Source organism: Anolis carolinensis, chromosome 1, assembly GCF_035594765.1.
Source record: "Anolis carolinensis isolate JA03-04 chromosome 1, rAnoCar3.1.pri, whole genome shotgun sequence".
Lineage (NCBI taxonomy): Eukaryota > Metazoa > Chordata > Lepidosauria > Squamata > Dactyloidae > Anolis > Anolis carolinensis.
Genome location: NC_085841.1, coordinates 107904638 through 108048816, shown reverse-complemented (window position 1 = coordinate 108048816; position 144179 = coordinate 107904638). Strand labels below are relative to the sequence as shown.

Here is a 144179-nt window from a genome sequence, read left to right as displayed (position 1 = left end):
GCTTTGTTTTTGATGTGAGTTCTGGCAAGGGAAGAGCACAAGACCAGGAGTGAAACCAAGGCATTCTTTTGAACCCAGCTGTTATTCTCTTGTACTCAACTTTCTTTGTTTAAAAATGCCTTTAAGCAATATACCAATCTTTTGTGTGGCTGTTTATTACACTCTTTCAACACTCCAGATGTCAAGAGGGACCAATCCTGTAAAGCATTGTTTATCTGAGTACTCTCCCAAGAGCAGTTTCTATTGCAAAGACATGCATCCATCAGACCTGAATAAACCAAAAATGGGAAGTTATCCATGCCCTTCAAATGAATGACAGCAATATGCCATTGCTGTATTATGGAAAGGGGTAGCAAAGTAAATCCTTTCCTCCAGGTAAATAATGGACCAGAAATCATGGATTTTCTTGAGGGTGGGATATGGTTATATGCGAGATTCATAATTTTAAAAGAGTCAAGACCCCAGAGGAAGAGATTGTTTCTTGCACTTGAAACTTCCAGAAAAGTTTGAATGTAACAGCTGTTTTTTCTGGTAAGTGTCTTTTCTAAACTGCATTCAATCATCTGTACTATTGGTTACTCTTGGTGCAGCAAGATGTGTAAAATCAAGATCAGGAAGCCTTGGAAAATATCCATAATTCAGTTAAGTTAGTGAGGGAACCAAAAAATGAGTAAGTGGGTAAGTAGTTGGGTGCAAGTGTGTGGAGAGAGAGAAAAAGAGAGAGAAATAAACAGTGACTAGAACATGAATCAGTGAACCCAAATTTCAGGAAAATATTCCGCCTAAATAATAGAGAGAATTTCTTGACAAAGAAGAACTGTTCAACAATTGAATGAATTGTTTTAGAGTGTGGTGGACCCTCCACCTTTAAACAAAGGTTGGGTGGACATCTTTCAGGAATGCTTTAGTCATGCATTCATGCATTGTCAGAGATCCAGAATAAAAAGAAGTGTTGTTTGCTTTTAAATCACACAAATGCATGCATAGGTTGAGGAAGAGGGTGAGTTTTGGGTTTGAGATTCCCCACTGCCTTTTGGTGTTTCCTTTGTCGAAAGTTCCAGGTCCTTTTCAGCTTCCCAGCCCGCAAAGGTTAACAAAGCAATAAACAAATTAAAACAGAGATATAAAAATACTCTTTATAAACTTCAAGAAGTTGTTTAAAAACAACCCTATAATCCTGTTTTAAAAAATTACAATAGCAATTTCAAACACTGAATGCTATGTGGAACAGCACTAATGTCCTTGGGTAAGGGATTCCACTGTCAAGATGCAGCTATAGAAAAACTCCTGTTATGTATACTTTCCAACCTAATTTCACAATTGTTGGGACATGGAATAGGACATTCTCTGAAAATCTTAAATATCTGGGAAGCTCATATAGGAGAAGGTGGTTTTTCAGATATTCTGGTCCCAAACCAGAATATCTTTCCCAGCGGCTTCAGATAGATATTAAAAAGCATAGGGATGATATTGACCCTTTGTAACCCGCCCTCCCAGGTTAATGGTCAAAAGATCAAACAACAATCCTCCAGCACTATCCCACAGGAACATTCAGCCAAGGAAGACTGGACGCACTGCAAAAATATACCACCAACTCTCATATCAGCTAACTACATTGGATTTTAATATAACAGAATACAATAAACTTAAGGAAACCCTGTGTGAGATCTCATGCTCATAAATGATCAGAAGGAAGGGGGACAGTGTAAAAATAGGAATTTCTTAAAGGTGAAATCTTGAAAGCATAATTACAAAAAATGCCAATGAAAAGGAAAACTGGGAGATGTCTAAAGAACCAGGATGCATGTGTAAAGAACTTTCAACTGAGATGAGGTTTAAAAGGAACATGTACAAGAAATGGAAAAAGGGGGAAGTCACAAAAGAGGAATGCTAGCAAGCAGTCCATACTGGTACGGAGAAAAACAACCAGGATTTTTGACAATTGTTAATGTCTTTGAAGACAAGCTGGTAAAATGTGGACCACACAATGAGTTGATTTTTAACTGGTTGGCAGTCTAAACCCCCAAAATGCTCACCAATTTTTTTTTCTTTTCATTCTGGACAGAGGTGACCAGTGAAGTGCCTCATAGTTCTTTCCTGGGATTAACTTTTTTCTAAACATTTACATGATAGAATAGAGAGTATGCTTATCAAATCTGCAGATGACACCCACTTAAAAAGGTTAGGTAATATCTCAGAAGACAGAAGCAGGATTCAGATGACTGTAGCAAGCTGAAGAGCTCAGTCAAGACTAACGAAATGAAATTCAGCAATGATAAACTTGAGGTACTAGAAACCTTAGTTTCTATAGGGATATCAGGCCCTATGAGAAATCATTTAAGGAAATATGTTTAGCTTGAAGAGAAGAATACATGACAGCTGTCTTTAAAATATCTGAAGGGTTATCATGTAGGAAAGAGTCAAGCTTGTTCTCTGCTGCTCCAGAGAGTAGGATACAAACAAATTGATTAAAATTTCAAGAAAATAAACTTCATCTAAACATCAGGAAGTTCAAAGTTGTTTGACAGTGGAATAGACCCCGTGGAGGATAATAGAAGCTCCTTTCTTTGACGTCTTAAAACAGAGGTTGGATAACCATTTCTCAAGAGTGTTTTGGCTACATATGTCCACATAGCAGAAGGCTAAATTTAGAAGGCCATTGGCATATCTTCTAACTCTATGATTCTCTAATGCATATTCAAGTGTATACTTGAACTCTTCGTTGTGAGGGTCTTGGGTTTAACATTCATGGTTGGTTATGGTAAGTTCTTTTGGAGAATAAACCATAAATGAAAGGGCAAAGTTTAGATAAAAGATTAATGAATGGACCAAGCTGGTACAAATAGATATGATAAATTACACAGAGCATATATATATGGCAGACCAGCATCTTATATAATTTGATCTACAAAATGAGTAGAAAGAGAGAAAATAATAAGCAGAGGAAATAAAAAATTAAAACAAAAATAGTCATGTTGATTTTAAAAGGGAAAAAACTAACTCCATGTTTTGGCAGCCCTTTTATGTATGCATTCAATACATGTATAATCTTCCGTTCACTGAGCATATGCATGGCCCATTTTCTTCCCACTGTGGTTTCACAACAATGCTGTAAAGTCATCCAAGTAGAGACTGATTTGTCCTGGATCATTCCGTGAGGCCCCTTCTACACTGCCATATTAAATCCAGATTATCTGCTTTGAACTGGATTATATGGCAGTATAGACTCATATAATCCATTTCAAAGCAGATAATGTGGATTATCGACTTTGATGATAATCTGGGTTATAAGAGTGTAGAAGGGGCCTGAGTTTCACAGCTCAGTGGTGACTTCAATTTGGGTCTCTCTAACCTCTAAGTTTAAAAAGTAACTGCAACTCAGGTCCCTTCTACACTGCCATATAAAATCCAGGTTATCTACTTTGAACTGGATTATATGGTAGTGTAGATTTAGGCTCCTTCTACACTTCCAAGTAATCGAGATTATCAAAGCAGATAATCCACATTTGAATTGGATTATCTGAGTTTACACTGCCATATAAACCAGTTCAAATCAGATATTCTGGATTTTATATGGCAGTGTAGATGGGGCCTCATATAATCCAATTCAAAGCAGATAATGTGGATTATCTACTATGATAATATGGATTATATAGCAGTGTAGAAGAGGCCTCAGCCTGAATCTATACTGCCCTATATCCCAATATCTGATCCCAGATTATCTGATTTGAATTGGATTATATGAGCGCCCTTCCACGCTTGACTAAATCCTGGGAGGAACTGGGATATTAAATCCCAGTTGCTCCCGGGATTTAGTCCCCACCCCAACCCAAACCTTGGGCTTTCCCTGGGGGGTTGGCTAGATGCCCCCCCCCCCGGCCCCCTCATTCCCACCTCCCAAAAAAACCTTACATGGGCCCTGCAGGCAGCACAGGCCTCTCCAGAGAGTTTTCCTGACAAGTGAAAATGACTTGCCAGCAGGCCCCTCAGGTACATTGGTGGGGGATTGGGAGGCTGGCAGGGGAGGGGTGGGTACCATCCTGCTCCTTCGGTCTTTCTGGGCACTATGCAATCCTTGGGTTGACCTATCCAACTGATAATATATGAATGCCTTTGTTTATGTGAAAAGTGTTTTTCCTTCAACTAATGACATATGTTCAGGAAAAGGGACAGAGGCAGGATGTGTGTGGGGTCAGCTCCTTTTTTGTTTGGTTTGCTCTCTAAGGCCACCATCACTCCAAAAGTGTGCAAATATCACCGATAAACCTAATTTGTAGTTATCCTGTAACTCTGAGTCTAAATTATTGCATTGAGAGGCTGTTGTGAAAATCAATGAAATAAATAGAAACACTGTGTATGTTGCCCAGACCTTTCCACGATTGCATGATGTCGATCCAACCAAAGACAGATGTCTACGATCCACCCTAATGTTGGACCCAAAGCCCAAGCTGCTGCTGCTGCTGTTATTTATATGTTGTTGTTATTTATATTTCTCTTTTAAAAGAGAGTCAGGACTTCATCGTATTAAGGCAATTAAATGGATGAAAACATTTGGCTGAGTAGAGCTCCATTTTCCTATGAAACGGAAGAATTGCTTACTCTCATCACACTTCCATGCAACTCAGTATTCCTTGAATTGATTTCTCATCACATTACAGTTCTGAGGCCCCGCCCACCATCCCTCCCCCCCCCCCACATTATTTGTTGAAAGAAATCCTCCTCTCTTTGAAATCTCAGCCTCCCTCCATACAGATGCGAGTTCTGAGAAGTTTCTGAGCATGCTCAGTTTGTCCCGCGTTATTGCAAAGCTGAAACTCAGCCAGGCTGAATAATGAATGCAAAGGGAAGCAAGCAAGCTCCGGAAAGCGGCCTGGAGGAGAGCAGCTCCCGAGGAGAAGCAGGCAGGATCAGCCAGGTTTTGCAAGCAACCAGGATCGGCTGGCAGGAAGGGAAAGGAAGCCTCAATGCTGTCTGTCTTCAGATCCCTTTGCTATAGAAGCGAGAGCTGAGTTTTTCCTTGCTTCCCTTTGCATTCATTGCTCAGCCTGGCTGAGTTTCAGCTTTGCAATAACGCGGGTCGCAGCGGGAAAGTGTTGAGGGTATGAACTTTCCAAAGTCATTCCTCACTCTGATAAGTGCCTAAATCTGAATGAGGACTATGTTGAATTGTACTATTTCAGTGTGGCTTTCAACTGCATATCGTAAGTGGTTTATCCTATACTTTGTTCTTTTTTAATTCCAAAACGTCATGTACTTTCTGGATATCCCTCGTATTTGGCTTAGTGTAATTTTCAGGTGACACGTCATAAGTGTGGTAGGATCTAGGTGAGAGTGGTATCGCAGCTAAAAATTCAAAATGCCTCCCTGTACACGGCAAATCCCAGGATAGCAACCGAAATGGAATCAGGGTGCTATAATGGTATAGTGTGATTTTTTTAAAAAAAAATGCTGGATATAGCTACAGGACAAAAAAAAACTAGAACACCTGCAGTTATTCAGTCAGAATACGCAACATTTGGCACCATTTTGAAACCCTGAGGTGGGAAACTTTGTGTGAAGAGAATTGGGGGCATTTGGCACCATTTGAAATCCTTGAAGTGGAAAGCTTCATGTGATGATAACTGAAGGTGTTTGGAACCATTTTAAAACCCTGAAGTGGGAAATTTTGTGTGAGGAAAATTGGAGGCCTCTGGGAACATATTGTGAAACCCTGGGGTGGGATGATTTGTGTGAAAAGAATGTGAAGGTTCTGTGAGCCATTTTGGAAGCCTGGGGCAGGAAACTTTGTGTGAGAAGAATTGGAGATGTCTGATGCCATTTTGAAATCCTGCGGAGGGAAGCTTCATGTGAGGAAAATGAGTGACATCTGGGTGCCATTTTGAAACCCTGAGATGGTAACACTCATGTGAGGAGAACTGGAGGTGCCTGGAGGTGCCATTTTGATTCCCTGAGACAAGAAGCTTCCTGTGAGGAGAATTGCAGGCAACTTGGCGCCATTTTGAAACCCTCCGGGACCTTCATGGGAAACCATGATGTGAACTGAATGAAGTCATCCTCCTGCCTCGTTCTTTGAAGTATCCTCAGATAAAATATTGAGGGACGCTCTCATTTTCATGCTGCCTGCTTTACATTCTGGAGAGAAAAATTGGAGGCAATGGGAAAGGTAAGGAGCCAAAAAGACCAAGACATACATTGGCCTGCAAGTTAAGCAGCTCATTCAGAAAACAAATAAGTCTACTGTGCTAATTTTGAAACCTTTTGGATGTGTTGTGGGAAAATTAATACAGGGAACTTTCATATTATAAAATAAATGCAGTTTGACACCACTTTAACTACCATGGTTGGATTTTGAGCCTTCTCTACCAAAGAGAGTACCAGCACCTCACCAAACTGCAACTCCCAGGATTCCATAACATTGACCCATGATAAAGTGGTGCCAAACTGCATTAATCCTACAGTTGAGCAATGCACCCACACAGAGACTCTCCCCAATTTCTATTCGAAACAGAGGAACCAAGACATTCATGTTTGCCCCACTTGATCACTCCATAAAACAAAAAGGGAAAACACTAATGTTTTTTATCTTTTTTAAAATAAGGTCAAATGGATACAGAGAGATGTATTGTTGAAGGCTTTCATGGCCAGAATTACTGGGTTGCTGTGAGTTTTCCAGGCTGTATGGCCATGTTCCAGAAGCATTCTTTCCTGGCGTTTCACCCACATCTATGGCAGGCATCCTCAGAGGTTGTGAGGTATGCTGGAAACTAGGCAAGGGAGGTTAGTATATCTGTAGAAGGTCCAGGGTGGGAGAAAGAACTCTTGTCTGTTGGAGGATTCCACCAGGCAGAAACCAGCCAGGCCTTGAAACTGCAAGGCTTTTCAATGCTAATCAAGGTGATTAATTGCAACATTCACACTTGCCTCCAACAGACAGGAGTTCTTTCTCCCATCATGGACCTTCCACAGATATACAAACCTCACTTGTCTAGTTTCTAATATACCTCACAACCTCTGAAGATGCCTGCCATAGATGTGGGCGAAACGTCAGGAGAGAGTTCTTCTGGAAAATGGCCATACAGCCTGGAAAACACACAGCAACCCACGGATACAGACAGACCCTTTCTCAGCATGTAGGGGTGCCTTTGCACTGTAGAATTAATGTAGTTTGACACTACTTTAAGGGACATAGCTCAGTGCTCTGGAATCCTGAGTGTTTTAGTTTGTTCTTTGGCAGAGACAGATCTTGTAAAACTACCAACAGCCGTGATTCCATAAGATTGAGCCAGGTGTCAAATTTCATAAATTTGACAGAGTAGATGCACCCAGAGAGAACTAAAGACCTTGTGAAACTACAAATCCTAGGATTCCAAAGCACCCAACCATGAGAGTGAAATTGGTGTCATACTGCCTTAATTCGTCAGAGTAAGATGCACCCAAAGAGGACCAAAGCCCTTGAAAAACTACACGTTTCAGCACTAAACCATGAGAGTGAAATTGGTGTCAAAGTGTGTTGATTCCTCAGATTAGAATGCACCCAAAGACCTGGTAAAACTACAAGCTCCAGCACTGAGCCATGAGAGTGAAATTGGTGTCAAACTGGGTTATTTCCACAGTGTAGATGCACCCCTAGTGGAGTGATTGGGTACTAGAGGAGGCTGCTTACTCCGAGTGCTGCGCGTGGTGTGAGTGCTGATTTACTTGCAGTGAAATTGCTTGAAAAAGTCCCACGGGAAGATGGGTGGGGGGTCTGCTGCGTGGACCCGAGCCTCTTCCCGGGACTCCTCTTTTTCGCCTTCCTTGCAAACTCCGGAGGAAGCCAACGAGGATTTGGGATGGATGTTGTTTACATCTTGCCAAGCCTGAAAGCAAAACAACATTCTCTCACAGAGACAGAGACATACACACATTTCTCTTCTTTATTCATTCGGGGCGGGGGGGGGAGGCATATTTAATGCCAAAATCTAGGAAAAGAAATTGTTTGATGTACTAGGGGATGTTATCTAATTAGGGCGTAAGAAATTTAATCTTTCCAGCGAGCAGGTCATATAATTGATGTTAATTTAACGCTCAGATTCTCCGTCATTAATTTTTATTCTCTTAAATGTAGTTTGGCAGGGCCCTCTGATCCATAGCAATGGATTTGACTGAATGTAAGAGCACAACTTGGGTCTTGGGAGCGAATTACTCCAGACCTCCCTGTCCCAGTAACAAGATCACATCATGTATGCGTTATTAAGCCATGTAATTGAATGGTCCATAGTTTGCATATCAGACTATTAAAATAATGTGCTTTGCTTTCCTTCCAACACGTAATGATACTGCCTCTGCGAATGCCGGGTGATTCTGATAATTATCACCAAATTACTACAAATGTTCTCTTCATTAGGATGATTTCTTTCAAGCATTTTTATTAAAATGTGAATAATACATTCAGCGGTGGCTTATACAGCCCCCGAACACAAATAACCTCGTGTTGTTGAAGGCTTTCGTGCTCGGAATCACTGGGTTGCTATGAGTTTTCCGGGCGGTGTGGCCATGTTCCAGAAGCATTGTCTCCTGACGTTTCGCCCACATCTATGGCAGGCATCCTCAGAGGTTGTTGGAGATTAGGCAACTGAGGTTTATATATCTGTGGAAGGTCCAGGGTGGGAGAAAGAACTCTTGTTTGTTGGAGGCAAGTGTGAATGTTTCAATTCCCACCTTGTACCTTCCACAGATACATAAACCTCACTTGCCTAGTTTCCAACAGACCTCAACAACCTCTGAGGATGCCTGCCATAGATGTGGGCGAAACGTCAGGATAGAATGCTTCTGGAACATGGCCATACAGCCCGCAAAGCTCACAGCAACCTACAAATAACCTCCCTCAGCTGCCTAGACGAAAAAGGAGACAAAATGCACGATCTCTCTCACACACTTTCATCTCTCATAAATTCAGGAAGACGTTATGACTGTCCGGTGTAAGTCATTAGTACTTTTCAAACTTCTCATTTATTTCCCATCGCTTTCGAAACAATGCAGAGAGTGGATGGAGGGCATCCAGGCCCGCATCTTTTGACTAGGAAAGATGGAAACAGGCGGAAGCAGACCTAGAGACAGGTTCATTTGAAAACATACTGACTGTGAGTTATTCGGGCTGTATGGCCATGTTCCAGAAGCATTCTTTCCTGACATTTCGCCTGCATCTATGGCAGGCATCTTCAGATGTTGTGGGGTCTGTTGGAAACTAGGCAATTGGGTTCCCCCAGGCAGGAAGCAGCCAGACCTTGAAGCTGAAAGGCTATTCAGTGCTAATCAAGGTGACCACTTGCAACATTCACATGTGCCTCTTTCTCCCACCCCACTTGCCTATTTTCCAACAGACCACACAACCTCTGAGGATGCCTGCCACAGATGCAGGCGAAACGTCAGGAAAGAAGGCTTCTGGAACATGGCCATATAGCCCTGAAAACTCACAGCAGCTCAGTGATTCCGGCCATGAAAGCCTTCGACACTACATACTGACTTCTTTTCTTCAACTGCAGTATAAACTCTCCTGGGTGATTTGGGTGGGGTGGGGAGAGGAAAAACCCACGCCATTTAAACCAACCGCTGCAAGGTTCAGAGCTGCCTCTCAATGAACTAATTCCCAATTAACTAAGTAACTAACTTTCTTCTTGTCACTTCCAACCACGCGCATAACTAAAATCTTGAGCCAAGAACCTTCATTATATTGCCATGTCTCGCCTTGCTTTTTTCCCTGAGTTGAATGGGAAACCAAGAACTACGCGAGGAAAGAAAGAAAAGAACCTGCCGCTGCAAAATAAGAGTCTCTTTGGGGTATTTTTTTCCCCTAAGTAAAGAGCTCTGCTGCCCTCTCTTCTCCTTCCAAGAAGAAAGGGCTTGTTGGTTGTGTTATTGTCGTCTCCCTTAATGAGATAATAAAAAGACAAAAAGAGGCGTGCATACCTCTGGACCAAGTGACACTACAGATTCGGGACAATGAAGAGCAGAGCTCGCTCCAGTTTTCAACCCTAGTGTGTTTACAAAGAAGAAGTCCTGCTGAGTTCCCCTGAACTCGGTCAGGCTTTATACAGTAGCATCGCCTTCCAATAGACTGTAGCCAGTGAATCCTGAATGTGATCAGCTGGCTGGAGTACAAGTGACACTGGAAAGGGGGGGGATTTATAAGGGCCAAATCAATAGCCAGATATATGGTTGGCAGGGAACGCAGTCCAAGCATGAAGTCAGCTTCAAAACTGAGATGCTGGGCGGATAGCCTGAATCTCTAGGACCTAAATTTTTAGATGGTGGACCTGTTTCCGTCTGTTTTGATGGCAAGACAGCTGCCCTCCCCAACTCCTCTCCTCCTCATCCCACCCCGGTTCCTCCTTCTCCCTAATCCTGACCTGCGCCCTCACCTCCATCATTAGTTGGAGGCCAGACAGCTCCCTCGGGACAGTGGTGGCGCTTTTATTTTGGTTGGAACGAGGAGGGGGGCAGTTCCCCCTCAAAGGCTCTGGAGAGAGTTGAGAGAGGCGAGCTGTGTGTGCTCTTCTGTTTGGTTTTGCGTCCTCGCTATAGCAACCAACACTAGGCTGACAAAAATGCACCCTCTCTGGACAATGGGCCGGCCTCCTTGTTTGCCTCCGTTGACGCAGCCCTCCTCCTCCTCCTCCTCTTCCAAACCCAAGCAAAGAGAGAAGGAAACTCTTTCCCTTCCTCCCCTCACCCCCAAACTGCTATTGCAAAGGCAAAAAGGGAAAGTGGGCTGCTGTAAATTTTCTGGGCTGTATGGCCATGTTCCAGAAGCATTATTTCCTGAAGTTTTGCCTGCATCTATGGCAGGCATCCTCAGAGGTTGTGAGGTCTGTTGGAAACTAGTAAAGTGGGGTTTATATTTCTGTGGAAGATCCAGAATGGGAGAAAAAAAGTGGGGTTTATATTTCTGTGGAAGATCCAGAATGGGAGAAAAAAAAACTCTTGTCTGTTGGAGACAAGTGTGAATGTTGTAATTAATAATCTTCATTAGCATTGAAAAGCTAATTGCAGCCTCAAAGCCTGGCTGCTTTCTGCCTGGGAGAATCCTTTGTTGGGAGGTGTTAGCTGGCCCTGGTTGAATCCCCGGACACTAAGCAGCCAGACCTTGAAGCTGAAAGGCTATTCGATGCTAATCAAGGTTGCAACACTCAGATAAGAGTCATTTCTCCCACCCTGAACATTTCACAGATATATAAACCCCACTTGCTTAGTTTCCAACAGGCATCACAACCTTTGAGGATGCTTGTCATAGATGCAGGCTAAACGTCAGGAGAGAATGCTTCTGGAACATTGGCCATACACACCGGAAAACTCACAGCAACCCAGTGATTCCGGCCATGAAAGCCTTCGACAACACATAAAGGGAAAGCGGAAAGCGCTCCAAATCTCGCCATGAGTAGACCCAAGTAAGGGGACATCCGTCGTCACTTATGCTAACTGTTAGTATTTATTGTTTTTTTAATCCTATATACAGCTTCGTACTGTTGGCTTTCACAACCTTCAACTCACCCACTAAAATAACTTCGCCATGCGACCCAAGGTTTTAAAAAGCAGAGTTGGGTGATACTTTATCAAGCCAGTAAAGAGAGCTTGGAAAGCTTGCCTTTGTAGCGCAAGAGTGAACATCCTCAAGATTCCGCTGCTTGGATTGGAAGCCTGTTTCCTACCGCCGGCTGGAGGGGCTTGTGGAGTGAAAGCCGTTTTTAAGCGGCCCCAGCAGTAACTTTGTGTGACAGGCGTGCGCCCTTCTCCCTGGCGCTCAATGAGACTTCTCGCAGCCAGCTCAGCCGGCGGGAAGAACTCCTTATTTTCATTTCAAAACCGAGGAGGAGTGTGGGAAAGAATCGGGGCCTTCGCCTCCTTTTACACCACAACACGAAGCTTTCTTGGGCCCCTTGTCCTGTCTGGTCCACAAACGGGATGGGGGGAGGCGTTTGGTATACAAAGGAAGTGAAATAAATGACTCCCGCCATAGATTTTATGAGAACAGCATTGCCCAACAGGCGTACCCGGCGATGTTGTTCTGCACCAGAAACATCGTCTTCCTTCAACATTTCTTAAGAGCCGAGTTGTATCTCGCTGCTTATGGCCCTTTCCATCCGCTGCCGCCCCCGCCCCCCCCCCCTCAATAAAAGCGCAAAAACTGTAGAAACCGACTCCTAGTTCTCCTATGAGGAGGAGATGGGTAGCCATTGTCAATATGCCACTGCTGCCTGCTTTCCACTGGAGACACTAGTCCTTTGGTGGTTGTATTACTTTTCTTACTCTCCTCTTTTCACCATTGATGTACATGAAACCTGTTCAACCGAGAATAAATTCCCTGAGTCATGCTATATATGAATGAAATCCGTTCTGAGCTGCATGTATTCCCCCGCCACGTCCTCACCCTTAATCCTCTCTGATCCCAAGGAAAATAACTTATTTAGGTATGAGGAAAGGAACCTTATTCCTGGTGCTTCGCATCTCTCTCCTCCCCCCTTTTCACTCACACACAGGCAATTGATTTTGAAAGAAGGAAGTCCCATGTACCATAAATTGTAACTCCAATAACCTTTTAAAATATCCCTTCGTGTACAGAGGAGAAAGTTTTGCAGGTTGTTGAGTGATAGGAATTCTAGTGCAACCCATCTGGAGAGCAGATGACAAAACAATCCTGCTGACATCTGTTGTCAAAAGAATTTGGGAAGTGTCCAGTCAGATTTAAGGATAGAGGCTGCTCTGTGTTGTGGAAGGCTATCATTAGGTTGCTGTGAGTTTTCCGGGCTGTATGGCCATGTTCCAGAAACATTCTCTCCTGACGTTTCGCCCACATCTATGTCAGGCATCCTCAGAGGTTGTGAGGTATGCTGGAAACTAGACAAGTAGGGTATCTATCTGGTATATTCAGAGTGGGAGAATGAACTCTTGCCTGTTTGAGGCAGGTGTAAATGTGTCACTGGGTCACCTTGATTAGCATTGAATAGCTTTTCAGCTTCAAGGTCTGGTTGTTTACTGCCTGGGGGAATCCTTTGTTGGGAGGTGTTAGCTGACCCTGATTGATTCATGTCTGGAATTCCTCTTTTTTTTAAGAGAGGATTTTTTTAATACTGGTGTCCAGATTGTGTTCATTTTCATGGTTTCCTCCTTTCTGCTCTTTGAAACTTCAAATCATGGGGGAGATAAATCAGCCCACAGTTTAAGGGCTATAGTTCCTGTGAAAAGGGAATCCTGACAGCAATGGGGGGGGGGGGCTGCTCAGAATGTAGAATTACTGCAGCTTGACACCACTTTAACTGTCATCGCTCAATGCTATGGAATTCTTTCTGGGAGTTGTAGATTTTCAAAGTCCTCTGGCAAAGAGTGCTGGTGCCTCATCAAACTAAGAAACCCTGGATTTAAAGTGGTGTCAAACTATACCCTAGATGCACTCTCAAGTCATTTCACACAGTCACAAAAAGGCGGGAGGGAGTTAACACGTGGAAGGCCTTGTTAGGACCTTAAACTGGTCTAAGGGACCCTGCCATTTTACTATTGATGATTCTCACCTGCTTGACTCCCAAAAGAAATCTCTTTTTAGCCCCACTGTTTAATGAGATGGGGCGAGAGGAGACTTATAACAGCAAACCCTTTGAAAAACCACATGGCAGGCAGATAAACTCCTCTCCACCAATAAACTCCATAATGTCTAGGTCTGAAATTTCAGTATAAACGACAGCACAGAATTGTTTCCCAGCCTAGTGGAAATTGTCCCCTTCTCACACACACACACACACACCCATTTTCCCCCTCTAAGGCCTCATATTCGCCACTCCAAATTTAGCAGTGTTCCTTTGATAAATTACTCAAAGTAATCCCTGAAACAGCTAAAGTCTGACTGGTTTGACGTTCTGTTAGAAGTGTTCGTGGCGGTATCTGCCTATAAAATATTCACTGGCGGACTACAAAGGGTGGATCATTTTTAATGACAAGATTCAGAACCGGAGGATGAAGCCGGGGTGGGGGGCAGAGGAAAGAGATTAATATCCTAGAATTCAAATCACTTTAATTTCAAGTACTGAACTTGGAATATTCTATCTATCCTGCCTTGCTTGAGCAGCGAGGGGGATAAAATGTGGCAGTCGGCTTAGGGGTTGTCAGGGGAAGACTAGCTAAGGGGGAAATTAGAGGATTTCATTTCAAACTTTTTCAGGAACTGGGCCGGCGAGGGGAGGCGGGACCCCTTTTTTGTCTCCTAAGAATTCTCCAAGATACTATGGCTTGGAGGGCGGGGATGGGGGTGAAGAATTTACTTCAGCCTTTTGCCTGAAACAGAGAGAGAGGGAGAAAGAACTACACTGAAGTGCTAGGTTTTAATTTCTGAGGGCGGTACGCAATCCAAGTTATCAGTTTCTGTCCATTCTGTTCAAGCTTCTTGGTTGAACCATGTATTTGTTCGAGCCACCTGGAGGAGCCCCCGACTTGAAAGTGTAGCTTTTCAGTCATCTTATAAATGCATCCCCGAGGCTGCTGTACTTGCGGCTTGAAGGCAGATTTCATTAAAACAGTCCAGCTGCCTCTTTGTGCCAGATCGGATTCTTCAAGCGATCACTTGTGAAGCCCAGGCTTTGGAGGGGCTGCTTTCTTTTTCTCTCTTTCTCTCCCCCCCACTCCCCGTCCGCCCTTCGCTTTCTGTGCAGGCCCTTAAAAGTTGAAGTTTCATTCATGTGTAGTTGGGTTCTCCCTCTCCACTAAATCAGGCTCAGTGGAAAAAGCTCCGCCAAAGCTCAGACCTGAATAGGGCCTCCTTCGGAAAGGTTAAAAGGGAACAAGATCAAAACAGACCAGGCTCACAATAGTTACATTAAACGCGTCCCCAAGCGAACACATGTGCGCTCAGACATCCCCACGCTCGGCCTTTGAATGTGGGCATGGTTTTTTTGGCCGCGTAGGGGTGGGGGGAGAACAACAAAGTCGGTATGTGTCCGCTCCTTCACACCTTAAATCCTTTGTGTAGGCATACAGTATTGTCCCAAGTATTTAATGAAACTTTTAGGAATGAGGTGCAAAAGAGGAAGAGCTAAGCGAGGGACTGAACAGAGAGAGAAAATAGTAATCTTTTCTAGACTGAATGTAAGTCAATCTGTTGAGTTTGAGTGGGCCTTGGATCCTTACCACACTACATTATCAGAATGCTATTAATCCAATTTAATTGCTGGGGCATTCTAAACGTATCTGTTCAGAAGTAAGATACATTAAACCCAGCGGAACTTAATCCTAGGTTTGGTGTGTTGGGATTATAGATTTCCTCCCTACAAAAGTGTGAGCTGGACGGCAAAAACATGCATTGTCGAAGGCTTACATGGCCGGAATCACTAGGGTTGTGGCCATGTTCCAAAAGTATTCTCTCCTGACGTTTCGCCTGCATCTATGGCAGGCATCATGCAAGGTCATTAAATGCTAATCAAAGTGGCCAATTGCGCCATTCACACTTGCCTCAAACAGACAAAAGTTCTTTCTCCCACATTGGACTTTTCACAGACATATAAACCCCTCTTGCCTAGTTTTCAACAGACCTCACAACCTCTGAGGATGCCTGACATAGATGCAGGTGAAATGTCAGGAGATAGTGCTTCTGGAACATGGCCATACAGCCCGGAAAACTCACAGCAACCCAAAAACGTACTCTTTCATAAGTTATGTGTGTCAACTGCAAACTAAGTTTTTCTATCTATGCATTAATGATGCGTGTGTGCGAGACAGTGAGGAGCATCTCAACAGATAATATTATTTAAAGTATCAGTTTCTCCTTGAACTAAATGACTCATTTATCACTTGGGAAATAATACTGAAGGCACTAACTGAATTGGGAGGTGGGGATATACTTTTGAAACAGAAAGGTTTTATATAAACAAAATAATAGGACAGCTCACGAAACATAGTCGAGGTTTCAATGCTCCTATCTGCAAATGAATCTAGTTGCTATGCTTAATGATGTCAGATCATCGTTAAGCCAGAACATCCATGGGGAATGCCTGGCCTGTATGTTATGCGGCCCCCTCTGTGTGCAAAGAGAAGTCTTGGATTTTCTGGCAGTTGTGTCAGCCCATCCAAGCCTGTTGGGTTTCATCCCTGAACTGCACGTGTCTCTTGTGTCATCAAGTCTCCAGTCCTCAATGAGTAGCTAGGCTAGAGACAGGGCTAAGCCGAGGGATTCCTTCCCCCGGATTTCTATTCACGTTTTTTTCCAAAAAGGGGTTGATCGTTCGTCTTCCTGTTAGCCACTGTCTCCTTCCCCCTTTGATGATGTAGAAATGGAATTATGTGAGGGAACTTCATCTTTAAGTTTTATTGCTCTGGGATGGTCATGTGGCCATCTGCTATTCCCCCCCCCCCCCCATTCTTCTGCTTTTCTTTCTACCTATGAGGATGCACATTTTGCCTATCTCTGGATAAAATGTAGCTGCATGGACTTTTTACCCTTTAACCTCTTTAGAAGATGAGACTTAGTAAGCTAGTTAGCTCCACGACCTTTTCTATCAAGAATGTATTTCTTTGACTTCAATAAATATTTTTGAACCTAAAGTTCTGACTATGCAATCCTAGGATATCCTAAGGAATAGAAGCTCATCCCAGCTCACCACACCTAAGTTTCTGCTGGTTATGAAGTTCACTTCTGTTACTCTGCTATATTTATGGTGGAATCACGCCAACTGAGGGTTATTTTGAGCCTAACTCCTCAGATTCTCCCACCCAAGCCAAAAGAGTTTCCTCAGATGCCCACCTTTGGAACTGTTCTACCTTCCTGGCATAACCAGTCTCTTGACCAGCCCAGACACCTCCCATACAGTATCCAGGCACCCCACCCAATACACACACAGGCACCCACCCTCTCACCTTCCCGCCATCCATCCTCCCCACCCCTCTCTCCCTCGCCTTCTTTTCAATGGAGAATACGCTCGGGGAGCGATATAGGAAGGAAGGAGATATCAAGGAGGCCTGTCAGTTCAAAGCCTTTTAGGGGTTGTTTGAAAATCCTCTCTTCCCGTCAAAAGCAGGCAGCCCTTGTATTTGAACAGCTGCTTTGAACAGTGGGGGGGGGGGGGGGGGGGTAAGGAGGAGAAGGGCTGAGCTGAAAAAAGAAAAGAACAGAAACGCTTGGAGGGGGAGAGGGAGAGAGAGAAGAAAAGAAGGAGAGCGAGAAGGGAAACCTTTAGCGGTTTCTCTGCCCAAGACACCACCCCACCAAGCCGCTTCTCTGTGGGAAAGGAAAGCTCCGGGGACCTCGAATCCATCAGGGTGAGCCGGGCGGGAAGAGACACACGCAGGACTCACACACGCGGGGCTCGCCCACGCGGCGCCCTGGACCTGAAACCCTTCCAAGACCCTGTTGGAGCGGGGGACCGGCGCCGGTTCCTCAGACCGCCCTCGCCTCTCCCCTCCGCCGCCTCCTTCTCCTCTTCTTCCTGCGTGGCTCCCGAGTTTCCTCCACGGAGAACAAGCCAGCCAGACAAGGAGGCTTAGGAAATAGCCTTAAAAGACACGGCGAAGGCAGAAAAGATGGGGAAGCGGAGGCGGGACTTGAGCTTGCAGCCTCACCGGAATTCACCCACTTGCGCTCTGAGTGGTCCGTCCCGCTGGGGAAAGAAAGAAGCACACGGGAGATTTCAAGGCACGGACGGAAGGGGGAGGGGGAAGGAGGAATTGTGTGTCAAAAAAAACCGGCAGCGGGGAGAGGGCGGGTAAGGATCCGTGGGAAGGCAAAGGAAAGGGATTCACGGCTTTGGAAAGAGCCCGCGCTTTGTTGCGTGGGCGTGAGCGTGGGAGCGGGCGCGCGCCCGTCCGCAGCGCCGCGACCAAGTTTAGGCTTTGGATTGTTTCCCTTCCTGTTGGGTTTCGTCCCTGAATTGCACAAGCCCCTTGTGTCATCAAGACTCCAGTCCTCAATGAGCAGCCGGGCTAGAGACAGGACCAAGCTGAGGGATTCTTTCCCCCACATTCCTATGCATGTTTCTGTTGGGTTTCATCCCTGAACTACAGAAGCCTCTTGTGTCATCAAGTCTCCAGTCCTCAATGAGTAGCTAGGCTAGAGACAGGGCCAAATTGAGGGTTTCCTTTCCCCATTTTCCTATGCCTGTTTCCCAAAAGGGCTTTGTTTTTCCTCTTCCAGCTGGCCACTGTCTCCTCCTTTATAATGTAGCAATGGAATTCTGTGAAGGAACTTCCTTTTTAAATTTTATTGCCCTTAGTTAGCCAAGTGGCCATTCTTCTGCTTTTCTTTCTACCTATGAGGAGTAGTTGCATGAACTTTTTACCCTTTTACCTCCTTTAGAAGGTGAGCTTAGTAAGCTTGTTAGCTCCAAGACCTTTTCTATCAAGAATGTATTTCTTTTCATTTCAATAAATATTTTTGAACTTAAAGTTCAGACCTAAACCATTATAAGGAAGAGAAGCTTATCTCAGCAAATCACAAGTAAGTTTCTGGTGGTTATGAAGTTTACTTCTGATACTCTGCTATATTTATGGTGGAATCGCCCCAACTGAGGGTTATTTTTTAGCCTAACAACTCAAATTCCCCAACACCTTCCTCGCCCTCTTCCCCACCAAAAATATTTTTATAAATGTGCAATTTCGCCTACAATAAGCGCGAGAAACTTGTGCCATCCAGCCAGAGTTGTGCGAGGAGTGTGAGCTCTGGACTCAGACTCTGGGGAGCAGCGTTCGCGTCACGGAGACCCACTGAGTGCCCTTGGTCGAGCCACACACTCTCAGCTCCTGGCAACCCCTGATAAGGTCGCCATGAAGCGGAAACGACTTGACGGCGGACGACAGCAGTGGCGCTGCTGGTGACGGTACCTCCAGAAGAGAAGAGGGAAAGAAAAAAAAGTTAATCTGAAAGAGCGAGTTCTTATTTGGCCCCCATCGGCGCACCCTAACATCCCGGTTTGCCGGATTGGGAGCCTTGCTGCTCGGCTCTCCTCTCCCAAGGCCCGCCCGCTCAGCGTGAAAGGCGAGGGCTGATTTCATGAGGCTTGTTAAGATCTGACTGGGAATAGAAAAGAAAATTGCTGGCCGCTTTCCACTAGCTTTTCAACTCATGCCAGGAGTGGGTTGGCCTGTGGGGAGATCTCTCTATTCAAGTGGACTGCCTCAGTTGCGGGGGGAGGGAAGGGGAGGTGTCTACTGGGAAGCCACGGCGGGATAAACAGTCCACCCCCCCCCACTCCCTTCTCCCTCCCTCCCTCCCTCCCTCCCTCCATGTCAAGGCTTTCAATCCGCGGCCCAAAACCCAGCCAAACACCACCAGCCGAAAGTGGATCAAACAGAATGAATGGTAGCTCCTTCCACTTTCCTGGTATCTTCCATTCTTTACTTTCCAGAACGTGTGTGTACACAGAACACTGAAACACACACACGCCCTTGTTCTGTTTAAAGCATTCCCTTGAGACTTTCTGAAGAAACTAGGTTGTTGTGAGTTTTCCGGGCTGTATGGCCGTGTTCCAAAAGCATTCTCTCCTGACGTTTCTCCCACATCTATGGCAGGCATCCTCAGAGGTTGGGAGGTCTGTTGGAAACTAGGCAAGGGGGGTATATATTTGTGGGAGGCCCAGGGTGGGAGAAAGAACTCTTCTCTGACCGAGGCAAGTGTGAATGTTGGAATTGGCCACCTTGACTAGCATTGAATAGCCTTACAGTTGGCCATGTTTTTAGGACAGATGACACTATAGGTTATTGGGCGCTGTTCTGGGTTCAAATTGTTGTTTTATATACTAGTGGTTTTATTTTGTATTGTACTGTGTGTTTATTTTATGCCTTGTTTTAGGCACCTTGTGCCGTATGTAAGCCACCCGGAGTCCCTTGGAGGCAGGGTACAAAAATAAAGCGATTACTATTATTGCAGTGTCAAAGCCTGGTTGCTTCCTGCTACAGACTACACAAAGAAGCCACTGAAATCCACAAGCATGTGGACAATTTCAACAGAAAGGAGGAAACCATGAAAATGAACAAAATCTGGCTACCAGTATTTAAAAAACTCTAGAATCAGGACAGTAAATGGAGAACAACACTCATATGACAAGGAAATTCCAGACAAGAAACAATCAGGGCCAGCTAACACCTCCCAACAAAGAATGCCCCCAGGCTGGAAACAGCCAGGCTTTGAAGCTGCAAGGCTATTCAGTGCTAATCAAGATGGCCAGTTGCAACATTCACACTTCCCTCAGACAGACAAGAGTTCTTTCTTGCACCCTGGAGCTTACACAGATATCTAAACCCCAATTGCCTATTTACCATCAGCCCTCACAACCTCTGAGGATGCCTGCCATAGATGTGGGCGAAACCTCAGGAGGGAATGCTTCTGGAACATGGCCATACAGCCCGGAAAACTCGCAGCAATCCAGTGATTCCCGCCATGGAAGCCTTCGATAATACATTCCTGAACAAGTTTCAGACTTTCTTTGAGGCTTGTCAGCAGCATTTCTTCCACGTGTCCTGCTGAAGCGAGTTCCTCCAGCGATCTGAATCCGGCATGGGAGGCACAGGAGCTGGGGGACGATTGCTTCTGTATTTGAGCTCCTACTGGTCTCCTTCCGTCCTGTGCACATTGCATTGAATACTCCGTACGCCCACAGCGCGCCTCAATCCGAAATGATAGGACCAGACTGCCGGGGACCGAATAGGCTCCACTCATCACATCTGCTCGGACTTCACCCTCCCTCCCTCTCCGAAACAGTCCTATCGCCTTTGCTGGACCAAAACGTTACACTTCTCTTCCTTTCTGCGATGACTATCTTATTTAGGATGCACTCCTCTCATCCAGGGAGAATTTCCAGCCAAGCACTCTTCCCTAGCAGGATAATAAATTACGAACTTCTTTCGCAGGAAAGCTAGTATTTGCTGGTGAAGGTTGTAAATTCTCCCTCCCTGACCTGGGGGAAGGGTAACTTTTGGTGTTAGATTGTGGGTGCATCTACCCCATTGATCAGTGAAGATTGGCACCACTTTGACTGCCATGTCTCACTGCTCTGGACTTCTGGAAGTTGTCGTTTACAAAGTCTTACGCCTCTTTCAAAGAATTCTGATGTCTCAGTAAGCTACAGATCCCAGGAATCCATAGCATTGGGCCACAGCAGTTATAATAATGTCAGACCTTCCGAACATCTTGGACAGGAGGATCCATCAAGGACTAACTAGGCTGGTCTATTCATCCACAAGCTGCTTCGCTCCCGTTCCTACATTTGGAAATGTTGACCAGGACCTGGGTTGCTCTGAGTTTTCCGGGCTATATGGCCATGTTCCAGAAGCATTCTTTCCTGATGTTTCGCCTGCATCAATGGCAGGCATCCCCAGAGGTTGTGAAGTCTGTTGGAAACTAGGCAAATGAGGTTTAGATGTCTGTGGAATGTTTGAGGCAGGTGTGAATGTTGCAATTGGCCACCTTAATTAGCATTGAATAACCTTTCAGTTTCAAGGTCTGGCTGCATATTACTTGAGAACAAAGAAATGCTGGACCACGCTAACAACCATCATGTCAGACTACACAGAGAAGCCACTGAAATTCTCAAGCATGTGGACAATTTCAACAGAAAGGAGGAAATCATGAAAATGAACAAAATCTGGCTACCAGTATTTTTAAAAACTCTAAAATTAGGACAGTAAATAAAGAACAACACCCTGAAAACAGGGGAATTCCAGACATGAATCAACCAGGGCCAGCTAACACTTCCCAACAAAGGATTCCCCCAGAAAGGAAGCAGCCAGACCTTGAAGCTGAAAGGCTATTTAATGCTAATCAGGGTGATTAATGTCAACATTCATACTTGCCTCAAACAGACTAGAATTCTTTCTCCCAACCTGGACCTTCCACAGATATATAAACCCCAGTTGCCTAGTTTTCAACAGACCTCACAACTGCTAAAGATGCCTTCTGGAACATTGGCTATACAACTGGGAAAAACTCACAACAACTCAGTGATTCCGGACAGGAAAGCCTTCGACAACAGGTTGACCAGAAGGTTATCTCTCAAAGCTAGTGGTGCCCTATAATCCTTTTCACCTGGGAAGTTAAGCCTCCATTGACGACTGCATAGAAGCACATGCAATTATAGAATCATAGAATTGTAGTGCTGCCAACAATCTAGCTGAGTAGACCCCACCAAGATCCAGTTAAAGCTAGATAATAGGCAGCAACAGCAACAATACTTTGTATTATTATAAGGGCTTCTGCATTGGGAGTGAGGAGCGGAAGTGGAATTAGGCCGGGCTCCCTGTCTTGCCTGCTCTTCAGCTCCTGCCGGACCGACGCTGTCTGTTTGAGGAGGAGAGAAAGAGAAAGAAAAGAAAGTTGCTGGTCTGTAAACGCTGGTGGTCCCCGAGGGGAGAGGGAGGAAGGGATGCAAGAATGGCCGGGAAGAATGTGCGTGGCTTTGGCTCTGGGCTCGGCGAGAGGCTCTCTAAGCCCAATGAAATGGCGAAGGGACCCCCGTTTTGTTCTCAGAGGCAGCACCTGCTGCTCCCGGGACAGGTCGTGGGGCTGGCGGGAGAAAGACCCCATCCCCAGGGAGCACCCCCCCCTTCCCGACCCTTCTCGGGCTTATCCATTGTGGGCAAGGGAGCAGCAGCTTTCTGAACGCCAGACCCGAGACGGGGGAGGGAGAGGATCCGAGTGGGATGGAAGATGGGTTGGAAGTAAGGCGTCCTTACTTGGAAGAAGCGCAACAGGGTAAAGAAATACACAGAGACAGGGGACAGGTGTGACTCTCTTCTTCGGGTCCTCAATCAGGAAGCTTTCACTAAGAAGCGCCCAAGCTGCCCTTCCTTAAGGAAAAGGAGGCTTGAGCCCAACGCTGCCAAATCCGCCTGTTGGGAGTCGGGGCGCCACGGCAGAGAGGGAGAGGGTTTTAAACAACAACAACAATGGGTTTCTGTGAGTTTTCCGGGCGTTATGGCCACGTTCCAGAAGCATTCTTTCCTGACATCTGGCCTGCATCTATGGCAGGCATCCTCCGCGGTAATGAGGTCTGTTGGAAACTAGTCAAGTGGGGTTTGTATATCTGTGGAGTGCTCAGGGTGGGAGAAAGAACCCTTGTCTGTTTGAGGCAGGTGTCAATGTTGCAATTGGTCACCTTGATTAGCATTGAATAGCCTTTCAGCTTCAAGGTCTGGCTGCTTATTGCCTAGGGAATCCTTTTTTGGGAGGTGTTAGCTGGCTCTGATTGATTTATGCCTGGAATTCCTCTGTTTTTAGTGTTATTCTTTTTTTACTGTCCAGATTTTAGGGGTTTTTTTTAAATACTGGTAGCCAGATTTTGTTCATGTTAATGGTTTTCTCCTCTCTGTTGAAATTGTCCTCATGATTGTGGATTTCAATGGCTTCTCTGAGTAGTCTGACATGGTGGACCAACCTGGACACAACATATTATTTGAAATACATAGAAATGCTAGACCACTCTAACAACCACCATGTTAGACTACACAGAGAAGCCACTGAAATAAAGAAGTAAGCAGCCAGACCTTGAAGTTGAAAGGCTATTCAATGCTAATCAAGGTGACCAGTTGAAACATTCACACCTGCCTCAAACAGACAAGAGTTCTTTCTCCCACCCTGGACCTTCCATAGACACAGAAACCCACTTGACTAGTTTCCAACATATCTTATTACCTCTGAGGATGCCTGCCATAAATGCAGGCGAAAAGTCAGGAGAGAATGCTTCTGAAACATGGCCATAGAGCCCGGAAAACTCACAGCAACACAGTGATTCCGGCCATGAAAGCATACGACAACACGAACAACAATACCAACAACAATAACAGAACCCCAGCTATCTCGCCGCCCCGCAGTGGAAGGAGAAAAGTAAACGAAGGGCAATCTTCCAGGCCTGCTTCCAAGTCACCCGACCCAAGTGATTCTTCCATCCGCAGCACGGTTTTCTCAAAGCAGGGGAGAGGAAAGGGAGGAAAGAAGCGGGGAAGGAAGGATTCCGCGAGGGGAGCCCACGGGTCTTCCTTACGCCAGACGAGTTCCCGACCAGCCAAACTAAGGACAGCAGCAACAGGCGAGCGCTTGAACTCCCTGGCTTTCCCAAGGGGTATTTGCGTGTGATGTGTGTCGAGTTTGCTTATTTATTTGTTCGAAAGAGAGGCACGTCTGGCTTCTTCTCCCCCCCCCCCCTCCCCAGAACTCCTCAGAACTCATCCTTGAGCCCTCGGTAGTGCAATGGGTTAAACCCTTGTGCCGGTAGAACTGCTGGCCGAAAGGTCGGCGGATTAATCCGGCGAACGGGGTCTGTCAACTCTAGCTCCCCACGCGGGGATATGAGAGAAGCCTCCCACAAGATGGTAAAACATCAAACATCAGGACCTCCCCTGGGTAACGTCCTTGAGGCGGCCAATTCTCTCACAGCAGAAGCGACTTGCAGTTTCTCAAGTCGCCCTTGACACGGAAAGAGACAACAATGTTGTCGAAGGCTTTCATGGCCGGAATCACTGGGTTGCTGTGAGTTTCCCGGGCTCTATTGCTATGTTCCAGAAACATTCTCTCCTGACGTTTCACCCACATCATCAGAAGTGTGAGGTCTGTTGGAACTATACAAGGGAGGTTTGTATATCTGTGGAAGGTCCAGGGTGGGAGAAATTGTTGTAATTAATCACCTTGATTAGTACTGAATGGCTTTGAAACTTCAAGGCCTGGCTGATTCCTTTGTTGGGAGGTGTTGGATCCCACCCTGGACCTTCCACAAATATATAAACCTCCCTTGCTTACTTTCCAACAGACTTCACAATCAACAAAGGATTTCCCGAGACAGGAAGCAGCCAGACCTTGAAGCTGAAAGACTATTCAATGCTAATCAAGATTATTAATGACAACATTCACACCTGCCTCAAACAGACAACAGTTCGTTCTCCCACCCTGGAACATACAAACCTCTCTTGCTTAGTTTCCAATAATACCTCACAACCTGTCACAGATGTGGGCGAAACGCCAGGAGAGAATGCTTCTGGGACATGGCCATACAGCCCGGAAAACTCACAGCAACCCAGTGCTTCCGGCCATGAAAGCCTTCGATAAAGATCTCACAACCTCTGATGCCTTCGATAAAGATCTCACAGATGCCTGCCATACATGTGGGCGAAACATCAGGAAAGAATGCTTCTGGAACACGGCCATAGAGCCCGGAAAACTCACAGCAACCCAAAAACAACCAGCCGCGGAGTTGTGTCCTCTTCTTCCTCCTCCTCCCCCCTTTGCACGGCGTTTGCGCGCCCCCATCCACCCACCCACCCCTTTCCCCTTCCCCTTCCTCTTCCTTCCTCCTCAGAGTTTGATTACAAAGAGAGGGGTGGGCGGAGGGAGGCTGGGTGGCGAGGGAGGCGTGGTGTCAGCGCCAGGGCCGGGGCCAATGGGAGGCTCCCTCTGCGCCGGTTGCTAGAGGTCTCCACGTAAATCAAAGCGCGGGGAGCCAATGGGGGCCGGGGGGCGGGCTGGAGCCCGGGCGCGTGCCTTTCTTTGCAGCGGGCTCTGCCAAGCGGACTTGGCGGGGGACGCGAGCGAGGAGCGGAGGGAGCCCGAGGCGGGAAAAAGTCGCTGTCAAATGCGCGGCGCCTCGAAGCGGAGCCCTCAGTCCGGCTCGGAGAGCCATGGCGACGACAGCCTCTAACCACTACAGCCTGCTCGCCGCCAGCTCGCCTATGGTGCACGCCGAGCCGCCGGGGAGCATGCAGCCGGGCGCTGGCTACCGAGACGCTGTGCAGGCGGACTACGCGGCGCTGCAGAGCAACGGGCACCCGCTCAGCCACGCTCACCAGTGGATCGCGGCGCTGTCCCACGGCGGAGGCGGCGGCGGAGGAGGAGGAGGCGGAGGAGGCGGCGGCGGAGGAGGCGGCGGCGGCGGCGGAGGGAGCAGCGGCGGGGACTCGCCGTGGTCCACCAGCCCGGACATCAAGCCCTCGGTGGTGCAGGCCGGCGGGCGCGGGGACGACTTGCAGCAGCAGCAACATCACCAGCAGCAGCAGCAACAGCAGCAGCAGGGAAGACCGCCTCACCTGGTGCACCACGCAGGGAGCCACCATGCCGCCGTGGCCGCCGCCGTGGCGTGGCGGACCGGAGGCTCGGCGCACCTGCCTCCCGGGATGGCGGCGGCCAACGGCGGCGCCCAAGGCGGGCTCCTCTACTCGCAGCCCCCGCCGGGTTTCACGGTGAACGGGATGCTGGGCTCCGGGCAGCCGGGGATGCACCACCACGGCCTGCGGGAGGCGCACGAGGAGCCCCCTCCGCCGCCCCCGCCGCCCCCGCCGCCGCACCACCCGGACCACCTCTCCCAGCAGCAGCAGCAACAGCAGCAGCAGCACCACGCGCCCCCGCCTCCGCACCACCACCACCCCCATCACCCTGCCCACCACCCGCACCACCACGAGGCGCACTCCGACGAGGACACGCCGACCTCCGACGACCTGGAGCAGTTCGCCAAGCAGTTCAAGCAGCGCCGGATCAAACTGGGATTTACCCAAGCCGACGTGGGCCTGGCCCTGGGCACGCTCTACGGCAACGTCTTCTCGCAGACCACCATCTGCCGCTTCGAGGCCCTGCAGCTGAGCTTCAAGAACATGTGCAAGCTCAAGCCGCTGTTGAACAAGTGGCTGGAGGAGGCCGACTCGTCCTCGGGCAGCCCCACCAGCATAGACAAGATCGCGGCGCAGGGCCGCAAGCGGAAAAAGCGCACCTCCATCGAGGTGAGCGTCAAGGGCGCCCTCGAGAGCCATTTCCTCAAGTGCCCCAAGCCCTCCGCCCAGGAGATCACCTCGCTGGCGGACAGCCTCCAGCTGGAGAAGGAGGTGGTCCGCGTGTGGTTTTGTAACAGGAGGCAGAAAGAGAAACGCATGACCCCCCCGGGAGGGACTCTGCCCGGAGCCGAGGACGTGTATGGGGCCAGCAGGGACACGCCGCCGCCGCACCACGGGGTACAGACTCCTGTGCAGGGATGATGATCGAGCCGAGGAGGAGGAGGAGGAGGAGGAAGGAAGGAGGGCAGGAAGGAAGGAAGGAAGGGCGAGGGGAGGGGGGAAAGAAGGAAGGAAGGAAGGGCCCTCTCCCCCCCTCACCCCTCCACTCCTCCGGCCCCTGTGATTGTTTTCTTCCCCCTCTCCCCCTTTGAACTACTGTAGAAAGCAGGCAGAACAACAACAAAGAAAGACAGGCAAGGGCCGGGGAAGCGACTGCACCGAACTAACCTGGAAAGGGTAGCAAGGTGGGTCACGGATGGGATATTTTTGACCTTTAGGGGCGAGGAAGTGCAGTAAGTATATGGGAGCGAGTGCATGCCTGCCCCCCCCCCCCCCACACACACACACACGCACACACCTCTTCTCTTCTTCAAGGCACAGGCTAGAAAGATACCCACCCCTCCACTCGTGTCAGGGAGCCAAACAAACCCACTGAAGTCTGACCTGGGACTCCTAGAATAGGCAAGGGGAAAAGATACTTTCTTGTGCTGGGACACAGGCTGGAAAGATACCCCCTCCTCCACCCTCCACTCGTGTTAGGGAGCCAAACAAACCCACTCAAGCTGTCCTGGCTGCCCTTTGAGGGCTTGGCCAAAGGCACATAGAATAGGCAAGGGGGAAAATATGCTTTGTTGTGCTGGGATACACCTAACGCTTGGGGGAGTTTTTGTTTTGTTTTGTTTCGTTTGGTTTGGGTGAGTGGAAAAATAGGCGAGGGTTGTTAGATGAAACATGCTCATCTTACTCCATGAATTTGCACTGGAAGTAGAAGTTTACACATTTGCTTTCCTTTTCCCCATTTTTCTTTTTCATGCCTTGTTGGGAAGTGACTTGCATTTCCCACTTTGAATGTGTGTGTGTGTGTGTGTGTGCAACTCTTACTTTCCTCTTTGTGTGGGTGCGAAGTTTTGGAGTCGCCTGCCTTCCGTGGAGGTCGCGCCTCATTCATTCATTCTGCCACCATTAACCTCCAGAGTGGAGAAGCTGGGCTCTTTAGGCTTAAGTAGATCTTGAGGGGAAAGGCGAGGAAGATGACAAGAGAACAGAGAGGGAGAGAAGTTGGGGAATCGGAGCTGTTAAGTTCAAAAAATAACCCTCAGTTGGGGCGATTCCACCATACATATAGCAGAGTTCCAGAAGGTAACTTCATAACCAGCAGAAACTTACCTGTGATGAGTTGGGATAAGTTTCCATTCCTTAGGATAGCTTATGATTGCACGGCCCTTCCTGAAAATGTGTCTTTGAAAAATATTGAGTGACAAGGAAAAGTCTGAAGAAGAGAAAAGAAGAGAATCTAGCTGGGGACCTGTACAGGCTGAAAGAGTAATTTCTGAACTGGATTCATCCCTTTCGGATGAAAAGGTGGGAGCAGAACTGTGTGAGTGAGAGAGATGAAAGGTTGAGACCAGCCTAGCCTAGTGCTTTGAATGAAGCTCAAAGTGGAGTGAGGGATTCCAGGTAGGAAAAAGAGTGAAGTCCTGTACAGAAAGTTCCCTCTGCTTCTTGAGCATCCAAACAGAGACACTTATGCTGACATCTGTTTCTAAACTGGAACTAAGAGGGCTTTTGGGGGGAGGGGATTCAAGTCAATAACCTCCATTCTGATCTGTAGGGAGGGAGCCACCTGGAAGTGGGTTCCACCTCTCTAAACAGAAGTGCTCAGAGGGCAGCCTGGCACTGTGATCTTAGGATACTCCATTTCCCATTTTTTAAAACATCATGAAGAATATAAGACTCTCTAGAGTGACACTTTCACTTTAGGTGGGACTTATTTTCACACCATGTTCTGTTATGATGTAAGTGATCTAGGAACTGCATCCATTATATCTAAGCCTGGAAACATTCACCTCCATCAAAAGTTTCCTGTTGACTTCAGTGGAGGTGTGGATGGGACAACATACACACTCATTCAGAGGACGTGGTGATCCATCTTTATTAATCCTATTTACATCACAAAGATCTTATTTCCATTGAAATCCATGGGATTCACTTCTAAGTAAATGGGTCTCCCATTAAAATCTGCTATAGGTGGGCTAACTAGGGGAATCTCTTTTCTATTTCTTTTCACTCTCAAATTTTAAATGCAGCCTACATCCTTTATCCAGATCTCAGCATAATGTGTGGCATGAAAAAAGATCAGTTTGAACTTCCCTGGTGAGCGAGATGAAGGGAAAACAAAGCAACCAAAATGTCATTTCCCTCCAACCTTGTCTTTTTCCTCTCTCTTTTGTTAAGTCATTTTGATAGATGCATTTTCTTGGTAGAAAGCAGTAAAACTCCACTCACCCCAAAATGGGGAGAGAATGCTCTGGAGAGAGAAGAAGGGAGGAAGAACTTGAAAAATGTGTATGACATTTTACATTAGGATGATGGGACGGCTCTTGAAACCACAACAGTGACAGATTTACATTTTTGCAACATGTACTCAGCACAAAAAAGGGGGTGGGATGTCTCTGGATAAGTTTAAAAGAATCATCTGTACACAGTGTGCCTAGAGGAACATTTGTTTGGGACCTCTGAGGCGAATTAACTGTTTTGTCATAGAAACCTTCAGATAAACATGGTAGGTGGGGTTGAATAATATGATCTTGAATTGTTCTTCTAAGCATCAGATTTTCCTCTTCCCCTTCCTTCCCCTCTATCAAACAAATACAGATTTCTGGGAAGCTACTCCATTGATTGGCCTTTATTCTATCCTCCCCCCCTCCATATTGTGCTTTTCTTCCTCCTTCAAAATGGTATGAACCATGAATTCTTGTTAAGGGTATTATAGCTGCTGTTGCTTATGGTTTGGAAACAGAGTCCCCTTATAATCATGTTTAGGTCTGAGGGTAGAAGAGCTGGCAAAGTGGGGGGAGAGAAGGACAGGGAGACTTATTAATATCTGGGTAAGGTCAGAAGAGGGAGTTTGGTGGAGACAGATCCTCTTCTAAACCCTAAATAATAATTTAAAAAACCAAGCAAACCTTACCGCTCTGTATATATGTTTAATATTTGTCCTTTGAAATGCAGAAATAGTTTTAATGTTTTCTTTGTCTATTTCCCCCCTTTCCTTTCCTATTTTTCTTTTAAATATTCTACCCAGGGAAATATTTTCATATCATTTTTAAGTGGCCTGCCTCAATGTATATTTATTTCTCTTAAAGCGAACAGGTTCTGGAAACTGTTTTTTTCTGTAGCTTTAAATGAGTAGGTGAACAAAGAAAAACAAATCTATATGGGATGTAAACAAAATTTTGGTTCAGTCTCTTTCAAGAAAATTCTTTGTTTTTTGGTACATTTGGATGTGCTTGTGGGGAAAAAAATAAAAGCGCAGAGATCCTTATATATTTATGTTAAAGTAATATTTTATTATCTACATAAAACAGAAATACACAAGACTTTTATAGTTTGTTCGACTTATTGGCATATCTTTCATTTTCCTTTTGAGAGAGAGAGAAAAAAAAACAGAACTGAGTGGTTCCTTGAGAATAAATATCTATCTGTGTCCAAACCTAGATAGAGATACACACACTTCTGTGGCAAGGAACTGGCTCTAATCTTGCTATTAGATTGAATTCCCTGCACTCCTTTATATCCTGATCTTTCGGAAGCCAATATATTTCTGATCTTTCGATTGTTTTGGCTAGTGTAATTTAGGTAGCTGGTGCCCTGTGCCAAAAAGCACGCTTCTGGGCCTTTGGTATCTTTTGACTCTGGGAACAACCGGCTTCTCTTGCAAAGCAGATCTGGAGGCAGAGTGGGGACTCTCTTTTTCGGGGTGGCGTGGTTTGGCAATCTCGAAAGCTATTGAAATCTGAACTAGAAGGAATCATTGTTTGGATGGGGGGGAAATGTACGACCCTGGTTTTGGTTTTGAAAAGTTTGTGCCGAATTTTCCCGGTTAGATTAAAAGGGAAGTCATTATATTTTGAAAAAACTCAAGACAAGGGGCGGCTAGATATCCCAAGGCAGTCCCGAGACCTTAATTCCTTCCAAAGTTAGTGTCTTACAGAAAAACAGCAGTTGAGTGTTTTGTTTTTGGTGTTTTGTTTGTGTGTGTGTGTGTGTGTGTGTGTGAGAAGGGAACAGCGTGTTGGAGTATATCTCTGTGTAGACAGACACACAACCATCTCCCCGCCTCCGCATATCCATATTATTTATCATTAAACACTTCTGTTGACGTTATGAAATGCAGGCGTTTACCTGACAGCCTTTCTTCCCCAGGGAGAGGGAGCCATGTGTGTTTTCTCTCAGAGCAAAACAAAGTTGTGGCAGGTAGACTGCATTGTCGCTTTTGGAATTTTTTTCCTAGCCTCCTTTTCTTTCTCTCTCTCTGTCTGTCTTTCAAGAAATCTTCTTTCCCTAAGCCTTTTCCTCTCTTTTTGTGTGTGAGGGCAAATCAAAGCTCAGTCTGTAGCTGAGACAAAAACCACTGGCTATACCCAGGACTGCAGTGTTAGGGGCATTTTTCTCAGGATTGGTTTCTTTGAAATCTTTGGATGTTTACCCACGCGTGGGGTATTCCTGCAGATTTTTTTTTCTAGCATAGAATTGGGATCGGCTGGTTGCATTTAGTGGGTGAGTGGGTCTTAGACTTGTCCCGGTACTGAACTGCGTCTGAAGCGATCGTGGGGCGGGGAGGGATCCTATATACATTCTCATGGAACTTCAGTTCTGGTCCTACTATATGGAGAATCCAAGGGCGTCCCTTCTGTATCGGATCTCGTATAATGTGGGAATGATATCCTCGCGTGTTTTCAAGCGTTTGTAGGCTGCGTGGAATCTCCTCGCGCGCCATCCCAGTCTAAATTCTTTCCCACGCCGCTGCCTTCCCCGTTTCTTTCGACATACGTTTGCAGCTTTATTAGATTTCATCATCTTTTCTAACTCGGAGTCAATATTACACGCCTCCCAAACAGATTCAGCTAAATGATCTTATCAATAGCCAGGAAGCGAAGTGACAGAAAGAAGGAGGGTTCCGCGGCCGCAGAGATGCTGGGGGGGGGGGGGGGGGGTTCTGTTTAAACCGGCCTGGGATGGAATAATATCTCTTGGCCAATAGCTCTTGGAATGGTTTGTACTTTGGAAAGATATAGTAAGAGGAGCCGGGTGGGTGTTTGTGGAGTGGAAAACTGGGCAGCCTCTGCCCTCTGCAGGACGTTTCCAGTGGTCTGGGAGGGAATACTTGCCTTTCTCCCTCTGCCCGGAGAACACGTGCGTGGGACTTGGTGGGCCGCCTGGGCCCAGGCTTGTCTCTCTGCATCCCGCGTGGGGTTTGCTTCAGGGAAGCTTCCCTACCCCGTGTCTCACTAGAGAAGCTGGTTCTCTCATTTGTGTTGGTAGAAATCCAAGCAACCAAACTGGCTGAAGTCTGCAATCCCTTTATACATCTTGTTTGAAACTATGGGGCCTTGGTATCCCGTGGAGTTCGGTTCCAGGACTCCCGTGGATAGCAAAACCCCTGGTACTCAAATCGCATGATATGTCCCTTATACAGCGTGGCAAAATCAAGGTTGCCTTTGGGATTTTCAAAAATAATATTTTCTAGCCACGGGTAGTTAACTCCGCGGGTACAGAACAAGGGGCAAATATTCATAATTTTGGGAAAGGGAAGCTCGGGGAAGCCGACAAAATCTTCCCTTTCAAAGGAGCAGCACTTTCTTTTGAAAAGAGCCTCTTTCCCCCCAAAAGGCAGCCAATCGGAATGCGGCTGACTTCTGTGAAGGAGACCCAATTGCGTGTGTTGTTTACACTTCCGGACTCAAATTTTAAAAACCTAGAACCTCTATGCAAATTGGAGACTTTTTTTTTTTGAAATAATCTTTCATCCCTTTCGACAGGAGAGATCTAAAGCTAGTCCTAGAAGCGAATTGTGGATGAGAAAATCCCTCCAGTTTGGGAAAAACTTCATCAGACTTCCTCAGCTGAATAAAATCCCACTTTATTTTCTTTGAACTGGGAAATATGGCAGTGTAGACTCAGATATTCCAGTTCAAAGCAGGTATGGGTTATTCTGCCTTGATATTCCGGGTTATAGGGCAGCGTGGAAGGGCCCTCAATCAAAAGGTGGTGTGAGATTTTTATTTATTTTTTTAAAAGGAGGGGAGAAAGTTGCAAACACGAACATTGTTACCAAACGCTGAAACACACACACACACATACACACTTGAGATCAGCTCACAGGAAAGAGTTCGGTTTGGGTGTTTTTCTTAAGAGATATCGGGAATAAGAAGACCCTAGGAATATATGTGCATATGGAAACTGAAGCAAGAATTACTTCTACATGTCACAGAGAAAAAGGGAGATTGAGAGATAGAGATTGGGAGAGGTCACGTGTGAGAGAGAGAATGAAACAGGTTGCCTGTTTGTGTGTGTGTGAGAGAGGGCCCTTCCACACAGCCCTATATCCCAGAATATCAAAGCAGAAAATCCTACATTGTCTGAATGTAGACCCAGATAACCCAGTTCAAAGCAGATATTTTAGGAATTTCTGCCTTGATATTCTGGGATATAGGGCTGTGTGGAAGGGCCGAGAGAGAGAGAGAGAGAGAGAGAGAGAGAGAGAGAGAGAGAGAGAGAGAGAGAGAGAGAGAGTCTTTTTAGGTTGGGAGAAAGAGATTTGTGTGTGTAAGAGAAAAATTGAGAGCGAGCGAGAGAGAGATGGAGAGAGAATGAATTTTTGGGCTCTTCCACACAGACATATAACCCAGAATATCGAGGCAGAAAATCCCACAATATCTGCTTTGAACTAGGTTATCCGAGTTCTCATTGCCATATATTTCAGTTCAAAGCAGATAATGTGGGATTTTATTCGTCTGTGTGGAAGGGGCCCCAGAATATCAAGACAGAAAATCCCACAATATCTGCTTCGATCTGGGTTATCTGAGTCCACAGCTGTGTGGAAGGGGCCTTAGTTTTTTGGAAGCCTTTTGAGTTGCATAGCCGGCCAACTCTTCCACGTGTGGTTCTCCCTTCTTCTCCCTCTCTTCTTCTTCTTCCTCTTCTTCTTCTTCTTCTTCTTCTTCTTCTTCTTCTTCTTCTTCTTCTTCTTCTTCTTCTTCTTCTTCTTCTTCTTCTTCTTCTTCTTCTTCTTCTTCTTCTTCTTCTTCCCCTTCTCTTCAGCTGCGTGGTTTTGTTTTGTTTCCCTTCCCTGAGCCGTGCGAATTTGACGTTTCCATTTCCCGGCTTCTTCGCTGTGCTAAGCGCATATGTCAAAGGAGGGTGATGTTGTAAACACGGCGGCGGCGGCGGCGGCGGGGAAGGACAGCCGCCGTCTTGTCTTTCCAAGGCGGGCGGCTTCGTGGCGAAAGAGCGCCCCGTCCTCCCCTCGATCCTCAAGCCAATTAGGCCGATTTGTTGGCTTGTCATTCTGGGGAGGGCGCCGCTCCTTTCCCGCCGCCGCCGCCGCCAACCCTCCCGCTGAATTCGCGTGCGATCCTTGGTATATCCGCGCGGCGAGGAAATAAGTCTGGAACAAAGAAGGCCTCCTTGCTTCTCACCTTCGCACCCAGTTTGAGGGTGCCCCCCGCTCTCCATCCCCAGGGTTTGGTCTGAAGACTAGAGAGAAACAAAAGATCGAGTTAGAAATGATTCTCTTCCCTTTCTTTCAGGGCCAGCAGGGGTTTGTTTAGGAAGGCTGCAGTCCCCTTCTTATTTACCCGCGTGTAACTCTCATTGAGCTCAATTGGGTTTACTTCTGGGATGAATATACGGTATTTTCCTCGGATCTTAAAGGCTTTTTACTCTGAGGTAAAACCCACGCATCTAGGAGCTTCCTTCCTTAGTCTGTGTGGATGGCTGGGTTCGCAGACTTTCTTGTCTTTAAAAAATCCTTAGTGAAAAGGTTTGAGTACGCAGAGGTGTAAAATTTGAAAATGGAAAAAATTTTAGGAAAGTAATCATTTGTAGGCAACCCTGTGAAATGTGGGAGGAACCCAAAGCTTTAAGGAAGATTATTCTTGAGAGTTAGCTGTTATATAGATCACATTCAGATTAACTGTATATATTGTGTTGTGGGAGGCTTTCATAGGCGAAATCACTGGGTTGCTGAGAGTTTTCCCGGGCTGTATGGCCATTTTCCAGATTATGGCAGGTACCCTATGCTTCTGGAACGTGGCCATACAGCCCAGAAAACTCACAGCAACCCAACTGTATATATTGCTAGAGAAATCCGAACGTGAAGATAATGATGTCCTTACAAATGATTTATTTGCTTTAAACAAACCGGTTTGGAAAGGTGCGTCTTTTGTATCAGAAATCCAAAGCTTATGAAAGGAAAAGTAATGGGATTTCTGAATCTGGGGTACTAACATATATTTAAATAAGAAGGAAAGTTGTCTTTTTTATTCCTCAGGAGGAAACAAAACCTTTCTGTTTGTTCCCAATCCCTCAAACTGTATATAGTTGTCTACGACCTACGACCTCTCCTTTAGGATCAAGCGCGAGGGGGGAAAAACACTAGGGCTTCTGGGGAATGTGGATAGAGTCAGGTTGAAGGCTGCGATCCCATTAAAATCGAAACTGGGACCGCGAGCAGAACAATAAACAGGACTGTGTTGTCGAAGGCTTTCATGCCCGGAATCACTGGGTTGCTGTGAGTTTTCCGAGCTGTATCTCTCCTGACGTTTCGCCCACATCTATGGCAGGTTGTAAGGTATATTGGAAACTGAGCAAGAGAGGTTTATACATCTGTGGAAAGTCCAGGGTGGGAGAAAGGACTCTTGTCTATTGGAGGCAGGTGTGAGTGTTGCAATTAATCACCTTGATTAGCATTGAAAAGCCTTGCAGCTTCAAGGCCTGGCTGATTCCTGCCTGATTCCTGTGTGATTAATTGCCTCCAACAGACAAGAGTTCTTTCTCCCACCCCGGACCTTCCACAGATATATAAAACTCCCTTTGCTTAGTTTCCAATATACCTCACAACCTCTTAGGATGCCTGCCATAGATGTAGGTGAAACGTCAGAAGAGAATGCTTCTGGAACATGGCCATACAGCTCGGAGAATTCACAGCAACCCAATATAAAAGGACTGGGGTCCTGCTGCAAAAGCACATTTCCTTGGAAGTTAGGCTCCCATAAAATCAAAGGTTCTGCCGGTAACATGTGTTTGAATAAAAGTGATGGAAAGACCTATACGTTATAAGGATGCCTAAAAACCTTAAGGGTACTAGATTCACTCTGATCTTGGAGGTATAGCAGGGTCAGCCCTGGATAGCACTTGGAGACCGCCAACAGATACCAGGCGCTGTAAGTTACATTTCAGAGGAAGGAACTGGCAAAAACAATTGCTGAGTATTCCTTGCCTGAGAAAAGCCTATGAAATCCATAGGGAGACCGTGGGTCCATAGGCAAGGCACAAGGTAAAAGACTTAAAGGCCCTTTGCCTTCACAGCCGCACAGGTCAGTGTTAAAAACCAGCTCGTGAAAGGGCTGGTGGGACAACTTTCAACATTGTGCTAAACCACAAAAAAGTTGGGAGTTGTTAGTACCTATCCGGCAGGTAATCTTTAATGCACCAAACCCCACCTATTTTTTTGTATTGAGCAAGAATACTGCTAAACAGAGAGAGAGTGAGAGAAGCCACACGCACAAGTGAAAGGTATTGGCGATTCCAAACGAAATCCACTTGCTCAAGAGCAATCACATTCCTGTCAAGTCAATAGAGTTTGGACTGCAGCCACAGTTGGAAAGGAAAGGCATTTGGCACCTCTGTTTTCACCACGTTTGGCGCTCATAATGATGGACATTTGCGTCTAGTTTAAAAGAGGGATAGCAGGGTAAACATCCAAGTTTGCTGACCTTTCCATTTGTATCATTTTTGCGCCTGGGATGACTCGCAGATCCCTTAGGTTCTTCGGCTGTTGTTTCTCTCCTTGTATTTTACTCATCCGAGAAGCAGAGTGTCACAGTGGTTTGGGTTTAGGACTGGGTTATATGGATGTGTGGAAGGGCCCTAGGACTCTGGAAACAAGAGGCTGGATCCCAGCTTCCACTAGCTGACCTTGGCCAAGTTACACACTCTCAGCCTCAAAGGCAGAGCAAAGCTTGCCAAGAAAACCCCGCCACAGGGTCGCTAGAGATCGGGAAGGACTTGAAGGTACAAGGATCAGTAGCGAAGGGCCCTTTCCAGAGAGAGAAAGGATTTCTCGTCTAAAATGTGCAGAAAAATCAGACTTTTCTGAAATCTTTTGGTCAGAGAGAAAGGTTGGAGACGTTGTGGTTATTGTGTGTGTGTTTGGTGAGTGGAGGGGGTAGAAAGAAAACGTTATCTGCTCGCTGGTTTGATAGAGAGAGGAGAAGGGTGGAAGGCATCACAAGTGGGGCCCTCTCCCACTTTAGTTCCTCGATTTCTCACAGCCAGTAAACGGGAAACTCTGGAGGTTTCATCTTCTACAAGTTTCCCTGGTTTCAGTGGCATAGCTTGTCCCCACGCCATCACACACACACCTTTTAGTCCTTCTGTTGTCTTTTTTTGTGGGGTGATTGGTCCCTTCAGGCCCTTTCCATAGAGAGGAGAGGCAGATGTGGCATCCTCCATGGCACAAGGCCACCAGGAGCCCACTCGGAAAGCAACTAGGTCCCACCAGCTTGCTTTGTGAAAGCCCAGAATGAGGTTGTTCTTACGTGCCACTCCGCATTACCCAGGGACAAACCCTTGTCTCTAGTGTCGGGGTCCAAACCACTACTCTACCCGGGTTCCGAAGTGAGACGGACTCCCCGCAACTGGTGCTTTTTCTCAGATCTTTCTTGGGAACGCCGCTTCCCCAGAAACGTGGTTTGTGTGATTCCAATTCTCTTTACTTCCAGCCCAGTTTGGAGAAGGGCCGGGGGCAAAGGACTTGAGTTTCAGTGTTTTGTCGGAAAGGTGGCAATGCAGAAAGTAACCCGGGCGCCAGCAGAAAAGGCGAGAAAGGAGCAATGGGGTAGAAATTTCAGACCAAATACTTCCGGGGGATGAAAAAATACCCACTAGCATCTGAACGAGTACAAAGATCCCAACAGCTGCGGCGGGGAGAAAGAGAGGGAGAAAAAGACCCGGCCCTCCTTTTCAAAACGGAGACAGTGACTTAGTGCTGGGAAATCTGAGCTGTTAGACTCAAAATGACTCCATAAATATAGCAGAGTACCAGAAGTAAACTTCATAACCAGCAGAAACTTACCTGTGGGATAAGCTTTCATCCCTCAGGATGGTTTAGGATTGCATTCAAGACGTGGAAGCACCCCAACTGAGGGTTAGTTTGAGTCTAACAGCTCAGATTCCCCAACACCTAGGAAAGAGGTTGCCTAGCCTGGGCCATGATGGGACCCTGACCACATTCAGGCGTGCTTAGGATAGGAGCATCGCGCCAGCTTAGATGCCTACATATTGGTGTGCATATATATGTTTATATTCCCTCGCAATGGAGCAATACACCCGGCTAAATAGATTTGAACCCGACGGGAGAGAGGCGGTATTCCTTTACCGTTTTGCAAGGTTTAAAGAAGAGGAGAAGGTGCCTAGCTGCACTGCAACTTTGGGCCGCCTTCTTGCTTTTGTTGCTCGCTCTTTTTGCCTGCCTTGCTTTGGCTGGATCTACACTGCCAAATAATGCCGCGTTTCATAGCCAGTGTGGACACACATCATAAAGTTTGAACTGCAATATATTGGTCTACACTGACTCTGTAATGCAGAGTCAGTGTATGATTTGGCCCCGTAGATGCTGGCGTTCTTGATGAGAAACTGGCCTGCAATGTGTTGTCGAAGGCTTTCATTGGGTTGCTGTGAGTTTTCCGGGCTGTATGGCCATGTTCCAGAAACATTCGCTTAGTTCCAGAAACTAAGCAAGGGAAGTTTATTTATCTGTGGAAGGTCCAGGATGGGAGCTAACACCTCCCAACAAAGGATTCTCCAGGCATGAATCAGCCAGGCCTTGAAGTTGCAAGGCTTTTCAATGCTAATCAAGGTGCTTAAATGCAGCATTCACACTTGCCTCCAGCAGACAAGAGTTCTTTCTGTCACCCTGGACCTTCCACAGATATATAAACCTCCCTTGCTTAGTTGGGTTGTTGTGAGTTTTCCGGGATGTAGCCATGTTCCATAAGCATTTTCTCCTGACGTTTCGCCTGCATTTATGGCAGGCATCTTTAGAGATTGTGATATGCTTAGTTTCGAATATACCTCACAACCTCTAAGGATGCCTTCCATAGATATGGGCAGGATATAATGCTTCTGGAACGTGGCCATAGAGTCCGGAAAACCCACAGCAATCGAAGTGGCCTGCAGTTTCAAGTCCAATGCTTCCTCTTAGGAGACTTTATTCCGAAGTAACACTCACTGGCAACCAAGTCTTGGAGTTGAGCTGCACTGAACTGGATTATATGAGTCTACACTGCCATATAATGCAGTTGAACTGCATCCTGAAACTGCAGGAGGTGGCAGTGTAGGTGGGCGTGAGTCTCCAGAAAGGGCGCTTTGGCCAGAGTGCGTAGGCCTTTCTTTCCCCTGCGTTCCCCCAAAGAGATCCCTTCTGGCCTGGGCTCCCGATCCCCGGGTCCTTTCCAAAGCCTGGGCGCCCCAGGAAGGTTTTGTGCCCTGACTCGGTGGTCCACCCCTGGCTCTCCCTTAGGGCAGGGGGCCCCTTCCCTTTGCCAGGAGGGGAGACCCACGCAAACCCGCCCTTTCCCCGCCTGTGGATCCCGCAGACCTCGCCCAAGGAGGCGCAATCATTACCCTAATTTGCCTTTGATTGTTTGGGCGGACGAGGGGTGAGTTTTACGACACCAAAGCCTTCAAGGGCGCACGCACCGCTGATTAGCAGTATACATTAAATAAAGTTGTTTGTACACATTGTCTTACCACATATAGGCAGCCTTATTATTCTAATTACTCTAATTAGGGCCTTGCGACGGTTTCGATTTGATTTGAGCAGGCGTGAATTCGTGCCAGTCCTTCGGTGGGGAGTGGGGGGGGGGGGGGGGGAGAGAGAGAGAGAGAAAGGAGGCGCCTTCCCTCTCCCTCCAAGATCTTCCCCACTGCTGAACTTTCCCACTTTCGAAATCGGCGCGAATCCAACTGAAACATGTCTTTGCGCGTGAATCTAGCGTTTCAAGAAAGGAATATATGTGTTTGATGTGACTGCGACGGCGTAGGTTTTTAATCTTTAAGAATTATTATTCAAAGTAATATTTTTAATACTCCTTACCCTAGACAGGCTGCTTTCTTTCCCTAGACGTTGGTGGAGTTCAGAAAATAATGTTATGGTTGGGAGTCACCACAACATGAGGAACTGTGGTAGTATACTCCACCTCTACGATTTTGCAAGCGTAAATCTTGCAAGTGCTATTTCCATGGATGTTTACTTGGAAGTAATCCCTACTGTATTCTTGTTGAGAGGGCCTTCCTCCCAGGAAAAGGCGCAGAAAGACTGCTGGGCAGGCTGACTTTCTGGGTGTATCTTTCCTAAGGTTGAAAGGAAGCTGAGCACGCTCGGGTGCCATCGGTTATTTTGATAGGGTGTTCTAATTATATTCCTTAATCCTGTTCGAGACCGCCCTTCCACGGGAAAAAAGACAGCCAGGCTTTTTTTTTAAAATTTTCTCCCGCCTCTTAAAAAAATAATTCGGTAGCAATTGAGATATCTTCACAGGGAGAGAGATTAAATTGTTATATACTTTGAGAAAGAAGTTGAGGAAAACATGTCAAATCCCTCTTTCCTGCCTTTCTTCCTTCGTTCTTACCTTTTGCATGCGCTTTCACTTACTCCCAATAATTCTGAGAATAAATTCAGAAGATTGCAATGAGTTTTCAGGGCTCTATGGCCATGTTCCAGAAGCATTCCCTCCTGACATTTCGCCAACATCTATGGCAGGCATCCTCAGAGGTTGTGAAGTATATTGGAAACTAAGCATAGCTCTCAACCTCTGAGGATGCCTGCCATAGATGCAGGCGGAAGGTCAGGAGAAAATGCTTCTGGAACATGGCCGTACAGCCCGGAAAACTCACAGCAACCCACTGATTCCGGCCATGAAAACCTTCGACAACAAATGCAGCGAATACTTTGGACCCTCTCCAAGCCCTATGTACGTTTATAGATAGGAATTGGTGGAATTCATATGAGTTCATAGTCCCTGACTGTTGTGTGTATGTATGTATGTACACACACACAAATAACAGTGAAGGATGATAAACTCATATAAACTCCACTGAATCTTGCTTTGATACACACACATTTTAAAGCAAAGGTTAGGAGAATCTAAAGGTTTTTGGAGGACCACCGAGTCGCTAAGACAACCCTAAGCATCCCCACTCACCCCTAAGAAAACTAATTTTCTTAGACCGCAGGAGATGCTGTTTTCTAAGTTGTGTGCAGAAGAAGCCCCAAACTGCAATAGGGTTTGTGGTCTTCAAAGCAACACAAAACAATAGAAGATAACAAAGAATACTGTTGGCCCTTCACATTCACAGAACCCCTCTGAATCTCGGGGTTCTGTGAATGTGAAGGGCTGACCCTATTCTTTCTTATCTTTTATTGTTTGTGATGCTTTGAAAACCACAAACCCTATTTTTAAACCCTATTGCAGTTTGGGGCTTCTTCTGCGCACAACGTAGATGTGCTTCTTTTGAAAAGGATAAAACCGTCCCTATCTCTTTTAGCCCCAGAAGAAGGGCAGAAGTTTGAGGCCTGCTCCTTGGATGTATTCTCCAAAGATCTTGTGTTGGCGGGTGGGGGTGAAAACCACGATCTGACACGTTTGGCCAGAGCCAAGCTCCCCTTCCTCCTCCTCCTCCCCCTCCCCCCAGTCTCTCTTTTCTCCCTCTTTATCCCCCTGGACTCACAAAGAAAAGAGGGAACCGAGGCGGAGGGAGCTTTCTGGAGGTGGCTGGGGGGCCTCCCGGGAAGAAAAGGCAGGAGGGGAGAGAAGTCACCCTGGGACCCAAAGGGGAGGTGGTGGGGAGTGGGAGTGGGGGTGTGTGTGTATGAGAGAAGGGGCGGTGGAAAGGAAGGGAGGAAGGAAGGGAGGAAGGAAGGAGGAAAGAAAGGAATGAAAGAAAGGAAGGAAGGGAAGGGAAGGTAGGAAGGAAGGGTGGAAGGGAGGGAGGGAAAGGAAAGGAAAGGGGAGAGAGGATAATGGAAGGAGAAAGGAAAGAAGAAAGGAAGGAAGTAAGGAAAGGGAAAGGAAGAGAAGGGAAAGGGAAGGGAAAGGAAGGGAAGGGAAGGAAGGAAGGAGGGAAGGAAGGGAAAGAAAAGGAAGGAAAGGAAAGGAAGGAAGGAAAGAAGGAAGGAAGAATGAAAGGAAGAATGAAAGGAGGGAAGGAAAGAAAGGAAGGAAGGAAAGGAGGGAAGGAAAGAAGGAAAGAAAGAAAGAAAAGAAGGAAAAATGAAGGAAGAATGGAAGGAAGGAAGGAAGGAAAGAAAGAAAGAAAAAAGGAAAGAAAGAAAGGAAGGGAGGGAGGGAAAAAAAGAAAGGATGGAAGGGAAGGAAGGGAGGGAAGGAAGGAAAGAAAAGAGGAGATGAGAGGTGCTTGCCCAGGCAGCTTGGGAGAAGGCAGGAGGGCAGGGAGAGGTGGGGCAGCCGCTCGGGGTGGGTGGGAGGCGGCCCAGTGCCCTCCAGCGCGCCTCCCAGCGTGTCCGCCCGTCCCTGGGATTGATCCTCCCCTCGAGGGTTCATTGTCCCGCCGCCGCCCGCCTGCCCTCCTCGCATGAATCTGTTTTGTAACAAAGTCTCCCCAGCGAGGGCATTAGAGAAGAAAGCCTCGCTTCCCTCCTCCTCCTCCTCCCCCCCTCCCGGCCCCGCATTCCCTCCATCCTTCTTCTTCCCCCGGTGCGTTTGATCCCCTCCAACACCGCCTCTCTCTCTCTCGCCCCCCCCCCCCGCCCGCTTCCCAGCTCAGCATCTGTTCCGCGAGTCCCCCTTTTCGCTCTTGGCCAGAACAGAGTGGAACGCGGGCGCCCCGCAGCGGCCGCGAGAGGGAGCTTGGCTTGAACCGAGCGCGGAAGCCGCGTTGGTCTGGGGGAGAGAAAAAAAGAGAAAAATACAATAATATCAGGCTCCCCTCGTCGGGACTAGAGAAAGGGGCATGCCGGGATGGTTTGAAACCAGCCTGGTTGGGGGGCGGGCGGGGGGAAGGGTCACAAAGAGGGGCTGTGTGCTTGAACTGCTGGAGGAAAACTCTTCCTCCCTGCGCTTTATTTCTTCCTTCTCTAAGGCCCCTTTCACTCAGCAGAATAAAATCCCACACTATCTGCTTTGACCTGGAATCTATGGCAGTGTGGACTCAGATATCCCAGTTCAAAGCAGATATTGTGGGATTTTCTGCCTTGATGTTCTGGGTTATATGGCTGTGTGGAAGGGCCCTGCTGCAGGGTGGAAGAGGTCACGGTTCTCAGGAGAGAAAGAGAAAGAAACAAAATAAGGGGGAAAGAGAGAGGGAGAAAACCCCCCACCTCTGAGGGCTCTTCCACACAGCCCTATAACACAGAATATCAAGGCAGAAAATCCCACATTATGCTTTGAACTGGGTTATCTGAGTCCACACTGCTATATATCCCATTTCAAAACAGATAACGTGGGATTTTATTCAGCTGTGTGGAAGGGGCTTAAATGTAATTTGAAATAGAGCCAGCACGGCCAAAGAAGCTCCTGATAAAGCCCTGCACATTCAAAATGCCAAAGGGATACTTACATCAGAGCCCATTCTTTGGTAGGTTTTTTTTTTGGGAGGAGGGAGGCTATTCTACACTAGAATTTAAATAATCACATAGGCTAGGATGCATATTTGTCTTTAAAAATTATCTCTTCTGGATTTCTTCTATGCTACACACGTGTTTCTAAATAACAAGCAGCTCAAATGTTCTTGTAGTGGAGCTTTTCCAACCCGGCATAACCCAGATGTGTCAGACTATGACTCTCTTTGCACTGTGTGCGCTGCCTGAGGAAATGGAAATTGTAGCCTGGTACATCTGGAGGGAGCTGGATTGAGGAAAGATATTGTGGTCGCCCAAACGCCTTGTTGTTATAGTATTTGTCCTCAAAGCAGTGGACATGGGAAACTATTTCAGAGATAGCCTACAACTGTTTATTTATTTATCATGTCAGAAGCGAACCAAGGGTACAGTTATAATGTGTTCAAAAACACAAAGTTAAAAAATCTGGCATTATACTAAATGTCCTTCGACCAGAATCTGGCCACTTGGAGTGCCTCTGGTGTTGCTGCGAGAAGGTCCTCCATAGTGCACGTGGCAGGGCTCAGACTGCATTGTACAGTAGTAGGTGGTCTGTGGTTTGTTCTTCTCCACATTCACATGTTGTGGAGACTTTCAGCGACTTGCAGCCTATAACTGTGGCCCACCTGAAATTAAGCTTTGTGGTAAAAAAGAATGATAAAAGAGGATTTAATAACCTCTTTCTTTTTGTCATATTTTTATCTGGACAGTATAGCTTCCTTGCAAAAAATATACCAAACCTTGCCTTTTTTGGGCATCATTGCTTAACTATTATTCAATTATTTATTTGCTTTTTTAATTATAGGAAAGATTGAAACCTGGAAATTATTGAGACTGAAATATGTCTAGATATAACACTTTTTTATTTGAAAGCTTCCTACTCCACCCAAAAATCTAATAGTAGAAGACCATCCAGATGTTTTCAGAAAACCCATTAAAAGTTACAGTGTCTAGATGCTCACAAGTTCTTCCTATAGGTATGGTGCTTTTGAACATGAATGTTCAGTTCAGCTCTTATGGCTAAAAATGTTAATAGCTTCATTTTTATGGATACCAAATACCTTTTAAAGCTATTTCAGACAGTGCCCCTCATTGACGTGTTAACATATGTCGACACATGTCATGGCAATGAATTCATGTGTGTGTATTGATAGAACTGTTGCATAGGAACACTGTAGTTATTTAGTGATATGCAGAATGTACCTCAGCTCATATTCTGGAACAATTTTTTTTTGTAAATACTTAATCCAAAAGCTAAGTTCTAACACAAATTAAGCCTCTATAAGCAGCAGTTTATTTGTGCATGGAATAGCAAACAACCACTTTCTCCTAATAATCCAAAGGTAGAAATCTGATGGCAAAAGGCCCAATATACACAGCAGGATATACTTTGAAGTAAAAAAATTGTAAAATTGCTAAGCGAAACAGTCCTCCCTTGGATTGTGTTTGTCATAGTAAATAATAATAATAATAATAATAATAATAATAATAATAATAATAATAATAATAATAATAATTGTATCCTGCCACCATCTCCCTGAAGGGACTCAGGGCAGCTCACAAAAGCACTCAAGAGAGAACCTAGAAAAATACACACAAAGAACCTTTATTGCAATGCCTATTGTGGCATCATTTCATATATTACAAAATGTTCATAATGAAGTGTAAGCAGCAACCCCCCCCCCCCCCCCGCTATCTTGAAATCCAGTGCTTCTGATGAAGGAATTTATGAAAGTTTATGCCATATAAAACTATTACCATTTAAGGTGCCAAATAACTGTTGTTTTTGCTGAAACAAAGCAACATAGCTTTGAAGTACAGGAAACTGAAATTTGATTGCATTTTCCTCATTTACAATGATCCACCATATCCTAAGAAGTTATGACTGGTGGTTCTGCCCCTGCTTGCACACAAAATGTTCAAAGTTGTTTTATCATGTGAGGTTTGGCATATGTTACTGTCAGCAGGTTTGCACAATTTAGCATATGGAAGCCAGGTCCAAATGAAGAGTTTGTATTTTATTTATTTTTATAATATTTATCTAAATATTTTTCTGGCCCATTTTTATTTATACTTAAATTTACTCAGGATGCTGTGTGTGAAGCTTAGAGTAGATTTGACTGTTGCAAAATATCCATAACAGGTTGACATGTGAGAGCTTACTCACAGCTTAGGACAGCAAATAGACGCAACAGAAATAACACTGATACTTGATCCTGCCTCAAGTATCAGAGAGAGACACAAACCTTTGAAAGCATTACTTACTAAGGACAGAGCCTGTAAGTCGCTTGCCTAGGAACAAAAGCAATAGCAAAGGTGAAGGCAGATGTGAGGTTCTTTTGAGTCTAGATCAGGCAACTTGCCCTAACTTTAGAAACTAAAATTGCTATGCAGAGAGGGTATGTTCTACATGCTACATAGATCTCTGCAAAAAGATAGGTGAATTTGCTGTCCTCATGCCGGTGGTGGCCAGGAGCAGCACTGAAGACAGACCATTCCACACCATAGTGTTCCTAATGCAAAATGCATGTACTTGCACGTACTCTTGTTAAAATCCCCTTTACTTGTCCTGCCTTGATATTTAACCACAAAACAATGGCTAGGAGGAAAGTGGTACAATTTAAAATTCTGAAATAATTGATCCAATTCCCCAAATATGGGTATGCTTACAATTGTTGTTTCCCTCTTTTTGCGGCTTCCAATGGTATTAGTCCCAGATACTTATCTGTGAACGACTTACATAAACTTTCCAGTTAATACAACATAAATAGATATGGATCGATGATTGTTTGATACATGGGACTAATTTAATTCTTTAGGTCAGTTAAGATGCTATAAGAGCAGTGGCTCTTTCAAGCAGATTGGTGAAATATATGATCCGTGTCTGATGTGTATGAATAGTTTTCATATGCTGCGTTTTGATGTTGTTGAGATTTAGAGTTTGAAAAACAATCACATTTTGCTAGCATTTCTATGGTAAGGCAAAGCCAGTAATCACTTTTCTGGGACCATGCAGACTTTTTTCTACTCCTATTTTTTGTGGTGTGTCCTATTTTACCACTCTGAAAATTTGTTACATTTTTGCAAGTTTTAGTGCAGTTCAAAGAGGCTGAGAGTCCTCAGATCCTTACAATAAAAGGGACACACAAATCTTTGCACCTGAAAGATTTTCAAGTTTCAAAAAACAAATGTCACGAAAAATCTATTCTTTACCTGTTTCTTTGCTGCACATAATACGAATGTGGATCTCTCCCTGTTATTCTGTGCATAGAATAAGTGAAGAAGACTAAAGTCCATAGGTGGATGATGGGATCTGTGTTCAGGTAATTTGGATTCAGAACCAAAAAGCAGAAGATGTTCTGGGTGCAGAAGGATCCATTTATAAAAGTGACACTTGTCACTCTTGCTTGATAGTTGGAAATGTTCTTCACCATTCTGGCTTTTCATTCAGCCACAGTTTAGTTGTTTTCCCAAATACTCCACATGTTTGACAGATGAAGTTGATTTTTAAAATATTATATAGTCCTCCTTGTTGCAGCAAATCATCCTGAAAATATTTACTATTTCTGGGAATAATTCATTTGGACAGCAGTGGGTTGAGCCCTAGTCTATTTTGTAAACAGTATACATTATGTTTATCCCTGGATTCATCCTTGAAAATAACGAGGGTTTGCCATTGCTTCTGAGACAGGCCTGGCTGGACAGAATCTAAAGAGAAATAGCACTTTTCTGATTTCATTGAGTTCTTCTAGATAGTTCCAAATCATCCCCAAGATCTGCATATCACTTAGTCACTGGATGTTTCCTACATGTATCCTTTGTCCAGTTGATGTAACATCATGGATAAGACCATAACCTGTGAACAAGGACATTCTCTATTTGAGCCATAGTTTGATTAAATACTTTCAGGCTGGACTTTCTTCCTCCACTTCAGCTCACTATCAGAAATACAATTGAGGAACCTGAAAGTGAAAATGGTGGTGAGGATTATGGAAGTAAATCATTTCATTAATTTGTATTAATTAATAAATTGCCATGCTGCCTTTGGCTTAAACAACATAATTCATGCAAAGTGCTTTGAGCAGTTAATACATAAGCAGTATTAGGTTATTATTATGTATTGGTATGCTCACATATCATTTAAGGGCCACTCTCTTTCTCTCTCAACACACACAAACACCCATAGTTATACACAGACATAAAAACAAAACATACACTTAATTACAGAGGCTCTCATCCTATTTGTTCTAGAAATAAGACGACTTTGGGGAGCCACTTTGATGCAAGTGATTTGATGATTGTATACCTAGCCAGCCGGTGCATCTGTCTTTCTCTTATCGGGGAACACCTTATTTTAAAAAAAGACCCCCAGTTCTCTTGCAAATGTGCTCTTTGTTGGAAATCTTTTGGCAGCATATGAAGGTTCAGAGGCAGCATGTGTTTCTTCCTTCTTATTACAGGAACAAGACTGGGGAGATGCCCTTCCCCTCCCTTCAAACCACCCCCTGACAACGTTGCTTCAAAGCTGCCTTTAATTACGGAACAACTTGCTTGATAGTCGGATAGAAGAACGCGGCCTTCCCTTCACAAGGCATCTAAATTCCACATGCTCCCTATCTATTCAACTGGCCCTAATGGGCTTTAGCTTCTATTATTATTATTATTATTATTATTATTATTATTATTATTATTATTATTAATTATCTCTGGGGTGGTTCTGGATTATGTGATTTCTTTGCTCGCCACATAATGTTTTTTATCTCTCTCTTTCATTGTTGTTATTGCTGGTAGTGGTGGTGTACAGTTTTCTCCATGGAGTGGTTATTCCTGTTTTGAGACACAACAGGGGAAACGCTACACATTAACAGGATTGTCATCATTTCTTCCTTTTCTAAAGCTCATGAATGAGGATTTTGCATCACAGAACAATTAAGCTGTTAAATGTGCAAAACTAACACCTGGCATCGAAAGGTTTCGCAGAGAAAAAGGATGGTCTACCAGCACATATCTAAACAATTAATTATATTACATTGAGATACATTTTCTTGAACAATTTGATGGTACCCAGAAAATGAAACATTTACTTTTATCCTCAAGCCATTCCCCCATCCCAATAGTTGAACTATGTGGAGCCATTCCAGAGTAATAGCTCCAGAGGTTTTAGTCCATTTCATTCTTGGTCTCCTATGGCCAAGAGATATCTCGAAGCTTTTATGTACGCACTATAATTTACTGCCTCATTGCTGTGACAAGAGGCAAGTGCTTCTTTGACACCATGAACCTGTGTGAGCTTATTTTTAAGCAATGTCAGTAGACATTCACTAGAAGTGTGGTCTAAGATGGCAACTCCTTAGGGAATAAATTTCCATAGAAATGTATGGTGTGCTCTGAAACTGATTTGGATTAAGCAGTGTAAGGGTTCCAGACTATATCGTCTCTCCTGCAGGAGGTACCAGAAAATGTGAAATGTATAATGACAAAACAGGTGGAGATTTTTTTTAAAAAAAATGGGACCCTCTTTTGAACTTCAGAAATTGTCCAATAAAAAAGTGTCACCTTACCTTTTGGTTCCCTTATTTTCATACACAGCAAGGTTCCACCTTACACATGTGAAAGACATACTCTGAAGCCATCTAGATAGATCCAGGATCCATCACAATGAAATTTTCCCAAGTACTTTATCTTCAAGGAGGAGACACAGGTGGCACGATGACATTATCATAGTTCAGCTGGTTCATGTGGTCAGACAATGTCAGACTGTGTCACACATATATGAAATGCTGCTACGTAGAAGACTTATTTTTAGTGTATTGGCCTCAGTACAGGGTAAGTAAAATCTTTCCATTCTTACTATACACAGCAAGAGTGGGGAAGGTGCAGCTTACCAGATGCTGGACTACAGGTTCTGTTATTTCTTACCATTGGCATTGCAGCCTTGGCCTGATTAGAATTGTAGTCTAACAATAACTGGAGAACCACACATTTCCCATCTTTGCTCTACCTCCTTTTCTTTCCTTTCAGTTTGGTTATGAAAATTATCTCACACAATACAGTTGGGTCTTCCCACATATTCCAGTCAAAGCAATGTACAGAGGAGGGGTAAGAAATGGCTAGCTCTCCAAAACATCTTAGACAACTCCTTACTATTAGCCAGGCCAGCTGTAGACCTCATCTGGAATGCCAGAGGTTCTCAACTCCTGCTGTAATGAGGCACAACATGCAAACCAGGTAGCTAAAACCACAGTGTAAACTAGGAAACATGGTTACTCAACCTAGAATAAAGGTTGTTCTTTAAATGCTGTCATTCTGCTATATTTTCTCTAGCATCTGAGGATTCAGCAGGCTACCATTGCTTTACATTCACATTACCATTGTCTTGCAACTTGAGAAGTTGCCACCTGCATAAGCAACCACTTATTTCTTGATTATTTTATGTCACTCCAACAGAGAGCAGTAAATAACTTCTTTTCAAGTTCAATAGCATTGCAGCCAACTACGACTTCTTCCAACGGAGCAGCCTAGAAGGTGGAAATAGACTCATCTGAAATCCCTCACATGCTTATCTTATGCCATTCAGGATGTGGAGCGATATTTGAGAGTTTTACTTGTGTGCAAATCAATAAAAAGTTAAATGCCAAGCGTTGTGTACTTCATACTATGCATATGTGAGCAAACCCACACACACACACACACAAAAGTGGGAGGAGATATCAATTTCTGCATTAAACACAAATTCTGGAGTCATAATAACATATGACCGTCAGATAAAATGATAACAGGTTTTTATTTTTATTTAAAATCCAATATACACCTTTTTATGTCAAGAGCAACTTGAAAAACTGCAAGTTGCTTCTGGTGTGAGAAAATTGGCTGTCTGCAAGAACTTTGCCCAGGGGATGCCTGGATGTTTGATGTTTTACCATCCATGTGGGAGGTTTCTCTCGTGTCCACACATGTGGAGCTGGAGCTGACAGAGGGAGCTCACTCATTCTCCCTGGATTTGAACCGCTGACCTGTCTGTCAGCAGTCCTGTCAGCACAAGTGTTTAACTCATTGCACCACTGGGGGCAATAGTGCTATATAATGAATATTCTGCTTAAATCCCATCTCATCGTCCTACAACTGGAAAGTAAAATACTAGAACTACAATTAATGCTAATTAGAATACCTACATTGCTATTATAATAATAATAATTATATTTACTCTCAGTGATTGGTCTCAAATAATCCCAGGGTGGTGCTCTGAATAAAAAAGAATGCATTAAATAAAGTAGAACAATGCATATGGCAAAAAGGTCTAAACTTAGAAGTTAAGCATTGAAAAACAAATCCTGTGGTCACAGATTAACAAGAGTTGAAATGTGTGGAAAGAAGAGGACACATCAGGGCAGATTGAGGTGCATTTCGGATGGATTCCTGATATGCTTCTGACAAAGAAAGCAATAGATATCTGCCTGTAGGTGGTACACTTCATTCCTTCCAACCCCGCTCCCATGCTCTTACTCCTGGCCAGCATGAGCCCAGTAGGGTTTGGCTAGTGTTGGCTCCTTCTTGCACCCCCAAATGATTGGGTTGTCAATCCCCCAAAGAAAAAGCCAAGTGATCAGCATCCTTTCTATGGAAGTATTACACCGGCTGCCACAATACAGAAAGTCTCTTTACTCTTCACAACTGGAGAAGATGATAGTGAAGCTGGATTCTTCCAAGTAGTCAAGCCAGTAGATCCCAAGTTGCAGCTCTTTTTTTCTTTCTTTACCCCTGAAGAAAAGTCTTTTCTACAGTAGAAACTAGATTGAAGGAACTGGACTAGCAAGTAAAGGGTGTGGGAAATGGAGGTCAGTAGAAGTGGTAGCCTGAGAAAAGGGATGTGTATAGAACCAGATAAATATATGACCCATTCAATGAGAATCTTCTTCCACATCCCTCTTGTTCTGAGGCCAGGCATGTAGCGGAGGGGGGGGGGCTTGAGGGGCTTCAGCCCCCCCCCTGAAATTCTCAGGGTGGTCCATGAGAAGGCCTTACATTTATTATTTAAACTGTTATGTTTATTCATATCATGATCTGATCACCATGCTCAATATATCCCATATGCATGGGGGTATTGGGATAACGATACCAAAGGCTAGGGTAGATCCTCTCTCACCCAGACTCAGCCCCCCCCCCCGAACCAAAATCCCAGCCCCTCCCAAATCAAAATCCTGGCTACGGGCCTGTCTGAGGCTATAACAAAATGCTGGTCACCAACCTGAGCCCAGCTTAAACATGCTTCCCTAAAGGTAACCTATGGCAATTTGTTTGGATCTAAAACAAACATAAAGTAGAAATTTTCTAGGTTACATAACACATGGCATCATTTTCAAAATGTTTATGTCAGAAGACATGGGTATGATCATTCAGCTTCTATACTGTTATTTTACAAGCCATGACAAAGAAAACATTCAACACAAAGCAACACAAATACATAGTCTTCAGTACAGGTTGAGCATCTCTTATCTGGAATTCCAAAATCCAAAACACTTCAAAATCCAAAATTGATCACCTTTGATGGTTCAGCAAACACAAAATTTGTTTCATGGACAACATTTTTAGAAACATTATATCAAATTACTTTTAGGGTATGTGTGCAAGGTGTACATAAAACATAAATTAATTTAGTGTTTAGAGTCTCATCTCTAAGATCTATTAATAATCTGAAATCCAAAACACATATGATCCAAAGCATTTCAGATAAGTGATACCCAACCTGTACAGCTAAAGAAGCAATGATAACCCAGCAACAGAAACCGGATGCGGGTGTTGACTAGTGCCCTGAATAGCTATAGATGTGAAGATCTGCTCCATTCACATCGTCATCCAACCACACTCAGCATGTTCATCCTACTGTCTTGGTTTTTTTTACATCCAATCTTTTTAAATACAATTAATTCCTGGATTATATACACAAACACTTTACCCTTTTTATGGCATAGATGCAATTATCCTATACCTAGGATTCCCATTATAATCAATAGTTTATGTAACATGTTTTACACAGAACTTGAGTTGAATCCATTCAGTTTTAAACAACAGCTCAAAATGTTTCAGACTAGCCTGCAAAGTTTTGTTTGTAGCAAAACCCTTGGCAGCAACAATGACAAAACAAACTGACAATCAAACAAACAAACGGACAAGTTCACTTTTTCTCCAGAAGAAAGGGTATCATAATGTAAATATGCTTATCCAACCTTTGCTTATTCAACATTCTGTATTATCCAACGCAGTAGTCAATGTTTTTATAGTCAATGTTTTCAATACATTGCAATGTTTTGGTGCGAAATGTATAAATACAGTAATTACTAAATAACATTACCATGTATTGGCCTTTTCTGTCGATTTGTTGTAAAACATGATGTTTTGGTGCTTAATTTGTAAAAACATAACATAATTTGACATTAAATAGGCTTTTCAATAATCCCTCCTTATTATCCAGCATTTTCACTTATCCAACGTTCTACCGGCCCATTTATGTTGGATAAGCAAGACTCTACTGTATACATATTTTTTTGTAAAAACGGAAACCCAAACAAGTGTTAATAATCAAGACAATTTCTGAGACCATCCCATGGATTTCCCCCTCTCCTGCAAAGCAAAAGTAAAAACAGAAAACAAAAATCCAACAAATTATAATTATAGTTGATATCCACCCCCACCTGCACCCAACCCACTTGCTCCTGGAAACAGGATATCGGATCTTTGGAAAGATACTGGCTATTGGTGAAGTTGTAATAAAACACAGAGACACAAATCCAGGCTCATCACATTTACAGCAAAATAGGAATTAAAATATTGTTTAAAAATGTCTCCTTTGAGGAAAAGAGATATGTGTGGAGAATACTGATCTTATCTTTGAACTACTCTTGCAATTCTTTGGATAATACTATGTAACAAAAATTGAAAAAAAAATCTGTTCCTGCCTTGAAAGTGTTATTCCTGTTTAAGTGTGCAGTACTTACTTTGAAAGTAACTTCAAAGTAAGCTTCTTACTTAAGAAACTTCATTTTTGTGGCTGCCACAATCTATTGAATTGGTTGAGACTCAATAGATATTCACTGAAAAACCATAGCAAAATGTGCTGCTGGAAGTTCTGCAAAAACAAAGTTTTTGCAGTTCAATAAACCTTTTCCATGTTTTTTGTGATAGAATGAATTAGGAAATGGCATTTATAACCCGGGAACAAAAATCATATTACATAGCGTAATTGGTAGAAGAAGATGGGTTAAATTCTACTGTTAAATGGTTACAAATTATCCTGGGTTTCCAGTTAGTTTGATTTCCTGTCCTTTTTTGGCAGGGGGAATAGCGACCTTAGAAAAATGAACAGTCAACCACAGACTGAAGAGAAACGTAGCTGCTTAGTTTCCACACAAAAAATCAATTTATTTAAAGTTTAAAGAGTGTAACAGCCATCTGAACCAGTACAACCATCTGGTGTCTTTTGTAAATGACAGCATTTAAAACTTTTAATCACAATCATTACATTTCTGAATATGTCCAGAATTCCTTACCCTTCTGGGTAAACATGGCCAACTCCAAAATATATCTAAGATGCATTCTAAAACAGCTGCCTCAAAATAAAACCTCTCTCGATTATATAGAACATCCAAAATGCAGAAAAAATGACTTTTGGACTACCACTCCCAGAATCTCCCAGATAGCATTGCCATTCATTATGAGCACAAATTATGAAAGGTTAATTCGAAAAAGGCATTTATCCAAACCCAGAAATGAATAGAGGTAACCAACTCACTGAATAGGAAATCATAATATCAAAAGAAATTCTGGATGTATGGATAGAAAATACTGAAACATGGGCTTATCTACACTGACCACTTAGGTCAGTTCAGAACCAGTTTGGTAGAAACTGGTGTCTTGAGGATGATTAGATTGCCATTTCTGGAACAGGTTCAAGGCCAGGGTGCTTATTTATTTTCTCAATTCAGTTCTTTTCATAACTCCTTAAATAGTTCCATCTTAAATTTCACTGTGTTGCTGAGAGCAATGGTTTTAGCTTATCTTTTCCAAACTTGCACAATCTGCAAGTTTAATGAGTATGCCATCTCCTTCTTCATCCACTCATTAATGATGATGTTAAATGTTACAAGACCAAACTTGAATGTGCAAACACTGCTGGGTACTTATTTTGCATCTTATCTTCATCCAATTATTGACACACTTCAAGTGTTTAGTCATTCAACCAATTACATACCTTTCTTATCATGCCTATTTTTCTGAGCTCAGTTCAAGAACCATTTGGAAGACATATCAGCTGAGTTTCCTAATTAAGATAATTAGATTAGTTTGGTATGAACTATACTTAGTACTTACTACTATGTTCAGCTCATGGAGTTAGAATCATCGAATCATAGAGTTGGAAGGGGCTTTATGGGACATTGAGTCCAGTCTTTTGCTAGAGCAGGAGCTCTGGGTAAAGGATACTCAACAGGCAGCTGTCCAGCCTCTTTTTGAGAAAAAAAGAGGCTGGTCCAGAGAAGAAGACCCCCATCACTTCTCTAGGCAATATATTCTATTGACAAACTACTCTCCCTGTCAAGAAGCTCCTTCTAACCTGCAGTCAAGATCTACTCCTCCCTAACTTTGAACTATTAGATCTGTCCCTGGGTGCACTGGGGTAGTTGAGAACAGGAGTAGGCAATTACAATTATGTTTCTTCCTTCCTTAAATAATGTGAAAATAATATTGGGAAAAGTCATTTACAACTTTGACAAATGTGCTGGTACAATATTGCCATCCAGTTCTTCACTAAAGAAAGGCAAAATTTCTCATCTTCACTTTGAATAGTAAGGTATTTAAAGAATTTGAAGTGTATTTCTGCAAGTTTGAAGAAAAATGTCACAACATTTGATATTAATAGTTGAGATGATTTTCAAAATATGCATTTAATTCCAATTCATGTTATTTACCCAAGTATTTGAAATTGAATTGCCTGTTTGAAAGGTTTCCAATTTACCTTCCAATTAAAATGCACTATTAGGGGGAGATTTTTGTCATTGTTTTGTGCCTTCAAGACTTATGGCAACACTAAGGCGACTATATCACAGGATTTTGTTGGCAAGACAGAAGGAATTTGCCTTTGCCCTCCTCTGAGGTTGAGAGAATGTAACATATCCAAGGTCAACCAGTGGGTTTCCATATTTCAGCAAGGATTCAAACCTTTAAACCAATAATGTGCTGATACTTAAAGTACTATACCATGCTGGCTCTCACTTTTTTTCTTCACCTATGAACAAAACCTATGTAACATATACTCCAAACTTTCACCAATTTTTCCTCCTCTGCTCCCACAAAAATAGTCTACACTCCTGTTGAAGATTAGTGTTCAAACTAATCAATATTTTCTTTTCCAAAAATCAGGAAGCTGTACTTCACTTTGGAATATATTCTTTAGTTTGGTTTTCCTCACCTTGGTCTCCTTCAAATGGCTCACAGTCTCTACTAGATCCTCTTTACTAGACAGAAACAAACTGAAAATATTTGGCCCACCTGAAACTACCAATATTCTAGAGTAAATGCTATCCTTGATTGATGCCAATAATCTATTTTGAGACTATCCACTGAACAACGGAACAATACAAAGGACTACTATCTAAACAAAAGGTTTAATATTACTGCGCTCCCTTTAACATGTTCCTAGAAGTTATCTTGTTTAGCTTGTCCCATCTATCAAAGAGGTGGGAAAGAAGCTGGCTCAGGATTGAGTGATAGATGACAGAATAATCAAGATTTTTCATCTTCCATAATTGGTGGCACAGTTTGTTTACCTCAGCCATCTGTGCATGTTTAATAAATGTTAATCACTTTACATATCCACTTTGGAGAAATATACCTTCTAAAAGAAGGCAAAAACTCAGATGTTTCTCTAGAATCCATAGGCTTGTTGTTTATACATAACCATGTGCACACTGAAATCTTACTCTTCCCCCTCTAAAGATACTTAATAAAAAGTCAAACTACCATGAAGAAAATGAACTTAATAGAAAAAGTAAGTTGCTATCTTTTTAAGCAGAGAGAAAATGGAATTAGCCTTGCCTCCCATGTCGTATGTCAACAAAATCTCCATTTCCAAGTGCTTTCCTTACAGAGGTACTGTAATATGAGAAAACCGACCCATGTATTTTATATTCTGTTATATATTTGACTTACTTCAAGTAATCTTTATTCAATATTAAGAAATTGATCAAACCTCAAGTGCAATTAGGCAGTCTGTGTTTCTAATCTAAGAAACAACATTTTTGTGAACGTAGCCTATAAAAGCAGAAAATGCTGTTATGTATTTATTTGAAGACTCTTATCATTCACTTTTTTTTCCTGCTGAGACACAGGCTTTTTATAGAAAGGGAAAGGAAACTGGTTTTCTAAGTAATGCACCTTTTGGATAAAATAGGCTTTTTTGATTTTTTAAAAAGCAGGTTTTCTTCTTGAGAACAGAGTTCCGGATAATATAGATGCCCCATTAGCAGAAATGCAACAGAGTAACACACACGGATATGTTTAATTCTACTGCACTGTTAGGGTGCAACATGTTTTGTGAAGAAGTTGTGTATGTTCTTCCAAAGGTTCTGTGTGTGAACTTCACATTGCAAACCTTGCTTTTAAAAAAGGGGTAACCTTGGAAGCAGCCTCCCATGAGGCATTAGTTCGAAGCTGAAATTGGAAAAGTACCCAAACACTTCAATGTGCAATGGAGGTCTTTGGATCCCAGCCCAGACATAATGAACACTGTACTTGTAGGATATTTGATAGACTGATGCTTTCTTTGCTTCCAGTATTCAATACAATCTTTCTTCAAAGAGGAGCCCAACTTCCTACAAGATGCAGTTATATTTTCTTATTAGTCTTAAAAATAACCCCAGTACAGTAACAATTTGAGTGCCATGTTATTTGATAGTCCTCATGATAAAAAAACACTAGTCAGAATTTCTAAATAAATGTAATTCATTATTGGATAGGTTTTGCTTGCCTAATTTCTATGCAGAGGGTAATCTAGTTGATCTGGGATGTAAACAAAGACAGTTGCAACATAAGCCAAAACATGTTTTCTTTAGTGATATTTTAATACCCATATCTTCTTATATATAGATTTTCAAATTTGTAGGCACATGTTGTAATGTTATTTAAAGTTAGAGGTGTTCTTTGTACTTTTTTTAAAGGCAAACAATTTAATTCATTTATGAGCTACATAAACCAAGGGCTATTTTTAAAAATTAAAAAATTGAAAATATTAAACAGTACAAAAGAGCATTCTTCTGCTTTGGGTATGTAGAAATATAGTTCTTAATTACACTAAACATATCTTGTAAAAGGTAAAATAATTACTCTACTAGAAAGTTTATGGTAACTCTTTTGACAGCAAAGTACAATGATCATATGTAAATAATTTGGGGACTGGTTCATAAGGATACAATTTTATCCCTGCAGGCAAAATACCTGAAAAACCAGGTATGGAAAATAATTTGCATGAACTGCATGGTATATAAAACTGGTGGCCATTACCATGATTCTGCTACATTCAGCAACAATCATGATCACAAAATTACTGCAGGTGTTTCTATACACTTCCTTGATAACAGTTAACTATTCTGTAATTTAGCTACACATGATCACATATCCACAACTCTGATCTCACTGGGGAGGGGACAGACAGGGACATTTGACCTGCTAAATAGCACAGGGTGAGCTTGTGTGTCCTTCTAAGCATTCTCTGTGTGATCACATCACAATCTCTTTTTTAAAAGGTAACCTTGGAAGCAGCCTCACATCGCATGAATGAGAGTTTGAAGCAGAAATTGGAAACATCCCCAAACACTTGAATGCACAATGGAGGTCTTTGGATAACCCCTTTACCCAGAATTCCAAAATTCACAATAACTCAAAAGCTGAATTTGTCCCCATAGGTGACTGAGGCTGTGTCTACACTGGCCCAGTAAATCTAGGGCCATTCTGGAGAAAAAATGCTTTGGACTGGGAAGAAGTGGTAGTCACACACATTCTGCTGAGCCTGCTGCAGTGACAGGTTGGAGACTAAATGGTCCAGCCAGGTCAAGACTGCCTCCACTCCACTGGACTATTATCTCATCTTTCATGTTATCATTCTGGTGCCTTGTACCTGTGATGTCTCAGGCATCTTTGGCCCCTGATCCCGCAGCCATTGCTGATCAAACTGAAGAGGATTTGGGTTTTTTCCCACCTCAGCAAAATTCAATCCCTTTCCAGATGTCTCCTGTTGACATTGCCAAGCCAGAGCCAATTAGGAATGCCCTTGAGATGTTGCCGGCTCTTCCCGGATCTCCAGAGAGTTTAGAGTTTGATAGAAGGGCTACTTTCCAAACAGATCGCTCTCGAAGACAAAGTTTAAGGAGAAGTGTGAGATTAGCAGAGCGAGGCGATTGTGGCTAAGCCAGTTCTCTTGGGAAGAATTGGGGAGGCAGGCATCTGGCGCCTCGTTGTTAGCAGCTCGTTTCTCTTGGGAAGATTTGGGGAGTCACGCACCTGCTTTAGGGGAGCTCTTGGACTTCAATAAAAGTTCTGTGCAGAGAATCTCTGTCGCGGTGTCAGCTGAACTTCTGATTGAAGAATACATTGTCTCTTGATCCTGAACTTCCAACCGCCTGCTGGCGCGCTTACTCTCGAGTAGACCAGGCGTTGTGTCTTGTCCCTTGCCAAGTTTGGACTGCGTTTCAGATCCATCAGCCTTGAAACCTTGTTCTGGACTATTACTTCAAGTACTTTCCTGCGGAACTTTGCTCCTTTCCCAACTCAAACTTCCATCAAGTTTGAGTGTGTTTCGGTTATTGGATTTTGGACTTTGGACTCTAATATTGGGCATAAGACTTTCATTCTTTGGACTAATTTTGATCTTTTCTAAAAGGTCAACTGCTTGACTATCTATTCTGCTTATTTTTCTTTGAAACTTTTATTGCTTTAATAAAGATATTAGATTGTTTTTTGGCCTCCGTGTTGGTTCCCAGTGTTCGCGCTGCCTAAGAGTGTTACAGTACCGACATCAGCAGAGGTATCTGGTTTCACCACTTTCTGATTTCTTCACCTTCTTCCTGGGCACCCCATGCCTGCAATAGCCAAGAGCTTACATGAAACTCTGGGGTCAGCTCAGATCTGGGCACAATCCATCCCCTTTCCCCTGCAATGATGAACACAGGGAAAAGGTGATGGCAACAATTCCCAATGTAGACAAGGAACTGTTCAAAATCAACCCTCAACTAGCTGTCCACACTGCCATGAAGTTGTGAAATACACCACTTTCACACAAATTCTGGAACACACTCCATTTTTTATTAAAGTGGGGCAATGCTGGAATAATCCACCAGAAGTGGGGAAAAGTTGTGAAAACCATTTAAGATGAGTCTATGCTTAATACTCACACTGATGAATCTTGAGATAGTGACATCTTCTGATGGTTTGCTGTATACAAACTTTGTTTCATGCACAAAATTATTAAAACTATTGTATTTAAAATTACTTTCAGGCTACATATTTAAGAAATGCATTTCCTATTGACATTTCGATGCCCTTTCCAAGACAGCTTATTATGTACATATATAGCAAATATAGATATTCCAAAAAAAAAATTAAATCCAAAATCCAAAACACTTCTAGTCCAAACCATTTCAGATCAGGGATACTCAAACTGTACTATGTTATTTCCAAGTCCCCTGAAAGAAACGCAGAATGCAAGAACCACTGCATCTTATTCTGAATTCTTAACAGGCTTCAAGGCCCTTCAAAATAGAATGCTAACCATTCTGTTTTTGGAATGCTGTATTAACACAGACATTTTAGTGAGTGCTCAGTAACCTTGCAGGACTACAGTTACGTAAGAACACTTTTGAGAAGAGAGCTCTCTGAAAAGCAAAATGCCCAGCCAGGTTCCTACGAAAAACATGGAAGGAAAAGGGCAATCACTGTTCATCTTCTTGTTTTATTTTTTGTTAGAATTTTCCTCCCATGGTGAGCAATTGGAGATGAATAGTTTAGAACAGTTCCAGTATGGTCTGAAAGTTGTGCTTTTGGGGTGTAGCCAAGACGCTTTGGATCTAGAGCATCCTCCTTTGATATGAAAGTAGTTAGGGGCACAGATCTTTTTGTAGGGGATGTAAATAATCTATGTCGTCTTGGATAAGAGGAACCAACGTATTCTATGGTCTTGTCTTTTTTTTAAAAAAAATAACTTTATATAAAATGTTTTAAAAGTTACATTAAAAGTCAAAAAAGTAATCAAGAAAAGAAATTGAGAGTCTAAAAACAAGAAATGCCATGAAAGGAAATGTAGATGACCTCTGATCTATCCTGGCCAAAGAAAGCTTCATCTTCTAGGCCTTCCAATGTTTAAATTAATTTTTATTGAGAGATTTCCCAGCAACTCCATACATTTCTTATAACAACAAAGATTCTCATTTCTCAATACCATAAAACACATGTAAGACAACAAGGGTATCTGAGGGAAAGGGGTGAGGGGGAAAATGAAGTATCAATACACAAGTTAAAAAGAAAAAAAAAGAAAAAAAAGGGGGGATTGAAAAATAACAACAACAACAACAAAAGAAAAAAAACCAACAGCCACAACGCAAAAACAACCACCCAAAAAAAAAAGAATTCCAATGTTGACTCCTTTCTTGAACGCACCCCATTTCAAATTCTTCAAAAGTAAAAACTGGCAAGTTCCTCCCTTTCTCACACAAAAAGTGAACAAAAGGTTTCCAGTCTCTCTAAAAAAAACCCCTCCAATGTCCAATTTTTTTAAGTAAAAAGGTTAATAGGTCAGGTCCATCCTTTTTATAATCCAATCATATGTTGTTGGTGCTTCTGAATTCTTCCATTTCTGCAAGTAGAGCAATCTAGCTGCTGTGATCATATATTGCAACAGTCTATCATGGTCATATCAGGCCAAATAGAAAAGCCTTATATTTCCCAAAAAACTTTCTGGATCACCTTATGCATTTGAATCCAGTATTTCTTGGCATGTTTAAATGTCCACCACATTTGGTAGAAAGTCTATGGTCTTGTTCCCAAAGAACAGAGGACCGCATTATTAAGTTATAAACATGATGGCACCTTAGTTTTAAAAATATTTTGAAGCACTCCTTTGAGATGTGGAATTCTTTGTTCAGTGCTGTGTAAAACAAACATAACCAGTGACAGAAAGAAGTTATTGCCTGCTTTTCTACCAGATAAGAAGCAATGCCAATAAAATATCGGTCCAATAAAGAGAAGTTGCCCATGTTAAAGACTTATTGAAATCTAAGGGACACAACTACTTAGATATCCCAGGTAAATCTATACTCACCAATTCCAATATTTGGATTCCACAAAGATTTTTTCAGAAAGAGTAAAGCTTTGAATTCAACCCAAAGACTGAGAATTATTCCTCTAAAGTAATCAAAATATCAATTATGTGCTTGCTGGGTATGCCTACCATGTATGCAGAATCTAACAACATGATCACCAATAAAAGGTACTAGTTTAGAATAATAGAAAATTCAGTAAACAGTTACACCTTCTAAAGAAATGTAAGAAATAGCAATGTTGGAATTTATAAAAAAAATCATTAGCTTTCTCTTCCCAAGATTTAAAAAACAGATAATAAGAACATGAGTCTGGAGTTAGTTTTTTAATTTATTCTTGAAACAACATAAAAGAAAAAGCATTTGGTTCACAGATATTATCTTTAAGTTTTATCTTAGTAATATTTAGAATTGTAAATATGAAAATCCACAATCCAAAATATCTACAGAAATAACTTCATGGTGGTTCATCTGAAAAACAGATATGTATGAAGTAGCACTGAGAGTGATGGGTAATATTTTCAGTTTGCTTTGAGATCGGTGTGAACTTTCAAGATCTCACAATTTTTCCTACATCATCATTGGCTACTTACTATTCATTCTATGCTTAATTTGCCAGGAAGTAAGAGATGTGCAGAGAAAAGTACATTTGTCGGTTTGGCCTTCTGTTCGGTAGCAAATTACAGATCAAATTGTCATTGCTACTACCACCAAAATATGTGTTTTGGGTTTGGATTCCTTTGTACAATGTACCTTTAAGATGGCACACTTAACAACAATTAGTTTATCAGAAATAAATATTAAAAGGCAACCCCTTTTCAACAAATGGCAGTTTTTAACTATCAATCTACTGCTAGAATAAATGCATTTCATACTTAACTTGCTTTTCAGACATTTGAGGTCCACCTATGACCAAAACATGTTTGCCTCTTAAAGGGGAATATCTAAATTTTAAATTGAATTTTCTCTTCTATTTGTCAGTGTTACCAATTTATTTTAACTTTACTATCCTAGTACTCTTAAATGCTCATTAATGGGCATTTAAATATATGCCACTTTACATTAGCAGAATTCTTTCCATTTCAAACATAGAGGTCCATTTGCCATTACAGTAAGTAGAATAATGGTCCATCCAAATTTAAATCTTTCATTTCCCATTTAACCTTCACATTAAAAAGAGTTAACCTTTTCTCCATTATTCACAGGAAAAAAATCTTTGAAAAAAAGTCATCACACATTCACAGGAAAGAAGATTGTCAAATCAGTTCCATATAGCACCATATGAACTGAGTCATTGAGTGAAGCTCTTCTTGATGAGCACATTAGGAAAGTTGGCATTCAGTTCTAGGACAACTCTATTATCAATTTGTGAACAGAAGGACACGTCAAGTAAGGAAAGCTCTTTACAACTCTCCAGCAATTTTCTTAAAGAAGCAGGGCTCACCATTCTTGTGCCTAGAAAGGAAGAGAAGGAAAGAGCAATTCAAAAATTAAGCTTGGGAGGAAACTGAATACATGTAACTATGAGAGAAGAAGTGGCAGGAAAGGCTGCAATGTTAATATTCAGTAAGAAGATTTAATTCTAATTGAGCTTTCTATTTTTTTGTATTTCATTTTATTTATATCTGATCTTTCTTGCAATACTGGGACTGAAGATGGCCCACAACATGATTAGAAAAACAGGCAGAACTACATCCACAACAAGTCATTTTATTAAAATACAATTAAAGAGATTATCCTATTAGCACAACCAAATTAAAAGCAATTTTAAAATCTAATTGATCATAGAAATAAAACACCCCAATCTAACCAACAATATAAATTAAATTCTCTCCAACATCTAAAAGTAAACCCACAAGTCAGTGTAATATATGGAATTTGGAAGGCCAAGATTCAAATCTCTTTTCAATACTGATGTTCACTGTATTGCCTGGGGCAAGCCATGCTTTCACTCTACTTCATTGTTAACATGAAAAAGGGGTACTTTAATCTCTCAAAGAGAGAATTAAACTTGAGCTTTCACACTAAAATTAAACTTGAACAATCACATTATAATCATTATCTCTATACTAACTATCCTTCTCTTATTATCACCTCTTCTTTGTCAGCCTGGAAAACCAGCTCTATGGGCTCTTGAGTCCTATCAACAAAGTGAACCCGTCACAAATTATTTAAATACATGTGTATTTATCTTTCAAACATCAGACAAATCATTCGTAAACATCTATCTATATATGAAATATATTATTGTATAATAAAAAACCGCTATTTACTTAAAATTAGCCTGAATCCATTGTTGATTTTTCCTTCCTCTTTGCCCTCCATTCCTCAACTTGTAAGAAAGTTATTTATCCTCTTCCTCTAATTTAAGTGTTGTACAGGTTAAACCAGTGATGGCCAACCTATGACACGCGTGTCAGCACTGACACGCCTAGCCATTTTTGTTGACATGCTGCCGCATGCAGATTGATTGGATGACTAATGTCTTTTGTGGCCAAATTTGGTGTGATTTGGTCCAGTGGTTTTATAATAATAATAATAATAATAATAATAATAATAATAATAATAATAATAATAATAATAAACTTTATATACCGCCCTATCTCCCAGATGGGACTCAGGGTTTCCAATCATAAAAACAACACAAACATTACATAACAAACATAATAACACATTATTAAGCAAAGTAAAAATACAATTATAGAAATAAACTAGCTGTGCCCGGCCACGCGTTGCTGTGGCGAAGTCTGGTGGTATGGGAAATAAAGTATTGAGGAATAGGTGGTAGTTAAGGTAAAGGGTAAAGGTTTTCCCCTGATGTTAAGTCCAGTCATGTCTGACTCTGGGGGTTGGTGTTCATCTCCATTTCTAAGTCAAAGAGCCGGCGTTGTCTGTAGACATCTCCAAGGTATTGTGGAATGACTGCATGGAGCGGCAGCAATTGGATAAAAACAAATTAGATAATCTGTGGAAGAGGCCTAAGAGAGGCCTAAGTCTGCCTGTCCCTCGGCTGAGTTGGTTGCTAGGAGACCAAGTGGGCAGAGATTAGCCCTGTAACTGGCAGCAATTGGATAAAAACAATTATTCCTTTCCCTCTAATTAGGACTTTATTTTTCTTTTCTTTTTGTTGTATCAACCTAGAGGCGTAGATGATGGGTTGTGTTGTCAAATTTCGAGGTTGAGGGGCCTGTAGTTTTGTTGTTTTGTTGGTCGCCGTGATGCCATCACTCATTTATAAATATAGATAACACTTACATGACCTGATCAAGGGGACGGGAACCATAAACCCAATGTATTAAAATATATCATTTTAAGTTAGAGAAATCTTGTGCAATATATTCAGGCCCAGAAATCGGTGGTATTCCAATGTAATTACTGAAAAACCTACCGACACCACCAGGTCTTCAGTTCCTTATGGAAATTGGATAATGTAGGGGATTGCCTGATCTCTTTTGGCAATGCATTCCAGAGCCGGGGGGCCACTGCCGAGAAGGCTCATTCCCTCGTCCCCACCAGCCGCACTTGATACGGTGGTGGGAGCGTGAGAATTATGCACATTACATATATATATCACAGTATATATATTCATTCTATTATTATTCTATTATTATTGTAGTATATTAGTATATTATTAGTATTATATTATATTATTATTATTATTATTATTATTCATTATTCATGACTACATTGAAACTACAATAGAGAGAAATCAGCGTGGAAATTGCAAGAGGTACCATAGATTGTTGTACATGGAAATAATGGTAGTAAATAGTTTTTTTTATATTTTAAATACAGTTATATATTACAATTATATATTTTTGTTATTTAAATTATATATATTGTGAAACTATGGGTTTTTTCTCAAAGTGACACACCACCCAAGTCATGCTAGGTTTTTGGTGAATTTTGACACTCCAAGTGCAAAAGGTTGCCCATCATTGGGTTAAACCATTAAGTACCCATCTGACAGCCTTTTAAAACACGGAGACAATTAACTTTTGAAGACCTGAAAAATGTTCCTTTGGAGTCTGATGTCACAGGAGATATCTAACCATGATTATATGCCTCTAGCTCTAAATGAAAACTAGATCTCCTTATTCTGGAACTCAGTCCAGAAGGGGCCGGGCTGTGGCGCAGCTGTTGAGCAGCTGCCTTAAATCACTCTGACCATGAGGTCATGAGTTCGAGGCCAGCCCGTGGCGGGGTGAGCACCCGTCAATTAAAAATAAAAAATAGCCCCTGCTCGTTGCTGACCCAGCAACCCGAAAGATAGTTGCATCTATCAAGTAGGAGATAAGGTACCACTTATAAGTGGGGAGGCAAGATTAACTAATTTACGACCTGGAATGAGGAAGTGCCGTCAGTGTGGATGATGAAGCAGCTGCTCCCCCCTGTGGCTAGAATCGAACATCCCCTCAGAAGAAGGTTAACTTGCCTCTGCGTGTGTCTCTCAGTCTCTGTTTGATGTGTTTATGGGCATTGAATGTTTGCCCTATGTGTGTTATAATGTGATCCGCCCTGAGTCCCCTTCGGGGTGAGAAGGGCGGAATATAAATACTGTAAATAAATAAATAAGGGAAGGTATTTGGTCTGACCAAAACAGGATGAATGTGATTGTAATGGTTTCAACTCTCTTAACTATGCCTGTACATTGTTGTTGTTTATTCATTCAGTTGTTTCCGACTCTTCGTGACCTCATGGACCAGTCCACACCAGAGCTTCCTGTCGGCCATCGCCACCCCCAGTTCCTTCAAGGTCAAGCCATCTTGCCTTTGGTCGGCCTCTCTTCCTTTTTCCTTCAATTTTCCCCAGCATAATGATCTTTTCCAAGCTTTCCTGTCTTCTCATGATGTGGCCAAAATACTTCATCTTTGCCTCTAAAAACCCTCCCTCCACTGAGCAGCCGGGCATTATTTCCTGGAGTATGGACTGATTGGATCTTCTTGTGGTCCAAGGCACTCTCAGGATTTTCCTCCAGCTCCAAAGTTCAAAAGCATCTATCTTCGCTCAGCCTTCCTTATGGTCCAGCTCTCGCATCCATAGGTTACTATGGGGAATACAATTGCTTTAACTATGCAGACCTTGCAAAATCTAATTAATCTGCAGTTCTCCAAGCCAAGTCAAGTCAAATACATTAAGGGATGTCACTTCAAAAATAAGTGTAAAACATATATTAATCAGATGCTTTTTTATTTTATTTTGAGAAGGACCGTTAAAGGTAAATATATATATTTGATCTTTCTCTCTCCCGTTTGTTAGTCCCAACAAGAGTAGACCTGTTCAATTAAGTGTTAAATGACGAGTCACCATCAAATTGATTCAATTTCTCTGTTCTAGTTGGGACTAAGAATAGGATTTAGGCTATCCTCCCCCTTCCATTATATGAGATTTCAGTTCCAAACTACAGATATGTGCTCCTATTATGATACTTTGGCTAGCTATACATAGTTTTGTTCAATTTCATTATGTAGGAAAATCTGTCAGGATTTTACTGTTTAAATACTTTGATACAGCATCTTAAAGGAGTACTTATACACAACATTGCTAGTAATGGAGGTCTCTTTCAAAAGGGAAACTCTGAGGGAGTCAGGTATATAGATGCATTTCTGGAAGCAGGTACTATGTTAATCTGCTGCTTATTTCTGTGCAGAAATTGAGTAACTGCATTTTGAAACTGTCAAGGAAAGCTGATGGTTTTGACAGCCATGAAAGGGACAGTTGGAGTTTTTGGCATTCTGGGACGCTGTGGGAGGGTGTTTTTTTAAAAAAAACGTTATAACATCTAAACAGCTATATTGAACATTCTCATATCAGAAAAGAATGCATTGTTATTCTTTCCCCCCAAATCTGAATAGTTTTGCATATTTGAAAACAGAGCTTTGTATGAACTTACGACAGATTACTGGTTTTAATGCAGCAATTTGAGATAAGAACTGGTGTAGGGTGCATACAGATGGCTAAACCCACCACTTTTTCAAAGCTATACTTTATGCTGCCTGGTTGTAGTCAAAATATCAAATGGAAGTTTGTTTTTCTGAACATGTTTCATGCCCTTATTTACATATGCTGCCATTTATGTGCTCACATAATGACACTTCATACGGCACCCTACAGACAAGGCTCAAAACTATCCTCTTTTCATATTTATATGTCTGTAACCAAATTACAGGCATACATACAATTTTTCTATCCCTGCCTCTTAAATGTATGGAGTAACTAAACAGATTCTCAAATTTAATTTTTATCATAGTGAAATTTTGCTATGACAATTTCATCTGTTGTTAATTTTTCATTAGCTATGCCACTAATTGAAGATATTTTAATATGTGAAATCTCTATAAAAAATGTGTTTGTTTTGAAAGGCACAGATATAGTTCAAATCAAGTCTGGTTTGGGAAAATATGAGGCCTCTAGACTCAGGGAAGTTGCCCATTCCTGTATGAAAGCTCATATTCCATCGTCTTAGAACCACTGCAATAGTACGACACTCACTGGAAAAAAACCCGATGCTGGGGAAAATTGAAGAAAGTAGATGATGAAGACTCTACAGACAACTGTGCTGCTTAAAACTGAAGACAGAAGGAATGGAAGAGGGCAGCTTTGTTTGGGAATTAACTGAATCAAGGAAGTGACACTCCTGAATTTGCAGAAACTGTGAAGGACTGTTAATACAAGGGTCTTCCTGAAGTCTCCGATTCATAGATTACCATTAGATGACTTGATAGCACATAAAAACATAGAAGAAACAGAACAATGAAGAGCATTAAATCTACCATAGAACCAATAACACTATTTGTCCAACAAACTATAGTCCTTCTCACAAAGAAAGGTCTTGATTAGCATACAGAAACCTTAAGGGAGGTCAATCATAAGCAGTTTAAAAAAAATTGCAAAACAGTGTTCTTTTAGAATTCTAAAGATCAAAAGTAGAAAAATTCCTCAGGCTTCCGTTCTAAACACAGTAAACGTTACCATAGGGTAAACAAGAGCTCTGGGGAAAAGAACGTTAGCAAGAGAGCATATTCAAAACTTTCCATCCATAAATACAACGTTTCACAGGCAAGATTTGTTCAGAGGGAGTTTGCCTCTCTGGCTAGGTATTGAGTTGTCCAAGGTCAACTAATGGGTTTCCATGGCCAAGCAGGGATTCAAACCACCACACCACTCTGGCTCTCTTACTCACTTGTTCACTCTCCCTCCTATATATATGAAGCTAATCCTCTTTTGTGAGCTATTTGGGAGCTTTGCTATGAAAATGTCATAAAAGAACATTTATTTATTTAAAGGATGGTATTATTTAAAGAGCCCTATATTTTTAGTCTACACAAGGGTCTTTCACTTTCTGGTTTTTTTTTTCATTCAAGTGCTGTGAAATTTAAATTGTTAAAGGAAATAACTTGATAGGAACTACCATATGTTATTTTTTGAAAACTCGGTATTATGAAAATGTAAGTCAAGTATTAAAAATAGCACTAAAATTTTATTGTTGATATACAGGAGGGATAGTATGTGGAAATTATACTAAACCAGTGAAGTATGTTACTATTCAGGCACTCCATTTTAGTAGAAATTTAAGACTGCTTTATGAAGAGACAACAATGTTATGAGACATGTTTGAGAGTAAATAATCAATACCAAGGTTTAGGTCCTGAAACAAGTTAATGTAAGGAAGTTTATGGGATAAATTTGTCTCTTCCTTCAGTGATGTCAGGGGTAGCTATAGTGAGAGAATAATCACAACTGCACATGATACAGCCCACCTTCAACAGTCCAAACATTAACTAGGAGCACTCCCAAACAAAAGGAAAGGCTTTTCTATTTTAACTAATCTTGGAATATATCCCCCCCCTCTCTCTATACACACACACACACACACACACACACACACACACACACACACACACACTCATACAAGCTCTTTAAAAAAAAACAACTGAAAAAATCCTTCTAACACAGTGGTTCTCAGCCTGTGGGTCCCCAAGCGTTTTGGCCTACAACTCCCAGAAATCCCAGTCAGTTTACCAGCTGCTAGGACTTCTGGGAGTAGAAAGCTAAAACACAGGTTGAGAACCACTGTTCTAACATGACAATGATGTCTGCTTTAAATCCATATGTAAAACCGACAAGCTTATCTAATCATAGCTGGTAGAATAGACAGATACTTGTTTTATTATTTTTAAGAAGAACAGGAGTAGCAATCAGAATTCCTTCCAGATGTGATTAGGTTGCAGCTCCCAGTCTTCCTCACCTCTAGCTAATCTGACTAAGGCTCATGAGAGTTCACTGCAGACCTGGGTGGCTATGTGATACCCACAGCTAACAAAGAAATGCAATGAAAATGCCCCCCTAGTATCCACTAAGGATACTAAGTAACATGGCATTCCTTATATAAAATGACAAAACCAAAGTTTGCTTTTTGGATTTTTAAAAAGGTATGCTTGCATCTAAGGATACAAAAACCATGGAAAGAGAGAGCTGATTGTATTATCATAAGAAATCAGAGAAGTCAACAGCTAAAGAACGTCAAACCAATATATCAGATCAGAAAGAATCATTAGATCGTGTTCCAACAACTCTTCCCCTCCAAAAGGTACAAGATCTTTAAGGTGTCACTGTGCTTGGGGAGCGGGGCTAGATCCAACATACCATAAACTCTTATCACTTACAGCCCATACCAGTGAATGTTGTCTGGTATGTTGGGAATATCAATCTGAGTAGATAAGATTATGGAACATGAAGAAAGATGCAAGAACATTGATGTTCACATATCAAGATGCCCATGTGATGTGTAAAGTTGCACTGATATGTTGTGCCATCTTTTCTAGCACTGGACTATCCAGAAACAGCACCTGCATCCAGTCACATCCTTCAGCTTAAGTCAACTGAGTAGCTTTTTAAAAGGCCCTTGTGTTTCTCAATATACCATACATACCTTGTGTTTCTTCATATACAGTAATGCTTTTCATTATTACTGCTTCATTTTATTCTGAGTTAAAATGCAAAATACCATGTACCTTGATTAAAACATTCCCTTTTTAATTTCTGCAAAACAATTTTTTTCTGAGGAGCAGAATGCTTCCAATTTTGAGTAACATTGAGGATAACATTTTTTTGTTTTAGGGGAAAACAGTTTCTCATACTTACTGCAGTAAAATGGAAATGTAGGTTTATTATTTTTAATAGTGTATATATATGTGTGTATGTGTGTGAAAAAGCTTAGGTGAGATCTTTTATTATATACTAGCTGTGTCCGGCCATGCATTGCTGTGGCGAAGTATGGTGGTATGGGAAATAAAGTATTGAGGAATTGGTGGTAGTTAAGGTAAAGGGTAAACGTTTTCCCCTGACATTAAGTCCAGTCGTGTCTGACTCTGGGGGTTGGTGCTCATCTCCATTTCTAAGCCGAAGAGCCGGCGTTGTCCGTAGACTCCTCCAAGGTCATGTGGGATGACTGCATGGAGCGGCGTTACCTTCCCACCAGAGCAGTACCTATTGATGCACTCACATTTGCATGTTTTCGAACTTCTGGGTTGGCAGAAGCTGGGGCTAACAGTGAGGGCTCACTCTGGTCCCACAATTCAAACCTGCGGCCTTTCAGTCCAGAAGTTCAGCAGCTCAGCGCTTTAACACGCTGCGCCATCAGGAGATATTATTGCCTAAAGGTTGTGAATATACAATATTTCTGATTGTTGTTTTTTTTGTCTGTTGGAGGCAAGTATGAATGCTGCAATTAGGGAAAATGATTAGCATGTAATGGCCTTGCAGCTTTAAAGCCTGGCTGTTTCCTCCCTGAGTGAATTTTTTGTTGGGAGGTGTTAGCTGGCCCTGATTGTTTCCTGTCTGGAATTCCCTTGTTTTCAGAGTGGTGTTCTTTGCGATATTTTATGTGCTTCTACTGTCTGTGGCCCTGAGAAAACAGAGGATTTGCCAGACTTTGTTGATGGGAATACTTTGTTGGGAGGTGTTAGCTGGCCCTGATTGTTTCCTGTGTAGAATTCCCGTTTTCAGAGTGTTGTTTTTTATTTAGTGTTCTGATTTTAGAGATTGTATTGTTCTGTTTTATTATACCACATTAATTTTTATATATTCTGATTTTAGTGTTTTTGAATACTTGGGGCCAGATTGTATTCATTTTCACGGTTGACCACAACACAATAATAATAAATAATAATAATAATAATAATAATAATAATAGTAATGATAGTAATAATAATGACTTTGGTAATACACAGTGCTTCACTCCCTTCTCAGCTTCCTTTCTGGAAGAATCCTTTCTTGGGAGATGTTAGCTGACCCTGATTATTTCCTTTGTGGAATTTCCAATTTCCCTGCTTTCAGAGTGTTGCTCTTTATTTACTGTCCTGGTTTTAGAGATTATATTGTTCTGCATTATTCTATCCCAGTAATTATTTCATATTAAAGTAGAATCTCACTTATCCAACATTCACTTATACAATGTTCTGGATTATCCAACGCAGTATGCCTTTTCGTAATCAATGTTTTTGTAGTCAGTGTTTTAAATTCATTGTGATATTTTAGTGGTAAATTTGTAAATACAGTACAGTAGAGTCTCACTTATCCAACATAAACGGGCTGGCAGAATGTTGGATAAACGAATATGTTGGATAATAAGGAGGCATTAAGGAAAAGCCTATTAAACATCAAATTAGGTTATGATTTTACAAATGAAGCACCAAAACATCATGTTAGACAACAAATTTGGCAGAAAAAGTAGTTCAATATGCAGTAATGCTATGTAGTAATTACTATATTTATGAATTTAGCACCAAAATATCACAATATATTGAAAACATTGACTATAAAAATGCGTTGGATAATCCAGAACATTGGATAAGCGAGTGTTGGATAAGTGAGACTCTATTACTACATAGCATTACTGCGCATGGAACTACTTTTTCTGTCAAATTTGTTGTATAATATGATGTTTTGGTGCTTAATTTGTATAACGATTACCTAATTTGACGTTTAATTGGCTTTTCCTGAATCCCTTCTTATTATCCAACATATTCACTTATCCTGCCTGCCTGTTTATGTTGGATAAGTGAGACTCTACTGTATATTGATAATCTTATATTATCTGCTTAGAACTGGATTATATGAGGCCCCTTCTTCACAGCTGTATAAAATGCACACTGAAGTGGATTATATGGTAGTGTGGAGTCAAGATAATCCAGTGCAAAGCAGATAATATAAGATTATAAATGGGTTATATAGCTGTGTGGAAGGGCCTTGAGTCTACACTGCCATATAATCCAGTGCAATTTAAATAATCTGTGGAAGAGGTCTGAGGCCTAGGTCTGCCTGTCCCCTGGGCTGAGTTGGTTGCTAGGAGACCAAGTGGGCAGAGTTTAGCCTTGTAACTCGCAGCAATTGGATAAAAACAATTATTCCTTTCCCTCTAATTAGGACTTTATTTTTCTTTTCTTTTTGTTGTATCAACCTAGAGGCGTGGATGACGGGTTGTGTTGTCAAATTTCGAGGTTGTGGGGCCTGTAGTTTTGTTGTTTTGTTGGTCACCGTGATGCCATCACTCATTTATATATATAGAAGACTATGGAAAATATATCACAGCAGTCTCCCTTTAATATACTCTGTCATACACTATAAAATATCAAATAACATTTGGAAACTACCCTGTTTCACTGAAAATAAGACATCCCCAGAAAATAAGACCTAGTAGAGATTTTGCTGAATTGCTAAATATAAGGCCTCCCCTGAAAGTAAGACCTAGAAAAGTTTTTGTTTGGAAGCATGCAGGATCGGTAAATGTACATACCATAGATTGTTGTACATGGAAATAAAGGTAGTAACAAGAAATAATAATAATAATAACTTTATTCTTGTATCCCACCTCCATCTCCCAGAAGGGACTCAGGGCAGCTTACACAGGGACAAGCCCAACAACAACATAAATTTACACACGAACAGAAATTTAAAATAGTTATTAACATCTTGGGAAACCTTTACCTTTTAATTTAAAAACAGTATAGCAATAAAATATAATATAGAAATTCTTGAAAGGATTCACAGTTTGGCTATGCTGGTTTGTGATGATAACTACTGTACAGTAGATAATACATTTTCATTTTTTAAAAATTCAACCATAAATGTGAATTCTTCTTTGTGGAAAAATAAGACATCCCCTGAAAATAAGACCTAGCGCATTTTTGGGAGCAAAAATTAATATAAGACACTGTCTTATTTTCGGGGAAACAGGGTAGCAATTGCAGCTGTCAATTTCCATAAAATATTTTCAAAATGAGGATTTTTTAAGAAATTGCTGGAAAAGGGAAGTAATTAGACAAACAAGAAGCCTCATTGACAATTTTATAAATCCAGAAGAAATTTAATTTTCCACACCATAGAATTATATAAATCTTGAAAAAAACTGAAGTGGAGTTGATTTTAGCTCCACATCCCACTATTTTTTGAACCGATGAAATTGTTCACATATAAACTGCATTTACATGTGAAAATGCTACCAGGAAAGATTAGGAGATATATGAATCCAGTATTTATTCTTCAGAACATGCCTTATTATATACAACATATTCTTTTAACTTTTGCAACTGATTATTGCTGCTGCTGTTGCTCTTATTGTGTGCTTTCAAGCCATTTCCAGCGTATGGTGACTCAATGGTTGCATTTTCTTGACAAGACTGTGTCCAGAGGAGGTTGCCTTTTCCTTCCTCTGAGAATTTGTGCCTTGTCCATGTCACATAGTGAGTTTTCTTGGCCAAAGAGATATCTAATCCCCAGCTGTAGTCCAACGCTCAAATCCAGGGGTCCCCAGACTTTTTAAACAGGGGGCCAGTTCAAAATCCCTCAGACCCCTGGAGAGCCGGACTATAGTTGGCCACCCAGCAAGAAAAAGAAGAAGAAGAAGAAGAAGAAGAAGAAGAAGAAGAAGAAGAAGAAGAAGGGAAGAAGGGTTGGAAGAGACCCCTTGGGTCATTTAGCCCAACCCCCTTCTGCCTTTGTGCACCAAAAACACAAGCAAAGCACCCCTGACAGATGGCCTCCCAGCCTCAATGTTAATATTAATATTAATATAAATAAATAAATAAATAAATAAATAATGTGGGTTGGAAGTGACCACTTGGACCATTTAGTCCAACCCCCTTTGTGCCGTTGGGGCCGGATAAATGGCTTTGATGGGCCTCATGTGGTCCGCGGGCTGTAGACTGAGGACCCCTGCTCAAACCACTACATCACACTGACTCTCCATTGTATTTAGACTAATCTGTAATATGCATGAACTGTTTCGTGGACTGATCTGACACAGATACAACCGACTATTTTACAGAAAATTCAAATATTCTTGGATTTACTTACCCAAAATATCAAGCTGGCGGAGACTAGTACAATTTGCAGCAAGTTCCTCTATGTCTGAATCACATACCGATCTGTTGGCTGTCAAAAAAAGCTTTTGCAAGTTTGGAAGTTTGCTTGCTAGTTTCGCAAAGCAGCCAGTGCTGCTCTGGAGTGTCGGGCACCAGCCAAGATCAAGCTCCTCTAGTAGGGGACAGCCAGTAGCTAGTTCGGCTATTCCATTTTCAGTAATGTTTTTACATCGCCATAAATCCAGTGTTCGAAGTTTTTTGCACTTAGCTCCCATCATGCTTGCAACTGTGTCATAGTCTTCAATCTGTGAAGAAAAACCTTTTTGAGTATATTGTTATTTATAGTCTGAATCATATTTAAGCACTCATCTATACACTTTGGCCAATGCAACTAAAAGTTTTTATCCATGGACCACTGCCAGTCCACAATTCATTTGCTGTAATAATAATAATAATAATTCACTATTATAATTGTATATTTATATTACATGCAGTATAGTTGTATAATATAATATATTGTATGTATATATACTTGTAAACTGCACCAAGTCTCCTTCGGGGTGAGAAGGGCAGGATATAAATGTCGCTAATAAATAAATAAATAAATAAATGTGACCCACTGGTGACAACACAACAGTAAACTGCATTGTAGACTAAGTTTATTTGGATTGTGACTGGCAACATGTCTGCTACAACTTCACGCCTTTCATTTTGCCTTCTGAACAATATGCTATCATTAAAACTATAAATGGGATGAAGTATCCATAATGTTTCACCTACCCCAGGTTGAAAACAGTCAAGAAGTGGCTAGATCTTTGATATATAAGTAGATGAATTAAATATTTTAGGATAAAATATTATTTTACAAAATTAGAAGAAATCAACAAATACTGTATTTTGTACTTCACCAGATAATCAACACCGAAAACAGATTGACTACATCCTTTGCAGTCAAAGGTGGCAGACATCCATCCAGTCGGTGAAAACAAGACCTGGAGCTGACTGTAGTTCAGATCACGAACTTCTTATCGCACAATTTAGAACCAGATTGAAGAGATTAGGGAAAACACACAGACCAGTTAGATATGATCTCACAAATATTCTTAGTGAATATGCAATGGAGATGAAGAATAGATTTCAGGGACTAGATTTAATAGAGTCCCAGAAGAACTACGGACAGAAGTTCGCAACATTGTTCAGGAGGTGGCAACAAAATATATTCCAAAAAAAAAGAAATCAAAGAAGGCAAGATAGTTCTTTGCTGAAACACTGGAAGTAGCCCATGAAAGAAGGAAAACAAAAGGAAACAGTGATGGGAGAGATATGCCCAATTAAATGAACAATTCCAGAGGTTAGCCAGAAGAGATAAGGAACTATTTTTAAACAAACTATGCATGGAAGTGGAAGAAAACAATAGAATAGGAAGGACAAGAGACCTCTTCCAAAAAAATAGAAACATCAGAGGTAAATTTCAGGCAAAAATGGGAATGATCAAAAACAAAGATGGCAAGGATCTAACAGAAGCTGAAGAGATCAAGAAAAGGTGGCGAGACTATACAGAAGATCTGTATAGGAAAGATAATGTTGAGGATAGCTTTGACTGTGTGGTGAGTGAATTAGAACCAGACATCCTGAGAAGTGAGGTTGAATGGGCCTTAAGAAGCATTACTAATAACAAGGCAGCAGGAGGCGACGGGATCCCAGCTGAACTATTTAAAATCTTTAAAGATGATGCTGTCAAAACACAAGAATGGCCATCAGATTGGAAAAAAAACAATTTATATTCCCATACCAAAAAGGGAAATGCTAAAGAATGCTCAAACTTTCGTACAGTGGAACTTATTTCATATGCCAGTAAGGTAATGCTCAAGATCTTCCAAGGTAAACTCCAGCAATACATGGAGTGAGAGTTGCCAGATGTACAAGATGGGTTTAGAAAAGGCAGAGGAACCAGAGACCAAATTCCAAGAAAGCCATGTGAATCCCCAAGCAGGTACAGAGAAATAGCACATAACAGAATCGCATTTGAGGTAGGCTTCATTTATACTAAATGAGGGGGAAAGTGAAGTTGCACTCAATTTCTGTTGATGGACATGGAAACTAGTTAGCCAATGTGTGCACAGCTGGCCTTGATATCCTTTAATCTGAATAAAGCTCTGATAATCTAATTGTCAAAGCCACATCAAATGGTAGGACATCTCAAAAATTATAATAACAATAATGATAAAATAAAATCTGGATGGAACATGATGGAACATCATAAGCACATGTAAAAACTACCACATAATCTCCAGGAAGCTATACTTAAACGTAATCACATTCTACTGTTTTTGTGATCCAGATCTAAAACAAATTTTTCTTTCATTTTAATTTCTTCTGTGGTTATATGTTTCACACAAGTTGTCTTATTTATATAATAATATTCCACCTTTTTCCTAGTATAGGCTTTAAGGCAGCAAAAATGTAGCTTTTATTTATATTTTTATGGACACAGAAAATGCAGAAATGTCAAGCCTGCTTGATCAAATTGACATGAGGACATTCACTCTCTCTTTAAATGATCTGACAAATTTTAACAAATTCATGACAAAAAGTAACTTTAAAATTATGTCTATGGTAATTTGTTTTCAAAGACAGCTGAACCATATACAGGAAGGTAATGTTAAATTTGTAATAAAAAAGAGCAAGTAGAACTTCAGGCATACATTTATTTTATGATTCTTTAAGAAGTCGGTTAGTATAATGAGAGGAGTTGAAAAAAGTGGTTAATTTTTGTGTAACTGAGCTTGGTAACTTATGCAAAAATATATACTTTAAAAAACTTACCATTACACAGCTACCCAGGCTAAGGTGCTGAAGTTCAGAACAGAAGTTGAGAATGCTGAGCAATGCTGTTTGCTGCCATTGGGGAACACATCAGAAGCAAATATAGAAAGCAAACACAAAGAGAAAGGGTCAATTAGACATTAAAGGCTGTCACCACTTTCCCTGAAATTCAGCTCAAAACCTAGGTAACAGACACCACAAATGCCATTTAATGAGTCCCCAGATGCTCTAACCATTGATTGGCTTGGAGTCAAGGTAATCATTACAAGCCTTTATATAATAAGTCACTCTGGATGTGGTTTTGCATGCCCCGAAGACACCTTTATTCCCATGACCTATCAGTTCTTTTCCCTCAGGAGAACTCTTAGAAGTCTGGCAAGTTCAAACAACACACAAGGCCAAACCAAAAACACAGAGGGCTGGTGACATCCTAGAAAAGTGCAACATCTCTGACATTCAGTGATCAGCTACAGTCTGATGGAACTGCCAATACAGTCTCACTGCATCAGGATCGAGCTGGCGACTTTAATGTCACAGGATGTGCTTGCTGACAAGGATACTGACAATCATTGAGCACCTGTCATTGGTAACACGCATAGGGGAACAAGTATAATGTGCAGTGTACAGTCCTGCTGCTGCCATTTTAAGCATGTTTGTACTGAAGTGCCACATCATTAAAAAATAAAACAGATATTCAGATGTACTTTGTAATGGCAGCTCTTTTGAGTTTGGAATGAGTGTTCATATTCACATACACACTCGAGCGAAATATAATTACAAAAATGCAATTTATATATTTCTGAAATACTTCTTTCATATGTACATCTACTTAGAGTAGCAACACTGAATCAGTTAAGACTTGCTTACAGGTTTGTGCATTTGAAATGAAAGTCTCTGTGTGACTTTTATTTTACAGACATGCTTTAATGAGCAGATAAAGAATAACTGAACAAGAAATAGAATTAAGTAAAACGTCAAAATGCCTTACTTCTGTTTTCTGTTTTAGATATACAGTAGAGTCTCACTTATCCAACATAAACGGGCCAACAGAATGTTGGATAAGCAAATACGTTGGATAATAAGGAGGCATTAAGGAAAAGCATATTAAACATCAAATTAGGTTATGATTTTACAAATTAAGCACCAAAACATCATGTTATACAACAAATTTGGCAGAAAAAGTAGTTCATTACATAGTAATGCTATGTAGTAATTACTGTATTTACGAATTTAGCACCAAAATATCACGATGTATTGAAAACATTGACTACAAAAATGCGTTGGATAATCCAGAACGTTGGATAAGCAAGTGTTGGATAAGTGAGACTCTACTGTATATGTTTATTTTCTATTTGTAATATTTTATCATAACATATTGAGTTTGCATTTATGTGCTAGATTTCTAATACTGTAGTTAGAGAAGCTTGAAGAGAATTTTTACAGAAGATAAATATCTGATTGGTCAAGAATCTGAGTATGTCCTGCTTAAACTCTTTAATCAGAAAACAGTCTTCACTACATAACCCTTTAGAACAGTGATATCATTTCATAATTTCTACTTTCGCATTACATTATATGCAAGTTAAAACATAGTAAGTTCAGAGGTAACTAGGAATCTTAATAAATGTATTGCAGCTATTCACCATTTCTGAAAGCAACCACTGTAATGAATTTCAATATTCAAACTTCTGTTCTGTGACCTCTTTAATACTGTGGTCTTTATGCATGATTGATTTATTGATTATTAATGACACAAATGAGTACTAATTTAGCATAGTTTAATGTACAGACATGATGAGTGAATAGGTTGAGTCTCTAGAGAGAACAGGGAGAGGAGAAAAAGGAGAGAAAACTCAAAGATCAACTACTGGAATACTTCTTCATTTAACAGGAAAACATTATTGGTGTCAGTGTAACAAATTAGCAACGATCATTACCATTATTATTTAAGGTTATTGCATTTATTTGTATTGTGCCTTTTTCTAGTTCAGAACTCAACGTGGTTTACAAGAAATTTAAAAAAAATATCATTAAAATACCACAAAATACAAAAGTTAAAAAAGATTAAACAATCAAAAAACTTAAAACAGATTAAAACACATTAGCATTAAATGTACACATACACCAACACAATAATTAGCAAGATCTAGTATATCATTTTGTCAGAACATGCCTTATTATGCGCTATAACATACAGTCTGGGCATACCAGATTTTGAGAAATTATTGTCAAAATCTTAATCTTAAACTTTTAAATACCTTTCAAGATACATAGCAACAAGAAAAATTTCAGAACTAAATTTTGACAGAATGCACACTGGAATAAAAGGCTCTCTTCAAAAAAGGAGGACTGATGGTGTGTATAACCAATATCTCCCTGAAGCAATTGTGAGAATTCAGTCAAAGCCAAGGTCACTCTGTTCTTGCAACCATCAACTTACTATTTATTACTAGTGAATTAGTAAAATGTTCTAAGCCTTGCCTTGTTAAGAGGAAAATATACAGCACTCTGGTTTATGGTTGCATATGGGTTACAGAAATCTCCTGTGTGGCTTACCACAGGTTTCCATTGCCACTTCCCTCCTCATGTTGTTAACTGCTACCAGCACAGTAATATAGGAAAAAGTTGTTTGGTGGACTAACAGAAGTATAATTCTGCTGAAGAAGAGGGTGCACAAGGAAAATCAACACATTCTCTTTTGAACATTCTGAATAGAATGAAAACTCAATATGCAGCAAATAGAAAAAAATAACAAACGAGAATGGGGGAATCTTTACCATTCACCATTCTCGGTAGATCCCATATGGTTTTGTTTGGAAGACACCCCCCCCCCCCCCCAAGGAACATATTTACGTTGTTGGAAATATGAATCCTTTTGGGTCAGTGAGGAGATATTTCAGGATAGTTTGAAGAAGAAAAGTATTCAAAGATTCCACAAATATGAGCCCATGTTTCACATGCCTAAAACACCAGAATGCAGACAGGTAAAGCACATATCTGAACTATCTAATTCAATTCCATTTCTAAGATGTCACCTTTTCAAAACGAATATGCAGAAAATATACCAATATACAAACAGAAGCTGTGGCAAGTGTGAATCTGTAAATTGTTATGTATTATGAACTTTCAAGAGCAACATAAACTAAACTAAAATGGTTGGATTATAAATTGCAAGAAGTGTGAGTTGATATTTAATTTTTAAAACATAAAATGCTGCTGTTTCAAATGTTAAAAAAGTATTGGAATTGTGGATTCAGTAGCTTTAATGAACATATTGTGTTGGTTTCAATGCAAAAAGTGGAAACAGAAAATCAAGATAAGCATCAAATCAAGATAATACACACACACAAATCAAAATAATGATGTGCATTGTGAAGTTACTATGAACAAAGTACTTGTATTGTCCATTGTGCACCTCAATGCATCAGTGCCAACTAATTCTAAAAGTATGCTGTGAATGCATATTCAGTGAATAAGAGATTAAAGAGTCATGTATCAGCAAATACCAGGACCACCAGCACAAAAACCTTCTGCATATAATGGTGGTCTTAATTTAGAAAACTTTATAGGTTACATTGATGGCTGAAACAAAATCATATGTTATATAAAGTGCTTAAAGAAGCTTTAAAGAAGTAATTATTTGCAATTTAAAGATTTAGTCAATCTTGATTTTGGTAACAGCTTGCATCTTATTAAGAGAAGTGACAGCTGGACTGTTTAAACAAAGGACTAAGTATCTTCTAATCTATTCTTTAAAAAAGAAGAAAATTCATCCACTATTGGCCACAGAAATGACTGACTATGCATACTGCCTAAATGTGGATACAAAAGAAAACAAACAATGAAATAGCAATTGAAGTCAGGGATTTAAGTCTGAAACAAAATAAATAATAATATAATAAAACTTTATTTATATACCGCCCTATCTCCCGGATGGGACTCAGGGCGGTTTACAGTCATAAAAGCAACACAACATTACATAACGACATAACACACATTATTAAACAAGGTAAAATGCATGAGTTATACATATATCTTATGTGTCGAGACACAGAGGCCTTAAAGAGCCACACACAGTATTTAGTCCAACAAAAGGTTTATTGCAAAACACAAACAAAAGCTCCGCGACACTTAGCTACAGTGTCTCTGGCCAAAACTCAAAGAATTTACCCAAACTGGGCTCCAAAAGCAAATGGAAAATAATCCGGGTTAAACAGGAGGAAAAACTGCAATAAAAAAGCAGTCAAAGTAACCAGAAAACAAGCAGAGCTGTACACAAGAGTTCCAACAGACAGCACTGCCCACAAAGAGGTAACTGCAAGAAGGAGTTACCAAAGCCAGCCGTAGTCCAAGAGTCGTTGCCGAAGAAGCCAAAGGATACGTCGTTTCCAAGTCTGTCAAACAAAGTCGTCGTCAAGTCAGTCCACAATCCAGGAAAGAAGAAAACCACACTCACGAGAAGTCAGTCAAAGTCGAAGATCCACAGGTAACACGAACTCCAGGTTGCAGAACCAAAACCCAACACGAGAACAGGCAGCGACAAATACGTAACCAACACTTTGCCTTCTGCAAAGATTCCCCATTTCAGAGCCTACTTTTAACTTACACATCATTATCCGATGATGAGCTGACCTCCACCCCATCATCATCTCTTACAGCTGTCTTTGTCTTCACACGTGAACCTGTTTCCATCTCTCCAGTTCCACCATCTCTTGTCAAGACTTAGGCTTCCTCATAATTCAGATGTATCTCCCCTTTGCCAATCCTCATGTCCCAAAAACCCCACAAACGTGTCACTAGAGATTGTCTCTGCACATATATCCCTTATCTCTTGTACCTTAGTCCAATCCATTGTGGTCTTCCCATCCTCATCACTCCCAGACCCATCACTCCCAGAGAAACCTATAAACAACTCATCATCTGTGGGAGTAGTAAGTATATCCCGGATCTTCTTCCTCTCCTGTTCTTCATCTGATTCCTGCTCCCGAGTAACCCCCTTTGTGCCTCTATTCCCATTCACCACATCTCCTTCCTCGCTCATTGACTCCCCGCCACTTGAAAACCCTTCGAATGTGTCTTCATCAGTAGGTGCCATAAGTATATCCCGGATCCTTTTCCTTTGCTGTTCTTCATCTGACACCTGCTCGCGAGTAGCCCTTTCCCCCCTTCTGGTACTCATACTACTGCTTGCAACATTACTTACTGGCTCTACTACAACATTATGCTTTCACACAGAGGTTGAATATCCCTTATATGGAAATTTAAAATGCTCCACAATCCAAAACTGTCCACATTGGTGGCCAAGATAGTAAAACCTTTGATTTCTGATGGTTCAATGTATACACATTTGTAATGATAACATTATTAAAAGTACTTTATGACATTACTTTCAGGATACACATGTAATGTATATAGAACATAATTTCGTGTTTAGACTTGGGTCTAATCTCCAAAGTATCTTATTATGTATAAGTATATATTATAAATCTAAATACCAAAATACTTCTTGTTCCAAGTATTTTGGATAACGGATAACCAATCTGTACTTTTAATAAGATTTGGAAACCCCAAAGTTCTTTATGTTTGAAAAATGTAAGCAGTATTTTCATGTATATATGCAAGTAATAAAATGACAGACAAAACAGAAATGAGCATTAAAAACTTTGTTACACATTGTGGAGTTTGTTTCCAAAAGGTACCAAATCCATCTAAACAGATTTTACAGGAATCAAAAAACCATGCTGAAGATGTGTATTATTTTACTATGAAATGCAGTTTTCCATACCCCTGTACTGAAGTGATTTGATACGTTTTGATCTATGCATAATATTCTCCTCCCTGCCAACCATGTGCTGCCACTTATAACTCATTTTCGATTTTTTTTGATGTGATACTATTGTAGTTGGGCCAGGGGGCAATACTACTACTAGTAGTAGAACTGGTAGCAGGAGGAAAAGGGCTAATTGTGAGCAGGTGTTTGATGAGGAACAGCAAGCAAAGCGGGTCCAGGAAATATTTATGGCTCCTTCTGAGGATGAAACGTTTGATGGGTTCTCTAGCGATGAAGAGTCAATGCTGGAAAAAGATGGGTTAACAGAGAGTAGAGGAACTAAAAGGTCAACTTGGGAGCATGAGGAAAGGGAAAGTAAGAAGATCCAGGATCTACTCACTGCTCCCACGGAAGAGGAAACATTTGAGGGTTTTTCTGGGAATTATGGGTCTGGGAGTGAGATGGAAAGTGCTGCAGATTGGACTCAAGTAAATGTGTATGCAGAGCCAGTTCCTGGGAGTGCATCAGGGGATTGGCAAGCTACTGATACATCAGGGACATGGGGAGATCTAAGTCTTGAACAAAGATGGAGGGACTGGAGGGATGATGGGCGAGGTTCACGTATGAGATCAAGATCAGCTGTGGATAATGATGACAGGGCGAAGGCCTCATCATTGTCGGATAACGAGGTGTAAGTTAAAAGTGGAGTTAGAAGTACAGACTCCTTGCAGAAGGCAAGGTGTCATTTTGGACATTGGGTTGTCGCTGCCTGTTCTGTTGGGCTTGGGTCCTGGCTGTACAGCTTCATGTTCCTGGATTCGGTTTGGCTCTTGAAGACGGCATCGCTTGTTCCTGGGTTGGCATTTCCTGGCTTCCCCTTCGGCTACTGAATTCGGCTTGGCTCCTGGCGACGGCATCGCTACTCCCAGTTGGCTCTCCTTCTGGTCCCTGAATTCGGCTTGGCTTTTGACGGCGACTTCGCTACTCGCGGTTGGCTCTCTTTTGGTTTCTGGATTCGGTTTGGCTTTTGGACAACGGTGACGCCTGCTTTCGCTACGGGTGTGTGTTTGGCCCTCTCCTGGCTTCCTGTGCCATAGTTTGGCGTGACTATAGTTTCAGTGAACTCTTGGCTGGAGTTAAGATGGATTATCAGGCAGGATAATCCGGATTATTTTCTGTTGTCGCATTTTTGCCTTTTCTTGAAGCAAAGACATTTACCTTTACCAGGAACACTGAAGTTAAGTTTTCCTAGGTTCAGAATATCATTTAATAAATGTTTGTTATCTTTACTCATTGTGTGTGGCCCTTTAAGAGGAGTCTGTGTCCTGACAGATACTTTTTGGAAACAAACTCCACATTTGGATTCCTCCTTCAATGAAACTTCACTTGATATCACTAATGAGGAAGAAAGGTGAAGCTCTTCACAAAATAATATTTTCCACATTATTACAATATAATATTAGACTGGAATGCCTTTGTTAGTGATTTACTAAGGAAATAGTGCAGTTGCTGTGACAGACACAGAACTGCCAGAATGATGAAATATAGTACAAGCCAAGTCCAAGACACTCCATACATTTCAAAACATGTTTTTCTAACTCTTGCTGAAATAAATCTCAAATATCAAGCATAAGAACAGCCAGGATTCCAGCAAACAAGGCCAAGCCACACCAATGATAAAACACATTAAGAATGTGATGCATAGTGGTAACTAGGAATGTATCCACACTAGCCAGTGCCAAACTGTATGTGCTACTTACAGCATAATTTATTTTCCCTTCAAATCCAAATATTTTGATTTTTCTATTCCTTTTCTTTATGTTTGATAAACATTTACTATGTTCTTGAAATGCTACTGTAAATTCAACTTTTACCAAGTATTATATAACATTATTATTCCTACCTCTACTTTCGTTCGATAGAGAATTAGCCGTGTAAGGTTATGTAACTTGGAAATGTGGTTGAAAGCCTGAGGTGGTAGTTTATCGCAGGAGGAGAGATTTAATTCCTGAAGATTCAAACAAGCTTCAGCAATAACCTCCAAGCAAGCCTCATTGAGGAAATGGCCACAAGATAACTCCAGGCGCACTAATTCCGAACCACAAACTTTCATAAACCTGTAAAAAAGCATATTCTCAAGTGAATTAATTTGGTAAAAAAGTGTCCTTGTCTGCAATAGCTTGTATAAACTGGGTAAAACCAAGTAATTTCCCTTGCCATGTCTCGGTAACTCAGGAGCAAAGTTATGCATACCTAATAAGGAATCTCATTAGTGCAGCAATAACTGAACCCAGAGAACCAAAAGGTAAGCACAATCAACTCCTGATTCTAAGAGAAAGCTGCCTAACTATCTGAGTGAAGTTTTGATGTTACGGCTGCAACAGGTGAATTCTATTCGGAAAGCACGATATACCTGAACTAAGTTAAAATACATTTCATGCATTACAGAATTAATATCAAGTGCTCGAATGTGTGTGTACAGTGGAAACCAGTTATTAGTACATCTGTAAATCAATCAGATTAGACTAATGCTAATATGAAAATACAATTTTATGTTAATAGCTATGTCGAATATGTTTCCTGTAGGCATTTGGTACTAAATGAAGCAGTGAGGAAGATGGCCAACATAATTCCATAGAATAGGGGTCTAGGTACTATTCCATTATCCGGAAGGAGCCCAAAAGAGGGCCTAGACAGAAAAGGACAGTCCATTTTATGGGGGAAGGGGAGAAAAAAATCCAAAAAACCATTTCCCCCATTTTTCACTGGTTATTGCCCCCTACACACACACACAACTTCCCATGTCATAAGCGAGAGTTGTTTCAATGACGACAACACGAGTGGAGGGAATAACAGGAAAATAAGGGGAAATGGTTTTACTGCTTCAACCCACCCCCCCACCCCCCAAATGGATTATCATTCTCTGTCTAGGCCTCCTTTTGGGCTCCACCCAGATAATGAGCCAATTCCTACAATCTGAATGCACATACCCTGTTTCCCCGAAAATAAGACATCCCCAGAAAATAAGACCTAGTAGAGGTTATGCTGAATTGCTAAATATAAGGCCTCCCCTGAAAGTAAGACCTAGCAAAGTTTTTGTTTGGAAGCATGCCTGCCAAACAGAACACCAGAGTATGCGGGATTGGTAAATGTATGTACCATAGAGTGTTGTACATGGAAATAATGGTAATAACAAGAATTCACAGTTTGTCTGGTTATGCTGGTTTGTGATGACGACTACTGTACAATATATAATGTTCATTTTTTGTTCAACAATAAATGTGAATTCTTCTTCATGGAAAAACAAGACATCTCCTGAAAATAAGACATAGTGCACCTTTGGGAGCAAAAATTAATATAAGACACTGTCTTATTTTCGGGAAAACACGGTATATGAGGAGTATTGGGAAGAGCAGGGGGAAAGGGGGTGATAAGAAATTTTGCTCTTTAAAAACAGGTGTGCTACCTAAATTTTTTAACTGACAAAAATCAAGCAAAATCAACTAATAACAAGCTAATCAAATGAATTTTAATCAAAATCAACATTAAATGCTCTAGTAGTTAAAGCCAAAACAGCCTTAAGACAGTCAGCCTTCTATTTTTACATGAGTTACAGGGTTGAATGCTGATACTTCTATTTCCTATTAAGCAAATTAAGAATAACAAAGACAGGAAAAATAACATAAAAAGTAGTTAGACACACACACATAGACACACAAGCTAAGAAAATGTCACGGAATGTGCTGTTTTACATTAGGGAAAACACATGAAATAACTAACAACAGTTTTGTTGGACAACTGTGAATAGGTAAATAATTACATATCTTTTATTTATAGTAAGTAGCACATATAGTCCACTTAAATATAGACTTTGGATTAATAATGTAGCTAGCTTTGCTTATACTGCCCCTTTCCTGGAACACTACTATTAATTCAGGAAGCTTTTAATCATAGTGTACTGTTATTTTGTTAAAACTGAGAAATACATTTATCCAGAACAAAACATGCCAGAATTTCTTCTGCTGTTAGTACCATAGTTTTCAAGAAAAGTAGGCTTAATGGAAGATTTCCTGGATTAACAATGCCAAACCAAGAAGTGAAAAGGAAAAGAGTGGCAAGAATTGAGAGCATGGAGTGATATCATTGTATATATCTTTATTTGCAAAATAGAATAAAGATACACTTTTCTTAGAGTATCCTTATTCATTTCTGAACTAATATAATTTACCAGTGGTAAGGGAAAAATCTTCAAGTGCTAGGATATATTTAATTTCAATGAAAAATATTAGTTTCAAATTAATTCAGCGAAAGAATTGACATTTGTGAAGCCAAAAAAGTACTCGTTTTGGTCATCACATCATAAATTGTAGAGGCCAAATCAGGTAACTCTATGCTTTTGTAAAATGTAAAAATACTAGGGAATAACCCAACTTTCTGGACAACAAAATAAATAGTATATGAAATGAATACAGTGGGCTCTTTGTATCAACTTGGTTCCAGGACCTCCCACAAATACCAAAATGCATGGAAGCCCAATTCCCATTATATACAATGCAGAAGTAAAATTGTGCCCTTTATAAAAATGGCAAAATCTAAGTCTGTTTTTGGATTTAAAAAAATATTTTCAAGCCATGGATTGTTGAATATGTGGACACAGAATCTGTGGATGATGGGAGCCCGGCCATAGTTCCCAACAAAAACCGTTTTATAAGTATGCACTTGCCAAAGCTTGATTTTCATTTTGCTACTTTTTTTAAGAACAGAGAAAAGGGTTGGGTGAACTCAGTTTACAATGTTGTTGGCAATAAAGAAAGCTTTATTTTCATATGAACAGTAGTACTTTCACTCAGATGTATTATATCCTGCTCCCAAAGCATTTAAACAGAGTTTGTGACAGCATGGATTTCATCCTCTTACATGTAATGTAATTATGGATTTTGTTTACTCACATGTCACATTCTCAGATAGAGCAGTAGAAAATTATTCAGATATCCTAATACCTTTGTTTGCTGTCCCATTTTACCTAATAATAATAACAATAATAATAAAACTGTATATCCCGCCACCATCTCCCCGAAGGGACTCGGGGCGGCTCACAAAAGCACACAAAAGTGCAGCACACATAAAATACAACAGTATGTGACCAAATAAAATAACAATGTAAATGTACATAACAATTTTACACAAAACATGATAAAACCCTATTTAATAATTCAGTAAAATGCACCAGTGGCTGTGGATATAAAATAGGCTGTATTCAAATATAAATCCCTATCTCAGACTTCCCCTTTTCAGCACAAGTACAAAAGTTTAGGAAACTTCATAATACCCAAAAGTTAAACATTATCACATTCTTATTTAGCCCTATGGAGATGGACATTATCAATAAGTTAAATTACCTTCAGCTTTGCCTCAGGATGTTCACATGCCTGAAGCATTCTAACCTCTCTTGGTAATATAATGTTTGCTTGCCAGATTTCTTAGACCACTATTCTAATTTGTTCTATTTCTTTAGAGTTAGTCATACTAATATTTCAGAAATATTAACAAAAACTAGTTATTTGCCATAGTTTTTAAAACTAAAGTTTAACCCCCACCTCAAAGCATATATTAAAATCAAAGTAATGCTATTTGAAAGCTAAACTCAAGGCAATCTACTCGTTGGTGACTTCAGTCAGATTTAATAAGACAATTTGTAGAATGTAGCATAATAAAATGTTAAAGGAATTAATTTTCAGACGGCAGATTTTTTCAAAAGAATTATTCAGTGGGCAAATAACACATCACTGTTCTTAAGTCTATACTTGCTAAAGATTAAGAAAGGCAACTAAACCATTAATAAACTACAAATGGTAGTTCCAACTTCCACTATTTCCAGAATGTCCATTCCCAAATTAACATGGAACATGGCCATACAGCCCAGAAAACTCACAACAACCCAGAGATTCCAGCCATGAAAGCCTTAGAGAAAACATGACCGCATTAACAGTTTTCTCTACTGAAGACCAGCATTTTTTATCCTTGAGGCCTGTGAGCGTGTACTATGAGCTACAATTAAGCAAAAGGATAGCTACATCTAGTTAGAAATTTAAAGGCCCAGAAAATGAAAATATTCAAGGATAAATACGTTTTTTTCTCATCCTTCTCCCCTCAATCCTTCTCCTCCAAAAAATTGAAAAACGTGAGTGATAGAATATTGTCTTTTAGAATTGTGACATTTACTCCCCAAAGGTCATTTCTGAAAATTACATAGCACTTTTATATAAGACAAGGTTGAGTATCTGATTATTGCAGTACTTGAGTCCCTTCATACTATAGCACTATGATTCCATGTTTCCATCCTATGAGATTCTGGGACGTGCAGTTTAAGGAAGAATATTTACAATTTTCAGACAGTTCTACTGCCTCATGGATGGAATCATAACAGTTAAAGTAGAATTAGTTGTTGTGTGAAAGTACGTTTGGTCATTGTGGCAAATCACCTTAACTCTCTTTAGGTTTTTAACTTCTAATTGCTTTACCTAGTGATAAATTTATATTATGCATTTGTTTAAATGGGTTTTCAAGTTTTATCTGTGCTATTTTTGTTTGTTATTAAGTTTTAAAGTTAGATCATTTATATATTGTTTGATGTGATTTGCTTTGTTGTAATTTGTTTGTATGTTTCTCCTTGCTGGAATTGAATGTTTGCCATATATGTTGGAAACCGCCCTGAGTTCCTCTAGGGGGATAGGGTGGTCTAAAAATAAATAATAATAATAATAATTATTATTATTATTATTATTATTATTATTATTTATTGCCTCCTTTTCGCAGTTCTTTTTATAAGAGTTCTTTATGCCTACCTGATACTATGGTGAACTACAGGAGACAAAGCAATTTTCTATTTACAAAAAGTTGCTTTTTTGTTTTTAGTTTTTTATTTATTTTAGTGATCCTGGAAAAAGCAGTCTCCTTACAATTCAGGATCTCAAATTAAAAGTAAATAACTTAACGACAAGCTGAACCTGTCCATACCTGAGCAGCAGTAGGATGATGCTCTTTGTGATCTAGAGTATCATCCAATTGCTCCAACATACCATTTTATCAATCTATATTAAAAGTGACTTTAAATTTGCAAAGTCATCTATCAAAACCTCTGTGTGAACTACTGCTGTTAAACCAAGACTATCTTAAGAAAGGGGAAAGACTTTCAATTCCCATCCCCAAACCCTGGAGCCCTCTTGAATTGTAGCTCTAATATTCATTACAATGTATCATCACTCACCTGCTAAAGGCAGAAAGCGAAATGGTTCCTCTGTTCCCAGTCCAAGATAAATTCAGCCACTGGACAAGGATACAGCGAGATTGGAGGTGTTCCAGTGCTGTGTCATTTATCCTTGCCCAGTAAGGCTGTAAACTGAGGTGAATGTATTGTAAAGGGTCACAACAGTGTTGATATAGTAGCTTGCTTGTCTGTGATAGTCGACATAGATCTGGAACTGTAAGGTGACTCAAAATCAATTGGATAAGCTGAATTCAAAACACAAAAAAGATCAGACTGATTATTATATGTTTAAATGTAATTTACATTCTAGTTAAATTAATCTTAACATAGACACTCCCCTTCCTATTACATTTCAACTATTACACAGTTTGGGTCAATGGCATTCCCAGTCATTGTTCTATTTTGCACTTGGTTTCTCCTACTTTTTAAAGTTTATAACCATCAGACATTAATTTTTTCAAACACTGGTTTTCTATTTTTAAGATTTGTTTAAATTGATGTGTCTCTAATTCATTTTTCAAAATTTAAAAGTTACACCTCTTCACATAGATAAAGCCTCTTTCCCCATGTATGTACATAAATCTGCTATTTTTTTTAAAAAAAAATAACCACTATATGGCATGTTCAACCTGATGTTTTTTGGATATATGTATGCCCAAGTCACTTCTACTAAACTTAATGGAACTTGATTTTGATAAATATAAAGAGAAATGCATACCACCCATTTACAGGCTGCTCAGAATAACCACCTGACTTTTTTGTATGCTGATACAAAACCAAGACTCAAGTATAACATATTAAGAACTTACTTAAAGTTAAAATACACAGCTAAAAATCAAGTTAACTATTATTATGAAGCACTTATTAAAGCTCTTATTTATTTATTTATTTGTTACCACAGCAACTACATTTATGAATATTGATTATATGTTAATGTCAAAAAATTTCTAAGACTTTAGATGGCTTATTTGAATGTGGACCAAACAATAGTCATAGATGCTTTTGTGCTGCTGATGGAACTTGATCAAGTTAGGAGATGGAAGTTCTCTATTATAGCTTGGTTAGTTAGTAATCCTATGAAACATGAAATAATATCCCTTTTAACTGATTTCATTATCAATGCATCTGATAAGTCATTCACAACTAACTCTGTATGCGAGATCAAAATCTCTTAACTTGTTAGTATTGACACTAGAAAAATTAATCCCACTTTAGACTAAATGTTATACTTCAAAGCATCTGAAATGAATAGAGTATAATGAAATGTCACTAAGATTATGAAATTAGGATGTATGCGAAGTAATTTCTTATTTTCAATTAAACAAAGATAAAAGGTTCCAGCCCACAGGCTAACACCCATTAATCTTTACTAGTTTAAAGCCTGATGTTTAACATATATTGCTTTTCATATATATGTGTGTCTGTACGTACGGACTCTACTTTAAAGCATATTTTGATATTGTAATAACTATGTGTTCAAGAATACGCTCCAAATATCTGCATTTGAGAACTAATCATATAACATGCAGCAACATGTAACTTATTATGGTTATAACATATTATGGGGAGGAGGCAAAAATAGCTGCTGTTTATTTTTGATGTATTTTTTTTTAATCATGAGTTTACATAAGAACTTCAGACAAAATTTTTGAATAAAAACTACAGAGATGTTTTAATAAAGACCCTGATGAATGGTAATCGTAACAGATGGAAAACTTCAAATGTTAACATTTTATCCTTCAAAAAAATGCTACAAATTGTGAGTTCATTTAACTATTAAATGATCTAAATAAAAGGATTTTACAAACTGGGATTTATTTCTTCTATAGTAAAGTCAAGTGAATACACAAACATACTTATTTTAAAAAGCATTTTGCACAATTCTGAAATGATGTATCATTTTAAAGAGTTCTTTTTGTGGGAGGCAAAGCATCCTATCTTTTGGGAGGCAAAGCATCACCACTAGTAGGATTTCAAAGTCAAACAATTTTTAGAAAGGAGTCAAACTAAATGTCCAAGCACCTTAATACAATGAAGAGAAGCTACTGGGCAGAAGCAGGTTTGGGTGGTGACCTTGGTGAGAGATCTCTCTGTATTAAAAAAAGAAATAACTGCTTCATTGGATGACAAATAAAACTCTTCTAACACTTAATGACAAACAATAAGACCTGAAGAAATATACAAAAGAGATAAAAATGTGATATATTCCTTTAAGAAATAACATTTCCACAGTACAGTCACGATTTAAGAAAGTAATTTGAAGACTCTTCCTAAGAAATTAGATTAAATAAATCACCAGGAACAAATGGCATATCGATAGAGCTGTTTCAAACTATAGAGAGAGAACCCAACAGGCAGTCCCCGGGTTACGAACAATACAGGTTCTGTAAGTTTGTTCTTAAGTTAAATTTGTGTGTAAGTTGGAACAAGTATATTTAAAAAGTGTTAACTCCAGCTAATTTTTTTTTAGTTTTGGATAGCATGGGGAAGGGCTAATGCTCCTGTAACTTTTGTTGTGCTGTCTGTGCCCCTCTTCAGAAGATTTCACCTCACTTTCTGTCCCTGTGACAATTGGATTTTGATAATTTTGTGTTGTCATAGACACAAAGATTGGTGATAAAGCTTCAGCAGAGACACCCTTTCCCCATGATAACTCTTACCGGAACAAATTTCCCTTCCTAGAGGTAGATTTTCCCACTCTGTTATCTAACCCCTGTTCATAACTAGGAGTCGGATGTTTGTAACTCGGAGACACCTGTACCTGCCAACAAATAGGGAAAACAAAACAATGGTCCATGAACCGGAAATGCTACAAATGCATTCCCATAAGGGGACTTCTCCCCCAGGAAAGAAAACACCAGGCACCATAGTAACAACTGGGCCATTGCATCAATGCTGCTTGCAACTAAAGTGGTGCTCTAGCTTTTAGAATAAAAACTTTCACCATGTGTGGAGTAAGAAATGCCAGAGGTCCATGCTGAATCAAGAAAAGAAAGATGTATTAAAGATCATACTGCAAACATTTGGTACAGTGCACCAAACAATTTAAGAAAAAAATGTATTCATTTATACTCAGAGCAAAAGCCTTTGATTGCATAGATCATGAGAAAGTATGAAGCACTGTAAAAGAAATATGAGTATCACAGCTTTTTATTGTTCTGATGCTTAGCCCATACTCTGGAAAAGAGTCCACTATTATGGAAAAAATAGAGAAATAGAATGGTTTCCCACTGACCAGAGGGTCAGACATGGCTGCATTTTATCACATCGGTTTAATATATATGCAGAACATACCACACATAGCAGAATTAGACTCAGAGGAAGGAGATGGGAAATCTGGGAAAAGGAACACCATTAATTTAAGATATTCAGATGACACTATATTACTAGCAGAAAATAGCGAAGTCTGGAAACAATACTTATAAAAGTCAAAGAAAAAAGTGAAAAAGCAGGGTTAGAGTTTAAAAATAAAAGAAAAATAATGACCATAGATGAATTACATAACTTTAAAGTAGGTGAAATCAGAAGAATGCTATGAGTTGGAAGGGCAGATATTAAAGAACTACGTAAGATCTTCAAGTGTCCTCAAGATATATGATTAAATGCCAAAAAAAAAAACCATGTTCTATGCAAGGATGTAAAAGTTAGGTTATGCAGAAGACTGGCAGGAAGCAATCAACTGATCTGAAATGTGGTACTGGAGGAGATTTTCATGAATACTGTGGGTTGCCATAAAACAAATAAATGTGTCAAAGAAGAAATCATGGCTGAAATTTCATTTAAATCCTTAATGACTAAACTGGGGCGATTGTACTTTGGACATGTCATGAGACAATATAAGACACTAAAAAGAAATGAATGCTTGGCAAAGTGGAAAGCAGCAGGAAAAGAAGGAAATCATATTACAGACAGTTTGAAATCAAGGAAGACACTGCCTTGAGTTTGAAAGACCTCAGAAGAGCTGTTGATGACTTCTTTGAAGCTCCTAATTCAAAGGGCCAGCATAAATAAAAGCTGACCTGATAGTAAATAGCAACAATGCTGGATTTTTAGTATTTTGAAAAAAAACACTTGGATTTGTATAATACTGTGAAAAGAACATACAATTTACTAAAATATACTAAATGTGTGAGATTTTATGAAAAATCATGGAATTGTAAGGCCCAAGAATGAGCCATTAGGCAGAGTGAGCCCTTGTAATATAAATTTATTTTTTAATATATTTGTTTATTTATTTATTTAATTTATATACCGCTCTTCTCCCCCAGGGGGACCCAGGATAAATGGATATGGCAACTCTATCTCATCCTAACAAGAAGCTTAATTTTTCTTACCTCGTAAGGCAATTTATCGAAGTATCCATTAGTTGTCCATTCCCTGAAGCCAGCAGCACTGAACTGTTTATTAAGGCTGTCCATAGTGCAGTTGTTTCTCTCTTCATCCTCATCATCACCCAGATCATTCATATCAATAAGTGAAGTATTACGTGAAAGCACAGGCCTCTCTCTTAAGCCATGTAGAACTACTGCATCCAATTCAGTGTAATAATCCAAAAGGGAACTGTTCATTTCCAGTCGAATTAGATTTGTAGGAAAGTTTATCTGTTTGATACTAGGCATAAATTGACGTGCTTGAGGTGAATTCACCTTGGAAGGTGGCTCAGACCAAAGGGTTTCCCACCTATAAAAATATATATAACATTAATAGTATGAAAAATAAATACCTTTATTGCAATACTAAGTTCATTTGTGAACTAATAAAACAAAAGAGGCATTAGGTAATTTAACACATAGTTGAAATAAAGCAGCCTTGGTTGTTCTGACTCATTAAAATTGACAAATAATTTTCTTATAAATTACAGGTCTGGGTAGAATAATTGATAGTAAAGATTATTTCGAGAAGACAACAATTTGACAAATAATTTTCTTATAAATTACAGGTCTGGGTAGAATAATTGATAGTAAAGATTATTTCGAGAAGACAACAATTAAAGAGATCATTTTAAGAATTACATGGCTGGAATCATGAAGTGATAATGGTCACATTACTGTATGTTTCACCCATTGGCTGTGGATTTTACACTTTTGAAATGGTGAATTTTTTTTCCTGAGTAGTATGCAGTCTAGAAATTTGCTGTTGCATTTCCCACTTGGATATATACTTATCAACCTATAACTAAGCAGAACAGGTAACAATCTATTCCACCAGAACTCTTGGCGTTCTACGTGAACTAAGGTTGATGGGACAGCCAATATTTTGAAACAAAGATGCTTTAATTCTGTCACAAAGCTATTTCAATAGCCACTTCAAGTGACTATCGAGATCAAAATACAGTAGAGTCTCACTTATCCAACACTCGCTTATCCAACGTTCTGGATTATCCAACGCATTTTTGTAGTCAATGTTTTCAATATATCGTGATATTTTGGTGCTGAATTCATAAATACAGTAATTACTACATAGCATTACTGCGTATTGAACTACTTTTTCTGCCAAATTTGTTGTCTAACATGATGTTTTGGTGCTTCATTTGTAAAATCATAACCTAATTTGATATTTAATAGGCTTTTCCTTAATGCCTCCTTATTATCCAACATATTCGCTTATCCAACATTCTGCCGGCCCGTTTATGTTGGATAAGTGAGACTCTACTGTACAACCCACAGCCAACACAGCGAGTTGTGGGTTCCAGAGCTGACATAATGGCTTTATGATAAATAAGCTGTTTAGCCATTTATTCTGGCAGCACCTAAGTGGCCATCATTGAGAAGACTGGTATTCAATACAAAGTTCCTTCTACACAACAGGACTTCATGCTCACTCTAGAGCAGGGGTGTCCGACCTTTTGGCTTCCCTGGGCTACATTGGAATAATAGCCTTGGGCATAAAATACACTAACCCTAACACAATAGCTGATTAGGAAAAAAAATCCATAAATAATTTTGTGCTATCCGCCACCACAGATAAGCGGAAAAAAGTCCTTGCTTGATAATCCTAATTATGCACCACACCGTTTGGAGGGTCTTTCAAAATCGTGTTTGCATTTATAATGTGAATAACGGATAATACTCCAATATCTGTGGGTGTTCTGATTATTCTATTCCATTCTGTCATTGAGTTTGCGCTCGAGAACTGGGCAATCGAGTTACTAAAATATCTGGGGTAAATTTATGATTTTGTGTTGAACCACCTTCATAGGTGTCCTCTAGAGCAGTGTTTCTCAAACTCTGCTCCTCCAGATGTTTTGGACTTCAGCTCCCAGCCAGCTTACAGCTTTTAGGAATTTTGGCAGCTGAAGTCCAAAAACATCTAGAGGAGCAGAGTTTGAGAAACACTACTCTAGAACAAAACCTCTTACACAATGATGGCAAAAACTACTAGACAGTCTAGCAAAACACATGCTTCATGAGCATGAAGGAAATATAAAAGCAAATTAAAAATTAAATGTATTGACCAAACAGAACAGTTATAGATTACACAAACAGAAAAGTTTATTTCACGTGTAACCTGTGAAGCAAAAACATCATTCTTCCTATTTCATTTTGGCTGCAACTACACATACGAATCTCACCTACAACCCTTCTGCTCACCAACTTTATTGAGAATTAATATCTTTATTCAAGAAACAGAATCATTCACAAAAACCTAAAATCTTTGCATAAAATAACATAAGATGAAAGGTTTGGGGAATCACAGGAGCTAGGAGTAAAAGTCCTTGCAACACCTGAAGTTTCTTCAGGTTTTTAAAAAATCTTAGAATGGAAGTAGATACTGCATAATATAGCAGACAATTCCTGAAAACACCAGCCTTGTGCCTTCTCATATGTCATGTAACATCTTCGTGTTGTAAACATATGTTATCATGCCTTGAGCTTCCACACTTTATATTACTTCAATGAATCCTCCTTCTAGAAACCCAGAAACTCACATGACAATACCAGGGAACATATTGGAAACTTAAGAAAACATATGAAAGAGAATAGACATAAGGTTTCTGTAGCCTGGGGCAGCTCTGTGTCATTTGTTATGTCTAATTCTTACAGGGGGATTAGACTATTTCTCCTATCTTTGGAAGATCTATCAAAAGTTAGTAGTTTTGATGGTTGTGAGGAAACTGTCACAAACTGCTGAATTTGCTAGGTAAAACTACCGCCATCATACTTTAGACACTGATAACTGTGGATGCAGGATGCTCAATAGATGGATCATTGGCATGATCTAGTAAGACTTCCTATTATCTTAAATACTTGCAGAAGACCAATCAGCAAGGTTGTATGGATCTCCACACCACATCCCTTTCTTGTAGTACCACAAGAATATGGAAATGTGACTATGCAGAAACTGAATGCTTTAAAAACATATCCAAAAAGTGTGTGTGTCAAAAATCATAAATAAACTCTCCACATAAGCAGATAGCCTTACAGGATGCATATGTGCATGAATTTTCATCTTCTTTCAGTATGGTATGTTGCAAAAAACAACTTGGCACACATGAAGTTTAGAAAAGTTTCATTAAAATGTAGATTGAGAATCTTAAGACGGAATCTTACTCATCCAACACAACTGCAAGATGTCAGGAAATGAAATAAATTCAGTGCCTCAAGCTGAAGAAAGCAGTACTTATTAAATCTTTGCACTGCTTTAATAAATTCCTTACTCAATTGTTTGCACAATTCTTTACGTATCTGTTAAATCTGAGGATGAAACTTTCATTTATGTAAGTCTATCTGAGTAACAAGATACTCAAGCCAAGACAGATCTATGAATAAATATGTTAAGAATATTTGTGTTATATGAAATAAAGAAATATATCTAGGGGCTTCAATTTCTACATTAAACATTCTTTTGGACTCTACTTCATCAAATATTCAGCTTGAATAAAATGCTCCCATCAACATTTTCTGTACAATACACACAAGTAGAAGGGAGAAGTGAAATGTATTCCTCGCAGCCACCTATTTCAGCTAATATGCACTATAACCAGCTTTACATATATGTAATTTAACATATATGGTTACAACTTTGCAGATTCAAGCATATTGAAACATTTTTTTAAAGAAGCCAGAAGCCACAATTAATTAGATCCTGAAGTTACAATACAGTCCTATACATAAACCACACATCCAACAGGATTTTCACTATCTCACACCATTCTAACCGGCAGCAATTTTTTACATGTCTCAAGCAGAAGTCTTTTCCTGGCTTGCTAAACAGTGATTGTGGAAATGTAAATTATTGAACCTGATATCTTCTGCTTTTTCACTAGTACTGAGAAACAGAAAAACAAAATATATTGGTATTATTTTGAGAGCAGAAGTGGGAAATGTCTTTTAAATATACAGTGATGTAGATTTTCTGTAAATATTAGTGATGTTGTGCTATAATATTTAACATGCAATACTGATAGCTTACTTGGATATTTAACAACCATGGATAACACTTTTAAATTTTAATGTTTAATTTCCCCACTGTATTTGCATAGAAGAAAAACAGTCATTCCAACTCTGTCCAGTATCTTAATCTATTTGCAATATGTTTCTCTATCAATGCCATCATCAGAGAATTGAAATGATAAGGATGGGCTTTCTCAATAGCTGAATCCACAAACTCCCTTTCAAGGGAGGCTACATGGGACCTCTTTTAGCTATACTTCTGTAGCTTTCAAAAATAATAGTGAAATATTTTCAAACTGAGAGCTAGTGTGACAAAGTGGCTGGAACTTTGGACTATGACTACGGAGACCAGGATTTGAATTCCAACTCAGCCATGGAAATCTATTGGGTGAATTTAGGGAGGTCACATTTTCTCAGCCTCAGAGAAAAACAAATGCATACCTCACTCTGAACAAATTTTGCCAATAAAGCCTTAGGGTTTCCATAAGTTGGAAATGAAAGTGCACAACACATTTTCAAACTATTTTAACTTAACCTGTGCTTTAATATTATACCTAGTCTAACTGTATTTTGATACCTATAATTTAATGTGCTGTGAAAAAAGCAGGAATGTAAATTAAAGTGAACTCTACAAAGCAAAGCAAATGACTGACTGGTATAAGGCTTTGGACCATCCTTACTACCTCACCAAGCTTCTGAGTTCCCTGGCATGTAACCATGCAATAGCAAGTACGCTCTCTAACAATGTAATACAGAAACCTACTCTGACAGAACTCTGATTTAATTACAAATCAAAACAACATAACAATAGCAGAAGATGAAATCTTCTTACAAATTGCCATTCTGCCCTAAGCTCAAAACATCCCAAAGCATTGAGTGTTGTTTTGTGTCAGTTCAGTTCAAAGTTCAAAGGGGTACAATTGGTAGACTCTCCAAGCCTAGAGCATTCCACCTTTTCCTTTCCCTGTCACTAAGTAGAAATGTGATCTTAGTCATGTTTTTATGCTTCTGCATAAATCCTTGCTCATACAACTAAACAAAATAAGAAGCATTTAAAAAAGAAAAACATTTTAATTTCAACATTTAATTTTCATGGGGAAAAAATAAGGATAATTACCTTACTTCAGCAGGGAGGTTTTGGGAATAGGGACTTGCAGAACATGCCAAAATCCTAACGACAGCACCAGGGTGATATGTTTCCAGGACACGGATTGCAGTAGGATAAACCTGTTCTTCAAAAGCAAGTTCTACATAGTCTTGACTGTGGAAATCAGGTGGTGTCCTTGTAAAATGTGCCCGTGAACTAGGACACATTTCCCACCATGTTCCATAAGTTCTAAATACTGCAGTCTGTGTGAAGTCACCAGAGCTAGGGTACACATTAGGAGTTCCTGCCAAATTCCACATGGTATATGACATGCTGTTTTCACTACCATAATGAGAACTGAAATCCAACACTTCTTTGGCATACTGGACTAATTCAACATCAATAGGTAAGGTTCTGTTTGATTCAATGGCTCGCCGGTTGGTCATTTGCTCTCCTCTTGTTGCCGTCCTAGCTTGGCGCCGAAGGCAAATATAGTAAAACATGCTCAGAACTGTCAACATGGGAAATGCTGGCGACATCCAGATAAATATTGTTTCTAGACATTAGATATCCTTAAGATGCACACATCAAAACTTTATGTTTTTAAAAAAACACCAAGGAACCTGAATAAAAGCAAAAACAAAGTACAGTTAATTAACTCCTAAATTTGATAACTGAAGAAGAAAGTTATTTTTACTGACAACAGCTTGTCAGTTTTATATTAGCATGTAATCAATAAATATTATATATCTCATAGGGAAAATAGTTACTAAAATACCTAATCTAAGAATTAGTGTTTAATGTATTTGGGAAAGTAAACCATGAAGACAAAGGTTTTAAAAATTCTACATCACTCTCACAGTAGAAATAAGGAAAAGGCATCAAAGTAAACTCATCAGTAGCATTTTGAACTCTCTTTAGAGCAAAGTTTATGATACCTTGTGCAAACAGAGACTTTAGAACTCATTTTTACTACAATTTTCTAGACTTATATATGTGTGCATACATGTATTTAAGCCCACATGAAGTTCTTTCCTGATTTTACTACAATACGTGTATATGTGGTGGTCACATGCACAGAAGCTAGATCTACACTGCCAAATAATGCAGTTGGAACTGCATGATATAGTCAATGTAGAGCCATATAATGCAGTTCAGTGAAGTTCAAAGTGCATTATTTGGCAGTGTAGATCCAGCCTGAGACAAAACCTGTGTACTATTAATATGAAAATATAAAAAAGAAGTTGATAAAATTTGACTAAAATTCTCAATCATGTCTGCCTGCAGCTCATGGAGAAAATCTATCAGCAAAGACTCGAGACACTCACCCCAACAGAAAAATCAGTAAACTTCAGAAACATTATCACTTGAATCCACCAAATCTTTGTTCTGTTCCATATATCCATTAGGCAATACTGGTCTTTATGCCCTTACAACACTGTCAGAGACAGAACTCCATGCTGATTTGTCTAAGAAAGGAAAGGAAAACCTAAAATGAACCAGTTTCAGGCTTAGCTCAATAATTTCAGCAAAGCTTTAGCAAAAATTCAAAAGCAGGATCCCCTAGGATGACAGAAGAAAACAGAAATGTTCTTAGAGGCAGGAGCAAGAGGAATGAAGTTGGAGCACAATGCAGAATAAAATGGGTTCTGAGATCCAGGAATTATACACAGGAATACTTTTCTGAGTTGTGTCAGTCTCCCTTACTATATTCAAATTCTAACTTCAATAAAAGAGCAGAAAAATATAAATGGGGTGGCTACGGGTAACATCTTTGACATGTTAGAGATTTATGCTTAACAAAAAAACAGTATTCAGAAGTCTCAAAATCAGTCCAGGGCAGGCATAGGAAAACTTTGGACTTCTGGCTGTTAAAAATTGTAGGAGTTGAAGTCCAAAACATCTGGAGAACCGAAGTTTGCCCATGCCTGGTCTAGGGCATGGTTATCCATTATAGCATATCTAGAGGTAAAACATATTCAGTTCTCTGACCAGCATACCCATACCCTTATCAGTGGCAGCAGTTAATGAAGCTAAATTCCTTATTTTTTTCTAACAGATGCTAATACAGTGACTGATTAAGGGGACTTTTTCAGTATTTGTTAAACTAAACTGTCATGAGATTCCTAGTCAGCCAGCCAGCCCCTCTGACTTTTCAGACACAGTTCATTTTAATCAAGAAATGTCCATATAACATGAATACACTTGAAGGTTTATTTACAAGTCTGCATTATCAGCTACTAACACTACTAAGTACAGTAGAGTCTCACTTATCCAAGCTAAACGGGCCGGCAGAAGCTTGGATAAGCGAATATCTTGGATAATAAAGAGGGATTAAGGAAAAGCCTATTAAACATCAAATTAGGTTATGATTTTACAAATTAAGCACCAAAACATCATGTTATACAACAAATTTGACAGAAAAAGTAGTTCAATACGCAGTAATGTTATGTTGTAATTACTGTATTTACGAATTTAGAACCAAAATATTACAATATATTGAAAACATTGACTACAAAAATGGCTTGGATAATCCAGAGGCTTGGATAAGCGAGGCTTGGATAAGTGAGACTCTACTGTATAAGTCTTGATCCGGACTCAAAATAGAGTATGATATTTAATTATCTAAGAAGTCCTATTAAGTATACATGCAGAGAACTGCTCTGAAAATGAATCATTTTATTGGTCCCACTTTAATTTTTGAGAAATACTTATATTTGTTTTAAGCTTAGTGAGATGCAAACCACGAAATCCAATAAAACTGATTTCCAAACAAGAGTACATAAAACTGCAGCATCAGTTGGGCTTCAACTCATTGTCTTTACAATTCTCTCAACATCTATGACACAGGGCCCTTTTACACTGCCATATAATCCAGAATATCAAGGCAGATAATCCACATTATCTGCTTTGAACTGGATTATCTGAGTCTATACTGTTATATAATCTAGTTCAAAGCAGATAATCTGAATTTTATACAGTTGTGTAGAAGGGGCCATAGTCACTTCCCTTCCAAAAGCAGAAGATTCTTTGGAAGCCAGATTTGCATGAATACCAGTAGGATCAATGTGTTTAATTGTAAAAATTAAGCTCTTGTTACCTCCTTCAAAAAAGGTTTCATAGGATTTATGTTCTATTAGTAGGAAGTAAAAAGGGTATCGGTATTTTAGTAATTTCATAATGCCAGCAGCATAAATTCATTATGATAGTTTCTGGAGTTAATAATGTGGTTGACTAAAGACACCTTGCAAAAGGCATTCTTAACTGTATAAGAGAGCCCCTTTGGAGCCCTCTGTGAAGCAAAATGTTGTGTGGAGCCCCAAGAAATGTTTATATATTATATATTATATTACATATAATGTATAGATATCAGTTATGGGTCGAACCAGTGACAGATGGATGGAGAGTGTTTGTGTGAACTAATTCACACAGTGCAAAAAAAAGAAAAGAAAAGACTATTTAAAATCAAAAATCATTTTAACCAACATAAAATTAATAGTATTTCAGTGGAAGACCCCTGAGACCATCCAGTCCAACCTGCTTTTCCTTCTGCTATACAGGAAAAGCATACTCAAAGCACCTCCAACAGATGGGCATCCAGACTTTGTAAAATTATATTATTTTATTTTATTTTATTATGTCACAGCAAACAAGATAGATATGCTGGAATAATAATAATAATAATAATAACTCTCCGCTGTCCAAATAACATCAATTGAACAAACAAACCAGTATGCCTACAGTGCAGCAGTGATAGTAACAGAAGAGCTTGGGCTCCTACAACCAAGGCAGCCCCAAAGAAAATTGACTGGAAAACCAAAGTGGAAGGTCAGGCTAGAGTTGAAAATCAAGAAACTTAGATCAGATGCAAGTAACCTGAAAAATATGAAAGAGAAGAAACTGAGGAATGACAAAATCAAGCAATACCTGATCAGAAAGTACTGGCTGAACACCAGAAAAATTGAAGAAGCCTTGGAAATTGTGAAAGAACAAATTACAGCAACAGCCAGAAAAATTGAAAGATATGAAGCCAGAATCATCCAGTACAGACAAAATCAACTATTTCAATCAGACCAAAGACGGTTCTACCAGAGCCTGAACCAAACAACAGACACAGTAACCATAAAGCCAGAGAAAACTGCAACAATGAAGTTCTGGAAAGAGCTTTGGGAAAATAATAAGAACTACAACAAAAACGCTGGGTGGATAAAGGAGTTTGAAGGAAAATTCTCACAGAACAAAATGGAACAGATGGAAATAACAACTGAAATGATCAGCAAACGAGTGCAAAAAGTCAAGAACTGGACATCGCCTGGTAGTGATCAACTTCATGGATTTTGGCTCAAACATCTGATTAGTTTACATGGAAAAATAGCCCAATAATTCAATGAGATGCTGCAGAAAGGAAGTATCAGTGAATGGCTAACAACTGGAAGAACTTACCTGATACAAAAGGATCCAGCAAAAGGAGCAGCACCAGGAAACTACAGGCCAATAACGTGTCTGCCCACTATGTTTAAACTACTGACTGGCATCATAGCTGACAGAATTCAAGACTATCTTGAAGAAAAAAACATCTTGCCAGATGAACAGAAAGGCAACAAATGGAAAAGCAGGGGCACAAAAGACCAGTTATTGATTGACAAAATGATTCTGGAGAACTGTAAAAGCCGAAAAGCTAATCTTCACATGACGTGGATTGACTACAAAAAGGCCTTTGACTCACTCCCACACAGCTGGATCATCAAGTGCCTGGACGCCATCGGGATTAGTAAAAACGTTGGCACCTTCATTGAAAACATGATGGAGCACTGGAAAACTGAACTGTTTGTTGGAAATGAAAGCTATGGACTTGTCAACATCAGGAGAGGAATTTTCCAGGGAGACTCATTGTCCCCTCTGCTTTTCATTATTGCCATGATCCCTCTGTCAACAATCTTACAAAAAACAAATCTCGGCTATCAAACATCTAAGAATTCTCACAAAATTTCGCATCTGATGTACATGGATGACCTGAAGCTGTATGGGAAAACGGAAACTGAAATCCAGTCTCTGACTAACACTGTCCGAATTTTTAGCACTGATATCAGCATGGAGTTTGGCTTGGACAAATGTTCGACAGTGGCATTGAAGAAGGGAAAAATCATTGAAAGTGAGGGCATAAATATGCCTAATGGCCAAACAATAAAGTGTCACCAGCCAGAGGCCTATAAATATCTGGGCATATTACAGCTGAACAACATCAAGCATGAATATGTGAAGACTGTGGTCAGTAAAGAATACACACAAAGGGTCAGAAAAATTCTCAAAAGCAAGCTCAATGGAGGCAACACCATCAAGGCCATAAACACCTGGGCCATACCTGTCATAAGATATACTGCTGGCATCATAAACTGGACACAGATGGAACTGGACAATTTGGACAGAAAAACAAGAAAACTCATGACCATTCATCATTCACTGCACCCTCGCAGTGATGTTGACCGGCTATACCTGCCTAGAAGATCAGGGGGCAGAGGACTCTTACAAGTCAAACAAGCAGTCAGAGAAGAAGAACATGCCCTGGCAGAATATGTAAAGCAAAGTGAAGAACCTGCTTTGATTGAAGTCAAAAATCAGAAACTCCTCAAAGCACAGCAGACAAAAAACCAGTACAAGAAAGCCATACTACAAACTAGAGCTGACAGCTGGCACAACAAAACATTGCATGGGAAGTTCCTTGACAAAATTAAAGGAAAAGCTGATAAGGAGAAGACCTGGCTGTGGCTCACAAATGGGACCCTGCAGAAGGAGACAGAAGGCCTGATCCTTGCAGCCCAGGAGCAAGCCATCAGAACAAATGCAATTAAGACCAAGATAGAAAAATCAGCTGATGACCCAAAATGCAGACTGTGCAAGGAAACCGACGAAACCATTGATCATATCCTCAGCTGCTGTAAAGAAAATTGCACAGACAGACTACAAACAGAGGCACAACTATGTGGCCCAAATGATTCATTGGAACTTATGCCTCAAGTACCACCTCCCAGCAGCAAAGAACTTGTGGGATCACAAACCTGCAAAAGTATTTGAAAATGATCACGCAAAGATACTATGGGACTTCCGAATCCAGACTGACAAAGTTCTGGAACACAACACACCAGACATCACAGTTGTGGAAAAGAAAAAGGTTTGGATCATTGATGTCGCCATCCCAGGTGACAGTCGCATTGACAAAAAACAACAGGAAAAACTCAGCCGCTATCAGGACCTCAAGATTGAACTTCAAAGACTCTGGCAGAAACCAGTACAGGTGGTCCCGGTGGTGATGGGCACATTGGGTGCCGTGCCAAAAGATCTCAGCCGGCATTTGGAAACAATAGACATTGACAAAATTACAATCAGCCAACTGCAAAAGGCCACCCTGCTGGGATCTGCACGCATCATCTGAAAATACATCACACAGTCCTAGACACTTGGGAAGTGTTCAACTTGTGATTTTGTGATATGAAATCCAGCATATCTATCTTGTTTGCTGTGTCATAATAAAATAACAACAACAACAACAACAACAACATAATAATAATAATAATAATAATAATAATATAGCAAAAACCTGTCACACCTCAGCCTTGATTCACCTTGTTCTAACACACAAACTCCACAGCAGGTTTGAGATAGATAAAGTTCTTCAAAAAACAAAAGTAAAGTACCAAAAGTCAGTTACAAATATAGTCTTGAGATATAAGTCCAGAGCTTACAAGGAATAAACAACATCCAAAGAGAACACGACAAATTTCAAGAAACATAAGTACATGGGCTGCAATATAATCCAAAGCACAGCAGGAAAACTGGAGCTTGCTTCTCTGGTAGCGAGAAAGTTGCTTTGACAAAAGCTTTTCCCTGAACGCATCCCTTTTAACACTCTTTACAAAACATGAAAGCATTTATCTGCCCCCTCACCTACCCCCGCCTGTTTGCAATTCTCACACTACGCCATACCCTCAATTCCAAATGCTCAGCTCTATCTAAGGAGCCTATCCCATCAAGGTCAGCTTGCTCGTTATTAAGCTGGGAATCTTCCATCTTCCCTTCTTCCGTTCCCTTGTCAGTGTGCCCTGGCTGGCTTCAGGATCATCCACTCCCTCCCTGTGGGAAACTGAACCTGCACTCTCTGTTCCTCATCTTCCAAATCTACAGGTCTTTCGAGGAGATTCTGAACCTGAATCCCTCTTTCCTCATCAGAGTCAATGCTAGATTCAAGCTGAGTCGCAACAAAACCCCAGAGGCCATCCAGTCCAACCCCCTTTTGCTCTGCAGGAAAAACACAATCAAAGCACCCCCTCAGCAGATGGTCACCCAGCCTTTGTAACAACAACAATAACAATAGCAGAAACCCCAGGGCCATTCAGTCTAACCCCCTTCTGCCATGCAGGAAAAACACAATCAAAGCACCCTCTGAATAGTGGGAAGGAAAGAGATTTTTAGAAGCAAAGAAAGCACGGGGGGGGGGGGACTGGGCAGCAAGAAAAAGAGTCTAGGCAGTGAGGGAGGTGGGAAAAGGGTTTTGGCAGTGAGGAAAAGAGGCTGGACAGCAAGGGGATGGGAGAAAGGATCTGGGCAGCAAGATGCTGCTGCTGCTGTTGTTTCCAGCTGTTCAAAACTTTAATTTCCCTGCATTTCTCAGGAAGAGGAAAGAGGAAGAGGTGGGAAGTAGCCCCTCACTATCACCTGTGGAGCCGCAAGGGCTCCATGAAGCACATTTGAGAACCTCTGATGTAGATGAACAAAGCCAGCAAAAAGTAAAACAGGGTAGAAAACTGTAGTCAGCCCAAAAACGGGAAAACACCATTAGGTATTTAAAGAGGAATATATATTTACATCCAACCAATACAGCATAAAAACTATGGGATTTATAAGGAGTTAATAGGAATTGTATTTTAGGAACTGAACATATTATTTCTACTGGTATTCATGAAAATCCTGGTTTTAACACAAGCAATGGCAACAACAGGCATGCTAAAATCATTTATCTGGAAGAAGTCAAGGCATGTAAACATCACAACAGAGAATTGTTGTGACACTTAGCTCATCAAAATCTAAGAAAGCTTAAAGTTGGGCTGGTAACTATACTCCAAGTGCCTTTCTTGTGTCCTTTTACAATATACATCCACTGAAGGCCAAATAATATTTAGGAACATGCTGTTTTATACATTCAGGAATGAACAAATCATTACTTTAAAAAAGAAAATGACATGCAATTCATTGCTGAGGGAATTTGATGGCAAGAAAAAAAATTAAATATATAGCAATTTTTAAGATATAATGATCTACAGAAAACTAGAACTGCTGTTTGTAATAATTATTTTAAAATATTAAAATATTAAAACTATCATAATATAGATATAAATTATAAAAAATTAAAATAACAATATGAGGGGGAAAGTGAACTTACATTTGAAAATAAGACAGCATGTCTAAAATCAAAGTGACTTTTAAAGAAGTACTGTTTTGCTACTGTTCAGAAACAGTATAAAGCAAAACACAAAAAAGCGCTTTGTAAAAAACCCAGTATTTTAAATAGCCACATAGCAAATCTCTCAAGTATGCACATACATGCAAACAGACAGTAGATAGATTATATAGGTTTAGTTTCCTGTCAACAGAAAGAAAAAATGTATCTGACTTTTAATAAATGCATTAAAAAAATACAAAGGCATGTTTTCAAAGTGCTCTAGTAACCCCAAAATTACATTAACCTTGAGAAAGATACATCTGTACAGACTTATGAGTCAAAATGTCCCCAAATTAATCTTCTTGCCTCAGCTCTTAGTTGTTTATCCTCAATGGCAAACAGAAGAAGTAATGCCTGTAACCTGTTGGGAGTCTGTAACAAGGATGACGAAATCTATCTTAAAATAGATGCAGCATTTGTGTAGCAGACATTTACCAGAACATGCCCACTGGACTAAATGGTGTCTGCATTTGAAAAGGAAACATTTTTTCTTAACAAAGCCAAGAGATGACAGCAGCTTCCTTCAACAAGTGTGAGACGGGGACTAGAACAATAGTGGCAGAGAACTCAAGAGTGATTCCAATCGAAAACAAGCAAAAATGTATCTGAAGATCTATGATGGGGCAGTAAAAGCAGCAAAAAGAGCATTTCATACAAATACTTTTGCTGCAGCACACAACCGTACAGTGGAGTTGTTTCAGATGGCTAGAGGCCTAATCCAACCTGGTCCAAAAGAGAATGTGGCCATACAAGAGCACACTGTCAGGAGTTTGCCCCTCATTTTGCAGATAAGCTCACTCAGATTCGCTCTGACTTAGATGCCACAATTGATACAACTCCAGTGGATGTAACCTTGGCATCTGCTTGTCCAGAGTTGATACTTTTCAATTTGTGGAGCCTGAGGATGTGGACAGGATTCTTGGAAAGGTGAGGCCCACCACATAATAATAAAACTTGCTGGGCAACAGAGGCAGCCAGAGGATGAGAGCTCTACTTCAGAACTTCTGCCTGGGGCCAGTCTCACCAAACATACTGGGTTTGGCTCCCACAGCTGTGCAATCTCACCTGAAGCCAGCAGCAGATAAAAATGCCATCACTGGACCCAGAGCCTGCTTGTTGAGCAACAGAGGCAACCAGAGGGTGAGAGCTCTACTTCAGAACTTCTGCCTGGGGCCAGCCTCACCAAACATACTGGGTGTGGCCCCCACAGCTGTGCAATCTCACCTGAAGCAGCAGCAGATAAAAATGCCATCACTGGACCCAGAGCCTGCTTGCTGAGCAACAGAGGCAGCCAGAGGGTGAGAGCTCTACTTCAGAACTTCTGCCTGGGGCCAGCCTCACCAAACATACTGGGTGTGGCCCCCACAGTTGTGCAATCTCACCTGAAGCAGCAGCAGATAAAAATGCCATCACTGGACCCAGAGCCTGCTTGCTGAGCAACAGAGGCAGTCAGAGGGTGAGAGCTCTACTTCAGAACTTCTGCCTGGGGCCAGCCTCACCAAACATACTGGGTGTGGCCCCCACAGCTGTGCAATCTCACCTGAAGCCAGCAGCAGATAAAAACGCCATCACTGGCCCTTTGTTGCACCTTGTCTTGCAGATGTGCAATTTTTTTAGAGACTTACCATCGTCTTTGTTTTTGGGTTCAGGGAGTTTTACCATTACCTTTGCGAGGTTTTTTTGGGGGGGGGGTCTTTTTAAAATTTTCTAAATTGTAATTTTATATTGTATCTAATAGTCTTAATTGATTTTATGTATTGTTTGTTATTGAGTTTGTGTAGGCATCAAATTGTTGCTATTGTTGTAAGCCGCCCTGAGTCCCTTCAGGTGAGAAGGATGGGATATAAATGCTGGAAATAAGTAAGTATCCTGCCCCATCTCTCAATATGGGACTCGGAGCAGCTAACAATATAAAAGGCAAATATTCAATGTCAACAAGTACATACATAACAGACATAACTTAATAAAACAGCATTTAAAACCCAACCACATGCTGTTCAACATATACATGAAACTGCTGAGAGAGGTCACCTGGAGTTTTGGAGTGCAGTGCCATCTATATGCAAATGACACACAACTCAATCACTCCTTTCCACCTAATTCCAAGGAAATGGTTTCTGTGTGCTAAACCGGTGCCTGTTAGCTGTAATGGACTGGATGAGGGCAAACAAATTGACACTTATTCCAGACAAGACAGAGGTGCTCCTGGTCAGTCGTAAGACAGATCTGGGAATAAGGATTCAACCTGTGTTAGATGAGGTCACACTCCCTCTGAAAACGCAGGTTCGCAGTTTGAAGAAGTATAAAGGGCAGGTTTTTGAGAAGTTATGTGTGGGATGGGGGGGGGGCTGTGAGTTTTAAAGGCTATTTTCAATGATTTATTATATTTTAATCTTTTTTACCAAATTGTACTATTTGTTTTTAACTTTGTGTTGTGCTTGTAAAACTTGACTAAAGCTTTAGTCCCCACGCGGAGAAAGGAGAGATATAAATAAAGTTAATAATAAAATAATTTCAATACAGTTTGTGTATTTAAGACACAAATAGTGTAATTTTAGGTGTATCTATTCCAAGACTAAGTTCACTATGGCTTATACTCAAGTATGTATATAGGATCGCAGCCTTAATTCATCTAAGTAGAAAAGGAACTAGAAGCCTTTTGACAGCCAAATCAACCACATGAATGAGGCAATCTCCCTTTGCCACTTCATTTCCCCCCCCCCCCCCCAAAAAAAAAAACGCATCCAGAAGTCAAAGAATCCCTTAGCATCAGCTTTCAGGCAGCCTGGACAGCTGCAGTAGCAGAAGGGAATTCTGCTGTAGTGGCCAGCAGGATTCCGGAACCAATATTGTGTTTATAAATATACTTCCTCCAATCTTCCTTATCTAGTTTTGTCCTGCAGCTATCAGGTTGATAGTGAATTATGTCTCAGTCAGTTCACTACAACATTCCACTTTCCTTCAATAACAAATTATAATCTTTATTTTTCCCCAGTGGAATTCTCTTGAGAGCAGAGAATAGGCATCTCAGTCCAACAATATGAAAACCATGAAAAATTACCCCGGTTACCAAATAAGTTAATTGCAAATAACTTTGTTGACGTGAAAGTTATAGCGGGAAGATGAAGATGCAGACGGTTCCTACAGGGAAGAAAATGTAGCCCCCAACCCATGGCAATTCTTACTCTTACCACAAATGATCATGGAAGATCACAAACTTATCCGATTTGGCCAATCAATGTCTCCTCATCAATAAAAGTATCACATTTTTCTCCTATTAATTCTCATCCCAGTCTAAATCCACAGCAGATCTTCCTATCACTATATTCTTTGAATTCAATGGCTAGTATCCAAACTATCCCTACCTCCTCCTTTCCAGTAAAAGTGTCCCTCACAGGTAAGCCACGTTCTCATTTGGACTATTTCAACTTCTTCCTCCTCCTTTTTAATCTCTTTACTCTCTACAGTAAAAAGTTTAAATTACCTAATTTTCACTAGCAGCACAATACAAATGTGAACTTATTTATGAATTCTCTTGCAGTTGTTTCTCATTGTGATCATGTCTTGAGGTTATTTTGCTTAAGAATGATCACCCGCCAGGCACAGTGTCTTAGGAGAGTGGCCTGCAAGATATCAGTTATGTTGAACAATTGCACCTCTCTCACACAAGCCTTGTGAGATAGGCCTAAATTTGTTTATGGACAGTCATCAAACTTTAAAAGATTACACTCCAGCAAAAACAAAATTTGCAACAGAGATGCAGATACCACATCTGTGTCAGATCCAGATACCAACCATATCCCCACATCTACCGTGCTGGGTCTATTACAGGATCTGCATTGGTGTCTAGATCCAGGGAAGTCATGCTACCCCTCTATTCTGCCTTGGTCAGACCACACCATAATACTGTGTCCAATTCTGGCAACTGCAATTTAGGGGAGATGTTGACAAGCTGGAATGTGTCCAGAGGAGGGCGACTAAAATGATCATGAGTCTGGAAAACAAGCCCTATGAGAAGTGGCTTAAAGAGCTGGGCATGTTTAGGCTGCAGAAGAGAAGGCTGAGAGGAGATATGATCACCATGTATAAATATGTTATGGGAAGGAGTGAGCAAGCTTGTTCTCTGCTACCCTGGAGACTAGGATGTGGAAAAACGGCTTCAAACTACAGGAAAGGAGATTCCACCTGAACATTAGGAAGAACTTCCTAACTGTGAGAGCTATTCAGCAGTGGAACTCTCTGCCCTGGAGTGCGATGGAGGCTCCTTCTTTGGAGGCTTTTAAGCAGAGGCTGGATGGCCATCTGTCAGGGGTGCTTTGAATGCGATTTTCCTGCTTCTTGGCAGGGGGTTGGACTGGATGGCTCACGAGGTCTCTTCCAAGTCCATGATTCTATAACTCTGTGCATGCACCATCCATGGCCGAAAAATATATTTTTAAAAATACAAACAGCAAACCTTGATTTTGCCATTAGATATAAGGGACACCGTTTCCCTATACCATTGTATATAATGAGATATGAGCGTCCACAGATTTTAGTTTCCGAGAGTGGTGGGGCGGGGGTTGGTGTCCTGAAACAAACCTTAAGGCCTCACTGTATCATCTACAGGCATCAGCAGATGAATCTAATTACTCATGCATTTTAATATTTTTTTATAATTCATGTTTTAATAGAGTTAATATAACTTTTAATTGATTTTGGTATTGTTATTGTTTTATTGAACTGCCACTGTTTTATTGAATGTGTTTTTGGGGCAATGGAATTTGCCGACTGTTGTAAGCCGCCCTGAGTCCCTACAAGTGAGAAGGGCGGGGTAGAAATGATGCAAATAAATAAAGAAAGAAATAAATTTATACACCAACTTTCCCTCCAAAAAAAGATAGAAATGCTGATCATAAACAAAGCAAGTTTGGCCTGGGGGTGCACGTACACTGTCAAATGAATGCAGTTTGACATCACTTTAACTGTCATGGCTCAATGCTATGTAATCCTAGGAGTTGTACCTTTATAAGGTCTTTGGCTTTTTCCTTCTTTCTTTCTTTCTTTCTTTTTTGGCAAATAGTACTGAACTATAAATCCCAGGATTCCACATCATGAAGCCATGGAAGTTGAAGTGGTGACCAAATGTATTGGTGACAACCGTGTAGATGCATCCCTTGTAAACACTGCAAAGCGGGCTTAAGCAAGATTTGGGGTGCATCTACGCCAGGCATGGGCAAAGTTGGGCCCTCCAGGTGTTTTGGACTCCAACTCCCACCATTCCTCACAGCCTCAGGCCCCTTAAGCGGCTGAGGGGGAAAAGGAAGGGGCCGGAGACTGTGAGGAAAGGTGGGAATTGGAGTCCAAAACACCTGGAGGGCCCAACTTTGCCCATGCCTGCTCTACAGTGTGGATCCAATGAATTTGCCGTTCGGAAGCCGACAGAACAGGGCCCAGAAAGGCAGTGAAAGGTTACCCTGCCGCCTTCATACAGCTTGAGTGACTGCTTCCCGTCTTGCCTTCGAAAGGCCTGAAAAGGAAAAGGAAAAGCGCCTGAGGGGACTGCCATGTTAGGGCCAATAGGCCCATAACAACACTGAGGCGGCGAAACAGATCCAGCGGCTCTTGGAGCTGTCAAGAGGCGCCCTCTCCACTGTCTTCGGCCGCCATTTCGCGAGGCGCTGACGCGGCGACGCCGCCACAGAGAGGGGGGCGGCCACGGTTTCCTCACAGGTGGAGCTTATACACAAGGAGTCCCATAAAATAAAATACCTAATCATTTTCCTCCCCAAATGGCAGGGAAAGAGCGCTCTTAACTGGCTGCGTCCTGAGGAAACGGAGGTATTTCCCCCCCACCCACGTCGCCCCTAACACTTCCCCGAAGCGACGGTTTGAACATTCGCTCTCACCAGCCTCAGCGATGTCCGTTGCTTCCCCCCAAGAGGACTCGCGCCGTGGACCCGGAATTGACCTGTCTCTCTCTCTCCGCGGATTGTGACGAGGCATTCTACACTTTTTCATCGCTCTATGCGCTCTCGTGTTCTGAGCAGTTCGTGATTCCCAGCCCTTGGCCCTCCAGGTGTTTTGGACTTCAGATCCCAGAATTCCTAACCGTTGGGCGAGCTCGCTGGGGCTTCTGGGAGTTGGAGTCCCAACCCCCCTGTGGGACCCACGGTTGGGTTTAGCGCCTTTTCCATCTCGAGTTATATTTTACAGCTCAAGTGAATGCTCCAAATACAGTAGACTCTCAAGGCCCTTCCACACAGCTGAATAAAATTCCACATTATCTGCTTTGAAATGGGATATATGGCAGTGTGGACTTAGATAACCCAGTTCAAAGCAAATATTTTGGGATTTTCTGTCTTGATATTCTGAGATACAGGGCTGGGTGGAAGGACCTTCAGGGCCCTTCCATACAGGCCCTATATCCCAGGATCTGATCCCAGGTTTTCTGCTTTAAACTGGATTATATGAGTCCGCACTGCCAGATAATCTGGGATAAACAGAAAACCTTGGATTAGATGCTAGGCCTGTCTGGAAGGAAGGGCCCTCTAGCCCCTTTCACACATCTGAATAAAATCCCATATTATCTGCTTGGAACTGGAATATATGGCACTGTGGACTCAGGGCCCTTCCACACAGCCCTGAGTGTAGACTCAGATAATGTGTGATTTTCTGCCTTGATATTCTGGGATATAGGGCTGTGTGGAAGGGCCCTGAGTCCACAGTGCCATATATTCCAGTTCAGAGTGGATAATGTGGGATTTTATTCAACTGTGTGAAAGGGGCTAGAGTGTAGACTCAGATAACCCAGTTCAAATCAGATATTGTGGGATTTCCTGCCTAATACGCCAAAGTTCAAAATTGCCCATATGGACAGTTGAGAGAGTGATGCCTTTGCTTTCTGATGGTTCAACGCACACTCTGTTTCATGCACAAAATTATTTTAAAATGTTGTGTGTTATATTACTTTTAGGTTATGTACAGTATACAAAGTATATGTGAAATATATAAAAGAATTTTCATGTTTAGACTTGGGTCCCTTCTCCAAGGTATCTCATAATATATATGGAAATACTCCAAAATAATGCCGAAAAAGGATTTTGGATAAGTGATACTCAACCTGTACTATCAGAACGCAAAGTGGGATTCCCAGTATACACCCAAAATTGTTCCAGTTTAGGGATGCCACCCCACTTCCCCTTTTTAGCCTATACGAGCCTGTGACGGGGGAGTTTCTTCTACTTGCGCAGGTTTGTGGGGAAAGGTTTTTAATACTAGATTTTTTAAAAATGTAGACACTAAGTTTCCCTGAACAAATATGTATTTCCCTATCATTTCTTAGTACAGTAGAGTCTCACTTATCCAATACTCGCTTATCCAACGTTCTGGATTATCCAACACATTTTTGTAGTCAATGTTTTCAATACATCATTATATTTTGGTGCTAAATTCGTAAATACAGTAATTACTACATAGCATTACTGCGTATTGAACTACTTTTTCTGTCAAATTTGTTGTATAACATGATGTTTTGGTGCTTAATTTGTAAAATCATAACCTAATTTGATGTTTAATAGGCTTTTTCTTAATCCCTCCTTATTATCCAACATATTCGCTTATCCAACGTTCTGCCGGCCCGTTTATGTTGGATAAGTGAGACTCTACTGTAATTGTCTTCTTCCTTTAGTTCTGCTGGCATTCAAACAACCTGAGTTTGTTAATAAAGTTTCAACAACTATGGCACTGATTATGAGTGCAGAATTCTGGAAAAGATCATCAAGGAAGATCATCTGGATTCTGGAAAAGATCATCAAGGAAGTGGTCTGCGAACACTTAGAAACAAATGCGGTCATTGCTAATAGTCAACACGGATTTACCAAAAACAAGTCATGCCAGACTAATCTGATCTCTTTTTTCGATAGAGTTACGAGTTGGGTCGATACAGGGAATGCTGTGGATGTAGCCTACCTGGATTTCAGTAAGGCCTTCGACAAAGTCCCCCACGACCTTCTGGCAAATAAACTAGTAAAATGTGGGCTAGACAAAACTACGGTTAGGTGGATCTGTAATTGGCTAAGCGAACGAACCCAAAGGGTGCTCACCAATGCGTCATCTTCATCATGGAAAGAAGTGACAAGTGGAGTGCCGCAGGGCTCCGTCCTGGGCCTAGTTCTGTTCAACATCTTTATTAACGACTTAGACGAAGGGTTAGAAGGCACGATCATCAAGTTTGCAGACGACACCAAACTGGGAGGGATAGCTAACACTCCAGAAGACAGGAGCAGAATTCAAAACGATCTTGACAGACTAGAGAGATGGGCCGAAACTAACAAAATGAAGTTCAACAGGGACAAATGCAAGATACTTCACTTCGGCAGAAAAAATGGAAATCAAAGATACAGAATGGGGGACGCCTGGCTTGACAGCAGTGTGTGCGAAAAAGACCTTGAAGTCCTCGTGGACAACAAGTTAAACATGAGCCAACAATGTGATACAGCAGCTAAAAAAGCCAACGGGATTCTGGCCTGCATCAATAGGGGAATAGCGTCTAGATCCAGGGAAGTCCTGCTCCCCCTCTATTCTGCCTTGGTCAGACCACACCTGGAATACTGTGTCCAATTCTGGGCACCACAGTTGAAGGGAGATGTTGACAAGCTGGAAAGCGTCCAGAGGAGGGCAACTAAAATGATCAAAGGTCTGGAGAACAAGCCCTATGAGGAGCGGCTTAAAGAACTAGGCATGTTTAGCCTGCAAAAGAGAAGGCTGAGAGGAGACATGATAGCCATGTACAAATACGTGAGGGGAAGTCATAGGGAGGAGGGAGCAAGCTTGTTTTCTGCTGCCCTGCAGACTAGGACACGGAACAATGGCTTCAAACTACAGGAAAGGAGATTCCACCTGAACATCAGGAAGAACTTCCTCACTGTGAGGGCTGTTCGACAGTGGAACTCTCTCCCCCGGGCTGTGGTGGAGGCTCCTTCCTTGGAGACTTTTAAGCAGAGGCTGGATGGCCATCTGTCGGGGGTGCTTTGAATGCGATTTCCTGCTTCTTGGCAGGGGGTTGGACTGGATGGCCCATGAGGTCTCTTCCAACTCTACTATTCTATGATTCTATGATTCTATGAATCATAGTCTGATAATGGGACACCTTCCCATGCGCTGGAACAAAACTCTTTCTTTAGTCACTGTAGGGGTACTGACTAGGATACAGTGGCTTATATAACACTAAAGGCCTTTCCACACAGCCATATAACTCAGAATACCAAGGCAGAATATCCCACAATATCTGCTTTGAACTGGAATATCTGAGTCTACACTGCCTTGTATCACAGTTCAAACAGATAATGTGGGATTTTATTCAGCTGTGTGGAAGAGGCCTATGTAACAAAATTTATATGTTGTGGTTGGATTGTAGTCTCATGTAAGCCGCCCCGGAGATGGAAGCAGAGTACAAGAATAAAGTTGTTGTTATTATTATAATAATAATTATTATTATTACACCAAATTAAACCGCCAAGAATACAGAGCTATAATCTAAATGGAAGGTTGCTGTGAGTTTTCTGGGCTGTATGGCCATGTTCCAGTAGCATTCTTTCCAGACATTTCACCTGCATCTATAGCAGGCATCCTCAAAGCTAGTGAGGTATGTTGGAAACTAGTCAAGTGGGGTTTATACATCTGTGGAAGGTCCAGGGTGGGAGAAAGAACTGTTATCTGTTTGAGTCAAGTGTGAATGTTTCAACTGGCCACCTTGATTAGCATTGAATAGCCTTTCAGCTTCAAGGTCTGGCTGCTTACTGCTTGGGAACATGGCCATAGATCTCAGAAAACTCACAGCAACCCAGTGATTCCGGCCAAGAAACCCTTCAACACGAATGGAAGGTATTCATTTCACCCATGTAAAAGGGAATTGGCCTGGATTGTTGTTGTGATGTGCTTTGAGGTAACTTCTGACCTAAGGTGAACCTTTCATTGGGTTTTCTTCTTATCAGGGCCGTAGCCAGAAAAAAATTTCGGGGAGGGTTTTGAAATTTTTTTTGGGGGGGGGGGGAGGTTTGAACCCCTAACCCCCCCCCCCCCCCCCAGCTACAGACCTGTCAATATCTGCTTGACATAGTGCCTGGACGGACTCTTAAATTTTTGCGTCTCATAGACTTAGCATGGGGATTTGGTTAACCAGTTAAAATTCATGAGTAAACCAGGTTTAAAAAAAAACTGAAAAATTTCGAGGGGGATTTGAACCCCTAAGCCCCCCCACCCCACCCCCACCCACCCCCCCCACCCCGGGCTACAGGCCTGCTTCTTATGATTTGTTCAGAGGGTGATTATCTTTGTCTTCCTCTGAGGCTGAGAGAATGTGACCCTTCCCATCGCTGGCCACAGATTCCAACCCTGGTCTTGCAGAATTGTAATCTAGTGCTGTAACCACCACAGCACTGGCTGTTGTCATGAATAATGAGGCTGAAACTGTTAATCGTTGCAAAAGTGTCACCACACTAGTCAAAAACGCTTCTTTAGAGACACGGGTGGAAAAAAGAGAGAAGGGCACTTAAACACACTGCTACCTCGCGTCTGCGTAGAGAGACCGTAGGGTATTCGCTTCCCAGATTGAGGCAGGAATCCAAACCCAAAGCAGGCAACGAAAGGGTTAATTCGAGCCCCGCCCCTCCCGCCTCTCCTTTCCTTCCGCCGGCAGTTCGCCACGCCCTCGCTTACGAATTGGGCGGGGCGCCAAACAGGAAGAAGGTGCCGATGACTAGTATTTTGAAAGAGAGAGCGCATGCGCAGAAAAGAAGAACGGGGCGGGCCTTGGGATGGTCTGAAAGCCCTGGGAAGGGAGGCTGGGATGCAGAAAAGTTGAGGGTGGAGTCAGGCAATGTATAGGAGGGAGTGTATGTGGGGAAATAATGGAAAGGTAAGGAGATTTGTGGAGTTCAAGGGTGTTTCTACACTGTAGAATGAATGCAGTCTGGCGCCTTTGTAATGCTTATGGGCCAATATTATGGAATCATAGGAGCTGTAGTGTGGTGAGCCACCAGTAGCCTGGTACAGAAGTGAAAAGACCTTGTGTAAAACCACAACACTCATGATTCCATAGCATTGAATCATGGCAGTTAAAAGTGGTGTTAAACTGCATTAATTCTATGGTCTGTAGGTACACCCCTGGATGAGTATCCCTTATCTGAAATATTTTGAGGTGTTTTAAATTTTGGAATTTTTGGAGATAAATAATGAGATACTTTGCAGATGGGGCTCCTCTAAACATGATTTTAATTTTTTTTTTCTCTAGACCTAATACACATAACTTGGAGGTTGTTTTATACACAATATTTGTAATAATTTTGTGCATGAAGTTAAGTGTGTGTACACTGAACCATTAGAAGGGGTGGCAGTATCTCAGTTGCCCATGTGAACAAATTTGGATTGTGAAATATTTTGGATAAGGGATTTCCAGCCTGTAATAAGGGGCAGAGTTGCAAAGGGCACTTGCTGATTTGACCATGGTTGTCCACACCTTAGTTACAATCTCACTGGATTACTGCAATGCACTCTACGTGGGGCTGCCTTTGAAGATGGCTCAGAAACTGCAACTGTTGCAAAGATTGGCAGCCAGGCTACTAACTGGAGCTAGTTATAGGGAGCACATGATGCCCCTACTAAAGTAGCTCCATTGGCTCCCGATAAGGTTCCAGTCCCAATTCAAAGTGCAGGTTACTACCTACAAAGTCCTAAATAGTTTGGGTCCTGCTTATCTTCATGACCTCATCCCCCCCCCCCCTCCCATGAACCAGCGAGGCCCTCCTCTCAGTCCTGCCAGCATCTCAAGATAGGGACGAGGGAGAGGGCCTTCTCGGTGGTGGCCCCCAGCTTTGGAACACCATCCACAGGGAGATTAGGCAAGCCCCTTCCATAAGGACCTGAAGATGTGGCTGTTCAAACAAGCATTTGAGAACTCCTTGTCTCTAGTCGATCTACGAATTTATTATGCAGCCTTGCACTTTATCCCATGCCCTTGTCCCATTGTTACAGCTTTGCACTTATTCCCATTCCCTATTGTTTACAGCCTGGCCATGTTTACATTAGCTATTGCCATTGAAGAAAATTAGCACTGTTTTATTCTGAGTTTTATGTTGTTCTTTGCATGCTAATATGTTTTATTCAATTGTATTTTATATTGTGTTTTATTTTACATTCTGCTTTTTAGGCACCTTGTGTAGTGTGTAAGCCACCCCGAGTCCCTTCGGGGAGATGGTGGCGGAATATAATAAAGTGATTATTATTATTATTGTAGTTTCCCCAATATGTATTTTAATTGAAATAAAATTAGTTTTAATATTATTGTTTTAATTAATACTCAGTATTAGCTTATGTTTTCAATTCTATCTGGTTTTTAATCACCTTGTGAGCAGCCTTTAGTCTCAGGTCTGGGGAAAAGGCAGGATATAAATCAAATAAATATATATGAATCGACATGACTGGGTCCCAGAGAAATCAATATGTCTACCAATAAAGTGAGGAATTGCTCCTGAGAGGGAATGGAATAAGTCACAGAGACAGAAATGAAATGGGGTTGGTTCTTCTGCTCTTTTTTGTTCATGCTTTATTGTCTTAAGTTTGAGTTTGATGTTTGCTTTAATATGATTGATTTTTATCATGTGTGCCACTTTGGAAAGTGGCAAAAGAGTCTGTAAAATAAATGAATAATGAGTCTTAGGACAGTGCTTTTGGGGGGTATCGGATGTCAGGGTTTGGCAATTATTTTTATCTAGTGTACTAGGGATCAGCAACATATTTGTGTTCAACTGTTACAGTTGTTTCTTTCCTTGAAAGTCATCAGGGTTCAGCAGCCAATAGCTTGAGAACTGGCATCAGTTTGAAGCTCTCTACTTTGAATAGTACTGTCTGAGATGCATCTACACTGTATAATTAATGAAGTTTGCCATGAGCCAGTGCAATGGAATCATGAGATTTGTTGTTTTACAAGGTTTTTCACCTCTGCCAAAGAATGCTGGTGTCTCACCAAACTACAATCATTCCATCAAGCAATCACTCCCATCATTCCGTAGCATTGAGTTGTGGCAGTTAAACTGGTGTCAACTGCATTAATTATACAGTGCAGGTAAAGCCGTAGACCACTACAAATTAAATATCAAAAATCTAAAACAGAAAGATGATAACATACTACTAGCAGAAAATAGCAAAGACCTGAATGTTATAAAAGAAAGTCAGGTCAGAAAGTTCAATGGCAGGTTTACAGTTGTGGATGAACAAAAATAATAACCTTTGCTGATTTGTATAACTTTAAAATAGATGATGAAGTCATAGAAATAGTTCAAAATTTCCCATACTTTGTATTAGTCATTCACCTAGAGATATCATAGTTATTGTTACTATAGGCCCATTACAAACCCAGAAAAATTAACAAGTTTGCAGTCTTCATCGACTCCCTGGCATGCATAATCCATTAGGGTAACCAAGGCTATTTCTGACAACAAATAAGTCCAAAAACCAGACTGGAATGAATTTAAGCAATAATAGACTGAGTCCATTAGCTTCTCAAGGCTCTTATTCAAGAATAGTATATGAGAAATTGGGCAATTTGATTACCTAGATTTGGTTGCTTTAACAGGCCCAACAACTTCCCTATTTAAAGGATAGCTTGAACTAAGCAATGTGGGAAGCTTTAATGAACTTTCAGGTCCAAAAGCCTGGAAGGTTTTAACCAGAAGGTGGAACAAATATTTTTTAAAAATAGGGGATGGGTTTTAGCCCTCCAGAACTTCTGCCCACAACAGACTACACAAAAGCAAGCCTGCCAAAACAGCATGACTAGGTGGTGTCATTGTTGCAGCCAGTTGTGATTCTTCTACATATCTGGCATCCAGATCTTCTGCTCTGCACTCCTAAAAGTAGCATTACCTATTCAGTGACAAGTATCTGCAACTGCCAGTCTTTTGGCAAGACTTTTTCTCTTAGCCCCTTAAAGATGATAATGTATTGTTGCTGTTGCTTTAGAGCACTTAATCTGTCAAAAATGGAACTTCCACTTCTGCTATACTGGACATTTGGTGCTAGACTCCTATGTTCATTTTGGTGCATACAGTGTCCAATCCAGCTCAATACTTGTAAAGTTCCAGTGATATGTAATCTTGAAAATGACCTTCAAGTCTTGTATTTATTTATTTTGCAAGAATTATCCCATCACCATTTGTCATGCTGTCTGGCCTTGTTCCCAGGCAATATAAGATTGATTCAGCTCACTGGCACTCAGAACAGAAGGCCTCAGTAAACTGGATGTGAACAGCCTGAGGAGGAGATGGAAGAGGAGAATTGTCACCATTACCGGACTTCAATTGATGTTCCTCTATAGACAGCCATTGCTTCCTATTGGAAGCAGGTTGTTCCAAGAGCTTTCAATCTAATCTCAATTAATTGGGTCCTGGTGGTGCAACTGATGCTTTGTAACTATCCATTCACTTCCAAAGGTGGTAATATCTACAGAAGTTACAAAAACTGATCATAGCAGCATACATCAGATATGGTGGCAAATGATGAAACCAATAATTTGCTGAATGGTGGGGTGGAGGAATAGGACCATGGAAAGGAACATGGGAAGAACAACTGTTGACAGGGAGCACCTGGTGTACTTGCTTGGAGTCAATTCTGTTTTGCAGGTTAAAATTCAAACTCAGCTTCTTAGCTACTGGCTGAAAATCCTTTAGAATTATGAAATCCTAAATCCTCCAAAATTGTCCACATGGGTGGTTGAGATATGTGATACCTGTCTTTCTGATGGTTCAAAGTACTTCTTAAAAAAATGTGCCCTCAATGAATTTTTGAGCAACGCAGGAAAGAGCATTGGCACCAATGTTTTTATTTTTGAATCTGACATATGCACCCTTCTATAGAAGGCAGAGGGAAGCAGAGAAGACCAAGCACTCCTGAATTGCAATTATAGTTCTTAAGGTTTGTGGAATTTTAGTGGCTGGCAAGTTACAGTTGTACAGTGACAGATCCAGTACTTGAAAAATGACACAAAATCTTGAACCTTTTTAGCGGAAACATTAGGAGCCAGCAAAACAACTTGCTGATTTTAGCTTGTGATAAAGACTAGAGCAGAATATAAATAGAGTCTTGTAGTCACATTTTATGTTGGCACTGCAGAAAGCTTTTTAGCAATGCATTCTACTGAAGCTTAAGAATCTGTGAAACATCAACATGCTTTAAAAAATCTAATGACACTTTGCATATAGAGATACTAAAGAAGCCTTCCTCAGTATGTTTTCCTCAACATGTTTTATACTACAGCTCACAGTATTCCTAGCTGGGGCTGATGGGAATTTAAGTCCAAAATATCTGGAAGCCATCAGGTGGAAGAAGCTGTACTTAAGCAATGTTTTGTCTCATGAATTCTGTGTTGGTCCATTAACAAATGTTTCATGGACTGTAGTCCAAAAACAGGATGCTATAATAAATTGTGGGCTTTAAGGTACCATAGGATTTTTTTATTTTAGTTGCAACATGTTATTACAGGTACCCTTTTTATAATTCACAAGATGATAAATGGTTGGCTCTTCAGCATAGCTTCTTGCTTCACAGGAACACACAGTCTTACCACCAAAAAAGTAGTGGCAAGGTTGGTTGAAATTTATACAGGTCACAGATGTTAATGCCATTTCTGATTGGCACATGCCAATTTTCTGATTAATTTCTTGTTAATTTGACTATCCAAGGAATAAGTATCATACGTTTCAACATATAGCCACTCAAACATGAGGTTTATCATATTTTAAAATCTGTATTAGTAACATAATAAGTCCCTGCCCTTTGACCCCCCCCCCTCCCCAAGTAGAATTGCCGCACAGAAAAATTCCCACTTTGTTCCTCATCTCTGAGTGGACCGTAAATTATTCTGTATGGCTACATCTTAACAATTTGCAAGTATTGCATGAGAAGCAGGTCAGTGTCCAACTATTAATAATGAGAATTTTACTATGGCCACATATCCAGCATGATAAAAACTTTTCAATATTTAGTCTAATCCAGTGGTTCTCAACCTGGGGTCCCCAGATGTTTTTGGCCTACAACTCCCAGAAATCCCAGCCAGTTTACCAGCCGTTAGGATTTCTGGGAATTGAAGGCCAAAAACTTCTGGGGACCCCAGGTTGAGAATCACTGGTCTAATCTTACGCCTCTTATAGCCACTTGGTAGCTGAATGTATGCCATGATAAATCCTCATAAGATAATTGTTGGCTGAGGCCTTTGTGCCAAAAGTTATTTCCAAACCCATTTGCTAACTACAGAGAGTAGCTTAATAGTAGTGTAACAGTTCTCTTTGCTTTGTGATTTACTAGATCCTTAAATGGCCCAGTGCACTGAGTTTTCCATTTGCCACAGTAAACCTCCATTAATAGATTAACTCATGATTTAGATTGTTAAGACTCACTCAGCGCAATATGTACATCAGCTTTTTTTTCTGTCAAAACATCCATGTAAATTTGATAACCTTGCTTATTATTTATTTCTATAAAATCCTGCTCTGATTTGTGTGCTACAGAGACTCCTAGTTGTTGGTTGAAGTTCTGTTCCAATTCAGAGACATTGATTTCAGTTCAACTTTTCAGTTTGTGTTTCTTCTCATCGGATTGGCTTATTCATCTCTCATCAGCTAGCACCATGGAAATAAAACATTCTGTAGATGGCTGTCCTTATTTTCAGGCTTGACTTTTGTAGACTTGATTTTTTATGGATTAGATTAAAGTAGTATTTCTTGGAATTTTTAGGTCCTCTGGTGCAATTCTATGTTCAGTAGAGGTATGCAAAACTCAAAAAACCTGTTTCGATTCAAAATATGAAATTTGTATGTTTTCTGTTTAATTTTGTGTTTCTAAACAAACTTGAAAAGTCTGTTCTGTTTGGAATTTGAAATATCAAAATTTTGTTATTATTTCATTTTGTTATTCTGCCCTTTTGTGCCATTGGGAACACTTCCAGGGCTCATTTCTCCATCATTTTTATAGCTATCAGGATGAAACATGCGACACTTGTAAGACATAATTATTTACAACTGTAACCCCCCAAGTTTCAGAAAGTTTCATTTTTGGAAATTTTAAAAGTTTTTACAAATAACATTTTTAAAAAAAAAAAAAACAACTACAAGAATTATCCCCTTGAATTTCTCTACAGTGACACAACATAACCAGGGCATAATTACTCCAGAGTTTCAGAAAGACTTACATATCCACTGATTTTTAGGGATTTCTTTTTCAATTTCAGCACCTTGGTTGAGTCACTCTCAGCCCCAGAGATCTGAATTAATGCACTCAGAAACCTTTTGACCAAGTCATCAAAAGCAGGAGGAAAAAGCAGCCTAATCCTTGGCTTTTATAATTTCTCTGAAGGGGACTAACACATTTTGCTCCCAGAAAAAGGAAACAAAGAACTTTGTAATATTATAATTGAACCAAATACATTTTAATATGGCAAAGAAAAGGAAAGGAAGAGGTTGGTTCTTGGTAGTACTAGAATTGACCAGAGAGTGGGGTAAAGCTGCTGAATCCACTCAAAATTCTAACAATTTTTTCAATAAATATGGGAAAATAATGGCCCTCAGGCTGTAAACATTCAATAAACATTCAATTCCCCAAGAGAGGACACACTAGCTATAATAGTAGAATTGGACTATTGCACTCAGTTCCTATTATGCCTTGTGATAGTCATGATTTTACAAGAAAGCTTTTAAAGCATATATGAAGTGAAAAATACCAGGTGTCCAACTGTGTTCAGCAAAGGAAGAGCCACTCATGATCATATTACAACCATACATTGAATCACTTGATATTTTTGGAACACACTAACAAATAGCAGAGATAAATCATCCTATGCTTCATAAATGACAATATAGTTTACAACGAAGTCTTTGACTGTTTAGGTCACGAGAAATCATGATGTGTGCTAAAAGAAACAAGAGTGCAACATCTGACAAAAATGCATTTTATTGCCCTTTCTGCATGATTTATATGCAGAACATACTGTATAGAAAGCAAGAGTAGTAGGGGAAGAAAATGTAAAAATGGGTGAAGGGGTATCAGCAATGTAAGATCTGCAGATGACACCATAATATGTGTTAAAATAGCAAAGACTTGGAGTGACTATTGATGAAAGTGAAGAAAGAAAGTGCAAAGGGGTTGCAGTTAAACAAGATAAAAAAATAATGTCCACAGATGATTTACATAACTTTAATGTGGGTAATAAAGTCATAGAAATGTTAAAGATTTTCTATACCTTGGATCAATCATTAATCAAAATGGAGACTTCAGTCAAGAAATCAGGTGACTTAAGACTTGGAAAGGCATCTATGAAATAACTAGATAAGATCAGAACCAGACAAGCTATAATATTTCCTATTTCTAAGCATGGCTGTTTAAATTGAACAGTAAAGAAGGCTGACAAGAAAAAAAATCAATTTATTTGAAATGTCCTGGAGAAGAATTGTATGGATACTGTGAATTTCTAAAATGACATATAGCGGGTCCTAAAGAAAATCAAAATCAAACTCATTATAAACCAAGATGACTATCATGAGATGATAACTCCTTTGAAAAAATTATAATGCTTGATAAAATTGAATAATGTAAGAAAAGTGGGAGAGCACACTACAGGTGGACAGATGTGAAGCCACAGCCCTGATCTGCGAAACCTGAATAGGGCAGTTGATGACCAGGAGTCTTGGAAGTCTTTTATTCATAGAGTTGGCATAAGACAATACCAATGACAGTAAATAAAACAACAACAAGAAGTAGTCCAAATTATCTGGTGGGTTAAATGTTTTCATCCTTGGCCCATTTCTCTTCATTCTGACATACCTTATTTATTTATTTATTTATTTATTTATTTATTTACAGCATTTATATTCCGCCCTTCTCACCCCGAAGGGGACTCAGGGTGGATCACATTACACATATTAGGCAAACATTCAATGCCTTTTAACATAGGACAAAGACAAACAACAACATAGCTCTGAGCGGGCCTCGAACTTATGACCTCCTGGTCAGTGATCCATTGCAGTTAATTGCACTGGCTTGCTCTCCCGTCTGCGCCACAGCCCCGGGCTTTTATATATCTATATATATAAAAGGATAAAAAAGTTCGGCCTAGGACAAAATAACAAAACTACACATCCCAGAAACTTGGCAACACAACCCCTCATCCATGCCTCTATGTTCATACAACAAAAAGAAAAGAAAAATAAAATCCTAATTAGAGGGAGAGGAATAATTGTTTTTTATCCAATTGCTGCCAGTTAGAAGACTAAGCTCTGCCCACTTGGTCTCCTAACAACCTACTAAGCCCAGGGGACAGGCACAGTTAGGCCTCAGACCTCTTCCACACTGCCTATAAGATACAGATTATCTGATTTTAACTGGATTATATGGCATTGTAAACTCAAGGCCCTTGCACACAGCTATATTACCCATTTATAATCTTATATTATCTGCTTTGAACGGGATTATCTTGACTCCAAACTACCAGATAATTCACTTCAGTGTGAATTTTATACAGCTGTGTAGAAGGGGCCTCATATAATCCAATTCTAAGCAGATAATATAAGATTATAAATATACAGTAGAGTCTCACTTATCCAACATAAACAGGCCGGCAGAACGTTGGATAAGTGAATATGTTGGATAATAAGAAGGGATTCAGGAAATGTCGATTAAGCATCAAATCAGGTAATGATTATACAAATTAAGCACCAAACATCATGTTATACAACACATTTGACAGAAAAAGTAATTCAATGCTCAGTAATGCTATGTTGTAATTACTGTATTTACAAATTTACCACCAAAATATCACAATGAATTTAAAACATTGACTACAAAAACATTGACTACTAAAAGGCAGACTGCGTTGGATAATCCAGAACACTGGATAAGCGAATGTTGGATAAGTGAGATTCTACTGTAATATGAAATAATTACTGTGGTAATCCACTCCAACCCAATTCTGCCATGGAGGACACAATCCAAGCACGCCCAACAGATGGCCACCCAGCCTCTCAATAATAATAATAATAATAATAATAAGAAGAAGAAGAAGAAGAAGAAGACGAAGAAGAAGATCATACAATCGTAAGGTTAGGAGACACCCCTAAGGATCATCCAGTTCAACTTCCTTCTACCATGCAGGACGACACAAACCAAGCACTCCTGACAGATGGCCATCCAAGATCTGCACAGTAATAATACAAATCGAATCATAGAATCAGACAGTTAGGAGAGACCCCTAAAGGCCATCCAGTCCAACCCAACTCTGCCATTGGATGATACAATCCAAGCACTCCCAACAGATGGCCAGCCAGCCTCTTAATAATAATAATAATAATAATAATAATAATAATAATAATAATAATAATATCATACAATCCTAAGGTTAGCAGATACCCCTAAGGATCATCCAGTTCAACATCTTTATATCATGCAGGAGGACACAATCCAACCACTCCTGACAGATGGCCATCCAATATCTGCACAATAATAATACACATTGAATCATAGCATCAGACAGTTAGGAGATTGTCTAGGGTTGGCCATCCAGTCCAACCCAATTCTGCCATGCAGGACACAATCCAAGCACTCCCAACAGATGGCCACCCAGCCTCTCAATACTAATACTAATAATAATACAGTAGAGTCTCACTTATCCAGCACTTCCTTATCCAACGTTCTGGATTAACGCTTTTTTGTAGTTAATGTTTTCAATACATCGTGATATTTTGGTGCCAAGTTCGTAAATACAGTAATTTCTACATAGCATTGAACTACTTTTTCTGTCAAATTTGTGGTATAACATGACGTTTTGGTCCTTAATTTGTAAAAGCATAACCTAATTTAATGTTTAATAGGCTTTTCCTTAATCCCTCCTTATTATCCAACATATTCGCTTATCCAACGTTCTGCTGGCCCGTTTATGTTGAATGAGTGAGACTGTACTGTAATAATAATAACAACATCATCATACAATCCTAAGGTTTGGAGTGACCCCTACGGATCATCCAGATCAACTCCCTTCTACCATGCAGGAGGACACAATCCAAGCACTCCTGACAGACGGCCATCTAGCCTCTACATAATAATGATGATGAAGATGATGATGATAATAATAATAATAATAATAATAACAACAACAACAACAACAACAACAACAATAGAAGCATAGAATCCAAGAGTTTGGAGAGACCCCTAAGGGCCATCCAGCCCAACCCTTTCTACTATGCAGCAGGACACAATCCAAGCATTCACAACACATGGAAAACATATAAATACTATACAATACTACACAGGGACATAGACCTTCACCACTTTCACACTACACAGACAACCAAATGCATACTAAACATAAAGACAACCATACAACAGACATTCAATACCACCACTACTTCAACAAGTTCTCACCAACACCACCAGACAACGCCACAGCAACACGTGGCCGGGCACAGGTAGTCTATATATATAAAAATAAAATGTACATAATTAGGACCGAGTTAACAACAAAACCACTGTACCAAATGCCACCAAATTTGGCCACAATACACCAACACATCCAATATATGTCCTTCACTCAACCTCCCCCCAAAAAACCGATTGGCCTATATCTATTTTTCACTTTTCCCCCTCCCTTTTTGGACGGAATGGTACACCCCCTCTTTTTTCTTCACTCTCTGCACTTGGCCTATGTGTACAACTGACGGGAGAGCCTGGCACGTGGAAAAGAGCAGGTAGAGAGAGCCAGCTGCCAGGGCTGTTCTTCTTGGAGGGGCTTCCCTCCCTCCTCACACACACAGGAATACATAGACATCCAATTAGAAAGTGGGGTGGGGGGGGAGGAAAAAGCCATTTTCCACCGGCTGCCAGTCAGAAGAGTAGGCCCCACCGCCTTTAGTCCACACGCCCTTCATGTCATAGCAACCCCCTCAGCCACAATGGCACCCGAGGGACAGACAGGGTTTACTTAGGCCAGGGGTCCCCAAACTTTTAAAACAGGGGGCCAGTTCACGATCCTTCAGACCGTTGGAGGGCCGGGCTATAGTTGGCCACCAAGCAATAATAATAATAATAATAATAATAACAACAACAACAACAACAACAACAATATCAAAGAGGGTTGGAAGAGACCCTTTGGGCCATTGATGATGACCGAAACCCCGGCTTTTAAATTAATTTAAAAGCGCAGCGGAGAGTTCCGCAGATCACTCACCAAAGGAACGGAGCGGGACCGCAGCAGACTATTATTAAAAGATTTTTTCTTTCTTCACTTTCCCCTTCCCTGAACTATGTAACAAATCCCCCAATAAAAGTAGCATTTATTTTAACAGTAACACTCTCTATCTGGTTATTTTGTGTCATTCTCTGACTCCTTCCTTTGCATGCAATTTCTCTCTCTCTCACTAACCCGTCTGATCTTTAAAAACCCTGGCGGAGGCTTCTCCGCCATAGATTAATACGGCGGACGATACAAATTGGCTCATATCTTTATCAAAATTACCCCTAGAACGCTCCTCTTTTAGTCCTAACCCTTTCTAAGGCTCCTGACTCGAAGACCACCAACGGAACCGAAATCGGTCCAGTTTTCGGCACCTCAACAGCTGACTGTCAAACGGGACCGACTGCTCTTTTCAAGCCGGGCTGCCCTCCTCCAGCCTTATCCCGGACTTTCCTCTCCCCGCGACTCGCGGAATGGTTTTAAGAGATCCCTAGCCCCTTTCTGTGAACTGGGGATGGGGGGATCGCTCTCCCGCTGGGGAGACATAGTTCTCCAAGGACCCTCACCCTCTCTGCAGCTGCCAGGGGGTGCCCGGACGGGTGCCCTCCACGTTTCATTCATACCTTCATAATTTTATGAAGGAGAAGAACACTCTTCCCCAGACCTATCCCTGGACTTATGAAATCTTATACTTCCAAAGACTACAACCCACATGTGCCCCTTCCCCATGCCATCTCTATGAATTCCTTCCATCACAGATGAACTCTTTTTCCTCATGTATCCGTGAATTTTCATATTCTATGTACCTGGACACCCTCATGACTCACTGTTGTATGAATTTCTAATCGTTGGGCTAACTTCATGAATTGTGAAATCATGCTGCTAGAACTCCACTCCTATGACTTTCCATATTGGGTTTCCCAGATGTTGTGAACTTCGTTCTTATCAAATGTTTTCAATTGTTTATATCATTCATGATTCCCCTTTATGCAATGTAACCCACCTTTATGGATTCTCCCTTACTTCCTCGAAATCTATCTATCTGCCTATATGTATTTGTACTCTTTGGGATCCCCGGAAAATATGTGTTTTTCCCAGCTGGGTTTATGTTCCAACTTTGTTTTAATTTTCATTCTATTTCATATAATTGTCAAAACATGAAATCAAATGGGAAATATTTTGACCCCAACATGAACCCCGGCCCCTATGACCCAGGTTTACCTTCCCCAAAACAAAAGGTTAATCCGCTGCCGCATAACCTAATCAGAATCAGATTGCATGGACAGTATAGGGCTTGAGTCGCCGAATAAAAGGTGATTCGCCCTCAAGGCAAACATTGTCATATCTCCTCCAAAGGGAAAACCAGGACGTCTCGGGAAGACGCCCTGCTGCGCCCATTGCCACCCATCCTTACTTCCCCCCCTGACACCTCAAGGCATATCTAAAATCAGTGTACATGACAGGAACCCCTGATGACTGTCATTAATCCCTTTAGAAATCGGCCGGGCAAGGACTAATCCGATCCTTCCTGCTTAGTCACTTCATTGTTTCAATAGCTCCCGCCTTCCCCTCTCTGATTGGCTCGAGTGGGGACAAAAAACGGCTCCCCATTGGGACAGCAGAGCAAGGCGGGAAACGAAAGCCCGCCTCATTCAACCTTCTAGCCTATCCGCGATCAGATGGGCGGGGGAGCGGGGCGGGAAATTCAAAGGGCTGTCAGACCGAAATATTGTATAAATATGGCTTTATTTTGAATGTATGATACGCTAGTAGACTGATTGATAGCTACTAGTGTCCTTTTCAGCTGAATCGCTCAATAAAGACTCCTTGGCGGATTTTCCTTCATCTTTGGCGGACCTTCTTCATTTCGGCTCCAGGTTGCATTGCGGCTTATATTCTCTTATCGGCTCCGCCAAGGTCCGTTCTCTCAGGACCGGATCGGCTCTCTCCTTAAGGGGCCCGATCCCCTAGAAACGCGGTCGACAACATTGAGTCCAATCCCCTTCTGCCTCTGTGCACCAAAAGCACAAGCAAAGCACCCCTGACAGATGGCCACCCAGCCTCAATGTTGTTAATAATAATACTAATACTACTACTACTAATAATAATAATAATAATAATAAAAAGAGGGTTGGAAGAGACCCCTTGGGCCATTTAGTCCAACCCCCTTCTGCCTCTGTGCACCAAAAGCACAAGCAAAGGACCCCTGACAGATGGCCACCCAGCCTCAATGTTAATAATAATAATAATTATTATTAACATTGTCAAAACATGAAATCAAATGGGAAATATTTTAAAGTGCGCCTGATATTAAACCTCATCAGGCGCACTTTAAACTAAATCCACTGGGGGAGGGGAACAACAGCCTGGCGAACACTATATTACCCACGACCACAGGGAACCGCCGTAAGGCTAAACGGAGGGCTGCACAAACACAGCAAGGACCAAGTACAGAGAGCACAATAATCCCAAATAAACAGTTCGAGGGGAGGTCACAGGGGCTTACATGTCTTTACACTAATGCTCAGAGCATGGGAAATAAGCAAGACGAACTCCAACTCCTAGCACAGCACCACACATACGATGTCATAGGCATCACTGAAACCTGGTGGGATGACTCCCATCACTGGAATTTAACCATTGAGGGCTATAACCTCTTTCACAGAAATAGAACAAAGGGGAGAGGAGGGGGAGTAGCTTTATATGTCAAAAACAGTTACGTTGCAGAAGAAATGCAAGACTGTAATCCGGGAAACCAGCTTGAAAGCATCTGGATAAGAATCAAGGGAACCGGGACTCAAAAAGATCTTGTTGTGGGTGTCTACTACAGACCTCCGAGTCAGGATGAAGGACTTGATGAAGCCTTCTGTCAACAGCTGACCAAACAGGCACAAAGAAGAGATATAGTAGTCATGGGCGATTTCAATTATCCCGATATCTGCTGGAAAACAAACTCAGCCAAGAGTACAAAGTCCAACAAATTCCTCACTTGCCTTGCAGATAATTTTATGGTCCAGAAGGTAGAAGAGGCAACAAGGGGATCAGCAACTCTTGATCTAATCTTAACAAATGTGGAAGACCTGATCAATACAGTTGAAGTGGTTGGATCCTTAGGGGCAAGTGACCATGTGCTCCTGCAGTTTGCAATACAAAGGAATGCTGAAACTAAGACAAGTCAAACACGCATTCTGGACTTTAAGAGAGCTGACTTCCAAAAAATGAAGGAATTACTGAGCGGCATTCCATGGACGCCGATATTAAAAAACAAGGGAGTTAAGGATGGATGGGAGTTTTTCAAAAGTGAAATACTCAAGGCGCAAATGCAAACAGTGCCAACAAAGAAGAAAAATAAGACAAGTGCAAAGAAGCCAGAATGGATGTCCAAAGAACTTCTAACTGAGCTAAAGCTCAAAAGTGACATGCACAAGAAGTGGAAAAGGGGAGAAATCACCAAAGAAGAATTCAAACGTATAGCCAACTCCTGTAGGGAAAAGGTTCGCAAGGCTAAAGCGCAAAATGAGCTCAGGCTTGCCAGGGACATAAAAAACAACAAAAAAGGTTTTTTTGCTTATGTTGGTAGAAAAAGGAAGAAAAAGGAGGCGATAGGGCCACTGCAAGGAGTAGATGGGGTGATGGTGACAGGGGATAGGGAAAAGGCAGAACTGCTTAATGCCTTCTTTGCCTCGGTCTTCTCACAAAAAGAAAGCCATCTTCAACCTCAGCAACATGGAATGGACGAAGGATTGGGGGAAATCCAACCCCAAATAGGGAAACAAGTTGTCCAGGAACACCTGGCCACTCTAAACGAATTCAAGTCCCCAGGGCCAGATCAGCTACATCCAAGAGTATTGAAGGAACTAGCGGAAGTTATTTCAGAACCACTGGCAATCATCTTCGAGAGTTCTTGGAGAACAGGAGAAGTCCCAGCAGATTGGAGGAGGGCGAATGTGGTCCCTATCTTCAAGAAGGGAAAAAAGAACGACCCAAACAATTACCGTCCGGTCAGCCTCACATCAATACCAGGCAAGATTCTGGAAAAGATCATTAAGGAAGTGGTCTGCAAACACTTAGAAACAAATGCGGTCATTGCTAATAGTCAACACGGATTTACCAAAAACAAGTCATGCCAGACTAATCTGATCTCTTTTTTCGATAGAGTTACGAGTTGGGTCGATACAGGGAATGCCGTGGATGTAGCATATCTAGATTTCAGTAAGGCCTTCGACAAAGTCCCCCACGACCTTCTGGCAAACAAACTAGTAAAATGTGGGCTAGACAAAACTACGGTTAGGTGGATCTGTAATTGGCTAAGCGAACGAACCCAAAGGGTGCTCACCAATGCGTCGTCTTCATCATGGAAAGAAGTGACAAGTGGAGTGCCGCAGGGCTCCGTCCTGGGCCCGGTTCTGTTCAACATCTTTATTAACGACTTAGACGAAGGGTTAGAAGGCACGATCATCAAGTTTGCAGATGACACCAAACTCGGAGGGATAGCTAACACTCCAGAAGACAGGAGCAGAATTCAAAACGATCTTGACAGACTAGAGAGATGGGCCGAAACTAACAAAATGAAGTTCAACAGGGACAAATGCAAGATACTTCACTTCGGCAGAAAAAATGGAAATCAAAGATACAGAATGGGGGACGCCTGGCTTGACAGCAGTGTGTGCGAAAAAGATCTTGGAGTCCTCGTGGACAACAAGTTAAACATGAGCCTACAATGTGATGCGGCAGCTAAAAAAGCCAATGGGATTTTGGCCTGCATCAATAGGGGAATAACGTCTAGATCCAGGGAAGTCATGCTCCCCCTCTATTCTGCCTTGGTCAGACCACACCTGGAATACTGTGTCCAGTTTTGGGCACCGCAGATGAAGGGAGATGCTGACAAGCTGGAAAGCGTCCAGAGGAGGGCAACTAAAATGATTAAGGGTCTGGAGAACAAGCCCTATGAGGAGAGGCTTAAAGAGCTGGGCATGTTTAGCCTGCAGAAGAGAAGGCTGAGAGGAGACATGATAGCCATGTACAAATATGTGAGGGGAAGTCATAGGGAGGAGGGAGCAAGCTTATTTTCTGCTGCCCTGCAGACTAGGACACGGAACAATGGCTTCAAACTACAGGAAAGGAGATTCCACCTGAACATCAGGAAGAACTTCCTCACTGTGAGGGCTGTTCGGCAGTGGAACTCTCTCCCCCGGGCCGTGGTGGAGGCTCCTTCTTTGGAGGCTTTTAAGCAGAGGCTGGATGGCCATCTGTCGGGGGTGCTTTGAATGCGATTTCCTGCTTCTTAGCGGGGGGTTGGACTAGATGGCCCTTGAGGTCTCTTCCAACTCTACTATTCTATGATTCTATGATTCTAATAATAATAATAATAATAATAATAAGGGTTGTAAGAGAAGAAGAGACCCCTTGGGTCATTTAGACCAACCCGCTTCTGCCCTTGTGCCGTGGGGGCCGGATAAATAGCTTCGATGGGCCGCATCCGGCCCCCGGGCCTTAGTTTGGGGACCCCTGACTTAGGCCTCTTCCACACTGCCTATAAAATACAGATTATTCGATTTGAACTGGATTATATGGCAGTGTAGACTCCCTTCCACACAACTATATAACCCAGAATGCCAAGGCACATAATCCACAGTATCTGCTTTAAACTGGATTATCTTGAGTCCACCCTGCCATATAATCCAGTTCAGTGTGGATTTTATATAGCTGTGTAGAAGGGGCCTCATATAATCCAATTCTAAGCAGATAATACAGGATTATAAATATAATATATAATAATTACTGTGGCATAATAATACAGAACAATATAATTTCTTGAATCAGGACAGTAAATAAAGAGCAACACTGAAAACGGGAATTCTAGAAAGGAAACAATCAAAGCCAACTAATACCACCCAAAAAAGGATTTCCCCAGGAAGGAATCAGCCAGGCTTTGAAGCTGCAAGGCCATTAAATACTAATCACGGTGACTAATTGCAGCATTCATACTTGCCACACTAAGACTATTCATTGCTATTCAACCTGGCCAACCAAGGATTCCACAAGGTAGAAAGCGGCCAGGCTTGCAAGCAGCAAGGCTATTCAGTGCTATTCAACCTGGCCAACCAAGATTTCCCCTAGATAGAAAACCCCCAGGCTTTGAAGCCATGAGGCTATTCCGTCCCATTCAACCTGGCCTAGCAAAGATGCCCTATGTAGAAAGTGACCAAGCTTTTAAGTTGTAAGACTATTCAGTGCAATTCAAGCTAAACAAACAAGGATTCTCCTACAAAAGAAGTAGCCAGGTTTCAAAACAGATCTTTGACTGAGGGTGCTACTCCAGCTCACCAAACAAGGATTCCCCTAGGTATAACATAGCCAGGAATTGAAGCTGCAAGGCTGTTCAGTGCAATTTAACCAGAACAACAAAGGATTAACCTTGGTAGAAGGCGAGCAGGCTTTGAAGCAGTGATACTACTCTGTACTATTGAAGCTCACCAATCAAAGATTCCCCTAGGTAGCAAGCAGCCAGACTTTGAAGTAGTGAGGCTATTCATTGCAATTCTAGCAGCCCAAAAAACCATTCCCCTAGAACGCAAGTACCCAGCCTTCCAAACAGCAAGCCTATTCCATTGTATTCCAGCTCACCAAACAAGGATTCCCATAAGAAGAAAACGGCCAGGCTGTGAGGTTGCAAGGCTATTCACTGCTATTCCACCTGGCCAACAAAGGATTCTCATAAGCCACAGCAACGCGTGGCCAGGCACAGCTAGTAAAGAAATATAAAACAAAACTTCAAAATATACCTATAGTATATAGAATATTTTCTCTGAGGTAGATGACTGTTATAGCCTGTCTACAAAATTACCATTTCTGTGGAACCTGAAGATACTGATGCGTTCAGAATGAGTTCAGCATGATTGAATTATGCACTATTAAGTCTGCATGTTCAGTGATTTTATCATTTGTGGATTGATTCCTGGTATGCTAATGAAGACCTATGTATAGTTTTCTTGATTAACTCATGGCTTAGAACTTGTTACTTTGAGTACTAAACAAGATTTAAGGGTGGATTTTTGTGCGTGTTTTTGAGGTGTTGCATCTGATACCTCAATTATTCATCCTAAGAATTAATGTACAATTAGCATGAATTCCTGCTACCATAGAAATAAATGGCTATGTAAATTTGGATGCCGTTCCTGGAACAGTTTAGAATAATAAAAAGTCTGGCATTAATATATTTGCATTGGCTACAGTTTAGATTTTTAAGAAATTATTATGTGGCAATAGAAGTGATTTTGAAGATTTTCTTTTTTTCCCCCTGTTCCATTGTTCCATATATTTCAAACATTAAGCAATAAGTCAATCAAACTCTATATAATTCTTTTTATTTGTATAAATTAGGCACATGCTAATTTACTGCAGTGACTCAATTACTGCCTTTGCATCTGCTATGCCAGTCTTCTCCATCCCTGCACCCTCCAGATTTGTTGGATTACAACTCCCATAATTTCACCCAGTAAACTGGTTGTCCTGTCTGAGAATTGTGAGATGTGTAGTCCAACAAATTTCAACACTCCTTTAAATTCCCACTATTGAGAGAGGATTTAAAAGGAAAAATACTTGCAGAGAACTTCTTCACTCATATGTGTGATCTTGATCCAGATTGGATTTATGGGTGCTTACTCTGAAATAAGAAAATAAAGCTGAGTTGCACACTATTAATAATGTGTAACACAGTCACTATATAGCATGTTGTTTAGCCATGAGATACCTCCTCCATTTTGCTTTCCCTCCCCTTGAAGAGTTTGCATTCCTATCAGTCATAATAAGAACTACAGTGTAGTTCTCTTGTACATTACTGCTACTAAATGTACAAGGAGACAGACCTCAGTAGTGTTCAGTTTTTTAGTGGGCATGGAAGCAATAGTGGATAAGCAAGACTGGATATGTAAAAAATGTTGGTAGCCTGCCTTGGGTGAATGAAATTGTTTCCAAAAGCAAATAGCCACTACTGGCTGGTCTATTGGAAGATATCAGCTGAACACCTTTTTTCTACCTTCTCTAGAATCATAAAATCATATAACTGGGAGAAACCACAAGGACCATCCAGCCCAACATCCTATGTTGAAATATCTCTGTATGATAGAATGACGTTTTATGTGGCAGATTATCAACAAAAATAATAAAGGGCCTGCAGATGGACACTACAACTTACGTTCCTTTATCCAGAAATCTGAAACCTAAAATACAAAACACTGGGTTGCCAGCTGCTTGCTTCTGTCTTTGGGCAAAGGGGGTTAGTCACACATCCACTGTCCATCATTTCAAATAAAAGAAACTCCACCTGCATAACTTATTTATACTATTATTTTCTCTTAGCTCTGTGGATTCATGCATGTGTGACAACTTTTATATCTTCTATAAGAACTTTGGTTTCACTTCTTCACATCTGTTTCATTGTGATTGAACAGATTAGCCAAAAAGAAAAAGCAGTCCTTATATGAACTTGATGTTAGACGGACTTCTCTTGGCAGAGGGAACAGAAGCAGAATGGAAGCAAAAAAGGAGATGGATTCTGTAAGAAATGTGGGATGAACATTTGGCAACTGAGCCCATGAAACTTAAACAAGTTAATGTCAAATACATACATGTTTTCCTCCTCGTGCCACACTCTTGAAATCATTTCTGTACCATGAATCTTTGTTTTTATCTAGAGTTCATTATCATCATGTTATGTATATGTTTCTTCCTACAGAATTAGTTATCTTCTTCCAGAAGAATGCATTGCTGTATAAATAAGTTGTGGTGCTGTAGACATATCTGTCAATATTTCACAGATGAATACTGAGATATCTATGATCAAGCAATATCAGAGTGTGGTCAAGATGATACAAGTGCTTAATGAGGAAGAGCTCACAAGCTGAGAGCGATTGCAGTACAGTAGTTTGCTTTCTACTTAGTCTATTGGGAAGGGCAAGATTCCAAACTTTTGCATTTTGAGCTCACATTGCAGCAATTGAAGTAAGTCAAGGACAAAGGAGGAAAAAAGGAAACTGGACCATTTTAAAAGCAGTTGAAAAAGTGGGAAGATAAAAGCTTATTCAGGTCTGTCCCAAATAGGGACATTTGGCAAAGGGATATATATATATATATATATATATATATATATATATATATATATATATATGCATGTATAAGTATGGATGCAAGTCCATTTTCATTTTCATAAACAAGAGGAATATAGCATCCAAACTGAAGTAAATTTCAGTACTTCATTTGAATAGTCTGATGTGTACTTTTATTAAGTCTTTCTTTGTTAATTTTCTCAGCATTAAGCAGCAATATCACAGCTACAGAATACAAGTAGGTCGTTTGAAGCCACCTGCAATAACTACTTTACACTGCAGCTTGTGTGATTTGTGTGTGAGTGTGTGTGCATGTTGTAACAAAACAATTTGTCATTACTGTCACTTGCTGCAGGATATATTTTTAGATCTTTAAGAGCAGAATTTCTTGGGACCGGTTTGAGTATAACTTTCATCTAGATCCCACTCTGGCCTGGTTGCACTCTTCAAGGGGTTAAGTTCCAGCTTGCCAATGTGGGCTATTTGATATGAAAACCATCATTGTTTGATATGTCAAATAAAACATTTGTCAATCAAGAATCTCTAAGCACAGGGCTATGTGACATTTACTCTTTTATACACTGACAAAAGTCCCTGGGGGCCTGCCTTTTTTCCTCTCATTTAAATAGTAGTAGGAGAACAAATCATACTTCAGGGCAAGTTGATAACTGCCAGTCACGATTCCTGCCTTGTTTACTATAATGAGGAGGGTAATAAATGCAGCTGACCATTTTAGCTGGCATTTGCATAGATGAATGATTTGTCCAGTCAGTTGCTCTCTTGCGATTTGAGCCTTTTTGTCAGCACAAAGAGCATTCAGTCTCTTTGGAATTTGCAGCCGCCAAGCCTTTCATTAGTAAACATCCTTTACCATGAATGATTCAAATAATTACCCCTGAAATAATAAACTGTTTCACAAAAAACATTTTATTTGATGGCTTCAAAACATCAACTTTTCTGAATTGTTGACATTCAAATAAGCCAGAAAGCGTTATTGTTCAGCCACAATGACCCGCTTGTAAAAGGATGGCCATTGTTTTACCGCCAGGAGACCTTTCAGCTTGGCCCACTGTCAAAGGGGGTCTTTCGGTCCAGCAGCAAGCATTCTGGGTAAGCCGAGGGCATGCGTCAGATGGAGATGCAGAACACAGTGCACTTGGGCTACAAACAGATTTCCATGCAATTTACTTTGAATGTTACAAGCACAAAAAATGCCGGACTAATTAGCAGCAGCCATGGCTTTTTGTATGTTGACACCTACCATGGTAATAGAATCGGACCCTTTGTTTACACTGAGTTACCACTGTGGATGCTCCCTTATGTAATGGCATTCAGTGCGTATAATTAGGTGCCATTTGATACAGTTTGCTTGAACTCAGATGAGTGAACGAGCAACAATTATACCTTGTTATAATCTGTGCTAGTGCGTGGCATTACACGTGAAAAGAACGTGTTAGCAACTTCTCTTCCCATCTTGTTAGTATCTACTTTGTCACACCTAATTTTGAGAAGTGTTATTAAGCTGAAGCTTCTTTCGGTGCAGAAAGTATCCGTGAACTTCACTAACCCTTTATTAATGTGTGTTAACATAAGTGTGAAAATACCTGTAATGTACCAGAAAGCCTGCTTAATTGAGGCTAAACAGGGGTGTTAAAAAGTCTTCCACATCTGGGAGGGAATGCATTAAGCAAGGGAAGAGATAAGAGTTTTCTCTTTGTCATATAGTAACCACCACCATAATGTAGAGAAATACCTCCAGATGGCTGACTCTTTTCATTCTCTGTGAAAATTATATTGCATAGTTTTGCCATCATTCCCTTTTTAACTGTTTTTTTGGGGGTGGGGTGGGGGTGGGGGGAGGCAAGAGGGCTGAATGGGAAAATGTAGCCAGATTACAAATGCAAGACGAGTTCTAGAAAATCCCTGGAGGTGGATAGATGATTGCATGATTGTGAGAAGAGGCATTAGCAATGTAGTGACCCACGTCGAGCTGTGAGGAGATTGGGTAAGAAATAAAATTGTTGTTGTTGTTGTTGTTGTTGTTATTATTATTATTATTATCTGGCAGTAAGAGGCCTTTCACACAATTCACCCACTATAGGAGAGCCTTCAAGGTCTGATTCAAGTAAAGACAGTGAAACAGAATCATTGTGTAACATCAACACATGTCAAATCCACTGTTTTTTTCAAACTGGAAAGATGAGATGGAAAAAGAAGGAGAGAAGTAGGAAACAACATTTGGTCTATACCCTCCAACTGTTCTGGTTTCATTGGGACAGCCCCAATTAATACCTGTCATCCCAATTTCCCCCCTTTGTCCTCTTACTTAAACTGCTGTAAACTGAGATTAATGTGCAAAAGTAGGTTTTGCTGAATCAACTCAGCAAGAGAGAAAGGAGAGGAGAGCACGGGATCTTGTGCTTCCCAAGAGGCTCAGGCAAAAGCATACTACAGTTTCTGTGTTATTCCTCATTAATAACATTTCATGCCTTGACTGCACTCTGGTTGGCTGTCCATGTCCCAGTTTTCATCTATAAAATGTTGTTGTTAGTATGATACTTTTATTGACATGTTTTAAATGATTTTACTTTATTATAAGGTCCTGATGTTTCAATGTGGCAATGTATTTATTATATAAACACGTGTATATGTTTAGAAATTTTAGTCAAAACATTGATCCCAGAAACTTTGACTTATCCAGAGATTAATATAATTCTTACCAAACAAAGGATCCATCCCTTTCCCTGCAGGGAGTTGCAAAAGGTAAGAGTGTTATGCATCCAGGAGAACCTAAAAGAACCTAAACATGGCTCTTCCGTTGTGCTTTCGGAGAGTAAATGTTCTATGCTACTCCCCCCCGATATTTATCCTCTAGACTGGTTCACTATCTGATGTCCCGTCCCTCGAGGTTTTATTCTGATCCCTTTCTCACCCAGAGTTTTAATTTTTAATCTAGTTTTTAAATGTAGTATTCATGCGGCCCGCTCGTGTTATATTGCTGTTTTGATCTTATGTTGTACTGTTTATTTTATGTAATGTATTATTTAATTGTATTATGTTATGGTTTATTGTATTGTCTTGGGCATGGCCCCATGTAAGCCGCCCCGAGTCCCCGTTGGGGAGATGGTGGCGGGGTATAAATAAAGTTTTATTATTATTATTATTAAAAGAAGCATCAATCCTATCTAAACTTTTGGTGCTTTTTGAGGAGAGGAACCAAATGGCCATAGCTATTTTCACAAGCACCCAAGAAATGCCATAAGCAATGCTGTAAATAGCATTGGTGCTTCTTTTAGGTTCTCTGAGGACACTCAGTATCACCTTTCACCACTCTATTCAGAGAAGGAGAGATTTCTGAGTTAATATACTGTACCTTAACTTTTATCCAAAAAAGGAACCACCCCCTTCTCTGAGTGGCAAGCTTTTTGAATGTCTGGACAAGAAAATAGTAGTGGCAGCAGTTAGAGGCAGATAGACACCTGAGGCAGCACTTGTGTCTTTTCCTTTCTGTGGAATGAGTCCTGACTTATGCACAAGTCATATTAAAAAACATAACTTTGACCCCTTCCCTTGACTTATAAATGAGGTCAATATATACATGAGTATATG

At 40.8% G+C, this 144179-nt stretch overlaps 2 protein-coding genes across 9 annotated transcripts; one reads left to right on the top strand and one right to left on the bottom strand.

Moving 5' to 3' along the window:
- The first annotated feature begins 25481 nt into the window (after positions 1-25481).
- pou3f2 (POU class 3 homeobox 2) lies at positions 25482-60381 on the top strand. Of its 3 annotated transcripts, none has more exons than XM_003215522.4 (2): positions 25482-26931; positions 48118-50295. In XM_003215522.4, the coding sequence occupies exons 1-2, from the start codon at positions 25612-25614 to the stop codon at positions 48190-48192; spliced, it is 1395 nt and encodes a 464-aa protein (XP_003215570.3). In that variant the 5' UTR covers positions 25482-25611; the 3' UTR covers positions 48193-50295. The 3 variants fall into 3 exon arrangements, with proteins under 3 accessions (XP_003215570.3, XP_062836565.1, XP_062836566.1); XM_062980495.1 differs by lacking the exon at positions 48118-50295 and adding an exon at positions 58450-60381 and having other exon boundaries at positions 25492-26931; XM_062980496.1 differs by having other exon boundaries at positions 25492-26703.
- A 1950-nt stretch (positions 60382-62331) lies between these two features.
- On the bottom strand, positions 62332-119824 carry fbxl4 (F-box and leucine rich repeat protein 4). Of its 6 annotated transcripts, none has more exons than XM_008119145.3 (9): positions 119762-119824; positions 102049-102189; positions 100751-101343; positions 95575-95920; positions 91241-91485; positions 85877-86090; positions 78204-78275; positions 75370-75682; positions 62332-63468 (listed from the first exon to the last, which is right to left on the bottom strand). In XM_008119145.3, the coding sequence occupies exons 3-9, from the start codon at positions 101257-101259 to the stop codon at positions 63305-63307; spliced, it is 1863 nt and encodes a 620-aa protein (XP_008117352.1). In that variant the 5' UTR covers positions 101260-101343; positions 102049-102189; positions 119762-119824; the 3' UTR covers positions 62332-63304. The 6 variants fall into 6 exon arrangements, with proteins under 6 accessions (XP_008117352.1, XP_062836533.1, XP_062836558.1 ...); XM_062980463.1 differs by lacking the exon at positions 119762-119824 and adding an exon at positions 115103-115276; XM_062980488.1 differs by lacking the exon at positions 119762-119824 and adding an exon at positions 114966-115090.
- Positions 119825-144179: the final 24355 nt, after the last annotated feature.

Bases quoted from the DNA above. Each gene is read 5' to 3' on its own strand.
- pou3f2 (XM_062980495.1), top strand. From the start codon at position 25,612: ATGGCGACGACAGCCTCTAACCACTACAGCCTGCTCGCCGCCAGCTCG. The intron at 26,932-58,449 runs GTACAGACTCCT...CTTTTTTAAAAG, and splicing joins CGCCGCCGCCGCACCACGGG to GTAACCTTGGAAGCAGCCTC.
- fbxl4 (XM_008119145.3), bottom strand. From the start codon at position 101,259: ATGTCGCCAGCATTTCCCATGTTGACAGTTCTGAGCATGTTTTACTAT. The intron at 78,276-85,876 runs GTAGGAATAATA...CCCCAATGGCAG, and splicing joins TCTATCGAACGAAAGTAGAG to CAAACAGCATTGCTCAGCAT. The intron at 75,683-78,203 runs GTAAGTTTTTTA...TTTTCTTCACAG, and splicing joins GCCTGGGTAGCTGTGTAATG to ATTGAAGACTATGACACAGT.